The sequence below is a fragment of the Papio anubis genome, chromosome X (genome assembly GCF_008728515.1).
Source record: "Papio anubis isolate 15944 chromosome X, Panubis1.0, whole genome shotgun sequence".
In the NCBI taxonomy this organism is placed as follows: Eukaryota; Metazoa; Chordata; class Mammalia; order Primates; family Cercopithecidae; genus Papio; species Papio anubis.
The window spans coordinates 132908992-133053170 of NC_044996.1; the positions used below are offsets into that span (position 1 = coordinate 132908992).

The 144179-nt window shown below is 39.8% G+C and overlaps 1 protein-coding gene across 2 annotated transcripts; it reads right to left on the reverse strand.

Moving 5' to 3' along the window:
• Positions 1-5458: 5458 nt before the first annotated feature.
• LOC101018930 (FERM and PDZ domain-containing protein 4) lies at positions 5459-118697 on the reverse strand. Of its 2 annotated transcripts, none has more exons than XM_031660760.1 (15): positions 118070-118694; positions 113010-113112; positions 54574-54619; positions 45924-46028; positions 43374-43481; positions 39258-39389; positions 35165-35284; positions 27933-28069; positions 25444-25570; positions 22995-23084; positions 22243-22425; positions 19249-19387; positions 12744-13808; positions 11081-12370; positions 5459-9453 (listed from the first exon to the last, which is right to left on the reverse strand). In XM_031660760.1, the coding sequence occupies exons 1-15, from the start codon at positions 118263-118265 to the stop codon at positions 8129-8131; spliced, it is 5166 nt and encodes a 1721-aa protein (XP_031516620.1). In that variant the 5' UTR covers positions 118266-118694; the 3' UTR covers positions 5459-8128. The 2 variants fall into 2 exon arrangements, with proteins under 2 accessions (XP_031516620.1, XP_031516621.1); XM_031660761.1 differs by having other exon boundaries at positions 9371-9458; positions 118070-118697.
• Positions 118698-144179: the final 25482 nt, after the last annotated feature.

Consider the following 144179-nt stretch of genomic DNA (forward strand, 5'->3'; position numbering starts at 1 on the left):
GAAGGGACCTGGGCCAGGGCAGAGAAGGCTGAAGATTTCCCATATGGCCTTTAATGACTCACATTAGGGCTGTGGGTCCTGAAAACCTTTCAAGTCGGTATTTCAAATTATACTGTTTCATCTATCCAGAGGAATATGTGATATGTGATCTGCAGGGTCTGTAGCTCAGGGAAGAGCCTTGGTGGGCATGGGGGACAGACCCTAAGGTGGCTCCCATGATTCCTGCCCCTTGGTGTTCATGCCCTGTACAATCCTCTCCCCTGGTGTGTGGGCAGGAAGCTATTGCTTCTAGCCAATAGCATATGGCAAAGGTGAAGCAATTTTGGAAATGGCACTTAAGGTCCCAATAGGTTAATTTTTAGGTAATCAAGAGGGAGATTATTCTAAGCACACCTGACTTGATCAGGTGACAATCCTTAAAGGAGGGATTGAGCCCTCCCTGAGGTCATGGATTTTCCTCGTAGGCTTGATAAAATAAGCAGCCATGTTAAAGGTGCCCCTGTGGCAAGGAATTGTCAGCATCTTCCATGACCTGAGGGTAGCCTCTAGTCTCCAGCTGGTAAAACACTAGGACTTCAGTCATACACCCTTAAGAAAATGGGTTACTCCAACAATCTGAATGAGCTTGGAAGCAGACTTGCACCCAGTGAAGCCTTCAGATGAGAATGCAGGCCAGCTGAAACCTTGACTGCACCCTTTCTAAGCCAGTTAGGCTGTGCCCAGACTTCTGACCCACGGAAACTATGAGATAATAAATGCTTGTTGTTGTAAGTCACTACATTTGTGTTAATTTGTCATGAAGCAATAGGAAACTAATACAGAGAGGTGGCGTTGGGGGAGTGTCAGGGAAGACAAAGAGGGGAAAGAAGACAGAGGGAAGAAATAATGAATAGTGCGTACTAAATTTAAATTGGCTTTCCTAAAACTGTGAGCCTCACCTCTTCTTTTATTCCTTTCTACCCTATACAGTATTTATATTTTAGGCTGCAGAACATGTTGGGCCACATCTGAAAGGACTTGGGAATAGCCTTGAAACCCAACCAAGAAGGAAATTGGGACCAAGAATAGGTAGAAAGATGGGAGAAAAAGCAGAGGAAAGCTTAGGCTCTGAGCTGAGGGCTGGTGTGAGCTCAGACTGTGTTGGAAAGGACATGTTTTAGGGAACAACCGCTATGTTGGCTGTTAGGTCAGTATTTGCCACCACACTTCACACTCTGCAATGTCTTTGTCAACAATTCACAAACTAATGTGTAGCCAACATTTTACAGCAGATTTTCAAATCGTGGGGAAGAAATAATTATCCATGCAAATCACATATCATCATGTAAGACATCCAAAGGCTAAGAACAAGTGAGTGTATTTGAGTCTATATATGTGTGTGTATGTTTTAATTTTTAAAGAGGTGCTCAGTTGTCTTTCCACCTAGGACTTGGGGCCAAAAAAATGGATTTGGCTAAGTCAAGCTTACGGTCTAATGAAGGAAGGTCTTTATCTGCAACTGTCTCTATTGCACAGATCATTTAAATTTCTTCAGCAGCGTCTATATGAAATGAGTGTCATGTGTACTAACTGATCAGAGATGGTTCCTTTCTCCAAATTCTAGGCAAATGCCTGACTTATATGTGATTTCTTCCTCAGAAGCCTATAATGTTCCCTCCCAGAACTTACTGCAATCTGTCATTATTCTGTTTATTTTTCACTCTTTTTTGTCTGCTTGCCCACTAGAACTGCACTGTACAATGTAGTAGGCAATAGCCACATGTGAATGTTTAAATTCAATTAATTAAATTACATAAAGTTTAAAATTTGATTCCTTAGTCATACTGGCCACATTGGGAATACTCAGCAGCCACATATGACTATTTGCTATCATACTGAGTATCACAGATTTAGACACTTTCCGTTATTGCAGAGAGTTCTATTGAACAGTGCTGAATGCTATACATTTAGTCCTCATTATTCATGGTCCTGATATGGATACATATCAGTTACCATGATTTTGCTAATCTACCAGGCCCCAACAACATTGTTTAAATTTCAGTTACCATGATATGTTAACTGAATTGTATAAAGCACAAATTTTGCCATTAACTGTTCAATCCAAAAATCACTACACAGATAAAAGGTGTGCATGATGATCAGCAATCAATTGCGTTACTTCTTTCCAAGTCTGCCACTGATTGGTCTGTTATTCAGCTCATGCACACACAGCAAAGCAAGTAGCTGTGCTGCCTCCTTTTGCTTTCCCTCATGTGATAAGGCCATGTAACGTTTAATAAAATTGGAGCATTGATAGAGAGAACTGGTCAACAAGGATGAAAGTGCAGCAAAGAAACGAAAGTGATAACACTGGAAGTGAAATTAAAATAAGACATCAATGGAGTCATCAAAGAAGTAGCTGACAGCGGGAATGACGTTGCCCTCATTTGAGACTGTAGATGTGCCACCAGAGAGATGCAGTGAAGGTACATGTATCAACATAAATAAGGGGAGAAGTTTTGAGGAAAAGGATGAAGGTGTCTCAGGGAAAGTGACACTGGAAAAAAAAGCACTTTGCATGAAAAGAACTCTTGGAGATATTTCACAATAATAAAAACACAAATGATAAAATATTGGAAGCTTTGACAATTTGCCAAAGGCATAGAAGAAGATGCTTACCTATATCATTAAGCTATACGATGAATAAAAGAAGGCAAGCACTGTTCAAACTCCTCTTGATGAATTTTTACAAAAAAGATCCAGTTTAATTCTCAAGGTTTCTAATAGTTTAAATTACTGTATACTAAATAAATATCAATTGTACTGTACTGTACTTTTTCATGTCCCTATACATTAATAAGAGAGTATTTAAGTTTTGACAAAAATAGTTGTAGGTCAAGGAGCAGGTATAATTTTTCTCATTGATTATTGATTGCTTTGCAGAGTTTCAGCTTGCATGGTCACTTTCCCAGTCCTGCACTACCATGCAAAGGAAGGCTGCTTGTAATGCTAACTCACTCTGAATCTCTACTTTCTTGAGGAATGAAAAAGGTTTGCCAATTCTAAACGGGCGCTCCATCTTTGGCAGGGACAATGTCAGTCATATTCACCATCGTACCCACCTGTAGCACTTAGGACGATGTCTGCCTAGATTAGGAAGTTAATAATAGCTGGTGAATGATGAGTGAAAAAATGGATCCATCTTCCTTTAAGTGGCAGGCGGGAAGAAATTATGAATCATTAATGAAAAAGCAAGATAGGAAATGGGAATTAATCAAAATGAAAACAGCAGAAATATTACATGGCTGGAGGTTACCAAGAAAGCTAAATTCCACCAATCCCACATATATCCACTACCAAAGTGAATTCTGCCTATAGTGATGAATGATGATGCCACAAATGGCACAGAATTTTGGTCCAGACTTTAGAGTAGAAAATGTGAATTAACACGAAGAATGAAAAAATTAAAAACCCCAAACAAACAACCCCAAAACCCAGTGCTCTGAAATTAATGTGTAACAGAAAATTAAGATGCAATGATAAACATAGACAGTTTCAGGGAAGGTAGCTGGTTAATTTGAGGTTGAATGGTGCAGTAAGTTACTTTGGATATTTGATTATCTATCTCTTTCAGTGATGCAGGATTTAAGCCATTCCATTATTTTGTGTAGCAACAAACATTTGATAGAGATACAGATTGTTCTTCTGTGGATTTTCTGTATATAGGCTTTGGAATTAAAAAGTGAGATGGGTAGGCCAAGGTATAGGTGGAATAAATAAAAAATATCTAATTTAATGATATTCAAATTGTTATGAATAAAAATTCAGTTCAAAAGGCAAGATTCTTAATCTTTGATCTATCAAAGCTGAAAAGCTATTGCTGCAACCTGACTTTAAAAGAAGATTTGGGATGTTACAATAAATTTATTTTTCATAGTTTTTGCATTGGTAGAGGGGGAGCTAATATGAAAATCTATAAAACCAAACTGATAGCTAGTTTTACAGACCCATAGTCGCGTGCGTGCACACACACACACACACACACACACCCCACTATCTACACAAATCAAAATTGACCACTTTCAAAGCAAAGACAAAATCAGGTTAGAGACAATGTAATATTGATGCAACTTTTTCCTTCCTTTTTTAGTCTTTTTTTTTTTTTCTTTTTTTTTTTTTTTGAAACGAGGTCTCTCTATGTTGCCTCACAAGTAGCTGGGATTACAGGCAAACACCACTGTTCCTGGCAATATTAATGTATTTTGATCCCCATGAAGGTTTCTAAATGTTTGGAAGAGATAAGGAATTACCTGAACATAGGTGATTTGTTTTCCATTTCAAAAATCGCACAATTTTGCAGGGTGATAACCAGTCAAAAGGAAAAAACAGCCCGCCCCCCACTGCCAAATCAAGGATAATCCAGGCAGGATAAATTAGAGCACTGTCCTGGGTCACTCAGAAGTAACATTCAGAGAATTAATAACTGGCATTTAGAACTATACGAAAGCAGAACATAAACAAATGAGGATTGTCTTTCCTAAGAGAAATCATAATGAAAGATAAAATTTATAGCAAAAGGAATTGAGCCATTGTGGTATTGCTATAGCTAGTGATTTCAGGCTTTCTTTTCTGGAAAATAATTTTGTTTGTGATTAGACTAATTTCTGCTGAGTTTAAGGTTAGTGGGATCTGTGTTAATTTTAATGTCTGAGCAATTGCATTCATTTTTTGATTTTTTTTTTTTTCTTGAAGCTAATGCTGTGTGCTTGTTGATCTGAGCACTCTGTCTTTCCACATCAATCACATCCCTTCTGATGAACCCACTTATGTGAAATATGCTGGGACGGACACTCAGGTACAAGGGCAACTCTGGTCAGAACAACTCTCTGAGCCAAAAGCAAAGCTCATAAACAAATAAAATACAAATAACTTTACTATGTAATACAGTAAAAGATGGAATGAAGAGGTCCTAAATTGTGGGCAATGGTTATCTTTGGAGGTTGGGTTTATAGGGGACTTTTACTTTCTCCATCATTTATTTCTGTAATATTTGTTTGATACTATTAAGGAATTTCCAATTTTTAAAATGCAAAAATGTCATTGTGGTTATGTTTAAAAGTTCTCACAGGATATTCTTACTGAAATATTCATGGGCTAAGCACTATGATGTCTGGACTTGCTTCTAAATCATACAGTGGGAGAGGAGGTGGGTAAAAATACGGAAAATAAGATTAGACATGAATTGGTACGTAATGAGTCCACATGAATTCATATGATTGTGTCTACTTTTGTTTGAAAGATTTGTGATCAAAGATTAATAAAAATGGTAGGAGATAAACTTGGCAAAGTAGACTGGGGACTAAATGTAAAGAACCGTGAGTATAAGGAAGGTTTATTCTCTAGTTCAGTGCTCTCCAGATTTCAGTGAATGCAACCCTACCTGCGACAATATTGTTACATGCATGCACCAGTCATATGCTTATTTATTCATTCATTCATTTATTTATTTAAAATTATATACATGTACCATTGTACTATTATGCCATTATAAAACATACACAAACATAAAAAAGCTAGATAAAAATAAGCACAAGTATTGTTCTAATATGTTCTTCCTACACTCTATGGACCTGGACCCCAGTTAGGAGCCCCATGCTTTGTGAATGTGGGGGCCCCTTGAAGTTTTCTGAATAGCAAAGAGTTTATTTATAAGAAACAGAAACTTACTGGCGCAGTAATGGGAGGTTGATTAGAAGGACCCAGAGCTACTTCCCTGAGGCTTCTCAAAGAACTCGAATGGACTGGGAAGTTGTTCTAACTAGATATGTGACTTGAACAAGGATGGTCACTTCCTTGTACCCTTCTTTTACATATATGCAATACACATAATGTGTTCTGCACACAGTCAGGATACAATATGCATATAAAACAAACAAACATTCCCCCACATATTATCTTGGGCAGTATATTTAACACAATGATTATGATGATAATAATAGCTAACATTAATTGAATACTTACTCTCTGCCAGGTATTGTGGTAAGAACTTTACATACACATTTTTACTCAAAAATCATGACAACCCTATGGAAATCAATCTTATAATTGACTTTATTTTATTATGAGGAAATTGAGACTAGAAAAAGTAGCTTTCCCAACACGAAAGGGCTAGAAAATGGCAGAGTCAAAATTTAAATAAGATGTTTCTGACCCCAAACCCCATATCCGTAACAACTCATCCATATTGCCTCCAGAGAGAATAGTGTCCAAACCAGCAGATTGTTGTGATGATTAAATGAGATAATATAGTTAATATGCTTAGCACACTGTCTGACATAGGGTACACATCCTATTAATAGGTTAGGATTTTAGTACACAGAATGATATTTACTAAGATTTTCCACAGTAAACACCACTAATATCTCTCAATATCAAAACACCAATATTTATAATTATAATTGTAATGAAATAATGTTTTATTATTTAGTTAAACATTATTTATAATAACACACGCCTAAACTCCTTTCCTTCGCTGCCATCCATAACCACGTGTGGCTTTTGTTGTTGAGTCCCTGTGGAATGGCTGACTAGAGAGAGATTGCAATTGTGGACTGTGTTATGCCTCCTTCTCAGTAGGCTACAAAAGTAGAAATATTTGCACCTGGTGTACTCCCGTCGTATTCTTAAGGAGCCACCTGTCTAAGTAGGAGTGCATGTAACTTGAGCACTGAATGACCCAGGAAATATATATATACATATCGATTTTATTTTATGACTGCAGGGTACTTTTAGAGACGTGACAGTCCTGGAAAGTTCTTTGCATTCCATTGGTTTCACTTCAACTGGTCAAATATACCACTTCCATTTCTTTCTTTCTTTTTTTTCAGATTTCATATTTTTATCAGCCAATCCAGATTAAGTATTTATTTAATAAATACTTAACTCTTTACTCATGGTTCCCATGGTTACAGTAGCCATTTCTCCCTGATTTTCTGGAACATCCAAGATTTGAGATTTTGTCCCAGTACTACGCTGTAATTCCAAATTTGATTGGCAGCCTTAGCCTCTGTAGAGGCGGTGATGCATGAAGCCCTATGTTGAGAGCTGTGATCTGAGATGAGACTCACAGGTGCTGGTGTGTGGTCTGGTCTACATCACTGAATCAATACTTAATTTTGATGATCATTAAATGTTCCTTTTTGTAAGTTTGCAAATACTTTACTAAATGTCCCATCATTCTAAAGGGAATTTTAAGTTTCATAGTTGAGTTGGGGTGAGGGGAAGATAATGTCTTTGGTTTGTAGATTTTTGACATTTAGTCAAAGCAGATCTTTCCATCAAATAATTAATTTTGGCATTATTAATTCCATACATTTTATGTAATGAGATATTCTATAACTCTAGGTATTACCTAGGAAACTGCCCATCATCCCCTCTGTTCTTCTCCCTGGGAAGTTTTTTAAATGCTAGAAACACTGTGAAGAGCATTTGTGCTGACACAGTAGAATCCACCCCCACCAATTTGTAGCCCAAATAGCAAAAACCCAAATTAAATATGTGGGATTCTTGGAAGAAAGCATCCAGTAACCAAATACTATGAGCAAAAAATTAATTTATTACAGATATAGTCTCTAGTAATTCATAATAGCTTCTTGAATTTTAAATGTCTTTTTGCTATTTCCAATGCTTAAAAATCATAATTTTAAAACATAAGTACTGTTTTATATACATTGTGATTTCTTTTCTTTTCTCTCTCTTTTTTTGTTTTTTGTTTTATATCTAAATATGAATGATGTGATCTCCAAGTATCTACTTGGAAAGAAAGGGGATAGGATTCATTGTTTTGCTCTAACATGGTAGAATTTAAAATTTCACATCATATACCTGGAGTTTTAACTATATGAAAAATAGCCAAATGTCATCAGTTTCTTGGATATTTCTTTTACGTGTATATATATGTATAATATAAACAGAATACATCTGATTAGTACATTTCAACATTTCATCAATGTGACTTTTATCTCCTATTTTATATAAAATAACAAAATATACAGAGAGAAGAAAGGAGACATCTGTTCATCATACACACAAAGTAAATAAAAGTTCATGTATGGCTTCGTAAAGGTAGATTATGACGTGACTTCCATATTTATTTGTTTAAAAGCCTCTTGAGAGAACGTGTCAGTGTGCTTACGAGAGCGGCCATGGTGGTTGAGTGTCGCACCGAGAATCCAACATTAGGGTCCCCAGGGTTCTTTCCAGTGGCTGCTTCGGCAGCTTTCAGTAGACAAATGTAATTTATGACCACTTCATCGATCTTCCCTACAATTTCCTGCCGCTGTGTTTCTGAGTTCACGACTTTAACTAATCGCATGCAAGCTTCTGTTAGGCAACAGAGCACTTGAAAGCTGGAAGTCATAGCTAGGAGCATCTCCTCCGGGCTTTTCTCAGCCATCGCCATTTTCCTACAGGCACTTCCCAACTGTCTGGACTCAATGGATAACAGTTGCTTGTACTGAGAAAGTGTAAGGTCGTATGCTTCAGGGTGTGACTCCTCTTTCTTCTCCTTTGTTGCCCTGACGAGACAGAGCAGCTCATTGGCATCATTTTGGGCTGCAAGGAACCCATCAGGCATTGCATATGTGCTCTCCTTTAGGGCATTTATTCTTGCAATCCGGGCATCAAAAGCCAGGTTGCTGAAGTCCAAGTCATCTGGGCCTCGCAGGTCTTCTGCCCAGACCTTCAGCACTGACCCTCTGGATAGCTCCCCTCCTTGCTTCTGAATCGCCACAGCCAGACATGGGCTGCTTGGTTCTGGCGTGGCTTGAGTCATCTGTGGTCTATAGAGGCAAGCGACCTGGACGGTGGCCTCTCCCCTCTCCTCCTCTTCCTCACCATCTTCATCCTGCCCTCGGTTCAGGAAGCAATAGCTGAAGGGTCCCCGGCATCTCCAATTGCTGCCCTCCAGCTTCCGCAAGGGTAATGTCCTATACAGCTTTGAGTCTTTATGAGCCACTGGGGACCTTTTGTGAAACCTCCCCTCGGAGCTCAAGTGCATCGAGCTTTGGGAAAAACTTTTGGTGAGCTTCCTCCCCAGGGGGAGTTCTGCTCGCCTTTCAGAACTGGCCTCCTGTGCTTCTGTGATGCCTGGACACTTTAAGCTGACTGCACCCTTGGTTCTCTCTCGGAAGGTCTCCAAATCGACAGATCCGGAGAGGACACTGCTGCTATGTCTCAGAGCCTTCTGGCTGGGGGGTGTCCTGAGGCTTCCCCCTCTCAGATCCGGTGGCCGCCAGCTCACAGCCTCTCCGTATGCCTGATTTGCTTGGGAGAAATCATTAGGGTCTTGATTTGGAATTGGCACCTTTGATTCCGAGTGAATGTTTGATGGTAGCAGGATGGGATCAGCTTCAGGATGTTGAGACCAAGCTGAAGTCATGCCTCCTCGTCTCTCCTTCCCAGGCTCTGTCAAAGCTACACTAGGGGTAGTAGAAAAACAGAGAGAATCATTAAGCATCTCCTGGGAGGCCATTTTTACTACATCTCTACATGATGTCTGTCATTTCTCAAGGATGTAGTCTGGAAGGGCTGCCGTATGCTAAGGTCACCCTGCTTTCCAAAGGCTGCATCTTGATATCTCATAACAAATTTCCATTTTAATGAATATCAAGAAAATACTGGAATCTGTTATTTCTGGAACTGCTGATTCATTTGAAATTGTCTAGAAATCCCAAACATTTTCAGGGATTTCATGAATTGCCTTGCTACCAATATCTATCTATCAAGCTTAGACACAGAAAATAACTATGTATAGATTATTCAAATATATTGAAGATACTAAGTTTCATTTCAAGGGAATTAAGTTAAACCTGGCATCAGTTTCTTTCTTTCTTTTCTTTTCCTTACTTTCTTTCTTTTTCTTTCTTTCCTTTCTTTCTTTTAAAGAAGTGGCCTAATTTAATTAATGCAAATTAACTAAGTGAATCTTTTTAAGAGGACAGCATGAGGTTTGCCTGGTACAAAGTCTGAAGTTGAGACCTTGGGCCAGTTGCTCAACATTTTTTTTTTGTTTGTTTAAGAAAAGCTGTCATGTGAAGCAAATAATCCCCATCTCACAGAATATTTGTGAGAAGCAAGAGGTAACTCAGGTGAAAGTTCTTTATAAATCATGAAAGATTAAACAGTGTGACTTAGTTAGTTTAGAGGTAAATATGCAGTTGGGTGATGAGTTAGGTAATATTCACAGATAACTTTTCCAAGGCAGGTAAAGCCAGTGGTGGGTTTTGAGAAAGTAGAAAATCTTAAAAGAACAGGAATAGAAAATGACCAATATAAGATCTCACTAACTTCTATTGACCTGTATGAAAAAGACACTATTGATGACATAATTTGAAATATGAAAATATGAGAGAGTATCTGCTTTTGCCATATAATGACCAGCCAAGTGGATCAGGAGGGGAATGCATACCATTGAGTGGTGGAGTAGTGAAGGTGGGATACAGAAGGTGGATGTGTTCTTGTTTCTATGTGTGTTTACACTTTATTATTTTGGGGAAAATAAAGCAGCTCATCAGACATAACCTCAAAATCTTCCTGACACTGGGGTATGGCAGAGTAGGGAGGAGTCAGTAAGATTGCTGAAAGGCAAATAATCTCTCCAAACCCCTCCAATCTCCCTGATACCCTGCTCTCTCATTCTTCTTTGTCCCTCAATAATGAAATGGCAGAATTAGAAATCAGATGTCTTGGGAAGAAAATCAAACTGTTATGTGACTCTAAGCAATACTATCATATAACTAAAAGTCACACTGGGCATTGCTAAACATCTGCATTTAGAATTTAGGAAAAAAACATATTGCTCCATCAAATTCTGAAAGCAAACACAGAGCAAGATTATAAAGAGCAAATGCCATTTTCACCTTTGTAATCTTTAGTATTTATTAAATACTAGGGGATCAATGATTGGTACTTTACTGTTCTGTGGCCTTTTAAATTCTACCTTTTACTTTTCTTCCAGACTTTACGTTTGTAAGTTTGTCGTAAATATGGTTTACATGCTCCTGGCATGTCATACAAAGTGCTAAATCCATCATTGCTGTACCTGTGGTTTCCTTAATCTTGGGGAGCCGATGGCATCCATCTCTCAATGTGCCAAACAGGGGTTCGGTGTTAATGGCTGTGTGCAGAGCAGGCACTGTCATTCGTGGACACATCCCTTCTGTCTGTGGGTGCAGTTCCTTAAAGGTGGCTCCGTGGTTGGGAAGCCCAGGGGCTCTCTCCTCTGAAGGAATGTAATTCACGCCTTTCCCAGAAGGGTCAGGAATCAAGTGCTTCCCTAGGGAGGGGCAGAGCGGCGACTCCACGGGTGTGGCGCAGGCACTGCCGCTGCTGCCCGTGCCACAGCCTGCATCCACTGAAGAGCCTTGGGAGCTCTGCAGAGAAAAATGGCCCTCGCTTTGCAGCGATGACATCCGCTTGGCCAAGTGGTAGTCACAAAGGCGGGCCACACTCTCATCAGCTTCAGGAAGCTTGGAAGGATGGTCGCAGGTGGACGAGTCAGCGTCCTCTGGGTTATCTAAGTCTTTGGCTGAAGATGCACAGGTCACGTCAGTTAAGAAGTGGTCCCCTTGACCAAGTCCTGAGCCATCACTGGTTTCTCCATCAGGAGCTCCTTCTTCCTTCCCTTCAGCCTCCCTTGCCCCAAGACCAGAAGCTCTTGGAAAGGTTTTCCCCGTTGCTGCTTCTAATCCACTTTTTTCAGCCATCCCGCTTTCAGTGGCCACATACCATCTTTGGCTGTCCTTGCGAAAGGCAGTTCTCTCCAGGTTAAAAGTGCTCAGGTGTTGACTGTCCCGTGAAGACACAGTACCAAATTTACCACTGGCGTCCTCCTCCATCTCTGCCGTTTTGGTCCCCTGCTGTTTTTTTCCTATTGTGTTCCCATTAGGGGGTGCCTTCCCCTCACCATCAGCCAGCTTGCTTTTCCTTTTGCTAGTGCAGGAGTATGCCACCGACCCCATGTGCAGTTTGCTGAAATAGTCAGTGACTGACTTAGTCTCCATGGTTTCAGGCTCCATCTCCATGTGGTCTGAGTGAAGTAACTGCTTGGAAGGCACAACTTTGGGCGGGAGGTCAGTTGCTGGCCTAGCAGCCAGGGTGTGCGAGGACTTTGGAGGCAAGCCCCCAGTGGGGGTCTTGGAGGCCGGGAACTCAGTCTGCTCTTCTGCAAGGGGGTGGTAGCCTTCATGAGTGGCCAAGAACATGCGGGAGAGGTTTTCTGACTGTTTTTGTGCTGTGGCCAGTTCAGAACTCTCAGTCATTTCAGAAGAGTTAGTTTCATTGCCCGAGTCTGACGAAGACTCAGGACTATAAGCCCGCAAGATGGCTACACCTGCATGCCGTAAAAAACAAGAACTGATTAATGGATGCATCAGAGGCACTTGGAGACATGTAAGAAAATGGGACCCATTATTACTAAAACAAAATACCAAGTTTTTCCCTTTTCAGTAAGGACTCTGAGTTTATTGCAGTTTTTCCAGAAATGGGGGTGGGGGTGGGGGAGATGTGCCTTATGTTTTTAAAAAAGTAACAACAAAGGAAATTACATACACACAAAAAAACCTATGATGGCAGTTTCAGCACATTTATGAAATGGGACATTTGTGAAATGGAGAACACCACGTAACAGAACTCCAAGGGCAAATGGCTTGGAAGGATGGAATGATATGGTTATCAGTGAATGAATGTAACAATTGTGAAAGAACCTGAATTGTCACTGGTCTGCTGTTCTTCTGACACGGATAGAGTCTCTAGAGCTCCCAGCGTGGAGACAACGGCATTATCCAGTCCCTTCTCACACTTGCCTTCGGCGCTGGTGGGCACAGCGTCAATGAGGGACACGGGGATCTCATCATTTTGCAGGCTGCCGCCTTTCTCCTTGTCCTCGGGGAAGGAAGCTGCCTGGCTCTGAGAGTCCTCTTCATCTGAACTGTCTCTAAAGCCAGGTGGGGGTGCGGCAATGGCCATGTTCAAGGAACGCAACAGGAAGTCATCCTCATTGTCATCACCTTCTGGAGGGGGCAGGGATGTGAGGTCAATGATGTCATCGCTTGACCCAGACAGGTTGAGGATGGCCGGCTGGTTCATCTCCCCCACCACGAGGTCCTCCTCACAGCTCACCTCATCCTCATCCTCTGCGTCATCAGTGTTTTCTGCATAACAGATGTCATGCAAGAGGGGCTCCTCGATCCCCTCCGCAGCCTGGAAGCTCTTCACATCGCCTATGTTTGCATAAACAGAATTTTCCACAAACTGGATGCCCTCTGCCTCTGGAGTGAGATCCAGGCCCTTCATGTCACTGGCACTGCCGATGTAGAGATTTCTCTGCTTCTCCAGCATTTCAGGACTCTCATCTAGTAGTGTTTCATAGCCGAGGGTTGGGGGAGTAATACCATCATCCAAGGCGAAGTCTCCAAAAATAAAGGACACTTTAGCTCCTCTCGGAGATTCCTGTGCTTTCTTCAGAGTTTCTGGTCCTGAGAGGGTCAATAGGGACCGCTGAGCGAGACTTCTATAGTCTGCCTCACAGGGGGCCTCCCCGGGCTGGCTCAGCTGCTGGTTAAGTCCATCTGAACTATAGGTGTTGTCTATGTACAAGTGCCGGTGCTCTTTTGGACATATGGTGCTGTCTGTGATCTCCACCGTCTTCTGCTTTGAATCTATGTATGTTATCTGGGCTTCTTGTTCCCCTTCGCCAATAAAGGTGGTCATTTGGGGTATACAGTTCCAATCTGGGCCAAGGAGGTTATGCTTCCCCTTGTTTTCAGTTCCTAAAGAGAAAGAATCATGCAAAGACACATTACTGTACTGTCTGGTTTTGGGTGGGGCAGGGGTTGGGGGGGGGCTCGTCTCTGTTTTTTAACTTAATGGCTTGTAGCATCACTTGTGTAAATACAGTTTTTCAACTACCCAAATATAGTACTTGTTGATTTAGGCTTCAGGTGTAAGAATTCCTTGGGTTAGGAGAACCAACCTTAACAAAATTGATACTGCATAAATTGTAATTGCTATGTGATAAAATGTAATACCATCCGGGGGTAGGGAAGTATAGCTTAATTCCATCTGACCCTTGGTTCTATTATTAAAAGGCTTCATTCATATCTACAAATGTAAATATACAACATGCCTTTTACCCTTAAAGGTGAGATTTCAATAGGCCATTATTCCAGAACATTAATTGTTCTTTTTTTGTAAGGTGAGATCTAATATTCCCTACTTCGTGAAGGAAGATATTGAATGTTTTCCTCATTGAGTTCAGAGATAGTCAAGGATTGTCAGAGTTTTGCCATATGGGAAATTAAAATAAATATTGTAATGATAGTATAAAACTTCTATCTTCAGTCTTTTGATATCCTAGTAGATGTTAAAATATTCATGTATAAATGTCAGCATGCATGCCTGTGTGTATGTGTGTGTGTGTATAAAATGCATAAGGTGGAGTGGTCACAGGTAAGGTACTTTTCTCTGTAATTTCTAAGCATAATTAATATTTAGGTTAATTTCAATTTTTGTTTGTATCACGAGAACTCCTGAAAATTTGTTTCATGTTCCTCATGGATTAAAATTACAAAACCCCAATTTAAATACTATTAGTTTGTTTGCTCTTCAAGCATCTTTCAATCTGGAATTTTGATGCGGAGATTTGTTCTGATATTTAACAAGACAGAGAACTGGGTCATTCTGTTGATATTGCCTTATAGATTCCAGAGGCAACATTTTGAGAAAATTTTAGGGCCATACTATTCTCCCATCCATTCCCTCAAATTGTCCCCTGCACAAGTTTGGCTAACTGACATCAGATGTGCAAGACATATGGGAAAAAAGTGCAGTTTTACCAAAGAGGTTTTTGCTCCCGGCAAATCATGCAATGGACTTAATGCTGAACAGTGTTCATGGTCATTTTTAATAAATTCATGTATTTTCATGAACAATAAGAGATATAATTTTGAAGACATTGGATTATACACTAGCCATATTTGCATCTTACCTTACAATAAATAAACCTTGTGGGGGGTCAGCATTATTTTATTAACAACAACAATTTAGATTATGACTGGGTGTGCACGTCGGGGGAAGTGTGTGTGTGAGTGTGGATTGTTGCAGGAGGAAGAGTAGTTCAGCAAAGTTGCATTGTAATGCAGGTTTAGGGCTTGGCAAATATTTTCTGTAAAGGGAGGCCCAGATAGTAAATATTTTGGTTTTGTGGGCCAACCATTCAATTGAGCAACTACTCAATTTAGCTGTTTTAATATGAAAGGAGCCATAGGTGCTACATAAACAAATGGGTATATGAGTTGAATGGTGGCCCCCAAAAGATATGTCCACTCTGTGAACGTGACCTTATTTGGAAAAAAGTGTCTTGCAATGTCAAGGATCTTCAGATGCGATTATCCTTAATTATCTGCATGGGCCCTAAATTCAATGGCAGAGAGAGATTTGGGCCACACAGAGAAGAGGGGAAGGCCACGTGAAGACAGCGGCAGAGACTGGAGTTAAGCAGCCACAAGGAATGCTGGCCACCAGAAGCAGGAGGAGGTAAAGAGAAATCCTCCCCTAAAGCCTGTGAAGGGAGCATGGCCCTGTCAACATCCTGGTTTTGAACTTGTGGCCTCCAAAACTGTGGGAGAATAAATTTATGTTGTTTAAAGCTCCCAAGTTTGTAAGAATTTGTTCTAGCAGCCTTAGGAAAGTAAAACAATGTGTGTGGTTGAGTTCCAATAAAACTTTATTTGCAAGAACATGATTTGGCCCATTGACCATAGTTTTGCCAACTCTGGTTTAGATGAACAAGAAAACTGAATAGGTCAGCAGGCTCAAAGCAAGTTGATGGATACTTACTAAGACCCTCCTAAAGCCCAGAGATGCATACATATCTGGGGCCAGGGATTTTGAAAGTGCTTGAAGCCTAATTTTCAAGATAGAGAAGAAGAAATGGGGGCTGTTTCTTATTAGAGATCTTGACTAAGATCTGGGATCAATTTGAGGTGAGAATAAAATATGTGCTCAATCTAGCTTCCTTCCAGAAGGGTCTACTGATTTGGCTTCTTGGAATAATTTTGGAGACATGGAAGAATGTGGGTTGGGAGCTGGGGTCTATTCTGTGGCCCAGTCTCCTACAGTGGAAGGAGAGAATGGACTAGAGAAGAACTGGCCTGATGGAACTTCCACTCTGTATTTCTTGGCTATCAGATCTTTTGGGAGTTTCTGAAGAGAAGAGAGTACTTTCAGCACTCGCTGGCGCTCTCTCTCTCTCTCTCTCTCTCTCTCTCTCTCTCTCTCCCGCCCTCTATCTTTGAGAGTGGGGATAGGTATGTGAAACTGGGAGAAATGATGGTGAGGCTGAAGTTCCATTCTTTCCCCACAGTAAGAATACTTTTTGTAACTATGTTTTTGCCTCTTTAAGTTCTGTTAAAACTTACGTTGTGGGTCACTATGAATTGGACAGAGTGGAGACCCTTATTACTGTAATCATGTTTAGAATAGTAGGTTTGGTTTTCTTCATACACCTCTACAATCTTTATAGTCTATGAGGAAAGGATTTATTTTCCAGATAAACTTTAACATTTGAAAATAAAATTTGAAAAAAAAACCCAAAACTGGTTTTCCAAAGGGAAACAATTGTGTCAAATTGCTGAACAGCTCTTTGGAATTTCTTTTCTTTTCTCTTTTTTATGTTTTTTGTTTTTTAGACACAGGATCTTGCTTTGTCATCCAGGCTGGAGGCTGGAGTGCAATAGTGTGCTTGGCTCACTAAAGCCTTGACCTCTCGGGCTTGCGTGATCCTCCCTCCTCAATGTCCCAAGTAGCTGGGACCACAGGTGTATGCCACCACACCTGGCTAATTTTTAAATTTTTTTCATAGACACAGTGTCTCACTTTGTTGCTCAGGCTGGTCTCAAGCTCCTGGGTTCAAGTGATCCATCCGCCTTCAACTCCCCAAGTGCTGAGACTATAGGCATGAGCCACCGAGCCCAGCCTTCTGTGGAATTTCGAAGGTCAGCATTAAATTGCTCTAAATCTCCTAGCTCAATGAAAACATGTGGTCATAAAAATGTTTACTGCCAAACCCAGTGCACGTCTATCACCTCCTTTTTGTTCTTTCTTTTTCTGTATTTATTTTTAAACATTTGTGTCTCTCAGGAGCTTTCTTTGCCACATGTTCTGTCTTTCTCTCCTTTCTGTGTTTCTATTACTTTCTAATTTATTTATTTATTTATTTTTGAGACAGGGTTTTGCTCTGTCACCTAGGCCAGAGTGTAGTGGCGAGTCATAGCTCACAGCAGCATTGACCTCCTAGGCTCAAGGTATCCTCCCACCTCAGCCTCCCATGTAGCTAGGACTACAGGCACATGCCACCACGCCTGGCTCATTTTTGTATTTTTTGTAGAGATGAGGTCTCCCTTTGTTGCCTAGTCTGGTCTCAAACTCCTGTGCTCAAGTGATCCTCCTGCCTCAGCCTCCCAAAGTACTGGGATTACAGGCGTGAACCACTGCACCCGGCCTCTATCTCTGTCATTCTCGGTTCTTTCTGCCTCTGGTTTTTTTTCTTTTTTTTCCCACTGCAAATTATTAATAGAAATGCTGAGCATCATTATAGATGATGTACCTAGATTATTTTTCTAACCCTTGCAAGCTAGTTTTTTAACCCCATTTTACAAATGAAGAAACTCAAGCTTAGAGAAATTAAAAAAATCAGACACCTCAAGATGTGACTGGATTAAATTTCAGATTTATTTGACTTGAAAGTCCAAGTGTTGCCTTCTATCATACTTTATCCATCGCTTCCTGTTTCTAGCTTCCCGTTTTCTATGACTGAGCTGCTTCCACTCACCTGGCCATCATAGTAAACTGTGTGTGAGTCTGTATGTGTGTGTAAATGTGTCCACATATTGCAATATATTTATGGAATAAAGTTTGATGTTTCTGCTCAATTTAACAGTGAGAGAACTTCCTTCCCTTTTTTTCTCCCCTCATCTTCTCTGAGAAATACCGGGGCCGGGGGGAGGGAGAAAAAAAGAGAAACAACAGTAAAATTTGTTTGTAAGAATTCCCCTTTCTTTTAAAAGAAACCCCAATTATGGAACCTCTGATTATAATTTTTTTTTTAACGGGTCAGTGACTGTGCCTAGAATGGTGGCATCTGTCCATCAGTGACATTTACTAAGCATCCACTGTAGATGGAGTAAAATGCTTAAGTAACTGAAGAAAAAATGTCCTAAAACCAATGAAAACCACCTACTGTCAAAGGATAATCAATTTAACATTTGCAGCCTTCCCTGTCCTCACTGTGGGGATCTTTTTTGCTGTCAAGTAGGTGAACTGAATTATTTGATGTCTTTGCCATCTCGGTGCTCCTATTATGGATCCAAGGTGGCTGCCATGGTGGAAAAATTTTCTTCTAGTGTCCCCAGGTCCAAGTGCTAGGCAATAACCACATTTTCCTGTTTGTAAAATTCCCAGAATCCTGGGCATAACTCTGACTACAGAGAGGAGTCCTCCCAGACCCTTGGGCCTAGGACACCTTCAGGAGAGACCAGCCCTAAAGCAGAGGCTCACAACTCATGTTCGGGCATTCCATCATTAGTCCTCTGGCCCTGACCTCTGTAAAAGTAAGGCCATGAAAACCCAACCATAGAGACTTTCATGATAATAAAATCAAGGTTGGAGCAAGCACCCTGACACTTCTGAGTGATGTGTCAAATGTGGTGAGAAATCGGCATTTTTCTTTTTAACAATTAGCCCACATTAGAGGTATCTGAAGGCTTTTTGCATTGAATTTGGACATTAGATTTTTTTGTGGGTACAATTTTAACTTTAATTTTAATTTTTATTTATTTGTTTATTTTGAGACGGAGTCTGGCTCTGTCGCCCAGACTGGGGTGCAGTGGTGCAATCTCAGTTCACTGCAACCTCCGCCTCCCAGGTTCAACCGATTCTCCTGCCTCAGCCTCCCGAGTAGCTGGAATTACAGGCACATGCCACTATGCCCAGCTAATTTTTGTATTTTTAGTAGAGACGGTGTTTCACCATGTTGGTCAGGCTGGTCTTGAAAGCCTGACCTCGTGATCCGCCTTGGCCTCCCAAAGTGCTGGGATTACAGGCGTGAGCCACCGCGTCCGGTCTTAACTTTTCAGAAAACATCCTTTTTATTGTTGTTAGGTGGGGTGTTTGCAGGGAGGTCAGTGCTTCATGAGTTCAGGAAGAGAATACCTGTTTCCTGGGTCGCTGTGTTTTTCTTGTTGGCCATGTTAAATATCGACCTCCTGGAATCAACAAGCAGTCGGTAGTATCCAGCCGTTAAGCAGGCCAGGTTCATGGCATCTGAGGATTCCATCAGAAGTGTGATGGGCTACACAAAAGAACACTTTGGTTAAAGCCATCCATTCTTAACATCCCTGGAGTGTCAACGGCTGCATTTATACTTATGGAAAAAGGAGTTAGTGAACAAATATTTCATGGGAGAAACCCAAGGCAGGAGAAAAAGCCAAGGATAACACAAAGTGCCTTACTGAAAAACATTCAGGACGCACCCTCTAAAAAGCCTGGACATTTAGAATCTCTTCCGAGTCATATATATGTCTATCTATCTATCTGTCTGCCTGCCTGCCTGCCTGCCTGCCTATCTGCCTGGCTATCTATCTATCTATCTATTTATCTATCTATCTATCTATCTATCTATCTATCTATCTATCTATCTATCTATCATCTATATTTGAGACAGGATCTCACTCTGTCGCTGAGGCTGGAGTGCAGTGGTGCAAACTCGGCTCACTGCAACCTCCACCGCCTGGGTTTAAGCAATTCTTAATGCCTCAGCCTCCTGAATAGCTGGGATCACAGGCATACGCCACCGCGCCAGGTTAATTTTTGTATTTTTAGTAGAGACGGGGCTTCACCATGTTGGCCAGGCTGGTCTCCAACTCCTGATCCTAAATGATCTGCCCACCTCAACCTCCCAAACTGCTGGGATTGCTGGTGTGAGCCACCGCAACTGGCCCCCAAGTCATATTGAAATGAAAGAAAAATGAGATTGTTTTCTTCCCAAATAGTTAACATTTTTAACATTTAAAAACAATTAAACATGTTAAACTGGTAAATTAACATTAACTAGTTAAGTTACCCGTTACCTCAGTTACCAGCAGTGAACTCACAATCTGAAAATTACAGGAAGATTAAGTTTTGGGTTCACGGTGTAAATTAGTGTTAAAGAGAGGTAAAATTTAAGTGGAAATTACTGCTAAGATTGAATGAAAAGTGCCAGAGATCCAGTAAAAAGTTGCTTCTAGAAGAAGTAGTAAATTTACAGGAGCATAAAACAGATGGGAGTTGAGAAAAGGCCTTACTAAAACTCTCTTGAAACAATGAGGTTATTATACAATTGGACATGGATTTGGGGCTTATAGGGAAAAAAAAAGTGTTGGATGAAGCAATTTTTCTCATTGAGTTAGGAAGAGTGTGTTCTTGTTGAAAAAGAAAAGGTGAGAGAGAGAGAAATAAGGAAACAAGAAAAAGCAGATACGAAGAGAGGCGCAAAGACAGCAAGACAGCAGATCTCTTGCTTTCACTCCTAGGTATAGGACACTGGGGGGATTTAGTGCCCCCAGCTGGTAGAATTTAACTTCCCTGACAAAGCGCCTGTACTACTTGTTGAACTGCTTTTCCTTCCACTTCAGTTGAGGTCTCCCCTCGGCCTCCAAGCCACCGCATCATTATTTTATATAGGCAGGACACCATTGGCCGGACACAGCACTCATTTCTGTTTAGGACAGATTATCTCTGTCATCGAATCTGTAATAATTGCATCCAGTTCAACCTTTGGTCCACCTTTCTCCGTGATGGGGCTATTTCTCTCAGCCTCTTTGCTCATGGAGTAGGATGGGCATTCCAAGTCTATCCTCCCTCTTTCAGCTAGCCATGAAGTCATCTGGAACCCTCTGGATGCAGCCCATGAAATCCCACAGGCCACAGCCAGCATGTTTGAGTTCTACATTCCGTCTTTCGTGATCATCTATTCCCACTGCAGAGCTCTCTGGGGTATTCTGATGTGCTTTGTAGAAACACTTTGCCACATTCTCAATGGCTGTCAATCCATTCCTCCCACACCAGCACCCTAGTGGGGATGCAGGTAGGGCTGGGTCCTCCATGACTATTCTCAGAGCACCTTCCAGGCTGGTGTTGTCTCCTTTGTGGAGTCACTATCTCCCTTTGTTCCAGTGCCTTTTCTTCATAGAAACAGTAGAAATATTGCCATTGCCAAAATCCAATAGCTCATCTCTACTGGAAAAAGAAGGTGGAGACCAGGAACCTGGACTATTTCCTATTCTCTTTTGGGAGTAGAGTTTTGCCCTTTGTGGACCATCTCAGATTTTTTTTTTTTTTTTTTGTGAGATGGAGTCTCACTCTATTACCCAGGTTGGAGTGCAATGGCACAATCTCGACTCACTGGAACCTCCATCTCTGGGTTCAAGTGATTCTCCTGCCTCAGCCTCCTGAGTAGCTGGGATTACAGGTGCGTGCCACCACGCCCGACTAATTTTGTATTTTTAGTAGAGATGGGGTTTCACCATGTTGGTCAGCCTGGTCTTGAACTCTTGACCTTGTGATCCGCCCGCCTTGGCCTCCCAAAGTGCTGGGATTACAAGCATGAACCACTGCGCCTGGCCAGATTTTTGTTTTAAATGGAATGGCTATGACATTCATAGGAGCCAGATGTTCAGTCAGTACCAGTTGTTACCATATGAGAAGACAGATGAACTAAAATATCAAGCTTTTCCAAATGAATACACACATATGGACCCAACCTAAGCAAAGGGAGTGAGAATTCTAAAGAAAGTTGGGGAAAATCTCCCTCTTGATTTGAGTCATATATTCTAGAAAGTTAGTTCAGAAAAGTTTCCCCTACTCTAAAACTAGAAATCACATTTTCTAAAGTCAGAAGGGACCTAGAAATTATGTAGCTTGCTTTCTCATGTAGGAATAAAAAAATTGAGCCCAGAGAAGTATAGCGACCTGTTCCCAATCACACAGCAATTTAGTGAGGACTGGAGCCCTCAGGCCTGAGTTGGGTGGATTATTTTCTGCACCACATTGCATCTGTGATGCTCTGCACACATTGACTTTTGCCTGCCTTGTAAACATCTGCAGTGTTATCAGAAATTAGCTGTTTACAGCAAGGTCATGTGTATCAACATCTGAAACACTTGCCTTCACATCTAGCACGTGGAGTTCCACCCGCACCAAGCTCTCCTCCTCGGAAAACATTTCAATCCTGTTGACGTGGCTAAAGTCGGCTAAAAGAGCCACCAGGTTGGTTTTGGTGTTGATGACATGGCTTATGCCATACCGGGGCCCAACCAGGAGAGTCACTTCCGAGCGCTTTTCCGCCTGCTGAGAAAGAGAAGTTGACAACATAAAAATACTGAACCTCTGAAATACCATGCCAACTTGAACCAACGATCCTATTTTTATAAGATTACATTTTTTTTAGAAAGTGTTTCTGGGTCATACTGTACTAAATCATCCAATTAGAAGAACCAGATACATGACTGATTTGAGGCTCTGATAAATTATGAGTAATTAGAAAGTAAATGTTAAAGCACAGTATGTTCATAATCATAAGATGCTTTTAGAAATGAGGTTTGTTTTTTCTTTTTGGTTTTCCTTTTTTCACTGTGAAAGCAACTTCTGGCTCAGTGATTTAAAAGAAGGCCATTGTTAGAATCCTTTGATTCTCTTGGTTCTTCACATTTCTTTTTCTAGGGCATTCTGCAGTGGTGTTATCTAGTTTAACAGTTCTTCTGATATTTTCAGACTGTTGTGAAGTTGGTTAGAAATGAAGGCTGGAGAAGATTCACAGCTGATTTGCTTTTGTCATCAGAGGTGGAATGAGCTGCTGTGGCTTCCAAGAGAAAGCAAAAACAAAACAAAACAAAACAAAACAAAAAGAAACAAATTACCACTAATGTTGCCTTGAACACACGGCCCCCATACAATCGCAGGTCACTGAGGAACTTGAGATAATGGACCTTGGCTTGTAGTGCAGAGAGCTGAGGAGAGAAAAGAAACCTCAGGTGTTAACTCTATTGGGTATGACTCCATTTCAGCTGGAGACCCGCAGAAAACAAGGCTAAGATAGAAGGATGATTTTACTGCTGAAAAGTTGAGATGTGACAAAGACTCTTCATTAGGAATAGAATTGCTACATATTTGGTTTCCTGATGAAGGACTGGAACATAAAATCAAGATTCACATCTTATTCATTAGAGGGTCAATGTATGGGGCACTCATGGGTATAGATATGCTGGGCCGGGCACTCAACAAGTGAGAACAAGACCATAAAATGTTCCATTGAACATCTGCTCACTGGGAGATTTCAAGAAGTGAGAGGAGCCTTCTACTTGCAATTAGGGACAAAGGTGAGGTGTCTACATATATTCCCATTGCACAAGAGACTCACCTGAATGTAGACTTTGTGGGAATCATTTTGAATATGCACCTGCAATCTAGGCAAAGCCTTCTAAACAGGCCCTTTACACTTCCCCTCTCAAGTTTCTTCCAGTCCTTGCAAGTTTTCGGGGGAAATGAACTTTCTGAGATCCAATCATTGTGGACATGTTTGAACTTGCTATATAAGGCTCAGTTTTATTAATTCAACTTGGAAAATCTGTTGAGTTTCACGAATGATTTATAAATGAAATTTTATCCAGATGAAAGTTATCTTTACAAAGACTTAAAAATGTAGGTTCCCATATCACTAAAAAGAGTATTTGATTAAAAAAAAAAAAAAAAGGTCAATGTTTCATACTGAATGTGCCAGGGATTTTTTATTAAGGTTGAAATTTTCCAACAAGGTGTAGATCACCATTAAGTGGCAATGACCATAAAATTCTATTTTCAATTGCAGATGACTTGCCAGCTTATTTGTTAACTATACCTGAAGGAACTGCTCTTTATATAATTGTTACTTAGCACCATTCATCCATCCTACTTCTTTAAAAAATGCAAAGCATTTGCAAATTGTTTTGAAAGCAAACTATTCACTCTTGGCTAGAAAAACAACCTTTAAAGGACAGTGATGGATAAATGGATAGATTGATTGATCTTATAGCAGTTATCCAAATTATGAGTGGGCCAGGCTTGGAAGAAAAATCACAAGTCAATTATAGAAATCAGCTTCCAGCAAATCAGAACTGAAGTTAAGAACTTGACCCGCATTGTCTTGCTACATCTCTGTAAGCTGAATGCTCAACTGTGATCAAAGATACCCTTCCCATGAAATTGGGAAGTGAGTTAAAGGTGGCTGATAGTGTGGTGAACCTGATTATACTTAAAAAACAAACAAACAAAACAAACAAAAAAAAAACCGTCATGGGGTGTGGAGGGGATAGAAAGAAATGTGCCTTACCCAGTAAAAACGACTTAAAAAAATCAGACACTAAGACAAAATAATTCTCCATGTAAACAGTGATTTGTATTAGAGTCACACAAATTTCTCCAGCTAATATCAATTGGAAAGTGTTCTTCGGTTAGAAGACTGCGTCCAATTTTATAGATTCAGTATTTTAAGGCTCCTTCTCTTTCTGGTTCCTGGAATCTTTTGCTTTTTATTACCTATAAACTATACCTCTCTTTTCTGACCAACAGTATATTTTAAAATTTCCTTTGTGTTTCTTTTACTTAATGAAAACAAAACAAAAGCATAAAAAGATTTTAACACTAATGATGGTGAATGACAGCAATAATTTTATCTTCCCTCTAAAGGTAGGTTTGAATCCAATGTTTGTCAATAGGGGTGATTTTGTTCCCTGGAGCACATTTGGCAATGTCTGGAGACATTTTTGTTTGTCACGATCATGGGAGGGTGCTACCAGCATCTTGTGGGTAGAGACCAGGGATGCTAAATATCCCACAATACACAGGATGTTCCCCGTAACTCCCTAACAAAGGATGATCTGTTCTCAAATGTCAGTTATGCCACAGTTGAGGATCCCTGGTTTAATGAATGTGATCTCTGGCCTGCAGGGCCTCTTGCTGGCTGTTGTGCATTTAAGCTGGTCTGAGCAATAAGCAATTGCATGATTGAAACATAGAATTATTTCACAATTCTATCTTCTATTCACAAGTTCTCAGAGGCTATGCAAACTTTTCCTGGATGGGCACATGAACACACACCTGCCCCCTACAGTACGGAGTCCATAACTTGTGAGAAATAAATAGGTTTCTGTATGAATACTTATTTTTCATTAGTGTTAGAAATATGTTAATAGTTAGAAAAAAGTTACACAGTGTTACTGCTTCTGAAAATATGGTACTAAGTATTTTATTCATGAGCTAATTTTAAACATTTAAAAAAATGCCTTCAAGCCTCTCTCTTTATAATTTTCTATTAAGATGCAAATGTGATACCTTTTTACCCGGTGGTACCAAGTTTTGATTTGCTTTGACAAGGTGTGAAAGTGCTTTCTTTATGTTCTTCTCTTTCATGCTTTGCAGCACAGCAGAGGGAAGAAAAGTCTCTAATCCCCATTCTTTTCTGCAATAAAGAGCATATCTTTAATTTCACATTCTTGTGATGATGAGTTATCTAAGACAAAATGGTGCTCTGATGTTTGTTGGAACAAATGAACCCTTGGTAAGGCAGAGAATGGAGACAAGTCCCCAATTAAGGAAGTAACTTTTAGTTTGCACTCAGGACACACACTACTTGGTCATTAATACGTATGTTTGCATTTAAAAAGAAATCTATTCCTCACTCTATAGAGACAATGCTAAGGAGGCATTTGGAGCCAATGTAAAGTGAAGAGACATTTTGTCCAACCAACTTCTGAATCTCTTCAAAGTCACTCACATATCCGAGTTTGTATTTCCAACACCAATTTCTCTCCATCCCTTTGTTGATTTCTATTCTCCAGTCTCCCTGTCTGCTCACATTCTTTCTCTCTTCTCTTAGAAGAATGGATGCAAGTCCTTCATGTCCCCAAACCATTCTTCCCTGTCCCTCCCCTCCTCCATGGCTATTTCTCTAGGCACACACAATTCTTTTGTCCTAGCCAGTTCATGTCTAACTCCTTCCATCAACATTTCTTGCTGGTGGTGTGGAATTGGGTGTGATTCATGACTCTTAAGTGTGCCCGGTATTGATGTGGAGATGCTGGCATCATTCATGGGTATGGATGTACAACAAAATGACAACAAATGGGACTGGGTTAATACATTTTTACAAAGAGCCAATTTCCCCAGAAATGACTACAACTCCTTTCTTAGAAGGTCCCATATTTTGAATTCTAGGAAATCTATCCTGGAATAGAAATCCTACCCTAGGTTATGTGTCTAATCAGTGTCTTCTAAATTATGTGAAGACCTTCAAGAGGATTCCAGTTACTTCTCCTGTTCCAGGTCCTCTCCAAAGAAGGGTAGGAAGACAACCTACCTCCACTACTTGACCATTCATATTCTTCACTAGTTAATAATGGTATATTTCATGATTATGTTTTCTTCCTTCTCAACTTGTACTTATTGTCTTTAGCCATCATTTGGCACTACTTATGGGCTATCTTGTAATCCTACTTGTATCATTATTTTAAATAATTACTTTTCTTGTCTTTTTATCTTGTTTTTACAATCAGAGCACAAGTTCCTCAATGGCCAGGAATAGAATTCATACATATTAATTAGTATTTTCTACTGCCCTAATGTGAGTGCTATATAAAATGCTCAATGAATATTTGTTGGTCAAAGGAATTTATGAATGAGAACATTATTATAGACTTTTCAGGATTTTTACTCAAGCCGGATATCTCTGAGACGTTTTTGACTGTACAATGTTCAACCTGGTAAAATGTGGGTACAGAAAGTAGGAAAATAAATGCATTTTAATTGTCTGAAAATCATCTCAGGTTGTGCAGGCCACCTTTTCAAATGGCAGCCAGTTTCACCTGTCCCCAAGAACTTTAGAGAGTGGAAGAGGGTGTGAATGTGTCCAGCTGAGCACAAGATCTCTTTGTGAGCCGAGTCTTTCTCAGGATACAGTCATGCTTATGTGTGGGGAGAGAGAGAAAGCATTTGGAAGGAGTGAACTGAAGGCCTGAGGTTCTCAAATTGCACATGAGGATTTTTCCCTACATGTCAACAGGTGACTGAGAGTTGTCAGAACAGTGGTGTTAAAGTCAGCAAGTTAGAGATTTAATCCTTCCCAACACAGGCTCATGAATTTATTGAGAAAAGCCATTTTGCCCCCTGGTGGGTCAACCTGGCATTGTGGAATTTAGAAAGGCTTTCTAGGCAGCCCATGAGAAGCTTCTTTGGAAAGTGGGATTTTAATTAGTTTATACATCTTTTGGAGGTGAGATTGCAAGCAGGGTGTGGGGTGAGGTCCAAAGCTTTAGCATTACATGTGTTTCCAAACACAGGTGCCTCAACCCATCACACAATCTATAGGACAATGGGGAGTCCCACTGCCTGGGTTTGAATCCTGTATCCCCCCTGCCCCCCCGTTAATAGCCATTTGACTTGGGCAAGTTATTCTGTGCCCGGTTTGCTCATCTGTAAAATGAAGCTAAAATCCTACTAATCTCATAGGGATGTTGTGAGAATTAAACAAGTTAATGTGTGAAAAGTGCTGAGACCAAAGCTTGGCTTGGAATCAAGCCCCTTTAGGAATTCAAAAATTTAGGCTTCGTTTTAAATATGTCCCTCGTCTTAACTACAATGCTCCAAAGGTGGATTAGAAATGGATCTCTTCTACCAAAAATGAGCATGATATTCATACATTTTGCCACTGGCGAATAAATGCTTTGCCACAAACAAGATCAATTTTGGACAAATAACAAAAATACACCCGGGCTAAGGGAGGCGGCATGTCTGTCTCCGAAATGGCGCTGAGAGTCAACACTTACTCGATGTATTTGAGGGAGATTTTCTGCGTTTGCTTGGTGGTAACGGTTGCAATGTACATTTGTAATGCGGCCAGCCGCAGGGCTATGTCATATTTCAGCTCCGGCCCAAATCGCTCCTGAACCACATCGTTACAACTCTGCGAAGAGACCAGCAGGGGGCACAGTTTGTCAAAGAATGGGCCGCAGCGCGTGGACTTAGAGAACAGGTGACATACATTTCCCCAGAGTGTTTCAACCTTCACTTCCCAGGCAGGGAGGCTAAATGTGGAAACATCTCCATCGTGCTGCTTGGAAACGAGTCAGTATTTAATTGCACACGCAAACACAGAGACCACACAAAACATTTAGCATTCATCGACGAGCTGCTATTTAAATATTTAGCTTTTTGTAAAAACAATTAGGAATTTAGGTATGAAATTTCCAAACACAGGTGCCGCAGCTGAATGCATAAAGCATTGATAGCATAATGTGGCTTCTGGAGTTAGGCTGCCTGAATTGGAATCTTAGGCTTGAAACTTGTTTCTCCACTTCACTGGGGGCACAAACTTGGGCACCTTCTTAATTGTCTGTGCCTCAGTTTTCTCTTCTGTAAATTGGGGATAATACTGCTCCCTGTTCACTGGGTTGTGGTGACGATTAAATGAGTGAACCACGGAAAGTCCTTAGAATCCCAGCACTTTAGGAGGCTCAGGTGGGTGGATTACGTGAGCCCTGGAGTTTAAGACCAGCCTGGGCAACATGGCGAAATCCTGTCTCTACAAAAAGTACAAAAATTAGCTGGGCATGGTGGTGTGTGCCTGTAGTCCCAGCTACTTGGGAGGCTGAAGCAGGAGGATCGCTTGAGTCCGAGAGTTTGTGGCTGCAGTGAGCCTTGATCACACCACTGCATTCCAACCTTGGTGAAAGAGCAAGACCTTGTCAAAAAAAAAAAAAAAAAAAAAAAAAAATCCAAAACAAAACCCCTAAAGCTCTTAGAACTGTACTTGGTAGGGTGTAAGCCCTCTTACATGTTTACTACTGTCACCACCAACATCATTCTCCTCCTCGTTATCAGCCACAGCAGCCGCAGGGAGGCAGAATTAGCAAGGCGATTGAGCACAGTGGCTTGGGACTGATACCCACCTGCTCTGGCGTTCTGGCTTTCCCAATGGCTACCTGTGTAGGTGGTTTTAGACCATTCACTTTAACTCTTGCAGCCTCAATGTACTCATCTGTGCAAAGGGGATTCATATTAACTATCTCACTGGAGTGGCTGGAGGATTAGATGAGATACACATCAAGTGCCTTATCACAGCACATTGGTACACTGGATAAGGGGAGCTATTGAACTCCTCCGTTCACTTCAGGGGCGACTGCCCTGCTTTTTCAAGTGCCTGGCTTTCTGGGAGTCATTCCTCCTCTTTCAGTCTTAGTTTATTCATCTGTAGAATAAGGCCACCTATCTCATAGTGTTTGTTGTGGGGATCAAGCTGAAGAGTGGCTGAGAGTGTGTCATCAAGTGTAAAGTGCCGCTTGGGAACAGAGGTTGGCTTTGGAGTAGTATCCTCACTTACTGTTTAGACACAAGGCGGTGAGCTAAGTGCTGCTGGGAAGTGCTGCATTGCTTAGGCCTATTCTACACTTGTGTTCACTTACTTTTGTTATGGGAAACTAGATTCCTGGGCTAGAAAATATGGTATTTAGCTCCTTTCTTATTTCCTTCTTTCTTTATTCTTTGGCTTGCCTCAAGAAGATTTTGTTGGAGCTCAAAAAACAATACCCCAAAATGAAGGCCTCAGAAACAAAAGTTTTTCGTTGACCTTCTCCTGCCCTTCTGTTTTTTATTTCTATTCTCCCTAGAGGCTAGCCATAGAAACTAGAATCCCTCTTCTCCAAGGTGGGTCATAGAAACTAGAACTCCCTTTCCCCAAAGCCAGCCATAAAACCTAAAAATATGACTCTAATTTTCCCTCTGCCCTATCTGTGTAAAAACTGGCCATAAAGAAATTATCTGACCAACATGGTTTGATTGTAGGTCATAAGACTCCCATTCCAGAAAGGGTCCTGCCCCACACCCAGAAGGAAGGAACGCTGCTCAGAGGCCAAGAAGAATCTAGGCCTTGCTAGGTTTCTTCATTCAGTCCCTTAGCATTAGCTCAGGCCCTTTTTGTCCAATCCTATTTCTACACAGCTGTCCATACTTTGTGGAACATTAGCATAAAAATGGACAATTTCCCTTGTATCTTTGGGACTTCATTCTAAAGGCTCCCTTTTCTCTAATTCATTTGTCTTTTTCAACTTGATTTTTTAGTGAAACGTCAGGGGGCCCTTGGCCTCAAATGAAAAACGATATCAAGATTTACTTGCCTCCTTTTCAAGAGAAGCACGTTTATAACTGCTTCCTATATTGATTTTACTAAAATAGGAACATGTACCCCCAGATGGCTTCTGCATACAATATTTACACTGTGCACACTCACCCATGCTGCACCGGTGCTATGCCCTGCGTGCATGCTCTGTATCCACATGCCATGGGTGCATGTCTCTCAACCCATCACTTCACTGCTAAGAGTGAAGTCACATTCTCTCCCCTGTTCATCCCTAATATGACCTTCCACCTTTGCTTCTCCTTAAAATCTTAAACCTGTTTGGATTGCACAGTACCCCTTGTCAGAAGTGAGTTTGTCCAGAGACAGGAGATAGGGTGGTCTGATTTAAGGCAGCCTCTGAGAGCAATTACAGGCTGCCATTTTGTTTTGCTAGTCTTGGGTTTACCAGTTATTTCCAAGTGCTCAGGGTTGTCCACATGGGCTCCAAGGGGTTGAGAGCGCAGATAGGGTCATTTTATAGAGTCCCATAAAGGATGGGGTGAGAAAACCATTGGCACAGTGAGGAATCAATTTTTTGAGAAATCATTTTCTTCAATGACTGCTATGCCATGATGGATTGAAAGAGGATTTGGGCATATAATTTAGAGACAAAAGCCCCAGGTTTGATTCTAGGTTCTGTCAAGTTCTAATAAAATGACCTTGAACACGGCATTTCATCTCTCTTGAGCCTCAGTTTCCTTATTGGAAAAGTGGGTTAAATCTCAAAACAACTAACTTGAAAGTTAGCAATGAACTCGCAAGGTTTCCATGATACCTGTAAATATGTTTCATGAAGTGGAAGATACTTGATAAAGATGAGCCATCACTATTACTTCTCCTAAGAGTCATAGCTGGGACCATATTTCTCATCACTGCTTTACCCTGTATTTAACTAGACTTCTAGATGAATTTTTTGACAAGGTGATTAGTCACTTCATTATATTATATAATTAGTTCAGACTGATTCTGGAGAATGAGTGTGAAATTTGGAATATATATATATATATATGGTACTAATCTTGCTTTTATTACTCTCAACTATATTACTTAAAATACAGTTATACAAGCAAATGGGTAGTATCTGTTTTGCTAAATAGAGATCCCAAAAGGCTCCACTTGAGGCTTCCAAAATGTTCATTTATAACTAACATGTTAGATCTTAAAAAGGAAACCAATAATACTATAGTATTTGAAAACATTTTGGAGCCTCTTAGGTCTTACTCATTTGCTAATTGACATAACCGTCTTTTTCTTAACAGATAGTGGACAGGTAAATGTCAGTATAGCCCATTGTAATGATAAATTTGAACAATCTGGACTATTAGCATTTATTGTTAATATATATGCTAAAATCTGTAAAATATGTCATGGACCATTAAGAACTAGGAGATTAATAGATACTAGTATTGCAACTTCTGTTTTCATCGTCATGATTCATCTAGTCAATGGCTGCTGTCCTCATTAGGAGCCCACTAAGTTAAATTGATTTTATTTTTGTAAAGTGATACATGTTGCTCCTGCTTACTCTTTTGTTCTCTAGGCTTGTTTTATTGCATCTTTTTAGTATCTTGAAATCAACATGGGCACCCAGACACCATTTGCAGATCTGTTGACTTATATTAGATGTTATTTTAGACTTACGGTAGCACGCATTCTGTGATACAAGGCATTTCAAAGAAGAGGGTCTGAGGCAAAGACATTCTCATTTCCTGTTTCAGCAGAGGATATATGACAGTTGCTTTATTTTGGTCTTTATTGTCTACGATACCTGTTTTTCCATTTCTCCCCCTCTGGCTACACCTTGAAGAGGTGGCTAATTCACTGCCTATTCTATACTCAAGGCAAGAAAGCAGAAACATCCTCAGTCTTTTTCTTTTAGTTCCTGGGCAAGATTTCCAGACACATTTTCCTGTTCTGAGGACAGTCTCACATGTATAAAAAACATGTGTCTGTTGAATGAGAAGGATCTCCCTAAACTGCATTAGATTTGTGCAAACACACCTTAAACAGAACTGGGTTTGGCTGTACTCCTTGTCTACTTAAGAGGTGTCCTCTCCCCAAGACAAATGCAACCATATTTTTTTTTTATAAATGCAATGGACTTGTGATGTTTAAATGGAAGCAGAGTAAAATAGTTTTAAAGCACCCTCTTGTGAATGGGGTGAGTATGTAATTATAGAGAACAACCACTGAATGCACTCACTGTCTACAGCGACTACTGACCAGCACCTGTAACTATTTATTTGCAACTAACAATGAGCTGCAGTGGCAAAGCCCTGGGTTGGTTCTCAGCAGGGACATGGGGAAGACACAGTAACAGATCAGCTGAGAATCAGGCTCTGTTTCATGCGGTCATGTCTGCTGGAGACAAGGAGATATTGTTGACAAGTGAGGGGTCCAGGTGATCAAAGCTTAACATTTAAAAAACCCAAAACGTGGCAGTTTTGTTGTTCGGGGTGGTAAACATTTTAAAGCACACTACACATTTCTTTACTTGGTCAACAGGTTTCACTGAACAGGACTTGACTTTTCCCAATGATGTAGGATTATCTTCATGAACATTAATCGTCCCACTGAGCTGTAATACCACAGTCTTCCAAAGGCCACTGAGGTGGGGAAGGTTTGACTGGCCTCAACCTGAGTGCCCCCATCTGCTAGAACATTCTTGTATGTTCTGTGTCTTTCCTGTCTGACTTAACCTATGATCTTCAGGGCTTATTGCCACTTTAATTTATGTCACCATTCTTAACCTCTGGTACCTACCTTGTCTAGTCTCTCTTCCATCTTCCACCCACGTTTTTTTCTACCCATATTTTGAAGATTACAAATGTTTTGAAATATACAAGAAAGTATTAAAAATAGTAAAGCAAACAGCAGTGTTATTAACTACCTAGAGTTAACAAATGTTTCTTTTTATTTTATTTTTCTTACTTTTTTGCTTTATATATTTTATATATGGCTCCAGCAGTCTTTGCCTTATACAGATATTCTCAAAGACAGAATGTCGTCTTCGTCGTCGTCTTCTTCTTCTTCTTCTTCTTCTTCTTCTTCTTCTTCTTCTTCTTCTTCTTCTTCTTCTTCTTCTTCTTCTTCTTCTTTTTGCTTTGCTTTTGCTTTTTTCTCCTTCTGGCAGTCAGGAGGGGGAGGTTATGTTTAGGTTTGCAACCTCTTCAAGTAGTTAGTTCTACTGCTAGATGTCTAAGCTGTCTAAGGATTAGGTAAGTTGGTTTAATGTGATTATATTGGAAATTTAAGTGAGAGTAATAGGAAGCAGTTATAGTAAAATATAGGAACACCTCATAAATATCAACTTGGATAAATTCCCTTTGGGACAAACTACACCAGATACTCATTCCTGGAAACTTTCATTTTTGGGGAATTATAGCCCAGAATCAGATATTAGTCTGGAAAAGACTGTTCTCTTCAGGTTTTACCACCTTGAAATTAACAGTTCAGTAAAATGAATATCACAATTTTCAGAAAAATCTAAGCATCAAATGAATGAATAAGTAAGTAAATAAAGGAGAAGGGAAAACCCTCACACCAATTAATAAGTGCAGAAGCAATAATGAAATTAGAAAAATCATCATTTTCAACTACAATAATAATGGATTCAGATAAGAATAATCAATTAGGGCCAGGCGTGGTGGCTCATGCCTGTAATCCTAGCACTTTGGGAGACCATGGTGGACAGATCACCTGAGGTTGGGAGTTCGAGACCAACCCGACCAGCATGGGGAAACCCCGTATCTACTAAAAATACAAAATTAGCCTGGTGTAGTGACACATGCTTGTAATCCCAGCTACTCGGGAGGCTAAGGCAGTAGAATCTCTTGAATCCAGAAGACAGAGGTTGCAGTGAGCCAAGATCGTGCCATTGCACTCCAGCCTGGGTGACAAGAGCAAGATTCCATCTCAAAATGAATAAATAAATAAATAAAAAGAGCTACAAAGTGACTCTCCACAAATTACTTTTTAATTACGAAAGGAATAGTAGTAGCTTTTGGGTGAATTCAGAGAATATCACCTTAACCAAGAGTCGAAGTTCATTTTGCCATTAGAGATAAACTGACATCATGTGACTCTTGATGTGTTACACTGAGGACACAAAGTCAATCGTGTTGTTCTTCCCAAAATGTATGACATCAGTCTAATCATAAGAAAACATCAGAGAAACCCAAATTGAGAGATTTCTATAAAATAGCTGACTAGTACTCCTCAAAACTATCAAGGTCGTGAAAGGCAAAAAAGGGCTGAGGAATGTTCCAGATTTAAGGAGACTAAAGAGACATGACAACTAAATGCAAAATGGGATCCTGCAGTGCATCTTGTTCTAGAAAAAAATGTATATATAAAAGACATTTTGAGGATAATAGGCGTAATATGGATATAAACTGTAGGTGAGATAATGGAAATGTATCAATGTTTACTTTCCTGGTTTTGTTACTTGTATAATAATTGTATAACAAAATGTCTTTGTTATTAGAAAACACACACTGAAGCATTTAGGAGTAAACCAGAATTATTTTGGTAATTGACCTTCATATAGTTTAGAAAAAAATTATATACATTTGTATGTGGATTTGTGTGGGGAGAGGGAACATGTGCATATACTAAAGAGAAAGTAAATGTGGTAAAATGTTAACAACTGGTGAATCTGGGTGAAGGGTATAGATGACTACTCTTGCAACTTTTTTGGAAGTATGACATTATTTCAAAATCGAACATAAAAATAAAAAGAGCATCATACAATTATTGTCCGATTCACTGAGCTTGAGGTGGGGGACAAAAAAGAAACGTTTCAAGTTAAAGAATTCTGGGCAAAGTCCCAAAGTTAGTTTATGTCACAACATTGATATAAAACATGCCAAAATTTTAACATACCTGAACATAGAGATACTCGAAAGCAACTGGATCTCTCCTTAAAAGGTCAATTGGATCTTTTGGGACGAAGCTAATTCGGAAAAGACATCTCATCTTATGGGAGCTGGGCCTCTGTGTCACCTGGAAGAGTAGAAAAATCACACAAGAACCCTTCAGTGCTGACTGAGAAATGGCTGAGGGACACTGAAGCAGTCAACTTTTTTTGGACACTAAGGAAAGAATCAGCGGATATTCTTTTAGTATTTATAGATACTCATTCCCTGAAAACTACACATAACCTTGCCACTTAGGTTGGGTTCCCCAGAAGCAGACCCCGAGATGAGGGGTTGTGTGCAAAGGACTTATTAAGAAAGTGCTCCCAGGAGAGGCTAGTAAGGGAGTGGGGAAAGCAGGTCAGGAAAGAAGAGGAAGCCAAGCAAGGGTGCCTCCTCAGGGAACCCCAGCAGAGAGTAGGTATAGCCTGATCCTGCAGGAGACTCTGGAGTGGTAGCTATACCACAGAGCTGCTGAGACCTCAGCCAAAGGAGCATTGATGAGTCATTCATTTACAGCTGTCCCAGGGGATGTGAGTTTCCAGGTTTGGACATGATGGTCTCCGGTAGTCTGAGGGCAGTCCTTGAAAGAAGATCTGCAGATGCTGGCTGTTAGTGATAGCACCCCAGATCTATGTTGGGGAGTACAAAAAGGGGATCCAAAGGGACAGCAGAGAGATTGTCCAGTATGGTTTATTATTGCATAACATTGCTGTGTTTTGTTTTTCTAAATTAGACTCCAGACTGACTCTTGCAATGAAAACATGATAGTGTCAACCTTGGATGACATCACATTGGAAAGTAGGAAGACAGAGGTTTTGGCCCATGCAGTACATCAGATTCTACAAGTTTCCAAACTACTCCAAACTTCTGATATCATGATGATATTGTTCCACTTGCTCAAAGGAGCTTAAAATATACCACAGTTTCTTCAGGGTTAAGGACCATGGCTCGTTTCAGTTTGTTTTCCTTTTATAGAGCGTATGTGTCACATACTAGAAGTTCATTTCTTAATTCCTTTTGCAACAAAAGGAAATCAATTAATAATAATAGGTGTTTAATAAACACTTGAATGAATGAAAGACATTGGACTTTAAGAAAGAAGGCAAGAGCTTATCGATTTCCCTTCAAGGAGTCAACAAAACAAAATGAAAACCATGCAGCATGAACCAACACAGTCGTGTGTAATACTCTTATGCAGGGGACAAATCTGGCAATATAAAAATGTTGGTGAGCTGCAATTAAAAAATTTAAAATAAAATAGCTTTATTGAGTCCCGTGGTGTGTGTATGCATGCATGTGTATGTATTTACAGTTCGCTAACTTTGTTGAACAGAAGAATTCCAATGGAAAAAGACACCCTACTTGTACATATGTGGGCATCCTGAGTAGTCACACCAGCTTTCTGGCTGTGCGCAGGCCTGCAAAGCTGAATGGATTCATGAGACTCGAGGACTATCGGCTACTCAGCACTGGCTGATGGTAAAGCAAACAAGGAATAAAGAAATTGGGGACCCTAAGAGGCCACTAGTGCTGATCAGCCTTGCTGTAGTGTTTCACAGTGACTTCATGGGCTATTTTGCCAGAAAGTTTGTTCTGGTGTGTTAGAAAGTCAGGATTCACCATATCTCTGACTCCTTTAATTACTGGTTCAACTTTTTTTTCTTGAATTTTCCATAAGCCATCTTATCTTGAGTTTACTTTTAGTATCAAAATGTTACACTAGTTTTGGGAAATGAATTAATGTAATGAAAAAAGGTTGCTTCAAGTCATTAGAAATGGCAGTCCATAACACTTTCTAAAATAAACTAACAATTTCTTGGAAACTTTAAGTAGTATATAAATAATATTTTCTAGCAGAAGTTTAGTATCAAACCACCAGAAATTCAGGCAGAGTTGCTTAAAAATTCCACTGGGAGGTTTTCATAGAAATTAAATGTTTTAAAATGATTTTGTTATCGGAAAAAATATAATTTCTTACTCTCTACTTTTATCATGCCTATAAATATTTTAGCAATCAATTTTCCATATGCATTGATTTCAAAGGCATATAGCTGGTTTGTTTCAGGATATTTAAGTCCGTTTTCTAGAGATAGTACTTGATTTTTAGCACTTCACTTTTAGTTCTGATTCTATAATGAAAAATAAAGTTAAAGAAAGAATGATTATTAGGAGTTTGTTTCCTTCCAACATTTTAAAAGAAATGTAGTATTTGGAGCAAGAAGTTTTGTTTACCTAGCATCAGAAGAGACTTTTAGAGAATCTTTGTCCAACTAAATCAGCATGAAGCTTTCCTATAAAGGCTATGTAGTAGATAAAAGTTTAGAGAGAAAGTATAACCAGAAAGTTCAGAACGTTGTGGGGGGTTTCATTAGACTCATAGTAACTAGATGTCTGCCCATATCCCCTTGGCATTTATTGCTATAAGCTGAAGGGTATTTACGGCAAACACCTGTGACCATTCGACAGCACAAGGCAAACCCGAATAACAAGAGAGCAGCCCACTATCAATAACAGACAGCATGTCGGTAGGCACACGTCCCAGTTCCCTCGCCTCTCAGTGGGATACCTCTGAGGTGTGTCCTACACTGTCTTTCAATGCTCTTCAGTAGGACTGAGCTCCAGTTACCCACAGTGGAAACTGGTTTGATAATACATTCTTTACTGGCCTCTCAATATTTCTCATCTCTCTTCCCCATTCCTCTGTGGGTATTTCCAGATATCTCTTCCCAAATAAATGACATGCATTCAAATCCTTAAGTTCTGCTTCCAGGGGAACTCAGATCCAGACACTGACCTTTCACATGACAGATTCTGTATATCAGGGGTTGTGCCCCTGTAATGAAGCATAAAATAAGTCCTTTATTTCCAAGAGTGTTTGGCACAGGTTAAATAATAACCATTATAAGTGATTTAAAATATCTATAGGTAGATTTAGACTCGATAGAGGCCAGGTATGGGGGCTCATTCCTGTAATTCCAGCACTTTGGGAGGCTAAGGTGGGAGGATTGTTTGAGCCCAGGAGTTCAAGCCTGCAATAACCTATGATTGCACCACTGCACTCCACCCTGGGCAGCAGAGTGAGACTCTGTCTCAAAAAAACAAAACAAAACAAAACAAAACAAAACTTGATGGAAATAATAGGCCAAGTTTAGGTAGAGGAATATAAATCAACACAGATGGCAACTTTTGAACTAATCTATTACAAAAAGTTGGACTGAATCAAGAGAATCAGGGATATTTGCAGGACTCAATGTGTGGGACACCAGCTTTTATACACAACAACCAAAAAGCACTTTATTGTGACAACAGTTTTTGCCACTCCATCCAGCTGGCAGCATCTGATGCTTCTCCTCCTGGTGTCCTCTCCTACATCTCTCCATAAAGTTCTGTTATCATTGATCTCTCCTATGGAAGAGGAATTTGTTGAAATCTTTTATACATTCAACAAAGACTTTGCTTCTGTCACAAGAAAAGTCAGGGTGCTGCGCTGAATTCAGCAGCCAAGCAGCCTGCTTTTCTCCCCAGGGAACAGATGGGGGTGGCATCTTGGTAATCAGGAACTGGGACACATTGGTAGATCATATATTTATAGCGGGCAGGACTGGGGCAGAGATTTCAGGCTTCCAAAAATAGTCTTAAGTGTGCACTCAGAATTTCAAACAATTAAATATGATTTTGGATTAATTTAAATAATCCCAGAAACCATTTCTTTTTAATGGTTTCAAGAGATTGTTGACCAAAACAGGTGAACAGGTCACTGTAATAACATAAAATATAATTTTACAGAGCTGTATTCTCAATGTGCTGCTGGTGAGACTTTGAATGACAAATCTAGTTGGGAGACTAACTGACAGTCTGCAAAAGATGGGCAGAAAGGGAAACATGACCTTGAGGTGTAAAATGCATTAAGAATGCCAGCACTTCCTTTACAGAGGATACCCAGGGATACAATTAATACATTAATACATTTACAGGATTAGAGTGGGGGAGAAATCTTGGACTGGGCAACCTCTGCTCTAACCAGCAGCCTCATCACTTGAGGGTGAGATTTCACAGACCTGAGTTAGAGTCTCCTGTTCATGAAGCAAGAGCAGCTTCGTTCCGGCCCCTTCTGTCCTCTGCTCCAGCATGAGAGAGAAGTGTTCAATGCCTTTGATGGAGAGCTTCTCTTGAAGGGTTAAGATGACATCCTTACAGAGGAAACATGAACATGATGAGAGCAAAATCAAGGCCGCCATCTTGTGGAGTCTACCATGACTGAAAAGTGTTACACATGTAGGCTGCCAATCTTGAAATTTTATACCTTTGGTTGATTCTGAAATTTAATGCTCCAAAAAGATACAGAAATGAAGTCTTCCTTCTCTTGCCCTTTTCCTGGCCTCCTCTATCATTCAAAATCTTTATGGAGTTCAAAACAGAGACTTAACAAGGTAAATAGCTGGAGGAGGAGCTTAATATCATGTAAGCTCTTGATATAGAAAGGTTGTCAATAGATTGTGCAGTATAGCCAGTTCAATTCTCCTTTCTTCTAAATGGGGTAGCAATTAAACCAGTTCTGAAAGTGGTCTGCTCCAAGGGTTGGAAAACATGGCCTGCATGCCAAAACTAGCTCACCATCAGCTTTTGTAAATAAAGTTTTATTGGGACATGGTCATACCCATTTGTTTATCTAAAATCTATGGCTGCTCTTGTGTGCTGCATCAGCAGAGTTGAGTAGTTGAAACAGAGACTGTGAAGACTGAAATATCTGCTTGCTGACCCTGGCTTCCCTTCTGAAAGAGCAGTGTAGTGGTTGTAAGGAATGCAGGCTAAGAAAACAGCTGGGCTTCTAATCCAGGCTCTACTACTTACTAGCTGTGCAGCTTTGGGGAAGTTATTTAGTCGCTAAGTATCTTAGTTTCCCTGTGTGTAAACTGAGGATAATAATAATGCTTATCTCAGAACGGATATAAGGATTAAATGAGTTCACACATACAAAGCATTTATTATAACATTGTTTGGCACAGAGTGAGGGCACCATAGTAATATACATATATTTATTTTACATCTCTGGGGAAGGTGGAATGAGCAAGCTTTGTCAGCAATCTTTTATAGGATTAAGCATTTATGATCAGAAAGGTGTTCCACATACAAACACACACATTTACTACAATGTAAAACTAATTTCTTCAACCTATACTTTTTTCATGTACTTGAAAACTGGTAAATGATCCCTCAAAGATAATTTATACTCAGATGCTCAAAATTCTATAGGGAAGTTTTGCCCCACTGCAACATTTGGAAATTTCTGGAGACATTTTTGGTTGTCACAATAGTGGGAATACTACTGCCGTGGTGTGTGTAGAGGCCAGAAATGTTGCTCAACATCTTGCAATGCAGAGACAGCCCCACAGTAAAGAATGATTTGGCCTAATATCTCAACAGTGCCAAGATCAAGAAACCTTAGAGTGAAAACTTAGAGCTTCTTTTACTGACTTTTCTGATGTTTTGATCCTTCTCTGTGGTCCTTTTTCAATTTCTTCAGGCCCCGTTAAATCAAAGATCCCCATATCCACCCACTCCTGAAAAAAATCATTCAAGAGAAATACCTTGACTATGTTGAATTTCAAAAAAAAAAAAAAAAAAAAGATTTCCCTGCTTTATAATTTTCTCTTAAAGCCCAGGAAAGAGAAAACAAAACCAGCCTTTGTGTGACAACACATACTTTATAAAGCATTTTCCTGAACCACCAGGGAGGACAGTGGAAAATCAATAGCAATAGCTTTTCCCTATTGTAATTCTGCAGCAAGAATTTTGGCAATTTTTGTTACACAATGTCATATTCCTTTCATAACTATACTATTTCTACTTTACACCTACCAGCCAGTGTCTATTGTAATAATGAGGCTGTTAGGTACAAGATAAGATAACTGGAATTTGATGTGAACTCTTTGCATTTCTTCCTGTCTTCTCATTGTCATCTGCAATCCTCAGGGAAATCAAACTTAGTCTTACATATGTTCCGTAATAAAGAGGCTGGAGGGAATGAACAACGGGCTTTCTTAAATTTAGATTTATTTCTGTTAAGAAATGCATTCAAGTCTTTACCTAGGTCTTCAGGTGGGGTAGGGAGTCCAGTGGCAGGGAGTTGACCAGTTGGCAACACAAAACAAGGCCATGGTGTCAGAGAGAGCTGTAATAATGTAGCTCTGTGGGTTATTTCAGAGGTCTGCCAACTATGACCCGTGGGTTACATCTGGCCATGCCCATTTGTTCACATATTGACTGTGAAGTAACAGATTAACCTTGCCTTGCCTAAAGAAAAATTTGCTCTTTTGCTCCCACTCTTAGAAAGTAACCTGTAAGCCCTTGGACTGTCCTGTCTGATAGAAGTGTTTTTGTTTACTGGGTGGTCTTGGGCCATACCAGATAGTCTATGCTAACAGTTGATTTATAGTGAGAACATTGGGCCATATAATATCAGCTCTAACTCTGGAGAGACTGAATACTAAGGTCAACCATGCAGGTGGTTAGCTGTGTCTATGTGGCAAACCCCCAATAAAAACTCTGGATGCCAAGGCTTGGGTGAACGTCTGTGGTTGGCAGTACTTCATGCATACTGTCATGCATCATTTCTGGGAGAATTAAGCATTATCTCTACAAATCCACTGGAAGAGGACATCTGGAGCCTTTCCACTCTATCTCTCCTGTGCCCTGACTATGAACCTTTCCCATTGCTAATCCTGTTTTGTATTCTTTTGCTATAATATACTGTAATTGTGAGTATAACAAATTACTGAGTTCTGTGAGTCCTTTGAGTGAATTATCAAAACCAAGCATTGTCTTAAGGACTAACCAAACCCACCTGTTCATGGCTACTTTTCTGATACAATGACAGAGTTCAGTAGTTGAAACAGAGATCAAATGGCCCACAAAGCCTAACATATTTACTATCTAGCCCTTTCCAGAAAAAGTTTGCCTACTCTTGGGTTAGTTGATCAATAATTACATTAATATCTCACCACAAATTGATAATGAATGAGGAAAAAGGGAAGAAGTCCTTTCCAGACATCACCATTTAAAATTAGAAGTCTTGTATGAAGGAAGTTAATATTTCATCTGGAATGATTTAAGGATGATTTAATGCTCCAACATCAATCTAATATTTTCCACTGCATGACCTATTAAGCTACTACATACTTAGAGCAATTCAAAACAAGCTGCTTGCTGGTATAATGACAATAAGAACACACAGTGAGTGGGTCTTTGCAGAAATGCTTCTACGTGTGAGGTCTATGCTGATTAATTAAAAAAACCAACAAGAATTAGAGGTCAGATATTGACAGACATTTTTTAACAGAGGGTTGATATTCTCTTGATAGATTATTGTACAGATCATCACAAGGTACTCTTTTACCTTCATAAAATCTTTTTTACTGTGCCATGTGAAGAAAGCCTATTTTAGGCTGATGAAGCATTAGGGCGCAATCAATTTCTGAATACACTTTTGTCCAATAAAAGGAAGAGGCTCTGTACTTTTCTTCTCCAGGAAGAAAGCATGTGGGGAAAAAAACCCGTATGCTTTGCTATAATACCTATTATCTAAAACTCACCTGTGGCTCTGAAAGAATAGGATTGCTTTGTGAGTCTTCCTTTCTAGCCCTTCTTCTAAGAAGTAGGCCTCATTTCTCCCTCTTTATGCATCATTACCATGATATTGGTTACAGAAATTAAAAGTAAATGTTACTTTTACATTATTTTACCCTTTGTTTTTTGCTGGACACCAAAGTAGCAGATATTCAATTAATAGCTAACATCTTAATCTTCTGAGCAGCTGATATTGCTGAGAAATCATGCTGGCCTTGGGCAGGGTGCCAAGCCGCCTTGGTGATAGTCACACTATTTTAATTAATCTGTAGTTGCATTAAAATGACTAGCTCTAGTGTTTCTTCACTGACAGTATATTATATTGTTTTGCAACACCAAGAGAAATAAAAGAGCAGAACCTTCTTAGTTTAAGCTTTTGGTTTTGGTTTGGTTTGAAGTATTCACAGACTACATTATATGGAGGCAATCAACAGAATTGCAGAAATAAAGGGATAGTTCTGAAAGAAGATACAGCTACAAATGGCTCACAGTGTCCTGCATGTTGTACCTGAAAGAGTCTAGGTACAGAGTTTACCAGGTCATCTTACCTTAATGGAAGTGCTGCAGTCAAAGCGAAATGATTTGGTCTGCCCATTTTCCAGATAGACTTTCAAAACATTTGGCATAAAAAGAAGTGAGTTGTCCTTAACAGTTTCCTGTTAAAAAAGTGGGGGGTATAAGTTGATCAAATTATGACTCTTCTCTTTGCAGTAGCAGCACATCTATAGTTTATTCTAAGCATGGCATTAAAAAACAATCAAACTCTCTAAGGCCAACCAAGGCATTCCTTTGGTGATATGTGAGTTAAGTTGCTCATAGCAAAATACATTTGCTCATCAGAAAGTCAATCAGATGAGGTGTTTTTTTTTTTTTTTTTTTTTTTAACTCAAGATTCCCCACTGGCACACATGATTGCAGACATGATTCTTTTGTAATTAGGCTTTGACATTTGGAACTACAAGCCCAGACCTAAGCAGGGCAGGAAGTCTTGAGCAGAACAAAGACCAGCAATGATGCTGTTTGATGAGGTACTGTGGGTGCCTGGCAGTGTCATGACAGTGAGTCACCAGCATAAATAAGCTTCAGGTATAAAGTTATTTTGTGAAACTATTTTCACCCAGTTAGGAATGGTTCTTAAACTCCAAGGGAAAAGATAAGGAATGGCTTAGTGTGTTAAGAGAGTAAAACATTGTCTATAATGAACAAGATCATAATCTAGAAATAACTCAGAAAAAGATGCCAGCTTGAAACATGACAAAAAGCAAACAATAGAAATGTTATTTCTTTGCATTTTTTCTTTCATTGGAAGTAGTGAGAGATGAGAGAGAAGAAAGAGGGAGGAAGAGGGCACACTTAATGAGTTCTATAAGTCCCAGGAGTGAGCTGAGTTATTCACATGTAGTTGGTCATAAAGTCCCAGGAGTTGAGGAGAACTCAGCATCATGAGTGCACACATCCCTTGTTTTGCACATGAGGGAACTAAAGGCAAGATGTTCAGGGATTTGCCAGTGTCAGGGAGAATTCAGTCCCTAAGTATTTCCATAATGGGCCTCCTGCCTTTCACTTCCTATTTCTTTTCCTGAATTTCCTCCCCCTCCTTTTTGCTTCTGTGGACTTCCCGCATAGTCTTGCTCCCAAGTCACTGAATAAATCTTGATCCCAGTCCAGAAGAAATGGTACTCAGTGACTCAGAAGAGCAAGAGTAAACTGGAAATGAAGACAGTCATGAAGTCTGAGGAGCATCCACATGTCTGAACATCCCTGCCATCCACAAACCTGTGGCAGGGCAGTGGAGGCTTCAGGAGATGATTATCCTCAGAGGTGTCCTCACACATCAGCTGACTTGCAGGAGTCTTGCTATATCCAGGGATGAACTGACACTGCTGTAGCAGCTTCTAGAATCATATTCTTTCTAAAGATGTGTAAACTACCTGGTTGCGCAATTACATGCTCGAAAGCTCTGGGCAGAAAAGTTTCAGATGACTTTCTGCTATATATTGATTCCTCTGTACCTTCTACCCTTCAGCTGGGACACTCTTGTTGCAAATTAATAATGTACAGTGACCGTGCATCCAGAGTGATGGGATGCATTGAGGAGCACAGAACAGACCATGCTCACAGGGCAGTACAGCCACAGCCTCCAGCCTTCCCCACAAGCATCACAATAGCTGGACCCCAACTGGGGCAGCCCTAGATCAGTAAGTTTTGATTCGAAGACACTTGGAGCATGAGTGCCTTGCCCAGGATGTACAGGCCTACATTTTCAGATTCAGATCCAGAACCAACCTCGGAGAAGAGTTTGTGACCAATAATGAATATATTGTAGATGAGATTTTATCCTCATGGATTTATTTAAACAATACCAACAGAACAGCAATGCTCTGGCATTTCAAAGGTCCAAAAAATATTAGTGCCTTGGATGATAGTTTTCTAAAAACTGAAAACACTTCAGTAAATTTTTGGGAGAAAAAGTCAAAAAGAAAACATCCTGTTGATATTTGCATTATTCATTTTGAAGATCAATTAAGTGCCTGAGTAATAATGATTTCTATCAGGATCTATTTATGGAGATGTGGGCAGTATTTCTTCAGTTCTTGTTGCCTACATAAAATTTTTCCATCATTTTAACTTCTTTGCCTGATTAATTGAAAGATTAAGCTTTTCTGGGGAAGTAAAAAGGAGAAACACAATACCTTTCTCAAAAATACATAAAGTACTATCATATGGAAGAATGCTTAGTTAGCAGAATGGGAAGAAATAGGTGGAAGTTTCAAAGAGGCATATTTTACTGAGTATGAATGAGGCAGTGTCACTGATCCCAAATCATATGAACTCCTTTGCAAAGCAGTGAGGTCTCTGACACTGGAAGCATTCTAGGAAATCCTGGACTACCACATATTCTGACCATGTTAGAGGAGATTCAGGCCCAACCTGATGATCTCTCAAGCCCTTTACAACCTTGAGATTTGACACCTCTGTAAAAACCAACGACCAATTTCAGATCAATCATTCCAGTGGGACTACTGACTTTGTTTGAGTACAAAGCTTCTGCCTCATTGACTTTCCCTGAGTCACAAAGCAGGCAACTGTAAACTCACCGACACTTGGCCGTTGATGATGACTTCCTCAGAGAAGCGTACTTTGACTGGATTGGACTTTAATCTTGCCTTTTTTGCAGCACTAATAAATGCTGATTTGGGAGACTAGAAGAAAATAAAACATTTTATCTGATTACTGGTAACATAATGCAAACCTTGTAACAGTTGTTTTCCATCTTTATCCTCCCAGTTATGCAATAATTTTGCTAAAAAATAAAATGCTTGGTACATGTCCGATTCAAGGACAAAATGCAAATTATAGACGCAGTCAAAACTCTGTCATGTCTATAAATTAGTAAGTTTGATTTAGTCACCAGATCAGAACTACCACTACCATGTTCCAGTTTTAACTGAGCACATTTCCAGGGATATTTTAAAACAATGGCTGCAAAAGCACACAAACTCTGCTTTTAATAGAGAGCTTTCAGCACAGTGTTCAAGGTGAGGTGGTAGTCAGATCTAATGTTGGGTTTATGATGAATTGATCATTAATCATCTATTTTAATGAGGTGGAGAAGAGTCATTGATAGTCCTAAAATGATTCATAATCCCATTGTTATTCACATTAAGGGCATATGGGCATGTGAGCAGACAAGTACTCTCTCTCTTTCTCAAGCACTCATGCTTTATGTACTTGCAACCTGAGTTTTAGCCTCTTGTTGGTAACTTGTGATCTTGTGATCTTACTGAGGAGGGTAGAAACGAGACCTTTCCTTACAATTGAACGTTGACTTCATATTCTTCCTCATCTTATGGGCTCTTTGTGCCTTATGATCCTCTCCTTTCTTTTATTGGGAAGAGGGGCCATGTAGCACAATTCTTCCTCAGAAATTGGAAGTACAATGGGAGAACCTGCCTAGAAGGGTGCTGTGATACTGGGGCATCCCTTGCTGCATGATCTTGGTAAAGTCACTTTATCTGAGAATCACTATTGTTGCATAATTTTAAAGAAGCCTAAGGGGAAGGGAACTCACACCTAGTAGATATCTACTATGTTGAAGGCATTGTTTGTTTATTTTTAAAAAGAATTACATTCTCTATGAAACCTAATACAGAGGTAAATAGTTTGAATCATACAATTGTTATTTTATAAACAAAAATGGTCAAATATTGGCAACTGCCTATGGTTCAAACTAATGTTTTCCATGCTATATAGTCTTAATACATTGAGGCTGTTGTGCAGAGAATTCTAATAATTGACTCTAGAAACAACACAGAGGCTTAACCCTCTATTTATTGTACTAATCTAGAGGCACAAAAGCCAACTAGGGTGACCTATACTTTGGTTTTCAAAGTAAAATGAATTTAAAAAAGGACTCTCATTCTTGTCAAATACAAGTATACTTAAGATCAATTAAATTTAAAAAGCAATATGATGAAATAGATAAATCAAATGTGGTCCATCTGTACAATGAAATATTATTCAGCCATAAAAAGGAATGAAGTTCTGATACATGCTACAACGTGGATGAACCTGGTAAATATTATGCTAAGTGAAAGACACCAGGCACAAAAGGCCACATATTGTATGATTCCACTTACAGAAAATGTCCAGAATAGGCTAATCTATAGGGACAGAAAGTAGATTAGTAGTTGCCACAGGCTGGGAGTGGAGGAGAATGAGGGAATGAGGAGTGATACTTAATGAATATGGGGTTTCCTTTTGGGGTGATGACAAAATTGTGGAACTAGGTAGTGGCAATGGTTGTAAAACATTTTGAATGTACTTAATGCCACTAAATTGTCCACTTTAAAATGTTTAAGATAGTATGTTTTATGTTATGTGTATTTTACTGTAATAAAAAAGCTGTTGAAAAAAGTATAATAAAAAGTGTGTGTGGGGTGCCTGTGTGTGCATGTGTGTATGCCTGTGTATGTGTGTGTGTGTGTGTGTGTGTATTCCTGAATGGAGTTTTTGCTTTAATACCAGGAGAATCCTGTTATTTCTAAAGTTCCCCTCCACACCTATCCCATCCTTTGCTATGAGTAGTGTCTTAGAAGACTGGATAAATGGATGATTTGTCTCCCAGAGCTTGGATTCATCCATTTATGCAAGATGTTTTAAGAGAATGGCTGCCCTCTTTAAAAAACAAACAAACAAACAAACAAACAATAGCAATAAACCAAAAGAATAGCTTTAAACATGCTCAACATGACTTTTAAAAGTCCTGCTGCAGAGCTGAAGTGATGTGACAGGGTGTTCTCATCAGTATCTTTGAAATTATAGGCCAACTTTAGTAATGATTAATGAGCAAATCATACAGTGGTGAGTTCATTTGCTTTTGATATGTCATTTTTTAGCTGAAGGGAAAACATTATTCTCCTGTAATGATTTTAAGCAGGTGGTATTTACATTGGCACAATGAGTTGAGCACAAGTGAAGCAGCTGTAATAAAGCTACCCAGAACAGACACTACTAATTAGATGAGATGTTTTAATGCAGTTGCACCCCACTTCTCCAGCATTGTTTGGGAGCGAAATATTTCACGTGTTCAGTGTGCCAGATACCGAGGTTTATTCCTCTGTGCATCTCAATTTTTAAATGTTATATTTTGCCATATTTTTCTAAAGTGTTCTACCCAATTCCTTGATTCAATAAAAAGTATAGAGTTTTCGGATGCATATCATTTGATATAACCTTAGAATGCCATGGTGTTCCCAGGGATCATGAAAATACCTAAGGTTATTTGCCCCTAAAGTAAATAGCCCCATATTTACTAGCCATGCTGAGGCCAATAAATATGGGGCTATTTACTTTAGGGGCAAATAACCTTATGTACTATCTCCTCTCTCTAACTATATGTAGCATGCCCATCTTATGTAACTTCATTCCTGTATTTATTTACCATGCCATAAAGAGAAACATGCTAATTTAGGAAGACCAGAAAGGAAACTAAATAGCCAAGGTTGTTAAGTAAATATTATTTTATACACAATTTGAAATCAACAGACTCGGGATAAACTTCTAACTAAGAATTCATAACAAGTACTATTTTTGTTCTGGGTTTGTGACTATTTCATAAAATTGACAAACGTTTTGAAAATTACTTTTTGATAACAACTACATAGGCTCTCCAAGTCTGAAGGCTACTTAATGAGAATCAACGAAGTACTGGCTTATTCCACTGGCTAGAGTTACTTGTGGTATATTGGGTAATGTAAACCAGTCATGACTATAGTTTTAACACAGATTTATCTTTGTTTCTCAAAAAATATACAATGTATACCACTTGAAAGCCTGCTGAATTAATTCTGAGCAACCTGTAGGTGTTGATCACAAGCACTTCATATCCTGTGGTGGAAATAACAAGTAATTACCATTTTGAATAATCAGATTCTCCTACTGTTAATTAATTTTAAGATTATCAGGCCCCTAATCAACCCCTGTAATTTTTCCAAATTTGCTGTTGCTAAGATGGCCACAATAGTGTGTGGAATGCTCCTGATGCTTTTGAATGCTCTTAGAAGTTACTAGAACATAGTTTGAAAAAATTACACAAATAAGATTAATTTCTGAAATTGAAGGGCAAGGTCTTGAACTTGCAATTCCTAGAGCTCTACAGTACTACTTATATATCAGGTATTGAGAGAACATTTGGTGAGGACTAGCCTACATTACTGGTTGGCTTAGTTTGGAGTCTCCAAAATGCAGACCTAAGACAAGGATTCACAAGCAGGTAGCTGATTTGGGAGGTGCTCACAGGAATCCCAGGTAGCTGAGTGGGAAAGGCAGGCAGGAAGGGAGAATAAACCAGTAAAGCATTTGCTGTTACTAAGGCACCACTATAGGCAACTGGAGCTTACTCCTGCTGGGAACCTCTGGGAAACAAGGCAGACCACATGCCTCAGAGTTATACTGTCTGAGGAGAGAGGGAGCTGGGGTATTTATCCACCAGTTCCTGTCAATCATTGATGGAGCGTCTCCTTGTATTGTAAGTTTTCAAAATTCATATTTTCCTGCTGCCTCAACATCCCCACAAACAGGTTGTGAGCACCCTGCCCAGGCAACCAGGTGCACCAGTGTGATAAAGTTGGCTCCTGCCACAAGTACCCTTTCCCACCCTCCCCTGACTGTGACTTAGTAACATTTAAACAGATCAAAGAAATTCCCTTGCACTTTTCTTGTGTGTTCCACCCTGACCCCCTGATAAAGGCACTTGCCCACAGGCTCTACCCCACCTGGTTGGTTGAGTTGGCTCCCTTAGTGCTCCCTCTCATGTGACCCCTCCTCTTGGCATGCAGTTTCTCTAGGACCTGTGAGTATAGAAAAACTTCTTTTTCCTGCACCTCTCCTGTGTCCCCTCTTGTGGCTACACCTGACTGACCACCATGTAAGAGAACACAAAAAACAGCCTTTCTGGGAGTGATAATTCCTCAGCACTTGTGGCCTGCTCCATGAGCATGCTCCTAGGCCCAGGAAGAGCCTGCAGGCAAAGACTCACAGGTGTTCTCCATTGGAAATTAGGCTGGCATGCTCAGCATGACATATGGTCTGGGCTCTGATAGAATGTGCTACACTGGGGTTTCCATGAGGAGGTGTGTAGCCTCTCTCAGCTGTGTGGAACACAAGAAAATGTAGTTAGGAAGTCGGAGGCAGGAAAGCAGGTCCCTCAGCTCTTTGGAAACCTAAAGCAATGTGAATTATGCCAGCTCACGGTACACCAGAACTGAGAGAATGACTTAGCTCAAGTCCCATTGAGTTGGGGTTGCATGAGGGGAAGTTGTAGAAACTCTTTTTTGTTTTTTGCACAGAGTTTCGCTCTTGTTACCCAGGCTGGAGTACAATGGTGCAATCTTGGCTCACCGCAACCTCTGCCTCCCAGGTTCAAGTGATTCTCCTGCCTCAGCCTCCCGAGTAGCTAAGATTACAGACATGCACCACCACGCCCGGCTAATTTTGTATTTTCATTAGAGACGGGGTTTCTCCATGTTGATCAGGCTGGTCTCGAACTCCTGACCTCAGGTGATCTGCCCGCCTCGGCCTCCCAAAGTGCTGGGATTACAGGCGTGAGCCACCATGTCCAGCCATAGAAACTCTAAATACTCTCTGTCTCAGGTAAGATTGGCTTTGGAATTCTAGACTTGGAAACTGTAGAAAGCAGAGTCAAAGGAAAAAAGGAAGGAGCTGGCCAGTGAAAGATCTATAATAAAAAAGGATAACAGTACAAGGAAAGAAGATGGCGTATCAGAGCCAAACAAATAAAACCCATGAGTAACCCAGAAATTCCCCTTCTAAAATTCCATCCTGGGGAAATACTAACTACAGATTAAGACTTATACACAAAGACTTTCTTTTCAGAATTATTTATAATAGCAAAACATTAAAGATGATGCAAAAGGCCCAATGATGTGGGTTGGTTAAGGAAATCCTGGTTCAGCGTAATGTTTTGCAGCCATTTAAATGATGCTTATGAAGAGTTTTTGATGACATAGGAAATGTTTATGATATATTTAGTAAAAGAGGCATAATAAAATTACATGTACAATATGATCTCAACTAAGGCATAGAAAAAAAGACTGGAAGGAAATAGGTCGAAATACTTACACTGGTTGTCTCTGCGGGAAAAGTTTGCCAACACGTTTTTCTGCATCTATATTTCTTTCTCTACTTCCACTTAGTACTTTTTTTTCCCCAAGAAAAACAGTAAAAATCATGGTGGCGGGGAAAGCCTACCATAATACTTTTTAAAAAAATGCAGCAACCTATTAAGAATTACTTCTTATCAAAGAATTCCAGGGATCCTAAAACTCTCACCCCATTCCTCCTTGACCTGGGTCTCATTGGAGATCAATTTCTGTGGTTGGGTCATGTTGGGGTACCTTGGGCACATGTGGAATATGACTGGAAGGTATAAACATTAGCTGTCTATCTTTACTGGACCTTATGCAGAAGAAATACAACATAAAAAATGCTGTCCAGCAAGTTGCAAAAGAAATTAAAATGCTAATTTTTATTGTCTGTAATAAAAGTAGAACTTACGGACTTTCTTTTGGTCTGCTGGCTCATCTGTTTCTGTTTGTCAATCCTGATTGCTGAGAAGATGTTTAACAAATATGTGAAACTCAATAATTTTTTTTTTTTTTTTTTTTGCAAATAAAAGATTGCAGTCTTGTCTTTTCCCATCTGCTGTCCAATCCATGTCTGATATCTATTTAAGAAACTTTGTGGTTTTAATTCTTTTATTTCAACTTCTACAACTCGGAGGAGAGAAGAGCCACTTGGGATTTGAACAGTTAAGGGAAGACTTTAGGTGGGACAGTGGTTCTCAGCTGGGAGTAATTTTGCTCCCAAGGAACATTTGGTAATGTTTGGAGACATTTTGGTTTGCCACAACTTGGGGAGAGGGTGCTACTGGCATCTACTAGGTACAGGCCAGGGATGCTGCTAAACATCCTACGATGCACAGGATAGGTCCCCATAACAGAGAACTCTCCAGTTCAAATATCAACAATACCAAGGTTGAAAAACCTTGAGGTAGTGTTTAGAATTTGGCCTGAGACTTGAAAGCTGAGAAGGATTTATTTAGCAAGGCCGAGGAGGTGGTGGGACTGGAGTCATTTTTCGAAGGAGAGTGGTCAAAGGAAAGTCAAAGATGAGAATTTGTCTGCAGTGATTGGGCAAGGGGAAAGTAACTCTGGAGCAGAGGTACAGCTGTTGGCTATAAGAATACGAGACGCTTCCTCCTAAATATTGTGGCTAAGTGTTGCCTTTCAATGTAGCACAATGGCAAGAGCCACTGGAACTCCTAGAAAATTCCAGATTATCTTTTAAAAGGAAGTGCCATGATTCACTGCTAGTAATCAACATTCAAATGAATAACAAGTCACATGGACTCCAATGGCAAACAGCAAGTAAAGCCACAAGACACAACCATAAACTTACATGTAAAACTCTTCTTTCTTTTTCTAAGTTTACTGCATGAGGTAAAACAGTATCCCACATTGCAAAACAAACAAACAAAAAACAAAAAACAAAGGTCCTGCCTGATCTTGCATTTCTAGTAGATTATAAAATATAGAAAGAGAATTCGGGAACGACAGTGCAAATGTGAAGTTCCATCAGGAATTTAAAGTGGTTCAATCTCAATTTATACTTGTTCAATCTCAATTTATAGTTGTTTAATGCTTATTATAGACATTTACATTGACTTTACCCAAATTGAATTTGTCCACTGCAAACAAATCAGGAAGTGTGGATAGATTTGAAGTAAGTGAAAATGACAATTTGGTTAACCAAAGCAATCTAAAAACAGCCCAGCTGTACTTTATATAGAAGCATATGGAAGGAATCTCAGAATCAGACAGATGAGGAGACCAAGGTTCTGAGCAGTTAAGGTAGTCACTGCTGACTCTTTTGTTATACTGCTGGGAGCTAGAAGCTAGATCTCAAGTCATGGTTCTCTAACATCCTGGGGCCTCCTTAGTTTTCAAATCCCAATATGTGTGTATGTGTGTAAGTTCTGTCAAAGAGATGGAGTTAACAGTAGCAGTCAATATTAAACTGAGCTTTTAATATAAATATGCATAGTTACATCCTAGATGGCATAATTTGTTGGTTTGGTTAGTTCTATTTGTGGTCTTATCAGAATTTTGATCCTTATTATTTCCTGTCTAAAATGCCTAGCCCACAGAGCTTAGGGGAAGATTTTTGGGACAGGGGAAATGAAGAGTTTGGTCAGAAGATGGAGATCAGCAAATACCAGAGCCCTTTAATTGATGTAGAAATTAAATGCTCCAACTCTATGGGGAAGAAAACAGGAGCTTAAGCAGGCTGGAATCACTGCCACTCCATATGAAGGTCAGACTGACAGGAACCATTTTGGGAAAAATCTGAAGGAATTTGCCTTGGTAAGTTTTAGTTCAGCTGACAACGTATGAAATTTGCAAGCAGTGGCAAGTCTATACAAATAGAAAGGAAATTAGTGGTTGCCTAGGACTGAGTGTGGGAACAGGGATTAATTGTAAATGGGAACAGGGATCTTATTGGGGGGATGGAAATGTTCTCAAACTGGATGGGGTGATCGTTGCATACCTCAGTAGATTTTATGAAGACCATAGAACTGTACACTGAAAATGGATGAATTTTATGGTACGCAGATTATACCATGATAAAGTTTTTTTTTTTTTTTAAATCACAAGAACTGTCCAGTTTGTAAATCACTTTCCACCCTCCAAACCATGATGGCTGAAACCAAATTCTGACAGCATATATCATATAATATCTACTCTTAAAGCAAGCTTTGCTAAAATATCCAGTTCTCTACAGAATTATTTAGCTGGGGATAAGAATAACAATTGTGCATTGACCTCCTACAATTAGATAGTCTCATGAGATTTGTGTTTCTTAAACTGGAAACCGTAAGAAGGTCTTGAGTTTAGTGTCATTTACAAATGTGACCATTGCATAGGACTGGAACAGCTGGTTGTCTTTCAAGAACTTTAGAAAATATATTACTCCCTTTCCTCTTCAATGAATGACCTTGCTAACATGGAGTATAAAGTACAAAAATAGTCAAGATTTTTGAACCCATATTGTGAGTGCATGTTATTTTTCTCTGCTGTTATTCATCATCATGGTTTTACTGGAGTGGGCAGAAGAAACAAGAAGCCTGAGAACATTAAGTGGCACTTTTATTCACAGAACACTTACAGGGTAAGGCTGAATGACAGTGAGGAGTATCGATTCTTTGCAGCTTCTGTAAGAGAGAAAAACAAACATATTTATGATATGCACTGAGCCCGGACTCTAACCAGTAAGAGTTTTCTTTCAAAACATTAGTGAATGTTCCCTGGACTCCCAGGGTAGAGTAAATCAAATAGCTCAGATGTAGGCTTTCAGACCACACAAAAAGCCAAAATGAAGTGTTTCCTGAGTTTAACAAACTGCCCAATTGAAAGCTTCCTAGCAAGTTTACATTGGGCAATATTATCTGTGCTGCCAAACAGCAGGACCTTAAAATAAAACCCAGGAAGGGAAGAACAGTTTTAGAAGCATCAACTAAGTCTCTATATTTTTTGCTGCTCTCAGAATTGATTCTCCCCTTCTGATTTTCCTTTAGCCTATTTTTTCTTTGCTGCTTAAAAATTTCTCTGTAGTTTTCTGCCAGGGGAAGAGATTTTTAAAAATTCTATCAATTCATGGAGCATCATTACCTCTCAGTATCAGCATCCTAAAAGAGAAATGTTATTGTTGGTATCTTATGAAAAAAATAGCATCCCAGCAAACATCGGTTCCCATACTGTGTGGCTTAGTAAGTCCCTGGTCACAATGCTAGGACCCTGGGCTGATAAATATTTCAGACAGGTACCGGTTGGGAAATATTACTCACAATAGGCTGCACTTCATGGCTAAAAGCAGAACAATGTAATATAATGGTTTATCTAATTCCCTCCAAGTAACTCAAACCCTTGAGGAAAATTCATGTTATGGATTATAATAGTTTTTCTTTCTTCCCTTCTTTGTTCCTTTTTAAATCATGACTAGGAGAAAGGTCAGTTGCCATTTTGTTGAAGAAGAGCTGACTTTTTCTACTTTAGGTTGTAATTAATTATCTGCTTTTCTGATTTATTGCCCACACGAGTAAGGGGAAGGACATCTTTTGCAAGGTTGTTCCTTGGAAGAAGTCACTGCAAATCGCACTTCTAGCACTAACTGATTTGTGGCTCGGCCCACTCACTCTGACTGGGCTGGACCACGTAGTAGGGAGTGGGGTAGGGGAAGAGAGGAATCAAGAGGGCAGAGAAAGGAGTAATAGAACTAAAACTCCAGGAAGACTCAGAACACTTAGGATGATGGTGCTGGTGGGGGCAGGAAGGTAGCACAGTGCTGATGGTGGCCTGTCTGCTCCCACAAGTTCCCAATCACCAAGGCTGGCAGGGAGCCCAATGATTGCAGTAGACAGAGCAACAGCGCAATCAAATGAGAATTCAGTGGATACGATGAAGGATCTGCATTGCTGGTGGGAATATACACACGTGTAGCAGTTTGCGGAGGCAATCTAGCTTCAATAGGTCAACTCTAGTGTCACAAACACCGTGACCCAGCCAGTCCACTCTGGTTTTATATCCCCCCAAAAATTCTGCTGCTAGTCTTTAAGGGGAGATGGATGAGGATGTTCCTTGCAGCAGAATGCATGGGGGTGAAGTGTCAGAGGCAAACTGGGTGTCCATTTCCAGGATAATAGATATGAGACAAATATGTGGAAAGCAACACAAACAGAAGCAAAGCACTGTTTCTTAGTTTTTGTTCAAATTTTCCTCATTCACAGGCAACAAGAAATGTTTATCAGATAAGAAATGCTCTATAACCCCATTGACCAAAGAATGTGTGAGTGTGGCAGCCACGTTAGTGGAACAACCTGCCCTGCCTGGCTTGTCCTGTCTGAGTCTGCTCCCAGAGTCCTCAGGAGCAAGCAATGGGTCCTGGGAACTCATTCTCTGCACCCAGCTCATTGGACCTGAATGTTGGAATGAGCCAATCAGATTTCCTATCTCCAGAATCAGAACTAAGAGACACAGAGACTAAGAGAGTTGGGAGCCAAGTCACATTTATGACTGAGCACCAGAGTAAAGATTACAGATGCCAGTAATCCCCTGAACAGTCCTGGTTTCCACCATTCCTGAGGGCTGGTTGTTCACCATTTTGCTAGAAATAAAATCATTCACATAAATGATCTCAGTAGGATAACGATCATTCTGAGAAAGAGCTTTTACTTTTGTTTTCTCTCATCTTAAGTACATAATCATCATCTGCCAGACAAGAAGAATTAACTCCATAGCACTACAGATCCCTTAGGACTCCTAATCCAAACCGAGGTGGAAAAAAAGACAGAAGCCATATGTGTTCATATGTTACAGGATGCTAAGATGAACTGAGACAGATTCAGCTGAGGCCCCATGCCAATACATGCCAATCATTCCCACATGCCAAAGAAGGGTGCTGCAAGATTTTCAAAGGTGTTGAAAACCAGAGTTTGTAACCCTTACCCCTTACTCATCTTGGGATTTGACTCATGTCTTCATTACAAACTGAAAAGAAGGCAACAGGAAGAGGCTGTCAGAAGCAGCACATGCTCAAAGAGCAGAGGCTACATTTGTGCAGTTACCACCCTTACACTGAGGCAGGCCCAAAGTATGGGACTCTTGGAAGATGCAGTAGAAACATTGGCCTGGGACCTCCTGATCAACTGAGCTACTTTGAGGGATGAGAGGGCCTTCGCAGAAATATACAGAATGCAAGGAGCATTGAGCATAGTCAGCCGTTGGTTTCTGCCTGACACAAGGGGGCTGCAATTGGAGTAACTCAACAAAGAAATCTTCCAGGAATCCATGAAAGCAACCACAAGGAAAGAGTCCACCAACATCACCTTCCATGGATAGAAGAAAGTAATGCTGGATTACACTGGTGCCAATCAAGTGAGAACTTTCTTGCCTTTTACCTCACCATCTTGGCCTCATTTCAATCTGGAAGGAGCTGAATGCTGGGGCAGTAGAGAAAACATTGACAGTGCCCCTTAACCCACTGCAGGCTTCCTAGGCCTGAACTAGGCACAGGGGAGGAATTTTGTGGAGTTGGAAGTTTTGACTATTACATGACAATCAAATGTTGCAATTACAGATTACAAATTGTGATTACAAGTGTACAAGTGACTGGATCACTTTTTGAACCTGTTCAATATGTTTATGGGAACCACCTGAGATTTGGTTGAGGGCTTGGAGGAACTGGCCCTGGGGAGCTGTTATAAGTGGGCATTGGGGGAAAGAACATAGTTGCCTTATGATTGCACCCTCTAAGACCTGCGTGCTCTACTTATTCCCAGTGTCTCTTTATTTATTTATTTTTGTATTATACTTTAAGTTCTGGGAAACATGTGCAGAACATGCATGTTTGTTAAATAGGTATACATGTGCCATGGTGGTTTGCTGCACCCATCAACCCATCACCTATATTAGGTATTTCTCCTAATGCTCTCCCTCCCCTAGTCCCCCACCACCCAACAGGTCCTGGTGTGTGATGTTCCCCTCCCTGTGTCCATGTGTTCTCATTTTTCAATTCCCACATATGAATGATAACATGCAGTGTTTGGTTTTCTGTTCTTGTGTTAATTTGCTGAGAATGATAGTTTCCAGCTTCATCCATGTCCCTGCAAAGGATACGAACTCATCCTTTTCTGTGGCTGCATAGTATTCCATAGTGTATATTTGCCACATTTTCTTTGTCCAGTCTATCACTGATGGGCATTTGGGTTGGTTCCAAGTCTTTGCTATTGTGAACAGTGCCACAATAAACATACGTGTTTATGTGTCTTTATAGTAGAATGATTTATAATCCTTTGGGTATATACCCAGTAATGGGATTGCTGGGTCAAATGGTATTTCTGGTTCTGATCCTTGAGGAATCACCACACTGTCTTACACAATGGTTGAACTAATTTATGCTCCCACCAGCAGTGTAAAAGCATTCCTATTTCTCCACATCCTCTCCAGCATTTGTTGTTTACTGACTTTTTAATGATCACCATTCTAACTGGTGTGAGATGGTATCTCATTGTGGTTTTGATTTGCATTTCTCTAATGACCAGTGATGAGGAGCTTTTTTCAAGTTTGTTGGCTGCATAAATATTTTCTTTTGAGAATTGTTTGTTCATATCCTTTGCCCACTTTTTGATGGGGTTGTTTGTTTTTTTCTTGTAAATCTGTTTAAGTTCCTTGTATATTCTGGATATTAGCCCTTTGTCAGATGGAGAGAATGCAAGAATTTTCTCCCATTCTGTAGGTTGCCTGTTCATTCTGATGATAGTTTCTTTGGCCATGCAGAAGCTCTTTAGTTTAATCAGATCCCATTTATCAAATGTGGCTTTTGTTGCCATTGCTTTTGGTGTTTTAGTCACGAAGTCTTTCCCCATGCCTATGTCCTGAATGGTATCACCTAGGTTTTCTTCTAGGGTTTTTTATGGTTTTAGGTCTTTAATCCATCTTGAGTTAATTTTTGTATAAGGTATAAGGAAGGGATCCAGTTTCAGCTTTCTGCATATGGCTAGTCAGTTTTCCCAACACCATTTATTAAATAGGAAATCCTTTCCCCATTGCTTGTTTTTGTCAGGTTTGTTAAAGATCAGATGGTTGTAGATGTGTGGCGCTATTTCTGAGGCGTCTGTTCTGTTCCATTGGTCTATATATCTGTTTTGGTACCACTACCATGCTGTTTTTATTACTCTAGCCTTGTAGTATAGTTTAAAGTCAGTTAGCATGATGAACTGGTTTGATTAGATCATATTCTTTGAGTCCAAACACACTTTGACTAAGACAGAGAGGCTTAGAATCTTGAGACCAAACAATAAAACAGTAAACAAGAGAATAAGGGATAATTGTCAGACAAAAAACCATAAGGTGGTAGGTTGGGTGGGAGAATGAATAGGCCCATAAAGCTGTGGGACAAATGCTAAGTTTCTCTACAGCAATGCTCAATGGCACTGAATTTATTTGTTCACTTCTGGAAAGGGAAGCTGATATGCACATCTTCAGTGCAGTAGCTGTTAGGAGCAGGCAAGGCCCTGGAGAAGGACTCTTGTTAGTCATCCTTGATGCTAATAAGCATAGACCCTGTATTAGCTTCCGATTGCTGCTATAACAAATTACCACAAACTTAGTGGCTTAAACATGATGCAAATGCACTATCTTATATTTCTGGAAGTCAGAAGTCTCTAATGAGTTTTGCTGGGCTAAAATCAAGGTGTCAGCTGGGCTGCACTCATTCTGGAGCCTTTTCAACTTCTAGAGGCTGCCTGTATTCCTTGGCTCATGGTCGCTTCCTTCATCTTCAAAACCAGCAGTAGCATCTTCAAATCTCTCCCTGAGTTTCACTTCCTCTTTAACTTAAAAGGACCTAGTGATTATATTGGGTCCGGCTGGATAGTCAAAGATAATCAACTCATCTCTGACTTAATTACATCTGCAAAGAAAGTCACAGACTCTGGAAATTAGGATGAGGACATCTTTCAGGGGATCATTATTCTGCCGACTATAGACATTAGCTTTATCAGTTACCTAGTGTTACATAACAAATTCCCACAAAGTTAGTTGCTTAAAACAATACTCACTTATTATCTCACAGTTCATGTGAGTTAGAAATATGAGCATGGCTTAGCTTGGTCATCTTTTTCATGTTCTCTCTTGAGGCTGCAATGTTTTGGCCAGGGCTGGGTCCCATATGGGAGCTCGATTGGGAAGGATTCACTTCAGTGGTTTTTGGCATGACGAAAATCCTCTTTAGGCTGTTGGACCAAGGGCCTCAGTTCCTTGTGGGTAGTTGGCTTGAGGCCACTCTCAGTTCCTTGCCATGTGGATCTCCCCATCTCACCGACGTGGCAACTTGCTTCATCAGAGCCAGCAAGGGAGGGAGTCTGCTGGCATGATGAAAGCTACAATCTCATGTAACATAATCATGGATGGGACATCCCATCACCTGTACCATACTTTATTGGTTAGAAGCAAGTCACAGGCCCCACCCAAACTAAAAGAGAGGGAAATACACAAATCTATGAATACAAGTGGCAGAGATCACTGGGGTCCATCTTATATTTTGCCTGCCACATGAATAAAGAGACTTCTAGCCTAGTAATCCCTATGTATCTTAAAAGTAGTTTCAGGCTGGGCGTGGTCATTCATGCCTGTAATCCCAGCACTTTGGGAGGCAGAGGCGGGTGGATCACCTGAGGTCAGGAGTTTGAGACCAGCCTGGCCAACATAGTGAAACCCCGTCTCTACTAATAATACAAAAATTAGCTGGGTGTGGTGGTGCATGCTTGTAATCACAGCTACTCTGGAGGCTGAAGCAAGAGAATTGCTTGAACCCAGGAGGTGGAGGTTGCAGTGAGCCGAGATCGCACCATTGCATTCCAGTCCTGGAGATAAGAGTGAAACTCCAGCTCAAAAAAAAAAAAAAAAAAAAAAAAAGTAGTTTCCATTCATGACTTAACCTTATGCAGAATTTCTTTCAAGAAATTCTGGAAGAAGGACTGCTCCGTATACTTTATTAATTTGAAAATGGAAACTATTTTTCAAAGTGTGTTGATTATATTTAAAGTCTTTACAGCTATAGTAATGCTTTGTAAATTACTTGAAACATAATCTAGATTGACTTCAATTTTACTATTTAATGAATAAATGAAGTTGTCTGAATTGAAATAAAATATTCCAATATGTTATTTGTCACCAGGACTAGGGACATGCTTTTCTTCTCTTTTTTTCTTGTCTATAATTATGTAATTATAACCTGCCAAACAAGAAAAATTAACTCTATAATGTTTCGGATCCCTTAAAATTCCTAACCCAAAGATCCTAGGAGGAAAAAACAAAACAAAACAATGACCTACACCATTTAAAAATAGCCTCGACAGAATGATTAGAATCAGGAATAGAAGACGACAGTTTTAAGCCATCAAATTAACTTCTTTCTGGGATGGCCTAAAAACAGCTAGAGACCATTAAGAATCCAGTTATAACTACATTTAGATAATTATTATTTCATATTAAATTCCACATAAATTTTCTGCTTTTGAAGATTAATTTCAAATTGTTGTGACAATATTTTTTAAATGGTTGAGTTTGTTAAAAATGTCATTTTCATCCCTGAATCACAGTGCTGATCTCTGCAGGGGAATATAGTCTATCCTACCCTAAACCACTCTTGTCAAACTTGCCTTCAATTCCTCTCTCTTCATTTCTTTGTCAAAGGTCTATTCTTATCCTTTTTTCATGGAGAGTCCCTTGAAACATGTTTGGGACACCCACCATCAATGGTTTTAGACCATGCTTTGGCATTATATACCATTTTATGATTTCATTGGATGTCATTTGATGCAGAAAGCAAAGCTATGTGAGGAAGAAGCCCAGCTTCCAATGAGGTAGAGTTTCCAGTATTACAATCTCTCTAAACAATGAAGCTAAGGCTGGTGTTCTCTGTTTTTTAGAGCAGCATACTTTGACATCTTTCTTTAAATGCCTTTCTCATTTTATATTTATGCCATTAAAAATTATAATATATAATCATATTGGCATGTGCTAGTGTATATTCTTTTTCTAGACCAACTTAAATAGATCTCTTGACGAACCCAGACACTGATACTAATTTAACAGTCATCATGGGAATCGAGATTTCCTCAGATATTGGGAAAACCAAACAAAATAAAAATCAAATAACATGGCCAGGCACGGTGGCTCACACCTGTAATCCCAGCACTTAGGGAGGCTGCGGTGGGCAGATCACAAGGTCAGAAGATTGAGACCACGGTGAAACCCTGTCTCTACTAAAAATACAAAAAATTAGCCAGGCGTGGTGGCGGGTGCCTGTGGTCCCAGCTACTCAGGAGGCTGAGGCAGGAGAATGGTGTGAACCCAGGAGGCGGAGCTTGCAGTGAGCCGAGATTGCACCACTGCACTCCAGCCTGGGCGACAGAGCGAGACTCTGTCTCAAAATAAATAAATAAATAAAAATAAATAAAAATCAAATAACAAAGATATATAGGAAGATATTTCATGTCAGAATTCGAGAATCTTGCTTTAGAAACATTAAGTCCAAACAAGTTAACTGTACAATTTTAAAACTTCAAAACTGGAAGTAAATAATCAATCTGTGAAGGGTGAAATGATAGGCTTTTAAAAGGCACACAAAGAGGTAATTTAGGATTATATATGAAAGCATTTTATAAGCAGTGAAATAGCATTCTAAAGTAACTTCTTGAAAGATGGATGTGCAGTATTTTTATTTAGAGAGAAAGGCAATAAGGTGCAGTGAAACGGTGTTGAACTCTCACTTCGTAGGTATATACATGCACACACGGAATTCTTTATTCTTCCTGTACTTCAGGGTTCTTCAAAGAAATTAGAAAGCAATTCTTAGCTATTTATTGTCTTCTGCTAGCTTTTGAATTTGTTTGCTCTTGCTTCTCTAGTTCTTTTAATCGTGATGTTAGGATGTCGATTTTAGATCTTTCCTGCTTTCTCCTGTGGGCATTTAGTGCTATAAATTTCCCTCTAAACACTGCTTTAGCTGTGTCTCAGAGATTCTGGTAAGTTGTGTCTGTGTTCTCACTGGTTTTAAATAGCTTGTTTCTGCCTTAATTTTGTTAGTTATCCATTAGTCATTCAGGAGCAGGTTGTTCAGTTTCCACGTAGTTGTGTGGTTTTGAGTGAGTTTCTTAATCCTGAGTTCTAATTTGATTGCCCTGTGGTCTGAGAGACTGTAATGATTTCTGTTCTTCTGCATTTGCTGAGGAGTATTTTACTTCCAATTATGTGGTCAATTTTAGAATAAGTGCTATGTGGTGCTGAGAATGTATATTCTGTTGATTTGGGGTTGAGAGTTCTGTAGATGTCTATTAGGTCCACTTGGTCCAGAGCTGAATTCAAGTCCTCAATATCCTTGTTAATTTTCTGTCTCATTGATCTGTCTAATATCAGCAGTGGGGTATTAAAGTCTCCCACTATTATTGTGTGGGAGTCTAAATCTCTTTGTAGGTCTCTAAGAACCTGCTTCATGAATCTGGGTGCTCCTGTATTGAGTGCATATATATTTAGGATAGTTAGCTCTTCTTGTTGAATTGATCCCTTTACCATTATGTAATACTCTTCTTTGTCTTTTTTGATCTCTGTTGGTTTAAAGTTTATTTTTATCAGAGACTAGGATTGCAACCCCTGCTTTTTTTTCTTTCCATTTGCTTGGTAAATATTCCTCCATCTCTTTATTTTGAGCCTATGTCTGTCTTTGCACATGAGATGGGTCTCCTGAATACAGCACACCAATGGGTCTTGACTCTTTATCCAATTTGCCAGTCTATGTCTTTTAATTGGGGCATTTAGCCCATTTACATTTAAAGTTAATATTGTTGTGTGTGAATTTGATCCTGTCATTATGATGCTAGCTGGTTATTTTGCCCGTTAGTTGATGCAGTTTCTTCATGGTGTCAATGGCCTTTACAATTTGGTATGTTTTTGCAGTGGCTGGTATTGGTTTTTCCTTTCCATATTTAATGCTTCTTTCAGGAGCTCTTGTAAGGCAGGCCTGGTGGTGACAAAATCTCTCAGCATTTGCTTTTCTGTAAAGGATTTTATTTCTCCTTTGCTTAGAAGCTTAGTGTGGCTGGATATGAAATTCTGGGTTGAAAAATCTTTTGTTTAAGAATGTTGAATGTTGGCCCCCACTCTCTTCTGGCTTGTAGGGTTTCAGAGTAGAAATGAAGGAGATAGAAACATGACAAACCCTTCAAAAAAACCAATGAATCCAGGAGCTGGCTTTTTTTTTTTTTTTTTTTTGACAGAGTCTTGCTCTGTTGCCCAGGCTGGAGTGCAGTGGCGCAATCTTGGCTCACGTTTTTTTTTTTTTTTTTTTTTTTTTTAAAGATTAAGAAAATAGACTGTTGACAAGACTAATAAAGAAGAAAAGAGATAAGACTCAAATAACACAATAAAAAATGATAAAGGGGATATCACCACTGATTCCACAGAAATACAAACTACCATCAGAGAATACTATAAACACCTCTGTGCAAATAAACTAGAAAATCTAGAAGAAATGGATAAATTCCTGGACACATACACCCTCCCAAGACTAAACCAGGAAGATGTTGAATCTCTGAATAGACCAATAACAAGTTCTGAAATTGAGGCAGTAATTAGTAGCCTACCAACCAAAAAAGCCCAGGACCAGACATATTCACAGCCAAATTCTACCAGAGTTACAAAGAAGAGCTGGTACCATTCCTTCTGAAACTATTCCAAACAATAGAGAAAGAGAGATTCCTCTGTAACTCATTTTATGAGGAGGCCAGCATCATCCTGATACCAAAACCTGGAAGAGACACAACAAAAGAAGAAAATTTCAAGCCAATATCCCTGATGAACATCAATGCGAAAATCCTGAATAAAATACTGGCAAACCGAATTCAGTAGCACATCAAGAAGCTTATCCACCATGATCAAGTTGGCTTCATCCCTGGGATGCAAGGCTGGTTAAACATCTGCAAATCAATAAATGCAATCCATCACATAAACAGAACCAATGACAAAAACTACATGATTATCTCAATACATGCAGAAAAGGCCTTCGATAAAATTCAACACCCCTTCATGCTAAAAACTCTCAATAAACTAAGTATTGATGGAACATATTTCAAAATAATAAGAGCTATTTATGAAAAAAACCACAGCCAGTATCATACTGAATGGGCAAAAGCTGAAGCATTCCCTTTGAAAACCGGCACAAGACAAGGATGCCTTTTCTCACCACTCCTATTCAACATAGTGTTGGAAGTTCTGGCAATCAGGCAAGAGAAAGAAATAGAGGGTATTCAAATGGGAGGAGAGGAAGTCAAATTGTCTCTGTTTGCAGATGACATGATTGTATATTTAGGAAACCCCATTGGCTCAGCCCAAAAGCTTCTTAAGCTGATAAGCCACTTCAGCAAAGTCTCAGGAAACAAAATCAATGTGCAAAAATCACAAGCATTCCTATACACCAATAATAGACTAACAGAGAGCCAAATCATGAGTGAACTCCCATTCGCAATTGCTACAAAGAGAATAAAATACCTAGGAATAAAACTTACAAGGAATGTGAAGGACCTCTTCAAGGAGAACTACAAACCACTGCTCAAGGAAATAAGAGAGGACACAAACAAATGGAAAAACATTCCATGCTCATGAATAGGAAGAGTCAATGTCATGAAAATGGCCATACTGTCAAAAGTAATTTATAGATTCAATGCTATCCCCATCAAGCTACCATTGACTTTCTTCGCAGAATTAGAACAAACTGCTTTAAATTTCATGTGGAACCAAAAAAGAGCCCATATAGCCAAGACAATCCTAAGCAAAAAGAACAAAGCTGGAGGCATCAAGCTACCTGACTTCAAACTATACTAAAAGGCTACAGTAACAAAAACAGCATGGTACTGGCACCAAAACAGATATATAGACCAATGGAACAGAACAGACACTTCAGAAATAGTGCCACACATCTACAACCATTTGACCTCTGACAAACTGGACAAAAATAAGCAATGGGGAAAGGATTCCCTATTTAATACATGGTGTTGGGAAAATTAGGTAGCCATATGCAGAAAACTGAAACTGCACCCCTTCCTTACACCTTATACAAAAATTAACTCAAGATGCATTAAAGACCTAAAAGTAAGACCTAAAACCGTAAAAACTCTAGAGGCAAACCTAGGCACCATTCAGGACATAGGCATGGGGAAAGAGTTCATGACTAAAACACCAAAAGCAATGGCAACAAAAGCCAAAATTGACAAATGTGGTCTAATTAGACTAAGGAGCTTCTGCACAGCAAAAGAAACTATCATCAGAGTGAACAGGCAACCTACAGAATGGGAGAAAATTCTTGCAATCTATCCATCTGACAAAGGGCTAGTATCCAGAATCTACAAGGAACTTAAACAGATTTACAAGCCAAAACCAAACAACCCCATCAAAAAGTGTGCAAAGGATATGAACAGACACTTCACAAAAGAAGACATTTATGCCGCCAACAAACATATGAAAAAAGTTTATCATAACTGGTCATTAGAGAAATGCAAATCAAAACCACAATGAGATACCATCTCACACCAGTTAAAATGGTGATCATTAAAAAGTCAGTAAACAACAGATGCTGGAGAGGACGTAGAGGAATAGGAATGCTTTTACACTGTTGGTGGGAGTGTAGATTAGTTCAACCATCGTGGAAGACAGTATGGTGATTCTCAAGGATCAGAACTAGAAATACCATTTGAGCCAGCAATCCCATTACTGAGTATATACCCAAAGGATTATAAATCATTCTACTATAAAGACATATGCACACATATGTTTATTGCAGCACTATTCACAATAGCAAAGACTTGGAACCAACCCAAATGCCCATCAGTGATAGAATGGATAAAGAAAATGTGGCACACATACACCATGGAATACTATGCAGCCATAGAAAAGGGTGAGTTCATGTCCTTTGCAGGGACATGGATGAAGCTGGAAACCATCATTCTCAGCAAACTAACACAGGAACAGAAAACCAAACACCTCATGTTTTCATTCATAAGTGGGAGTTGAACAATGAGAGCACATGGACACAGGGAGGGGAACATCACACACTGGGACCTGTCGGGGGTGGGGGACTAGGGGAGGAATAGCATTAGGAGAAATACCTAATGTAGGTGATGGGTTGATGGGTGCAGCAAACCATCATGGCACGTGTATACGTATGTAAGAAATCTGCACATTCTGCACATGTACCCCAGAACTTAAAGTATAATAATAATATTTAAAAAAGCTAAAAAAAAAAAAAAAAGAAACAATTCTTTTCTGCAAGCTAGTGCATCTCAGCCCTTAAACTCGCTGCTGGTGGACAGCCACTGTTCATGAAAATAAGAACTGATTAACAGTGTTTCTCCAGTGATCTTTGCTCAGAAGGGCTTTTCCTCAATCCTAGGGTATTTTGTGATGAAGCCACTTGCTTGCTTTTTATTTTCTCTTGCCACCTAAACCTGGAGATGTGAGAAGAACACGCAGATTTTTCAGATTTGTAACAAGCCATAATGTAGCATCAGCCTAGTCAATTGCTGGCAAAGATGAAGGAAGAAGTGTTGCCCTTCATTTTCAGAAAAGTCGCCACAGGACTGCACTTGAAATGGGGGTTTATTGCTTTATCTCGTTGACCTTTGCAACACTCTGAAGAGAGATTATAATTATCCACTGAATCAATTCCTAACAGGCACTGAAGCCATTAGCTGGAGAGAATGGAAATGTCCAGCAAATGACCAAGCATTCAGAAAAGGTCAACATATTACAGTTAAGTGTAATCTGTCATGGACTATATGAAGCATTTACACTGCTCATTGCTGCTGAAGCTTGCTTCTACCCTGATACTTGCAAAGAAGAGGAATGGGACTATTTGTCATTTCTAAGTCATGTTCAGGGAATGCTATGGAAGAAAATGGGCATAATGAAGCCACCATAGTCATTAGGGCAACAGAAACATAGAGGAGATGAATTAAAGAGTCCACTTGTCTAGTAGCATTGGACTTGGTTTCTACCAATTCTATAGACATTGTTTCTCCTATTACCATTTTCACCCTTGAGTGAGACGTTAAACTGCTGATCAAAAAGACCACCAGTTTGGTAGCCAAAGGGAAAGTAAAGAGAATTTAAGAAAATATCCTTATTAAGCAATGTATTAAATACTTCATCCTCAAAAACTGGATAATTGTATTGCTTATCTTTTTTTTGTCTGCGATACTAGGGATCTAAAGATGACCTTCAACTGACCACGCCTTCTAATATTCACATTCTGTCTAGTCTCCTCCCCTTGAATCTGGACTAATCTTGTGACTCACTTTTAACAGAATATTGTAGAGATAGCTTTGCATGATTTCTGGGCCTTGGTCAGAAGAATCCTAGAAGCCTAATAATGTCCACATGGATATCTTGGAATGCTCACTTTGAGGAAAGCCAGCTACCATGTTAGAAGTCCAACAACCCTGTGACTACCATGTCATATAGAAGCCATCCATGTGGAGAAGTAGTGTGGAGAGAGGGAGAGATGCCTGGCCAGCCTTCACCATGTCAGCTGCCCAAGTCCAGGCAACAACATATGACAAAAGAAGCCATCTAGGATGTCTCCTCAATCAAGCCTTCAGATGGCTCCAGCTGCAGCTGCCATTTAACTGCAGCCACATGACAGACCCCAGTGAGAACCATCTGCATGAGTTCAGTTAACCCACAGAACCATGAGAGATAACCAATTATTATATTAATTATTACATTAGCCCATTACATTTGTTAGGCTGCAATAGATAACTAGAACATCATCTTCCCAAAAAGAATTTGAAAACTATGTTTTTAAAGAAACAGGTATTTAAAACAAACGGTTTTGAAATTGAACATGTCTCCCTTATCAAGGAAGACAAAATGTCCCAGCCAATGACTCCCTTAGTATACTGTATTTGTGACCTCCATTAAAACAAACCAAAAAAACTGTCTTATACAAACATATGTTGAAGTGTGGAAAAAGATTTTCTTACTGCTGAGAGTGGGATTTGCCAATTGTAACATTAATTATGGACTTGTGAAGAATGGAGTAGAGGGGAAAAAAAAAACTTAGAGGAGAAGAAGACCCAATCAAGTGTCTTGGACTAAAAGTGCTTCACTACAAGGAAAAATTTGGAGGGCACAATTGGTATTGCATCGTCAAGTAAATATTTGAATTACGGAGAAAGGATTAAAGTACAGTGTAATTTTAGGCTTAGAATTAAATCGCTTACATATAACCAACGACTTGAATTTTAAACCTAGGGAGAAATCAGAATTCTTTGCAAAGTCTAATTCACATTTTACTGAATGCATTTAAGGCTTGGGCTGTGATTTTCTTTGTAAGAATATTAATATTAGACTATTATGGTTAAAATCTATATCATTGATACAGTGATGATCAGAATTAACATTTTGATGAAATTGCATCATTTCAAGCTCTTTATTGTATTTTGTAAACCTTTGCAATAAAATTTCAGGTTTGGCACTTTGAATTTGGAAACTACTGCTAAGAGAGCTAATTTGCATATGTATCTGGTTTTGATTTGACCTAATTTTTTGTCCATTTAATTCATTTTTTTGCTGAATGAACGTTGTCTCTGGCCTTTGAAATGCTTATTTGACTAATGGATGAAAATAGTGCTTCTATTTAAAATTTATAAAAGGCAGCAGCTTTTCATGAGGTAATAGTTAAATTATTTTACGCACTTCTGTGATGCTATATAGCTCTCCCTGCATTCATTCCTTCAACAAATATTTATTGAGTATCTACCTGGGGCCAGGCATTTGGGATACATCAGTGATCTTCAGTGGAGAGCGATTTTACCCCATAGGGGACATTTGGCAATGTCTGAGGACATTTATGGGTGTCACAGGAGAAGTGCTGATGGGTAGAACCCATAGTTGCTGCAAAACATCCTACAACACACAGGACAGCCCCCACAACAAGGAATTACTCAGCACAAAATGTCAATAGTGCTGAGATTGAGGAATCCTGAGCTACATCAATAAATAAAACAGGCAATAAAACACCTAACCTGGCAGAGCTTACCATCTAAAGAGGGAAGACATTCAATAAAAAATAAATAACATATACCACCATATGTATAATGCAGCATGCTGAAGATGATATGGACATTTGTGAGTGTTGGGAGGTAGGCCACCATGCCATTTTGAATAGGGTAGACAAGTTAAATGTCATTAAGAGGTGACAAGTTAGCAACAATGAGTAGGAAGTAAGGTAGTTGGCTATGCAGCTGTCAAGGGGAAGAACCTCCTGGGCACAGGGGGCTACAGGCAAAGGACCTAAGGTGGAACTTGCCAGGGAAGTTTGAGTTAGAGCCAGGAGCCCAGTGACCCTGCAACAGAGTAAGGAGGGATTCTAGGGAGAAAGATCAGAGAGAGGGCAAGGGCCCAGATCATTTGGGGCCTGATGGGCCATTGCAAAAGTCTGACTTTACCTGTGAGTTTGGAGCAGAGGAATGACAAAATACATGTTTTAAAAAGGTCACTCTGGCCACTAAGCTGAGAATGGATTGCAGGAGGGCAAAGTGGAAGTGTGGGCCCAGTTAAGGGCTAAGGCAGCAATGCAGGCAATAGGTGGCTGTTATCAATAATCACGAACTCATTGAGTAGCAGACTCTTTAATGGCTCTCTAAATGAACTTTGGTTCTTAAGAGTGCTTCTTATAAATATTGTTGGAAAAAACTGACATAGTAAACTGAAAGCACAAAAAGTACTAAAAAAAAAAATTGGGGTGGACGTTTTTCTTAAATACTTTGCCATGGATGAACAAAACAGACATTGAGCAAAAGCAGGCCACCACGTTGTATGGTCTGTTGATGGGCGATCCAACCATGGTTTAGAACAAATGACAGGGTGGTTATTGAGAAGAAGCCAAAGGCTTATTTTATAGTGAGAAATAATAGAGTGTGTTTTAACTGGCAGCTCCTTTACTAACATTTCTCAAGTCTTTTCAGGATCGCTATTTTATTCTCATCACCTAGGATAAGACTTTCTTCACTTATTCCCTTCTTTCCTGCCTCTATGCATGCCCACAGTCCTGGGGACATTTCCCTAAGAGTAAAAATAAGCAGTGACTAGAAACAGGCCAATCCTAAAATCAGAGACAGTGTACAGCATATTTATGAATTTTGGCCCACAGCAATTGTTCTGATGCTTGCCCAAAGAATCTTCATGATTTTTTCCTTTTTAAATGTGTGTCAGTACTAGAGGCTGACTTTAAATAACACAATTTCCATTCTTCACCACCTCAGAGGTTTTCCTGCACTGGCTGAATTTGACTGTGGGGTTTGCCACAGGAAGCCCAGGTCTTGACCTCATCATGACAGAACCACTTTCCCTTTCTATGACACAAGAAGCACCAGGCCCCATGCTTGTCCAACTGGAAAGAACTCCTCTGTCTTTCAGGGTTCATGGGTTTTCAGAGGCAGTGGTGACCACAGTTATGTGTATTGTGATAATGTACAGGATAGAGGAGCAAAGACCTAGTGATGTTGTTGTAAGTCCAGTTTGGCCGAAGTGGGTTGGAAATAAGGCGTCTGTTTCTGGAGGCTAGACTTAAATTTAAGAACCTTCACTTTAGTAAAGTCTATCTGAAGGCCACAGGCCTCTTTTGTGAGATCCAGAGATTCTGTTAATTAATTATTCAATCACACTTTTTAAGTATAATGAATATACAGAAAGGTACATGCCTTGAGTGTACAGCTCAATGAAATTTACACACTGAAGACCCCAGTAGTAGGCAGCCACTAAGATGATCCCCAGGGATCTGTACCTTCTGATGCTCAGACTGTGTATAATTCCCTTCCCTTGTGTGTGGGCTGGATTTACTGATTCATTTCTGATAAATGAAATATGGCAGAAGTGAGAGAATGTCATGTCCAAGATTAGGTTACAGAAAACCCCAAAACCATGGCTTCCATATTGTGGGCTCACTCTCTCTCACACTCTTGCTCGCTTGCTCCGAAGGAAACCAAATACCACATAAGCTGCCCTTTGGAGAGGCCCACACAGCAAAGAACCGAGGGAGGTCCTGGCCAAAAGTCATTAAGAAACTGAGGCCCTCAGTCCAACAGCCTGTGAGAAACTGAATCTGTCAAGAAACACATGAGTGACCTTGGAAGCAGATTCCTTTTCAGTTGAGCCTCAGATGAGACCACAGCCCCAGACAACAACTTGATTGCACCCCTGTGGGACACCTTGAGCCAGAGGTACCCAGCTAAGCTGTCCACAGTTTCCTGATCCACAGGAAAGGTGAGATAATAAATGTTGTTGATTTAAGCTCCTAAGTTTTGAGATTTTTTTTTTTTTTTTTTTTTTTGAGAAGGAGTTTCGCTTTTGTTGCCTAGGATGGAGTGCAAAGGCACAATCTTGGCTCACTGCAACATCCGCCTCCTGAGTTCAAGTGATTCTCCTGCCTCAGCCTCCCGAGTAGCTGGGATTACAGGCACATGCCACCACGCCCAGTTAATTTTGTATTTTTAGTAGAGATAGGGTTTCTCCATGTTGGTCAGGCTGGTCTCGCTCCCGACCTCAGGTGATCCGCCTGCCTCAGCCTCCCAAAGTGCTGGGATTACAGGTGTGAACCACCACACCTGGCCGGGGTAATTTGTTATGTACCAATAGATAGTTGTAATCAGGGTCCAAATAAGAAATCAAAACATTACCAATATCCCAGAAACTCCCTATGCTCCTTTCCAAATATACTTTCCGAGGATAACCACAGTTCTGATTTTTAACACCATAGAACAGTATGACCTCATTTGCAACATTATATGAATGTAATTGTAAAGTAACAATGATTTGTTTCTTTCTTCTTTCACTCAGAATTGTTTTTGAGATTTATCCCAGTTGTGATGTGCAGTTGTAGATCATTTATTCTCGTTGATGTGTAGTAGCCATTGTGTAGATGTACTACTATTCATTTATCAATTTTACCATTGATAGCCACTTGAGTAGTCCAATTTGGGGCTGTTAAATAATAGTGCTTCTATTTATTAACAGTCTTGCATATGTCTTTTGGTAAATATATTAAATGTGTATCTCTTTCTGTTTGGTGTATACTTAGGAGTGGAATTGGTAGGTCAAAGGGTATACATGTGTTCAACCAATGACTCTGTTTTATTTGCCTTTATCATTCATTGACAATCCTATTACATGTGCATCTCTAATTATATGAACTCAATTAGTCTTTACCTTAATCTTTTACTCTTCTTAGTGTCTGACTGAGTTCCTTCTACTTTGTCAGCTACTGGAATAAGTTGCAGTCCATCAATACATGCTGTCATCTAAACACATATTCTTGAGTGGATGTGGAGATAAATGCTATTATGACTGAAAGACACCATGTTGAATAAGCAATCAATTTATGTTTCACAAAGAAGGAGTTGGAGAAGAATGTCTTAAAGTAATGTAAAAAGTACTTAAAGCTTTGTCAGTTGAGTGAGGGGTGCTAAGAAAGTGTAAGCATGCCACATTCAACTCACTCAAACTAAGTAGCACAAACTGTATGAAAATTATTGGGAGTCCCAAAGTCCTGGTGAGCAGTTAGTAATAGTCCTTAATCATCATGAAGATTTGGGAAAGGAAAGGGGTAATTCATTTCATCTCATCCATTTTGGGCTGCTTTGACATGCTTCCAGTATGAAAGCTTTCTTTCCATTCTCTTTTTGTTTGTCTTTATCTTCAAGGACATGTTCTTTGATGAGTTAAATATCAAAATTTCAAACAGCATTCTCATTGGCCCAGAACGTGCAGAGAAGTCTCCAGGCCTGTGGCTATTTGAATTTAAATTCACTAAACATGATAAAATTAAATCCAGTCCCTCAGTTGCACTAGTCACATTTTAAGTGCTTAATAGCCATGTGTAGCTAGAGGCTACCATACTCTATCACGGCAGCACGATGTGTTGGACAATGCTGCCCATCTAGAGATGCTCATCTGGAGGTACTTTTCCAAAAACCAACAAGATGATCCTCATCTAAAATGTTAGCATAATCTCTACCTTATTCTAAAGGGGGACAGTTCTGCCAGCTGAATTAAATTGTTGGAACACACACAGGGATAGAGATGGTGTTCAGGGACATGACACCACACTGAGCAATCCTCACAGCAGCCATTCTCTAGGGGAAAAAAGATTTTAATAGTTTCCCCCTAAAATAAAGAAAATATTATAGTTTTTGAAAATAATCTGATTTCTAAAGATTCAAAGTGCTGCTATTCCAATATTTCCCCAAATGTATTTCCCTGTGCCTGAGTGGGTAGAAAACTAGGGGAAACTTTGAAGAACAGTAACAACCACAGTATAAGAACAAGATTAAGAGTTAATGTGTTCTGAATGCTTACCATGTGCCATACAGTATACTACACAAATTACTTGTGTGATTCAAGCTTCCTGATATTCCAGTAAAGAAGGTAATATCATTCTTATTTGGAAATGAGAAAACCAAGTTCAGATAGATTAATTCAATGTTCTCAGTTCACATTTCAGTAACTGGCAGAATTCAGCACATGGATCTGTGCTTTTCTGACTCCAAAGCCTGTATCTTTAATCAGTAAGTTGTTCTGTAGAATTCAGAAATGGGTCTAGAAGCACAGAACTCAGAAAGTACCAGGGTAGCATTTTGGCAGTCCTGGTAACACTCCCAAGGTGGTAAACTTCTGTTTCTCATACATATTCATGCTTGTAACATCCCTGGGAAGCAGTGATTCTTAGCCTCATTTTACCTAGAGGATGCTGAACTCAGGGATGCTGAATAATTTGTCTAAAGCCCTACAGCTATTACATGGTAGAGCTTTGACTTCCATCTCATGACTCTATTATGTGTCAGATTCACAAAATGGTGTGTATATATGTGTATGTATGAGTGTATGTGTGTGTGTATATATATATAAAAATATATATGAGTACATTTATAGGAGAATGAATATACATATTCACGTATTTCTTGTATCTACTCACATGTCTACTGTATATACTTTTTCATTTCCTTCTTCCCCTTTTTTGCTGATGGAGATGGGCATTTCTTTCACCAGTAACACATTTGCATTCTTCAAATGGGCAGAATCATGGCTAATATATGAGTGCTACCTACCTAGAAGTATGATATATCTGAACAAAGGACAAATTGAAAAAGAAGAGAGGAGATAAAATTAGGCTGAAGAGGTTGCTGTTACCAACAAGGCCATTGAAAGTTCACAGAAGCCAGCATGGTATGGGCAAGGGAGTTAGAAAGAGAGGTTTTACTCTCCTGTTACCTCTGGCATCAATCAGCTATGTGATTCTGGGGGCAAATCAAATTACACAAGTGGGCTTCATTTTTTTTTTTTTTTCATTTGGAAGAAGAGGAAACTTGGATTAAATTAGTGGTTTTTGGCTGGGCACGGTGGCTCACGCCTGTAATCCCAGCACTTTGGGAGGCCAAGGTGGGTGGATCACCTGAGGTTGGGAGTTTGAGACCAGCCTGACCAACATGGAGAAACCTCGTCTCTATAAAAATACAAAATTAGCCGGGCGTGGTGGCACATGCCTGTAATCCCAGCTACTTGGGAGGCTGAGGCAGGGGAATTGCTTGAACCCAGGAGATGGAGGTTGCGGTGAGCCGAGATCATGCCATTGCACTCCAGCCTGGGCAAAAAGAGCGAAACTCTGTCTCAAAAAAAAAAAAAAAAAAAAAACAAAAAAACTTAGTGGTTTTCAAATTGTGTTCCATGCAACCCTTCTGAGACAGGGACTCTTGCCAGTGGGCAGAGCCCTGAATACCCCTGTGTCTTTTCAACCAGAACCCTTCTACTGCTTTATGCACTGAGATCATGGGCTAGGTTTATGTAAAAAAAAAAAAAAAGTGATATTACTAAAAGAAAATATAAAAACAAATAGACAAAATGATTGCTACTGGTTCTTCAAGTACCAGTAGGTCTTAGTTTGTAATTCTAATTCCCTTTCTGAACTTCCATGGTTTTCAGCATCCTCTTCTAACCTAAAACTTCCTTTCCTCAGTGAAAAGCAAAGATAAAAAAGTTTTATTGGCTTTGATTGCTTTTTCTATTCTTTATGTTTTAAGAATGACAATAATATTGCTTGCAATGTTTTTTTTACTGCAAATTTAGAGCATTTCAATAATAATCACAGCAGTCTGTGAGATAGGTAATATTATTATCCCCATTTTACTGATAAGGAAACAAGGCTCAGAAAGATTAAGTCCCTTTTCATAAAACTGCATGGCTGAAAAGTGGTAGAGTAGGGTCCATTCAACTCCAGAACTTACATTTTAACCATGTAGGATATGGCCCCAGCTCTCTAACCTTCCCTGTATCCATGCACTTTTATGTAGCTTTGCATTCTCCCATTAGAGCTGAAGTTAACTTGCCTGACTTTAGACTTTGGGCTTGGCCAATTACTTGCTTTGGCCAACGGAAGAGCTGTGGAAGTGACAGTGTACCAGTTCAGAGCCTAATCTTATAGAGGCCTTGCCACCTGTTCCTGCTTGCTCTCTCCTGCTCTGTATTGCCTTGTGCAGCCCTCTGGTCCAAGGAGGAGGAGAGACATACCAAATAGATTTGAAACAAATCTGTAGTTTCCAGGCAAGCCCAGTCAAGATCACCAGAGCTACCCCATCCAGTTTGCAGATGCATGAGAAAGAAACCCTTATTTCCAGACACACAAGAAGAAATATCAAAATATTAAATCTATTTGTATGAAATATCTAGGACTGGCAGATTCACAGAGTCAGAAAGTAGATTAGGTTACTGGGGGCTTGGAGAAGGGGAAATGGGGAGTTACTGCTTAATGGGTACAGAGTTTCTGTTTGGAGGACTGAAAAAGTTTTGAAAATAGATAACGGTGATGGTTACACAATATTGTGAATATAATTAGTGGCACTGAATTACACACTTAAAATCGTTAAAATTGAAAATTGTATGTTGTATATATTTTACCACAATGCAAAAAAGAAAGTATTCAGTAAGCTACTGAGATCTTGATTATTTGTTATGAAGCAACAACTGACTGATACAGCCCTATCTAATAGCAGGGCAGCTATTATATATAGAGAAGAATGGAACTTACATGTAACACTGTAAATGAGTAAGAGAAGAAGATGAGGAAGATTCAACATCTGGTCTGCTGAATGAAACCTGTTTATATTAAAAATAAAATAGGTAGTGGGCCATGGAAGAAAATGATTGCTGGGGCAATTAAAAGAGACCATCGGCAAATGGCTCATGCCTTTTCAGGGTCATTTCCATGGGAGACCCTGTTGATATGGGAAATATGAGATAACTAAAGGAATTCAGTGAGCTGGAAACATTTTTGAGATGTCAAAAATTTTGAACCCAATACAAATTTGGAATTTGAAAGACTGCAAGAGATTAGGAAGAGACAGGTAGTGTCATCTGCCAAGTTGAAGCTGTTAGAAAGAATAGTTCATATTCTGAGTCAATTTAAAAAAAAATCACATTCTTATGCAATTCAAATCAATTTGCCTTGACAGTTACTTTCCATTTCCCTTTTAGTTTGGAAGATATTTATGTTTGATTCTGTTCTCTTTCAACGTTCACTTCACCTTCTGTTCAGCAGTCCTGCAGTGCTCTCAGAATAAAGGAATTTAATGTATTTTTAAACGAAAATTAAACAGAGGGTCAGAGACTGTAATGGAATACATGGCACAATCACAAATGGGAGGTGGCACTTGAAGTCTTTTTTATAGATATGCTGAGGGGCTAAAATTGTTCAAGAAATGAGGTGTTAGCTAAAATTCTCAGCAGCAAGCAATGTGACTGCAAAATTGAAATAATAATAATGTTAATAATAATAATAATAATAATAATAATAATAATAACAGGCCTGTTCAGAGGATTGTTGTAAGGACAAATTATAGATGGGTGAACTGCTTTTAGTATCTTGGAAGGAAGGTATTATGTAAATTCCAGTTCTTTTTATTATTTTTCCTTGAAGATTGCCAAAAAAAAAAAATCCTAGTGGGTGGATGAGAGCAGGGATTGAGGGAGGAAAGGGAGAGAAAATAATTCAAGGATGCAAGAAATAGCTCATTTAAAGTACTTCTTGGCCATTACATTTGCTTCAATAAAATTCTGCCTAGACATGCAGTTACGTAGGATATGGAGCATTTGCGAGGATGTTTTCTGCTTGCGCCCTTGTCCGTGAAGTATCTAGATTTTATATGCATTTTGCTAAGAGAATCATGTCCATCTTGTTGGCATACTTATTGGTATCATTTCCATCATTGTGTTCTGTGTTTTTAGCACACACAGAGATTACTTTCCCCAGGCAACTGTAAATGTCTGGTCCCAAGGGCAAGCACTGATGTTGCATGCTCTAAGGGAGTTAGCCTGCAAAGGCTGATACCGGCAACTGTTATTTTAAATTGAGCATTTCAGAAGGCCAGGCTGAATGTCAACTTGTTGCAATTTATAGTGAGAAAAGTTAAATTCCTATCTTCCACTCCATGGATATGTTCGACTTTGTCAGGTGAGATGAGATAAGAAGCTTATGGCTTTCAACAGATATATAAATTGTTTTTCAAATTTATTCATTCAATAACCATATTTGGGGAAAATAACTTTTTAGCAAGAAGTGGAGTGCCTCCTGTCTCCTTTCTTCTGGTCTATTTGGAAGAAAGTTGACCCACCTTACTGAGGTATTAATGTTCATCACATCACTTCCCTTCTCCAAATACTATGATGATTTCCAAATGCAGCTCAGATTCAAGTAAGATTTCCTAATCATTTTCCCCTAGTAGGAAACACCTCCAGTAGCTCTCCATTCACCTCCTCTTATCTTCACCTACACTTCAACTTTAAAGACCACTGGAATTCATTAAACAGATATTTGACAAGTGCCTACTATGCATTGAAAACTGTTCTAGACTCTGTGGATAGACTGGTGAATAAAACAGAAAATAATCCCTGCCTGTCTGGAGCCACCATTCTATGGAATGATCTGAGACTCGGGTAGCAGAGCAGAAGATGTCTCAGGTGGCTAGAAGTAAGTGTGGGGAGCCCCTCACACTCTCCTGCTGTCTGTTTGCATCCAGAAGATGTAGAAACCAAACTGGACCTAAAATTACATGGGTTTCCTCTAGAGACGCAAGGCGCTTACCCTTCAAGTTGATGAGTCCCGTATATCACCTCCTGTGTTTTGTGCAATGTCATTCATTTAGAACTTCCTGCTACCTTTTCTTCAACAAATGGCACCTCAACCTCTTTCCTCAGAATACTGTCCAGAGACCACCCCTTGGAAGTCTTCCCAGATTCACCCATGTGCCTCCAGGCCTACTGGTGTCCATGGCAACCCTTCAACATACACAAATAGCTCTGCAGGGGCAGATGGGTGAAAAGATGGCTTCTCTTTAAAGAAGAGAAAGAACAAATTGGGCGAAGAGATAAACAGGTTGCTTGGGTACCTGGGGTCACATGGCTTGGGACATTTTCATCAGAAGAGTGCTCTGCACAAGGTTTCAATACAGAGAGGAACAAGGGATGGTCAGGATCCATGGGGGCCAACTCGGACATTATCAGAGGAATCACCAGTATAAGCAATCATTTACTTCACGTCTACTGTATGCTAAGCACTGTGTAGAGTACTTCACATCCAATATTTCTCAAGAACTCTTCTGAGTATGTTAGGACTTAGGTATTATTATTCCCACTCAGAGATGAAGATACAGAGGCTTCAGAAATTAAAATACTTTGAATCTAGGTCCCAGAAGAATCCTCATATCTTCTCATTTACCAAATTTATCCACTCCTAGGAGAGCCCTTGCTGCAGACCAAGTTGTAGGTTCAACCCTGGCGTAGAATGTGGGTCAGGAGGGGAAGGATAAAGTAGGCAGATAGCATATGAGAGATGTGACATACACAGCCCTGAATCATGTCTTCATAAATGGTGATGTCTGCTGTTGTTATTAAATCATTAAAAATTATTAGTAATCAGTAATCATTATTACTAATTCTTGTCCCCAGAGCCATGAGGGAGAGCATTCTAGAAGACACAGAGGAGAGGCTAGCCCAGACATGGAGTTGGCTCACTTCAAGAGCGCATAAAGAACTGCTCCTCTCTCTGTCCCCACACATGCTGCATGTACTCCGAGCTTCTGTCTGAGCCTATCATTCCTAAAGCAAGATCTTCACACTTGTCCAAGTCAGCAGTGCAGCCTCCCAGGATGGAATCCCGTCTTATGGGGCTGACGGTCACTCTCTCTCTCAGACCTTGTTAGGTCACATAATACTGCTTCTTGCCTGAGATGTGTGCCCCAACCTTACTGGCCTGGGTGAGAGATGATAAGGGAATATTGGGAGCCATTTCAGTTCAAGTTATCAGAGCTATGTCCACTTCCATTCATTAGTCATCAATAACTCTTCAAGGTAGGTTTCATTATTTCCACTTTTTACATGAGGAAATGGGCTTTCTTCAATGTGAGCAAGCATCTTGTTCAAGGCCATGCAGCTAATTTGAAGTGGAGCCAGGAATACAACCCAGGCTATGGGCACCAATGTCTTTCCTTCTATCCATGGTAAAGTCATTATCAGTATTCAGAGTTCCCATAAAAAGGTTTTGTTTTTCTCTATTGGTTCCTTACAGCTGCCCAATAAAGATACATGTTGTGTTCATCTTTGGGTTTGGAAGCACGTCACATATTGTTTCTTTTAATCTCCACAATAACATTGACAGGTAACTATCACTTTCTCTATTTGGTAGTTGATTACACTGAGGCATAGAAAGGCTAAGTAATTTACCCACTTCACCCGGCAGGGCAGAATTTGACAATTACAAAGCAGAGCTACCACAGATAGATATCTTGGAAATACAGAACAACAGGAGAGTGACTTCAACGTGTGAGATATAGGAGGGAAAGTGGTGGAGAACCACTGAAAAAGCTGTATTTGAGCTGGATCTTGATGAACGGGTAAGCACTTGAAAGGAATGCCATTTCATTTCATTTGTAAATGTAATGGCCTTAACAATTAACAAGGGGCAGTGTAGGTGAAAAGAGGACTACAGGCAGGGATGCATGGGGTCTGCTTAAAGAAAAGCATACCAGCAAGTATAATTAGGACACAAGATGAGTGGTGAGTGGCTTTTGGGAGAGAGAAGGCCATGAGGGAAGACTGGAAAGAGTTGGGAAAGACAGCATTGATGAGAATAATTCTAGTGAGAACCACTCTTTAGTAATAGAATAATTAGAAAGTTGGAATATTGGGAATTTATGGTGTCAGAGGAGGTTCAGTTATGGGTGTCAAAAGGTTGGGGATGTGGAGATTGGGAGTGCTTGGCTGAAAGGGAATGGTCCAGAAGGCACTTGGAGTTGAGGAGATAGAAAAACTAAGAAGGTAAGTTCATCCATGTGGATATTTGAATGATGATTTTTATCTAGAGTGTGGTAGGATTCCTGGAAGGTGTCAAAGTCTTCAATACATGTAAGGAATGGCATGCAATTCAGAGAAAGTCTGAAGTCATATTGTTGGAGGGCATAAGAAAAAAGGAGCAAGTTTTGCACTAGGGTGAGAGAATAATGACCTATAAATTAATCATGAGAAGCCAGGGGAATGCCAATACTACCTCTTTACCCTGTGACTTAGGTGGCACGAGAAGGACTGAGCCTCCTTTCAATGTGGTCACAAGAGAAGGGCAAGGGCTCAGAAAATAGTAGAGGTTCATTGTTAAGGCCATTACATTTGCAATAGGGTGTTCAAGGGGGTGCAGTAGAAATGGTTAGTTAGGAGTTACAGCAGACAATTGAGGAGTCTTCCTCATTTCCACCTGCCTGGCGCCTCTCTCTGGCTGCTAAAGTCCACCCTGACCACACACAGTCAGCTGGAAGTTCTGGGGAATGACCCCACAGAGGAGCTCTCATTCAATACCTGACAAGAATTAGAGTATAAATACCTCAACTCCCTCACCACTCAACTGAATAACTCCAAGGCATGTTTTCTACACTGATCCTGGAGCTCCCAGAGGATGAAGCTCCAGTTGCCCACAGTGGCAATTGGTTTGATAACTTACATTTTATTGGTTGTCTTCCTTTTTGGTCTCATATCTCTAGTCTCTGGCTGGTGTTTCCTGGGATCATCCCCTAGATTATCTATACACACACAAATCCTTGTCTCAGAGTTGGCTTGTGAAGGAACCAAAACTAAGATCAATTAGTCATAGGGAACGTGTTAAGTCATGGAGAAAGAAGAACCAGGTATCACAGAGAAGCAGGTACCGGAGGAAACCTGTGTCCTGAGGCCTCATAGTTTGAGCCGTTCAAGAATAAAAAGGTGAGAGATTCAGGTGAAATTAACTAAGAGGAGCCTACGTAAAATGTTATCCTGGAGCCAGAAGAAGCTGGGGCTCCCAGGTGTTCCTAGGGGTTAATTTCCTAGGGGTTAATGGTCATAGCCACTAGCTCCCAATTTACATGTATCAGAATTGGAACAATGTGGAGCTCTACCAGGATTGAACATGTATTTGAATATTAACAATCAGGCAATAGTAAAGACCATAAACTATTTTTCCAGTTGGTAACTTTCATATACATAGAAGGGAAGAGGAGACAAATGTAAACAGAGAAATACTATTTTTAATGTTGGCAAGGGATAGAGATAATGTCCCCGAAGAAGCTTCAATTCAAAGATGATGTTTGCAGAGACTGTTAATAAACAGTTAGAGGATCGAATATACCTTCTTACCGCAGGTAAAAATTAGGTTAAGGAAGGATAGGTACATAGTTCAAACATAGCTATTTTGAAATGGCCCCTCAAATCTCAGAAAACCTAGCAATGTTCCAATCCTCTCTGAAAGTTGACAGATTTTCAGTGAACCATGATAAAATTTTCACTGAGGGAAAGAGGTTAGGGGATTTATACTAGATTTCTGAAATAAGCCTCCCATGTTTGAATTTAGCCTCAACCTAGAGAAATTATTTATAAATTGATCAATGGTGATACTTTATCCATACCAAAGCAGAGAGAAATCTCATTTTCCTGTCTGTTGGGAAATACTGCTTTGAAGATGAACTTGGGGCACACTAACCCTGCAACTGAATTTTGAGACCTTTCTGTTTTATGTTAATAGGACTTACAGTCTGCATTTGGGCTGGCTGTATAGAAAAGAAAAATGTTTCACTCACAAAAGCTACTCAATTACTACATGAAAGATTATATGAAGATTACTTTTCAAAAGTATATATTCATTGGGGTTAAAAACAAAGGAAAAGCAAGAAAAACAGAAGTAGTGGAAAAGCTTCCTTCCTACAGAAGCCGAGAGCATAGCTTAGACTAATTCCTTATCTATCCTCTAAAATAATAACAGATTGGAGTTTAACACTACCTTTGCCTTTTACTCTTTCTACTTTCAAGGATGTGAAGAACAGGGATGGTGGAGATCGTGATTTCCATTTTTAATGTTCCTGTATTTTTCACTCTTGCCATCAAATGGAAGCTTAATCTCATGTCCAAAACTAGAGTTCAGAGTTTCAGAATTAAAAAGGGTGCAAACCAAAATGCACGTGAAAATCGATTTAAAAATATGAGCAAATTTTTGTTTCTTAAACTAAGTATTTTTTTTTTCTTGAGTTTCTTTAATGTCCAAGGAAGATTAATCTTCAACTAGGTAAGACAGGAAAAATGTCCTATAGGGAGGTAAGGGGATAAGAAAAGTCAAATAAAAATTGAATTAAAGAGTGAGAGTTTTGGCCGGGCACGGTGGCTCACGCCTGTAATCCCAGCACTTTGGGAGGCCGAGGTGGGTGGATCACCTGAGGTCGGAAGTTCGAGACCAGCCTGACTAACATGGAGAAACCCTATCTCTACTAAAAATACAAAATTAGCCGGGCGTGGTGGCACGCACCTGTAATCCCAGCTACTCGGGAGGCTGAGGCAGGAGAATCGCTTGAACCCGGGAGGTGGAGGTTGCAGTGAGCTGAAATTGCGCCATTGGACTCCAGCCCAGGCAACAAGAGTGAGACTCCGTCTCAAAAAAAAAAAAAAAAAAAAAGAATGAGAGTTTTAAAAACTACCTGATGCATAGTATGAGATACTATGCATGAAAAACAGTACAAAATAAAATATAACGAGATCTGAATGAATCATAATATGTTAGGAACAATGGTAAGGGATTAGCAGATAATATCTAATGGGTATGAGACTACTACTGTATGAATATTATTTTGATAATATTGTAAAGTCTTATTTTTCATATTTGATAAATGGTAGCAATATTAAAAATACCATAAGACACAATTATAAAAACACACATTCATGATTCCTTTAAAAATTCATTTTTATCTGCCCAAATGAGACCTTAATGGTCTCTTTGAAACTCATGCAATGTATCATCTAAATATGTTTTTAAGAATATCCTCAATAAAACTGTTAGGGAAAGTCTGAAAAGAACAGGTTAAGTAGTCAGTTTGCATAGTTAAAAACTCACTCTCGACAGGCTTTGCTGTTATTCACATGCAGTTTCTCCATGTAAATGAATTGCTGTTCATTTAAAGAAGGGGAAATAAAAGCCTTCCAATATAGATCTCCAGAAACTGATTAAATGTGAGTGGTACTTTCAGCTTGAATTTGAAATGTGGCTAGTTGGGTCATCTTTCAGCTTCCAAGTTATGCCAGATTCCAACCTGGGCTGGGTCTGCTGCTTAAGGAGACTTGTGTTGGAGGGTCCTAGAGCTTGACATTACATTCAGCCTGGCCAGAGTAGTGGGGCCATTCAGACAAGCCTTTTTCTGCCCTCTTAGCTACCTAGATGGGAAGGTGAACCACAGACATGTGAGGTCTTGCTTCAGAGACACTCCCTTCCAAGTCTAGGGTTAAGCACAGTTCTAGAATCTCCTCATTTTCAATTAGGACCTCAGAAATATTGGTGAGTTGGTGTCTCACAGCTGCCAGAGACAAAATGAATACTATGGTGACAAAAGCCCAACTATTTTAAGCCCTATATTGTATGTCCCTAAAGATGCTCTCTGCATAGCCAATGCAGATACATATTTAATTTACATGTGAAAGATTTAAATAAATGGTCTGAAATACTTTTTATTTTAAAGATGAGCTCCCAGCCTGGGCAATATGGTGAAACCCTGTCTCCATTAAAAGTAAAAAAATTAGCCAGGTGTGGTGGCACATGCCTATAGTCCCAGCTACTCGGGAGGCTGAGGTGGGAGGATCGCTTCAGCCCAGGAGTTGGAGGTTGCAGTGAGCTGAGATCATGCCACTGCACTCCAGCCTGGGTGTCGGAGCGAGACCCTGTCTCAAAGGAAAAAAAAAAAAAAAAAGATGAACTCAAAATTAGCTCATGCTTATGCATATTACAAATTATATATAAAGTCTGTAAAACTTAAAGACAAGGCTACAAAATTACAAGCACATTTACCTAAAACAGATCACTTTGACCATTTCTTTGTGGCCTTATTACAGAACTGCTCCAAGTATTGGCAGTGAAAAAATTTAGTGTTGGTGGTTTTGTGTCAATTAACTGTAAACTGATGTGATGATTCCAATGGGAGACTATGCTGTTTACTGGAAGAGCATGAAGACTTGGTCTCCAATGCAGGACCTAAGATTTAATAATGGAGAACTCTGAGGAACTTAAACTTATTTATTCACCTACGTTATTTCCGCTACTTCTAGTTGACTCATCTCATTGACTGACACTGTCATCCACCCAGGGCTCAAGCTACAAATTTGGGAGTTATACTTCATTTCTCCCTGTTTCAATCTCTACATCAAATACAATGCTAAATCCTACTGATCTTTCCTCTACACATAGCTTTTCTCTAACACCAGAACCACTGCTCTGTCCAGTCCTCTAGCTATTATTTCCTATCTGGACTCTTTCAAAAACTTCTAATGGCTTCTTACTGCCACTCTTGTCTCCTAGATTCCATTTTCCATGCAGCGCAGCCAGGGTGATATTTTTAAAATACAAATTGAATTATTTTCCAGGCACGGTGCCTCATGCCTGTATTCGCAGCACTTTGGGAGGGAGAGGCAGGTGGCTCACTTGAGGTCAGGAGTTCGAGACCAGCCTGGCCAATATAGTGAAACCCAGTTTCTACCAAAAATACAAAAAAAATTAGCCAGATATGATCTCAACTACTCAGGAGGCTGAGGCAGGAGGATCGCTGGAACCCAGGAGGCAGAGATTACAGTGAGCCGAGATCATGCCACTGCACTCCAGCCTGGGCAACAGAGCAAGATTCCATCTCAAAAAAAATTGAATTATTTGAATCTACTTCCTAAAGCCCTCCAATGGCTCCTTCTCTTTCTTAGAGTAAAATCCAAACTTCTTTTCGTGGTGGAGACTGGGGTCAGCACACTTTTTCTGTAAAGAGCTAGATAGTAAATAGGCTTTGTGGACCAGACAGTTGGCTGCAACTGCTCTACTCTATTGTCATAGAGCAAAAGTAGCCACAGATAATGTGTGTTTCTTTTTTTTGCTTTTTCCCTTTTTTTTTTTTTTTTGAGACAGGGTCTCACTCTGTTGCTCAGGCCAGAGTTAAATGGCGCCACCACAGCCCACTGCAGCCTAGACTTCTGGAGCTCAGGTGAATCTCCTACTTCTGCCTACCAAGTAGCTGGGACTAAAGGCACATACCACCACACCTGGCTAATTTTTTGTGTTTTTTGTAGAGATGTGGTTTCCCCATCTTGCCCAGACTGGTCTCAAACTCCTGGGCTCAAGTAATCCACCCATGTTGGCCTTCCAAAGTTTTGGGATTACAGATATGATCCACCATGCCCAGTGGTGGCTATGTTTCAATAAAACTTGATTTACACAAACAGGTAGTAGGCCAGATTTGGCCTGTGGGTCAAAATTTGCCAACTGCTACTCTAGAAGACCCTCAATCACCTCACTCCTGCTTCTTTCTTGAGTCTTTTCACACCTGTTTCCCCTTGGCTGGCCAGGAACTGCAATATCACTCTTGTTTCACTCCCCAAAGCACTCTAAGCTCTTTCTCTCCTCCCACTCTTTGCCTGGTTAGCTTTTCCCATCGTACGGGTCTCAATTTAAATGTCACTTTCTCACTGAGGATTTCCCTGAATCTTCTACTCCTATGCCATCATTATGCTTTACGGTGTCCTGTTCTTTTCCTTTCCTTTCTTATCACCATTTGTAATCTATGTATTTGCTTGTTTTGCCTCTTGCTCACCAGGCTGTGTACTCAAGGAGGGAAGGGACCAGGTCCATTTTGTTTGCCATCCCATAACCAGCGCCTTGCATCATGCCTAACACACAGTGGATGCCTACTAAATAGTTATTCAATGTATACATTTTTTTCTCCATGAGCTTTAGTTTCTTCACCTCTAAAACAGGAAAAATAATACTTACTTGCCTTAGAGGATTCATGTAATGATTAAATATGCCAAGCACTCAACGAAGTGCCTGGGACTCAAACATTTCCATTGTACTTGGTTCTCCTCTGCATAGATACAGTCTTAATGAATAGGATAATTTCTTTAAAACACCATCCATTCTTTCAAATGGCATTTCAGTGGCTGGTGATCCATCACTCCAGTCAGAACATTCTGGCTACTTTGGTTGCATATTTATAATCCGAGTTAAATATTAGAAAAGCATAGTTTTCTTTTACAGCAATGATCTTTTTCTAGTTAAATTAATTCATTGCCTAGTCCTTTCTCTAGAGATAATCATTAATAAATGTGGGATGTTGGGCTAGAAAAAACACTGGACTTAGGTATAGGTGGTCTCCAATCTTGGATTTGGAAAGTTTCTAGAAAACACAACAGAACTTGAACTTCTTACACACCTTTGTCTGCTTAAGATGTCCTTGGGAACTCTAGGATGTGCTGATGGAAGCAGGAGAAATAAAGCACCAGAGGCAGTCAGCGGTTGATGCTGGGTGCTTTCATTCTCAGCATCCAGCACCTGAACTTGGCTCTTTGAAATACCCTCAGCCTACTGAGTCTAAACTGCCTGAGAGCATAGAGGGGAGGGGGCACATGAGCCCAGGAGGCAGTTCTTAACTAGTGACTATAAACACTCTATCCCTCTGCCTCTGATAGGACAACTTAAGGTGCGGTCTTAAAAAGTATCTGGAACTTTCCTGTACACTGAGCCAAAGTCACCCTCCTGGGGCTTTCTTTGCCTGATACCGCATCTATGTTTGCCCTCCTTTTCTTCCAGGTCCCACTTCCCACCCCTCTATTTATCTTTCCTGAGAACTCTCCTTATTAAGTCACTTACACATGGATCCTTACTTCAGGGTCAGTTTCTGGGAGCCCAACCTAAGACAATGAACAAGTGCCTAATCATGAAAAATTGGTTTTCTTTCTACAAATTGTCATTTCAATCCCACCTCTTAAAAAAAAAAATTATAGGGTCTCGCTATGTTGCCCAACCTGGCCTTGAATTGCTGGGCTCAAGTGATCCTCCCACCTCAGCCTCCCCAAGCAGCTAGGATTACAGGTGCATGCCACCATGCCTGGCTCAATCCCACCTTTTAATGGTCGTGCTTTGGGTAAACTTTTCGTGGAATGTATACATAGACTTGTTGGTAAACAAACCCGGCTTACTTGAAAAGCTTAAATAAAAGCCATTCAACAATTTCTGAACTAGAAAGGGTATGGGAAGAAGACTCTAAGAAGTACTGGAGCTTGTAAGTAAATAAGAAACAGACCAGATTAAAAGTGTAATCTCTATGTCAAGGCCATACTGGGAACATTTTCCCCCTACCAAAACATATTGAAATAACCATCATAATAAGGATCATTCTATTAAAAGAATGACTGGAAATGTTCTTTTAAACCGAAAAAATGCCAATCTACATTAGTCTTACATAAAGGTTTCTCTGAGCAAAGAGGTAATTACAGCTTGACAGATGCCTAAAATAGCCTTGATTCCTCGTTTCTTTTTCAATCTAGAGGTGGGCAGATACCACCCTGGTGCCTCTCTGAATTATAGCTTATAAAACTTGGAAGAAAAAATTTAAAATATATTAAATTGCAATGCTTAGAGTGTATTAGCCTTTCGACTACCTTCTCCTTCCCCCTTCTCTCCTTACTACCTTTTTTATTTTTTATTTTTTGAGACAGAGTCTCACTCTGTCGTCCAGGCTGGAGTGCAGTGCTGTGATCTCGACTCACTGCAACCTCCACCTCCTGGGTTCAAGCAATTCTCGTGCCTCAGCCTCCTGAGTAGCTGGGATTACAGGCATGAGCCACAATGCCTGGCTAATTTTTCTATTTTTAGTGGAGATGGGGTTTTGCCACGTTGCCCAGGCTGGTCTTGAACTCCTGAGTTCAGGATATCCGCCCACCTCGGCCTCCCAAAGTGCTAGGATTACAGGTATGAGCCACCGTGCCCGGCCACCTTACTACCTTTTAAACAAATGAAAAGCCTAAGTGTTCCTCTCCAATGGTAATGGTTAGAATCCCTTCTTCTGTTGAAAATATTGTGTTATGGTTTTCATGTAGTCTAGTACAATGGTTCCCAGTCCATTGTCCCACTTGGCTTCCATATTTGACTCTGGGCTCTGCTATTTACTGGCTGTGTAACTCTGGGAAAATATTACACCTCTTTGAGCCTCTTCACCCTAGAAAGAAGACCTTTTCTGTGAGTCTACTATTTCTGAAGTATTTGTGAGTCTATTATTTGTGAAGTATTATATACTCACATATATTAATCATGGAAGAACACATAGTGTGAAAATTATACTGGCAAAACAACACCTTCAATAGATCAAATATATCCAGACTACTTTATAAATAGGTACCTTCTAAAAATTAGGCTTTCTTTGATGTCCATAAGTATAAAATTTTCAACGTTTACAATGTACATAGCAAATTACATACGTATCATAAAAAGTGACCTGCTATTCACTTTCAAGGGAAAAAAAGTTTTGCTTTCAGCAGGACAACAAATTTTTGTATTTCCATAATAGATGATTGATTCTTCTTTATTAAAAAATAGAATTTTATCTAAGCTTGTGAAAATTACCATTTGTTTGTATTTGTCTGCCAGGACTTCAGGATTCATTCAGGTTTAATTAGTAAAATTAAAGTGCTGCATGACCACAAGAGATATTGAATATTTATAAATAATTCTTCAGTCAAAACTTTTTGATAAATTCTGCAGCCACTGGAGGATTATGGAAAGTTGGCAAAATCATTTTTTAATTTCCTTGAGTTCTCCCATAAAAAAGAGAGAGAGCAACTCAGATATTAAAGCCAAAACCCCACGGACAACATCACCAGCAAAAATAAGTGGTGAGCTAGTCCTATGAATGCCAGAATATGATTCATACCAACAGTATCCATGTGGAAGGAAATGGAGGCAAGGAAAAGGGACTTCTGATGACCTGGAGACCAGAAGAACCCTGGAATTGCCTACAGGTCCTCACAAGAAGTGGGAGATTCCTCATCCTGGAATCTACAAGAAAACAAGCTGCAGACAGCCATAATGGCCAGCGTGGGGGCCACTGAAGTAGAGTGGTGAGGATCAGGCACATTTTTACCTGTATTAACTATGACTGATGCTATCTGGGAGACAGGTAGCTCCTGTACTGGCTCTAGGAAGAACAGAGTTAGGTAGCTGCTTGCCTTATAGGTATTAATACTAACTGGCAGTAGAAAGAAACTAGTTCAAGTCAAGTGTTCAAGGAGAGAACAAAGAGAGCTAAGAAGAGGTTATTACTTAGCTAATTTCAACAATGTTCATAGAAGGAGACCAATAGACAATAGCCAGAGAACAAAAGGTAGGCAGGTGTGGTGGGTGGGTGGGTGGGTGGACTAAGCTATTATATAAGCCCAGTACTTTGGGAGGCTGAGGTGGGGGGATTGCCTGAGTCCAGGAGTTTGAGGCCAGCCTGGGCAACATGGCAAGACCCCATCTCTAAAAAAGAAAAAAAATTGGCTGGGCATGATGGGTCATGCCTATAGTACCAGCTACTCAGGAGGCTGAGGTGGGAGGATCTGTTGAGCCCAGGTGCAGCACTGCACTCTAGCCTGGGTGACAGAGTGGAGACCTTGTCTCAAAAAATAAAAACAAAAACAAACCAAAAATATACATCTAATTTCTAAATGTTACACACGTATACCTACTCACCTTTTTTTCACTTGTGTGTTTGAAAAAACATGTTGCAATGAATGCTAAGATATACGGCTATGTGAAAAAAGCAAAATGAATAAAAGTGTGTCTAGTATAATACTGTTTCTAAGAATGGAGAGGGATCAGAGTATGTGCTCACATTAAACAATAGAAGAATGGACCATAAAATAAAATATAAAAATAAGTGTTATCTATGGGGGAGGAAATAGCATAGAGAAAACAAAGCATGTATACTTCTTTGAATATACATTTTATAGATTTGACTTAGGTATCATGTAAATAGTATTCATAATTATAAAACTCTAAATTCTAAAAAGCAATTTCTACCTTGTTGCATGTAAAACGAAATGCAGAACCTGTGTATCCAGTTGATGGCATGGTTACAGTTGAACTTAATTTTAAAACATAATTAAATCAAAAAGCCATCTCTAAGAATTATACATAAAATGAAATAATTGCATCTGATCATCCAGTTAGTGGCAGAGTGTCACATAGGGGAACTATGTCAAGTGATTTTTTTTTTTTTTTTAAGAGATAGAGTCTCACTCTGTTACCCAGGCTGGAGTGCAGTGGTGCAATCAGAATTCACTGTGGTCTCCAACTCCTGGGCTTAAGCAATCCTCCTGCCTCAGCCTCTCAAGTAGCTAGGACTACAGGTGTAGTCCTAATTTAAAAAAAAAATTAAGAAATGTTTTGTGGAGGCAGGATCTCATTTTGTTGCCCAGGCTGGTCTTGAACTCCTGGCCTCAAGTGATCATTCCACCTCAGCCTCCCAAAGTGTTGAGATTATAGGCATGAGCCACCACACCCGGCCTCAAGTGATTTTAACACAGTCATTTGAATATATTGGTTGGATATTCCATAAAGACAAATTGAACTGCCATAAAAATATCTCCAAATGTTATTTGTGGTAGTGTTGTTATTCTGAGGCTGTTGCATGTGCAGTGTCGGATAAAGTTGAGGGATTATGGTGATGTCACCGAGCATTGGGATTTACAGCTTGAGAAAGAAGAGATAAAAATTTAAGATAGATGAGGTTATATAGAAACCTTTTGTCCTGCATTTGAATTGGACATATCAGTATGAGCTCATGATGTATTTTATCATTTAAAAATGTACACATATTTCTTAGCTCTGTCCTTATCAATGAGCACACTAGCATCCAGATTACTACATATCATTTCCCACTAAAAGGAATCATGGCTCCTTGGAGAAATTACTCATCCCAGATTTGGAGCAACCAACATACAAGTTAAGCCTTGAGCATCTTGTCATATCAGAAAGCCGAGAAACTAACAAAGACTATTAGGTTTATGTTGAGAGGACTTGATATCTCACTTGAATAGGCTCCCATTACCAAAGAGGATGAGTTGAGCTTCAATGAGAATAATAACATCAATGGATATAAATATACCCAATATGCTTAAATCCATGAGTTTATGATAGTGATACTTAAAAAAAATACTATTTGTTTCCCCAGTGGGAATGCCAGTGAAACAACTCATTAGTTTGAAAACTGGTAAATAAAGAGACAGGATCAAGTTATTTGTTGTCTTTCATATAAACTGTTTCTTCAGGTACCCAAATGATTTTTCTTTATAATGTTATTCAGCTAATAATTGAAGAGGAAATTATGGAATTAGAGCATCACCCTTTTGCAATCATTAATGAATTAATAAATCTTGGCAAAGATTATCAATAGCTGCTTACATCAGAGAAAGAAAAACAACCAGATACTGTACACCTCTAGAGGATGCAAGTGCACAGCTTCCTCCACTCTGGGAGTGAAACAAACTCTCATAGGAAATACAGAAGGACAGAAGATCATGTTAAATGACACCCAGAGATGCAATCAGCAAAATCCAGGCTGCGGAAATCTCTACAGGACAAAAAACTTAAAAAAAACCCTAAATAATTTTTTTTTTCAAAGACAATAAAAAAGAGATGAAAGGAAAAATATATATTAAAAGAGTCTTTTAATATCCACATATCCATAAATCACGTATCCACAAATCACAATACATGGACTCCATTTGGATCTTGATTCAAATATGCTATAATGAGAAATTATTTTATGAGACCATGGAAGAGATTTGACTACTGACTGGATATTTGATACTATTAAGAAAATATTGTTAATTTGTAAGGTATAATGGCATTGTGGGTTTTTATTTTTTGTAAAGAATGCTTATCCTTTAGAGATACATACTGAATTATGGATGAAATAATATGATGTCTGGGATGTGCTTCAATGTCATCTAAGGGTGAGTGGTGGGTGCCTGTAATCCCAGCTACTCGGGAGGCCGAGGCAGAAGAATCGCTTGAGTCCTGGAGGCGGAGGTTGCAGTGAGCCGAGATCATGCCACTGCACTCCAGCCTGGGCGACAGAGCAAGACTCTGTCACCAAAAAAAAAAAAAAAAAAAAAAAAAGATGAACTTCATAGAGAAAAGAAAACAAATTATAGGGGAAGGCTACCCTTAAGGGCCTCTCACATACTGTATTACTTTGTCAAATAATGGAAAACAGTAGCTCACTGTGCTTAAGAAAAATAATACATGTGGGTTCAAGGGGCAAGAAATGTGTGGTTTTTAAAACTTTTTTCACACTTTTAGAAGCTTTCTCCAAATTTGGTATTTTTTATTATAAATCCCAAGAGTGGTTTCCTTTGTTATTGTGTTTGGTTATTCAGTTTTGAAATTATCAAGCTCCATGTTACCCAGATACCCTGAAGTGCTCTACCAAAAAGAACATTCCAAATGGCATTTATGGAATTCAAAGTGAGCTGATACTGCTGATTGCATTCAATGACAAACAGTCTGTTCCACCTCTAATATCCTTGATTTAACATTAAATATAAATGAAAACACCCTGGGGGAGAGTTTCAGAGCATGTGCTCAATTCAGCTCTGACATGCTTCTTATAAAAATCCAAGAATGCTCAGTCCATAAAGCTATCCTATTTATTAGACACAGACATATAGACTATTTTATTCATAAAAATATGAATAGAACAACAGCAAGGAGCTAAAAGAGAAAGAAGAACGTTTAACAGTGATAATTTCTTACATGGGGGAAAAATAACAAATCTTTTGTTTTCCAGGTCTTCTTTATTATTTGACCCAGAATTGGTAAGACATTTTGCCTTAGTTGTTTAAGTGTGAAATACTCAGAATTTTTTTAAAGAGCAAAGATGTTGATACAAAAGTGAAATCTTATTTGGAATAATAATATATTACAATCGTTTCTGTCTAATGACAAGATTTATAAATTTTTTGTACCTTTCTGTCTAACATATGGACCACATAGAAGAAATGAATCTATATTTTATCTTTTAAGTTGTTATCAAGTGGTTTTTTAACTGCTTTTTTTTTTTTTTTTTTTTTTTTTTTTGAGATCGAGTCTGCTTGTAGCCCAGGCTGGAGTGCAGTGGCTGACCCAGCTCACTGCAAGCCCGGCCTCCCGGTTCTCTCACCATTCTCCTGCCTCAGCCTCCCAAGTAGCTGGGACTACAGGCGCCTCTGCCAACCACTGGCTAATTCTTTTGTATTTTAGTAGAGACGGGTTTCACTGTGGGTCTGATCTCTCCTGACTCCAGGATCCTCTACCGGGCTCCCAGTTGGGATTACATGGAGCCACCAAGGCCTGCCTTAACTGCTTTTTAATGTCTACTAATATGGTAAATAACTTGTGGTGCACATAATAAAGACTGATTTAAACTACAATCAAATGTGAATATAGATAGAAATATTAAAATGAAGTCTTATTGAATAAGCCCGATCTAACAGACATGAACTCCTATAAGTGTTTGTATGTAGAATCAAAACAAATTCATAGAGTGAAAAGGGCACTACTTTCCATGCTCTGCATTCTTAAGTCCTCAACAATGAAGTTTCCAAAAACGCTCATCGTCCATAACAGCCAAAGGAAAATCCTCACTCTCTCTCCACTCTTTTCTCAAATGGGAATGCATCTTTACTGGAGTTCTTGCCCAAATTGCGCTGAGTGTGTTCATATTCCTAGCTGCGCCTCGGCCATCAAAAGCCTGTTTTAGGGATGCTCAGCTCTCACTATTCAGAAGGGTCCTAGGTGGTTAATCCACACTCCGAAGCATTGCAGACTGGGCTCACACATTTGCCCAAGTGACTCAGTTGGGTTAAGGTCTCCTGAGCTGGGCTTGGACCTTTTAACATGAAGTCTCCTTCCTGAGCTGCACCTTCTAAAACAGTATTATACTCTCAGTTTCTTCCTTCTTAAAACCTGCCTTGTCTCTGTCTCCCAGCCCTCTCACCAGAGCGGCGGCATGGGTGAGTACATAGGGCTGTGAAGGACACCGGGCCATCTCCCAGCTTCATGCCGTCAAATCGAATCTTCAGCAATTACAGAGCTCACTAGTATAGAATCCTGTACACAGTCAGTACTTGTCTAATCCTGTTTCAACTACAAATCAGTCCACTACGCCCCTTACAGAGATGTGTGAGGATTTATTGTATGCTGCCCAGAGGAGGGCCAGAATTAAATGGTGGCTGCTTTTTGCTTTTATAGAAAAAAATCTGTTCAAGTGTCTCTTTCAGCAGCTTCTGACTGCATGAAAACACACTAGCAAAAGGGTGGGCAAGGGAGCACAAAATCCTTTTTTTGTATCTTTCTTGTTCAAGGAATCCTTTTCTGCCTATCCTGCCAAGACCTTTTAAGATCCCATTTATAACTAAACTCTAATACTGCCTTAGTGTTTCCATTTATGAACATGGTGGTCTCTAGTACATTATCTGATTCCTGGTAGGAGAGAGTAGATCTTGATCATTGCTATTTCTCTCTGCTCCCTGTTCCATGAGCTTGAACAGGGATAAGGACTTGCCCTTATTACTAATTCTCCTTCTCTGCCTTCTGAATCACAGAATGCTCTCATTTGGAATATTCTAATAAAACCATTCAATTTAATTTGAAAATTGTATCCCTTCCTGGAGAAACAGGAAAGTAATCTCTGTGTCTTCATATATACTTCTGCTTTCATGTATACCATCATCTGATGGTTTCTCACGGAGTGGAGACATCCTAATGATTTGGGGATCATCTCAATAGGATTAGCTGATGGGGTCATTGGTGGAGGTTGAATGTCTCCGCTGGGATGAAGGACAGACCTGTAAAGGCACAGGCATCGTCTCTATTGCCTGGCCTCCCTCCTCCCAACCTTTAGATGATGGAATCCTCCTTTGCATGTCGCAGGTTCAGGGTTGTAACCCCCGGGATTCCTGGAGTCCTCCTAGATGATGTCTTTTCTCAAGCTGCCACATCTCGCAATCTTTGGAGCGACAGGAAGGGACGTGGAGTGGAGACTTACAGGCGAAGCTGGGATTTGATTCAGTTCAGAGACAGACCCGCCAAGCTTCACGTAACTCAGCAACATTAACGCATAAATTACTCACCTGCGACAGAAAATAAATACTCTCCATGGTACCATTGCACATTGAGTTTGAATGAAATTGAGGTTAGGGCATGAAACGTGCGGCCCGATTGCTGCATACGGATCTCGACCGGATTTAGCGGGGCTGGGCAAGCCGAACGTAAAGGACCTTTGGGCATCAGCAATGGAACACCTCCACTTCCAGCAAATACTCATCGGCGAATGAAGCTCAGCAGACAATGCGGAATATCGATGGAAACCCAGAGGTTAGCGGAGGAGGCAGGATGGAGGCTGGAATAAGAGCCGACCCACTGACAGCGATGGAGATGCTCGAAAAGCCTGGAGGCCGGCACCACGGCCGCGGAATTTTGAAACGAGCAAATGAACCTGTTTGCGCGCCAGCGCCGCACCCAGAAAATCAAGGTACCACCGCTGCTGCGGAGTTGAAATGAGAAACATGGACGGAAATTCACCGGCCGCCACTTCACCCCTTGCCGGGGCGAGGCTGAGAGGGATGTACATTAGAGAAAACACCCGGGTCGTAGGTGATGGTTTCTGATGGGCGCAGCGTCACCATTACGGCAACTTATAATTATAACAACGCCTGCATAATGCATCCTCTAAATAAAAGGCGCCAGGCCTTATCATAATTTAGATTTGGATTGCTGAACACAAATTTATAGCACCTTTAAAGCAAGTGGTATAGCCAAATCCTCAACTTTGTTCTTTCAGTAAATATCTTTTCCAACTCCACGGCGAGCAAGGAAGCAGTGTCTCTGAAGGCGCCGCCAACATGCGTAATTGAAACAGAACGTGCAGAGATCGGCGATGTTCAGCCAACCGGCCCGCAATCGCCCAGCAACAAACCACCATGCTGCCAGCCCCGGAAGTGTAGATCCAGAACTATATTTCTCTGCCAAAGTGAAGGGAGGAAAAGTGCTCACACTTTTAAAACCCTTTCATGGCCCTTTAAATACTCTTCGCCAGTTTCTGACAAGACAAACTCGGGAGTTTTAGTTGAAGATTTTAGGAGCTGCTTTTCAAAAAAAAAATAGCAGTTCAGTCAGCCTGGGGATTACCTCTGAAGGGAGAGCTGGGTTCATTCTTCAATCAGGAGAATCTATTATGGATTTTTAGATTGATAAATCTCTGGCCAGCATTTTTGAAACCTGTATAGCTAGAAGTTCATACAAGATAGTTAGATAAATTCAATATTGGCCATTATTAGGGGAAATATCACAGAATTGTGGATAAAGAGGACGCGAAATACTGTGCTGCATATCACATGAAGGTGCAAACTTTCAGTGCAACATGATAAGCCACCCTGGTGGGTGGATTACAAAGGGTCATGGAGCCATCATGAAAGTCTGTAATGTTTATCATTTGTTTGTTGTTTATTATTTTCCTATGTGTCCACTTCTTCCTAAAAGGATTTTTAGGTGGCCAAAGAGTTCATAATATTTGTTTTATTGTCATTATTATTTTAGCCAAAAGCCTCTGCTTCATTTCTCTGCCTCATACACTCTTATCTCAGGTTGGTCTCTTTGCTTCAAGTGTTCAGGTCAAAAGGCAACAAACAAGGCCTGTGGGCTAAATTTTGCCCCTCTCCCTATCCCCATTTCCTGTAAATAACATTTTATTGAATAGAGCCACAATCATTTGTTTATGTATTAATATCAATGCACTACAATGAAGCATTGGGGTTGTGACAGAGACCTATGGCCTGCAAAGCAAAATATTTACCATTTGGGCCTTTTAGAGAAAAAGTTGTCATGATTTAAGCCACACCTTAACCTAATTCAATCCAAGCAGGGCACATGCCAATGGTCCCTGAATTTCTACATCCTTCATTCATATATGACAGGAATATCATTGAAGTCACTCTGGTTCCTGCTCACCATGTTGTCACATTGTTGCACACCTATGTGTCCCCAAAGTCAAGTTCACTGCCAAACTCAGTCACAGTGCCCCAAGGCTGAGTCTAGGTACGCTTCATACAAACCCTGAGTCTTAGCTTTAACCACTCTTCTGCTATCTTCATCCTTGAAAGTCTTGAATTTCTACCCAGATTCTCTTTGGTTTTGATTGGCTTGTGTCTAACTCTACCCTGCAATTTCCAGAGCAGTAATGACAGCATCTGACAATGACCTAACTTACTACAGGCCACACAAAGTGCCTATGTACATAATCTCCTTCCGTCCTGAGACGGGCTTAGAAGTACAAATTCTTAGCCACATTTATAGAGTTCAGGAGACCAAGACCCCTGAGATCAAGCAATGTCATGATCATTCAGCTATAGTGAGATGCACAACCTCCTGAGGGCAATGATAATCAAAATTTATTAAGAGTTGATCATGTGCTCTGCTCTTAATATCTGCTAAGAGCTTTACTTACTGTGTTTTATCTAATTCTTCCAACAATTGTGGCAAGATAGGTCTTCATGTTACAAGGAGGGAAACTGAGAGGATTATATAAATTGTTCCTTGTGCAGGTCAAGCAAACAGCTAATACATTATAGAGGTAGAACCTGAACTCAGATTTTTCTGACTTCTATCCCCTGTGGTCTTTCTTTCATTGGGTAGCAGGACAACATTTTGAAATGGTCACAAAGTTTCCTCCCACCCCCATACCCTCTTCGCTGCCTTACCTGCTCCAGCAACTCTATTTCCCTTTGCTCATTTGGTCAGCCAGATCATCATATACTTCATTACTTCAGGAAAGTTAATATTATAGAAAAGTAAAGAAATATCTAGGTTTAAGAAACTAAGGGTAAAGCTGTGTTTTAGGATGCTGGGACATGGGCTTGGCTATGTCCCCATCCAAACTATTCAATTGTGTAGCTCCCATAATTCCTGTATGTGCGTGGGAGGACTGCCGGAAAATAATTGAACTCAAGGAGGGCAGTTTCCCCATACTGTTCTTTGGTACTCAAATAAGTCTCACAGATCTAGTGGTTTTATAAGAGGTTTCCCTTTGCTTTTGCTCTCTACTGTCCCTTTGTGCTATGTAAGATGCACCTTTCACCTTCCGCCCCAATATGATTGTGAGGCTTCCCAGCCACGTGGAACTGTGAGTCCATTAAACCTCTTTTTCTTTATAAACTGCCCAGGCCCTGCAGTCTTTATTAGCAGCACGAAGACAGACTAATACAGATGGGTATATTACATAAACCAGAGTAAAGCTCCCCAGAATGGGGATTAGTCTGAGGATGGGAAATGGGGTGAACCACAGCAAGCAGCGGTCCCAGACTTAGCGTTGTTCAGAAAGGGCAGGTATGCTCCCTGTCTTTTTCTGTGGCCGATTCTCCAGGAAGAACCAACCGGAACCCCAGACAGTCTTAAAGAATTAAAGTACAGCAACCTGTGCCTTCTTTTCTAGTCAGAATCCTGGAAGCGTGACAAGATTCTGGAGGAAAACTAGCCCCAGAGACTATTCTATGTCCCATAATGGCTCAGGAGGGCAAGTGCATGCAAGATGACAGAGAAGTGGCTACATGGAGGGTTGACAATGGTGCTCGGCAAGTGAGCATGTCGGCTTCTTTCTGTGCAGGTGAGTAGTCAAAGACAGACCAGATGGGTACAAATATATCTCAGCAAGTTCTGGTAAGATGGATGATATGACTGAGGAGTGGATAAACTTCACATCTCCCAATGCCTCCTCTCATTAAAACAACTTCTACAGGTTGACTCCAGCTCTACGTGGAAAACAGGATGAACTGATCATACACTGAATATGGATTTGAAATAAATATTAGATTATTATAGATAATATATAGAGGGTCAAAAGTTACACTTCTCTCACATCTGAGTGTGTGGGCTCAAGTGGCTCCACCTCAAACCCACCGGCCAGGTTACCTGTAAAATACACAGATTCTCGGCTGTAAGCCCCAGCCTCCATTCTCTAGGATAAGGTTTATACTTTGATACTGCATGTTCTCACCACAGGAAAATACACAGCCTCACTAAGATGATTTTTTGGTCTTTTCATCTACTTATAGAAAGTCACTTGTAAATTTGTAGTTCCAAAGGATGAACAGAACATGAAGAATTGGTTCATCAATTATCTCCCTTCCATTTTTTTTTAATAGAAGTAAGATGTTACACATCTCAGTAGTGCCCAAATCAAGGAGATCATTGAAAACATGCCCCAATTTAAAAATTTCACTTTGATTCTTCAATTCCTAACATTCATTTTCCCATACATGAGTTGCATAAAAAGACATCTGGTGGAAAGCAGTGAAGAGACTTAATAAGTGAGTGGGACATGGTCATTGACAAAATCTAAGGACATTAAGATAATCTGGGTGAAGTCAGCTCTTTTCGGCTAATTTCCATCAATAGTGCATATCATTATAGCTTTCATGAACCATGCTCCTGTAAATCCTTTTCTACTCTTTTAGCCTTGTTATAATGTTTTCCCATACTTTCCATTGCCCAGAATCACCAACTCTTTCTCCTCAGGCTCTGTAATTTGCAATTATCAGAAAACGTGGTAATGCTGCAAGTATGTATATGATTACAATTTAGTGCTATATACCATAGGGCTGTTTCTTTTGTGTTTCACTGGAGTTGTTGGTCTGGCTATAATAAGGGCTCACAGCTATACATCATTGTGCATATTTATGTGTCAGATGCTTGGTAGATATCTCTTTTTGCTTTGTTGTTATTAGGTTGGCTTTTATTATTTTTTTGAGATGTCTTACTTGTCACCGTTGAGTAATGTTTGATTCAGCTCACTAAACTCCCTCCACGTCCTGGGTTCAAGCGATTCTCCCTGCCTCAGCCTCAAAGTAGCTGGGACTACAGACATGCTACCATGCCCGCTAATTTTGTATTTTTTAGTACAGACGTAGGTTTCACTATGTTGGCTGGCTAGGCTGGTCTGGAACTCCTGACCTCAGATGATCCACCCACCTTGGCCTCCCAAAGTGCTGCTGGGATTACAGGCATAAGCCAGCCTGTGCCTGGCTCTGCTTTGCTATTTTACTAAGCAGCATCATGGTGCACCTGCCCAGCTAACATTAGGCAGGAAGATTACCTTTCTAATGTACTCTGCAGACAGAATGCCCGGAAAGGATCTGTTTTGACTTTCCATTTTAATTTGATGAGGAGGAACACAGAAAGACAGGTGCTAGGATCTAATTTTGGATGGATCCCTTCTAAATAGCCTATTTTCCTGGAATCATCTTGCCACCTCCCATTGACTGCAATAAGCAGGTACTCCTATAGAGAACTCCTACTGTAATCACAAGGTAACTGCTTAGCAGTCCATAGAGACAGACTACTTGTGTATAATCCAAAAATGGAGGTGTCTGTGGGGCATACAAGATAAGACCTGTGTTCTAAAGCCCAGTTAGCAGCTCTGTCATTTGCTGGGCCCACCAAATAGAAAACTTAATGTGCCACATGGTTAGACTTGGCCTGCTTTGGACCACTTTGTGTCCTGGGGCTTGTAAAGTTTCTGCTGAGAAATCTGCTGATAGCTGCATTTCTGCCTCCTTTAATATGACGTTTCTAGTTTCTGCTGCTTTCAGAATTTTTTCTTTGTCTTGATTTTTGGTAGTTTGATTAATGGTGTCTCAGTGTACTCCTCTTTGGATTGATTTTTTTGAGACAGGATCTCACTCTGTCACCCAGGCTATGCAGTAGTGCTACCATAGCTCACTGCAGCCCTTCAACTCCTGGGCTCAAGTGATTCTCCTGCCTCAGCCTCTCGGTTGGAACTACAGGCAGCCCACCCGCCTAGCTAAGTTTTAAATTCTTTGTAGAGACCAGATCTCACAAGGACTAGGTTGCTGATCTTAAATTCTTGGCCTAGATCCTCCTCCTACTTTGGCCTCCCAAAAAATGCTGGGATTACAGGTGTGAGTCACCATGACCAGCCTCCTTGGATTAAATTTGATTTCAAAACCCATATGCCCCTGCATCTAAGCATTCATCCCAGATTAGAAAAGCTTTCCACTATTATTTTTAATAAACTTTTTTGTTACACATAAGAGATGTATGTATTTTGGGGTGCATATAATATTTTCTTGATATATATTCATATAATGTATAATGATCAAATCAGGGTAATTGATATCTATCATTCGCAACATTTAACTTTATACTAGAGCACTTGAATAATTCCCTTTAGCCATTTTGAAATATACAATAGATTACCGTTACCAGAAGTATCAATACTGATCTGCAAAACACTAGGCTCCTATTTATTCTTCTAACTGTATTTTGCATCCATTAATCAACTTCTCTTTATCCCTCCTCCTGCACCTTCTCACCCACTCAGTAAACTATCAATGTAATTTCTTATTCTGAGATCCAGAAGCCTCTTTAGCTCCCACATATGAAAACATGCAATATTTGTTTTTCGTTCGGCTTATTTCACTTTAACATAATGACCTATGGGAGTTTTATCCATGCTGCTGCAAATAAAGGATTTATTTTTTATTGCTAGAATAATATCTCCACCGTGTATATATACTAAGATATTCATTTCTTTACGCATTCATCCATTGATGAACACTTAGGTTGATTCCTACACAGAATATGCGCTGCAATAAACATGAGAGTGGATATCTCTTGATATTGATTTCTTTATTTTGAATATATATCTAGTGAAAGATATTGCTGGATAATATGGTAGTTCTATTTTGTTTTTGAGGAACTCCATATTGTGTTCCCTTGCTGTACTAATTTACATTCCCACCAACAGTGATGGTATGAGGGTTCCTTCTTTCTCAACATCCTCCAGTATATTTGTTATTGCCTATCTTTGGTGGGATTGTAAACTAGTTCAACCATTATGAAAATACATGGCGATTCCTCAAGATCGTCTAGAACTAGATGCACCATATGACCCAGCCATCCCATTACTGGGTATATACCAAAGGATTATAACCATGCTGCTATAAAGACACATAAAGACGATGTTTATTGCAGCATCACCACAATTGAAGTAAAGACTTGGAATCAACCCAAAATGTCCATCAATGATGGAATTATCAAAATGCGGGTACATATACACCATGGAATACTATGCAGCCATGTAAGGATGAGTTTGTGTCCTTTGTAGGACATGATGCTGGAATCCAATTACTTAGTAAACTATCACAAGAACAGAAAACCAAACACACCGTGATGTTCTCACCCAGGTGGAACGAGATCACTTGGACCGTGGAAGAAACATCACACACCTAGCCTATCATGGGAGGGGGGAGGGGGGAGGGATTGCATTGGGAGTTTATACCATGTAAATGACGAGCCGATGGCAGCACACCAAGCATATATAACAAACCTGCATGTTATGCACATGTGTACCACCTACAACTTACAGCATAATAATAATAAATAAATTAAAAAAAAAAAAAAAGTCATTTTAACTGCGGTGAGATGATATCTCATTGTAGTTCTGATTTGTATTTCTCTGGTGATTAGTGATGTTGAACATTTTTTATATACCTGTTGGTCATTTCTATGTCTTCTTTTGATAAATGTCTATTCAGATCTTTTGCCCACTTTTAATTGGATTATTCTTTTTTTTCCTATTTAGCTGTTTGTGTTCCTTATATATTATTATTATTATTAATCCCTTGTCAGATGAATAGTTTGCAAATATTTTCTCCCATCTTATGAGTTGTCTTTTTACCTTGTTGATTGTTTCCTTTGCTGTGCAGAAGCTGTTAGCTTGATGTAATCTCATTTGTCAGCCATTATTTTTAAAGATATTCTATCTGGCCCCTTTTCCCTTTCTTCTCCTTCTGCAATTCCTATTATACAAAGGTTTGAGTATTGTCAAACTAACTATTGAACAAACTATTGTTTGACTATTATTATTTTGTTAATTGTTTTCAGGGTGTTTTGTAGTGCCTTTGTCACTTCCTTCCTCTCTTGCTGTATTCTCCTATGATTTGTTAATATTTTGTAATGATATATTTTGATTCCTTTCTCTTTATCTTTTGTGTATCTACTAATAGTTTTTTTATTCCTTTCTCTTTATCTTTTGTGTATCTACTAATAGTTTTTCCTTTGTGGTTACCACGAGGCTTACATAAAACACCTTATAGTTATAATAGTTAATTTTAAGCTGATAACAACCTAAATTCAATTGTATACAAAATTCTACACTTTTAATTTTCCCTCCCTCCAAATTATATGTTATTGATGTAACACTTTACATATTGCATTTTCATTAACAAGTTGTAGCTGTAGTTATTTTTTAATACTTTTGTCTTTTAACTTTCATACTATAGTTAAAAGTGATTTATACACTACCATTACAGTATTAGAGTACTCTGAATTTAACTATGTAGTTCCTTTACCAGTGAGATTTATACTTTCATGCTTTCAGGTAGTTACTTAGCATCCTTTCATGTCAACTCGAAGAACTCCCTGTAGCATTTCTTCTAAGGTAGATATACTGGTAATGAACTCCCTCAGCTTTTGTTTGTCTAGGAGTATCTTTCCCTCTCTTTCATTTCTGAAGGACAGCTTTGCTGGGTATAGTATTCTTTTTTTGAGATGAGATCTCATTGTATTGCCCAGGCTGGTCTTAAACTCCTGGGTTCAAGTGATCCTGTAGCCGCAGCCTCCCAAATAGTTGAGACTACAGATGGGTGCCACTGCCCCTGGCTAACTATTCTTGGTTGGCAGTTCTTCCTAGCATTTTGAATATATCATCCACTTCTGGCCTGCAAGGTTTCTGATGAGCAATCCACTGATAGTTTTATAAGGCTTTTCTTGTATGTGACAAGTTGCTTTTCTCTTGCTGCTTTCAATATTTTATGTCTGTGTTTGGTTTTTGACAATTTGGTTATAATATATCTTAGAGTAGTCTTTGGATTGATTCTGCTTGAGATTCTTTGATTTGTATAAATCCGGATGTTCATATCCCTTCCAAGATTTAGGACATTTCAGCCATTATTTCTTTAAATAAGCTTTTTTCCCTTTTTTCCTTTTCTCCTTCTAATATTCCCATAATGCATATATTCATTCAATTGATGGTATCTCATAGGTCCTGTATGCTTCCTTTACTCTTTTTTATTCTTTTTACTCTGTGTTCCTCTAACTGGGTAATTTCAAATAGCCTATCTTTGCATTCATTGATTCTTCTGCATAATTGAGTCTGCTGTTGAAGTTATTAAAATGTTCATTTTGTCATTGTATTCTTTAGCTCTAGGATTTCTGTTTGGTTCTTTTTATGGTTCTCCTCTCTTTTCCTTTCATTTCCTTTCATTTCCTTTCCTTTCCTTTCCTTTCCTTTCCTTTCCTTTCCTTTCCTTTCCTTTCCTTTCCTCTCCTCTCCTCTCCTCTCCTCTCCTCTCCTCTCCTCTCCTCTCCTCTCTCTCTCTTTCTTTCTTTCTTCCCTCCCTTCCTTCCTTCCTCCCTTCCTTCCTTCCTTCCTTCCTTCCTTCCTTCCTTCCTTCCTTCCTTCCTCCTTCCTTCCTTCCTTTCTTTTCTTTTCTTTCTTTTCTTTCTTCTTTTTCCCTTCCCTTCCCTTCCCTTCCCTTCCCTTCCTTTCCCTTTTCCTTTCTTTTCTCTTTTCTTTTTTTGAAACAGGGTCTGGCTATGTTGCCCAGGCTACAGTGCAGTGGTGTGATCTTGGCTCACTGTAACCTCTGCCTCCTGGGCTCAAGTCATCCTCCCACTTCAGCCTCCCAAGTTGCTGGGACTATGGGTGCAGGCCACCACATCTGGCTAATTTTTGTAGAGACAGGGCTTTGCCATGTTGGCCAGGCTGGTCTTGAACTCTTGGGCTCAAGCCATCTGCCCACCTTGGCCTCCTAAAGTGCTGGAATTACAAGCGTAAATCACCGCACCTGACCTTTATTTCTTTATTAAACTGTTTATTTTGTTTATGTATTGCTTTTTGTTTTTGCTTAGTGGTCTGTGTTCTCTTGTATCCCACTGAGCTTCATTAAGGTGATTATTTTGTATTATTTTTCATGTAATTTATATATCTCAAATGATATATCTTAGGGGCTGCTTATTGAAGCCTCAATAGTTTCCTTTTGTGGTATCATGTTTGCTTGATTCTTCATGATTCATGTAGCCTTGAGTTGGTATCTGTGCATTTGAGGGGGCAAACATCTCTTTCAGTCGTTTTTTGGTTGTTGTTGTTTTGCTTTGTTTTCTTTTCTTTTTTTGAGACGGAGTCTTGCTCTGTTGCCTAGGCTGGAGTCCAGTGGTATGATCTCGGCTTTACAACCTCTGCCTCCTGGGTTCAAGCGATTCTACCACCTCAGCCTCCGGCGTAGCTGGGACTACAGGCACACAACACCACAGCAGGCTATTTTCTTTTTTCTTTTTTAAAATTTTTTTTTGTATTTTTAGTAGAGACTGGGTGTCACCATGTTGACCAGCTAATCTCAAACTCCTAACCTCAAGTCATCCACCTGCCTTGGCCTCCCAAAGTACTGGGATTATAAACGTGAGTCACTGCACCAGGCCCTCTTCCAGTCTTTGTAGGCTGGTCTTTATAGACTGGTTTCAGCAGGTAAAGACCTTCTCTTGTTGATTGATGAGATTGCCTCTGCAATTGCAGTGGAGCTAGATCATGTGACTACTGCTATATTTGCAATGGGGTCTGCTAGATTTCCAGTTTTTACAGACTGGTCTTTATAGACTGGTTTCAGCAGGTAAAAGCCTTCTCTTGTTGACTGATGAGATTGCCTCTGCAATTATAGTAGGGCTAGATCATGTGACTACTGCTAAATCTGCAATGGGGTCTTACAATGGGGGGTAGGCCTGTTTCCAGAGCCTTGGGAGAGCATGGATCCTATCTAATCTCTGAGCAGACTGGAATGCTTCTAGGATCTTCATTAATTGGGCTGATGTTGGGACAAGGTTCTACAGATCATGGGCCTGTTACTAGGTACACAGATCATTGTGGGAGGGTTATTGCTGGACCATTGGGTGGGTTTCTGAGTAAGCATAACTGGTCCTGGACTGTGATTGCGAGAGGCTGGAAATGAGTCACAGGGCTACTTCGGGGTCCACAGTCAAGATCAAGATCCACAGGCCTGCTTCTGGGAACACAGATGGACATGCCTCCTCATGGTTTCCTGGGTGGGAAGGACTGTGGCTGTGCAGGGCTGGAGCTGGATCACAGTGTTGCTTTAAGATCTGTAGTTGGATCAAGGCTGGCAGGCCTGCCTGTGGTGGCACAAATGGGCATGCCACTCTGCAGGTCCCTAGGTGGAGTCGGGGAGGCAGGACTGCTCCTGAATACCAGATGAGAGTGGCTGGAATTGAGTTTCAGGGCTGTTTCAGGATCTGCAGTTAGATCAAGGTTGGTAAGTCTGCCTCTAGGGCACAGAGGAGCCTGTCTCCTGGGTCCCTGGGCAGGCAGGACCACTCCCTGACCATGGCTGAGAGGAGCTAGAGACAGGTTATGGGGCCACTTCAGGATCCACATTCAGATGGAGGTCAGTAGGCCTGCCTGAGGGGACACAAATGAATATATATCCCAGAGGGTCCCTGCATGGGCATGACTGCTCCTGGATTATGGCTGAGAGAGGCTGGAGCTGAATTATGGGGCTGTTTCAAAATCTGTGGAACTAAGTTCATTAGGCCTACCTCTGGGGGTATGAACTGGCCTGTTTCCCAGCAGGTCCCAGGACAGGTGGGACTGCTCACAGACAATGGCTGAGAGAGGCTGGAGCTTGGTCACAAGCCACTTCAGGGTCCACAACTGGGGCCAAGGTTAGCAGATCTGTTACCCAAGGCCTAGGTAGGTATGACTCTTCCCGGGTCCCTTAATGGATAATGCCAGTAGTAGGACCAAGGCCAAACCGGGCTGTAGCCAACTCCATGGGGGGATGTGGTTGTTTCTGAGTCTGTATTTGGGATCATAGTCAGTGAGTCTGCCACCAAGGCCTGGGTGTGTCTGCCTTCTCAAAATGGCCTTCCTCAGTCTTAGGCTCCACCAGGGTTTAGTGACCTATTTGGATTCCAAAGCTCCCACAAAGCCACTTTTGTCCACAGGTGGCTGCCAAATTATAGTTGCTGTGGGGGATACCAGTGGGGGACCTCATTTTGCTACCTTGTTAATGCCACTCCCCTATCATTTATTCTTATTTCTTATTACAGTTACTTTCTTATTGAAAGAACACTACTGCTACCTAGGAAAGTTCTCCAATTCCCAGGGTATTAGTATAGAAGGGGTGACATGTCTGACAGATGTGAGCAACCCTCTGTAGATAAATAGCCATAGCTATAACACTGCTCATCAATTAGATCAGCATGAATAATCAACATAAGTAGTGGGAGAAGGCAGATGGAGGAATAGTTAGCTGCCCTATTACAGATGTTGGGATAAAGGGGAATTAGTCTCCAGTTTGACCATTGTACCTTCTTATTATAGGATGGGCAATTTTCCACTTCAACTGCTTTGATAGAAAAGGATAAGATCAAGTTGTTTATATGCTTGACTCTTCAATGTTAGCATCTGGTACTGAGGAAGTGGGAGAAGGGGAGGAAGGGACTCAGCATTCTCAGAGTCTGCTGCCCTGGCGCTAAAACTGGGACTAACTTTAGGGAGTCAAAAACCATTCTAATATTGTACGCAGAACTTTGTATACACGTGGGTTTTTCTGGATGGGGGAAAAGTCTATGGCATTTATCAGGTTCCCAATTGCATCTCTAATCCAAAAAGTCTAGTGCACCCATTCTAACAGGAGCCAGTAGATTTATATTGCTGCCTTGAAGGACCAAATTTTGAGGTGGTGATTCAGGACAGCCACGTAGGCAATGGATTTTTTTAATATCTGCAGGTTGGAAAGTGAGTGTCCATCAAGAAGGTCTGGGGTTTCTAGAGTCAAAGGAAAGATCTATTTTACAACTCCCTTCTCATGCATAAACCTGCCCTTCCACTTCGCATTGATGGCTACTCTTTACCACCATCAATAATACCCCTTAACACACCATCCATCTCCACCAAACATTCCTACCAAATACTAACCTCGCCAACAGCCTTGTCCAGTCATAAATATAGGGAAATCAATTAGAATTCTTCTCCTTGAGGGCAAGAATCATGCCTATGTATCTATACATGCTCATTGCCTTATATGATGTCTGTTAATCCTCAATAATTCCTTGTTGAAGTCAAACGAATTTAATTGTGCTGGCTAGCCATGGGAGTGGGAAGGCAAGGCACAATTCATAATGTTTCTATGGGCAATAATACTCCTTACTTTTTAGAAATAAAATTTTGGAGACTGCTTTCAGTTAATTAGTCTAATTGTGAAAAGAAAATTATCCTTAGATACTTTTAAAGAAGAAAGATATGGTAATTTGTAAAGGGCATGGATTCTTCAAAGATTTTCATCCTCAAACACCATTATACAGTCTGAGTTAGAGTTAACAACTTAGAAGACCATGAAGTGAACAGAACTCATCTAATTTCGGTGCAGCAATTATAGCTTTTTTGAGACTACATGAAAAAACCAAAATGTTGTTAGTATATCAGTAAATTGGTCTCTGCGAAACTCTTTCATTTTCTCAAGAAAAAATAATTTTCTATAATAGAGTAACCAAATGATCAGAAAAATAATCCACCAAGAAACACAAATGGATCTGGGAACAAAAAATGATCCATGAACACATGCTGCAATGGGGGAAAAGGAACAAAACAAGACTACACCACTAAAGCAAGCAAATGGATGCCGATTTTTAAAGAGAGAATTTTATAGTGTTATCAAAATGATGAGTGTTTTTCCAAATTTCCTTAGTGGCTAAGAAAATGGGATTTTTTTTATTATACAGAAAGGGAATTTGTCTTGTGTAAGATATAGACCTTAAAACATATATCAGCTGAGGAGGCCAGTAAAAAGGGGATTTTCTACAAGAGTTAAATGTTTAGGTTAGTACACATTATGGCAGACAGATGACTAAACTTATGGGAAGGCACAGGAATATTTTGTAATGTGTGATCATTTTCATTAGAAAGACATACATTATTTTAACATTGTGGTTTAGTGAGAGTGAAAAGGTTGTGAGCCAGATAGTTTCTGTTGCAACTACTCAACTCTGTTGTAGCAGGAAAGCAGACATAGATAAAACACAAATGAGCAAACATGGCTAAACCCACTAAAATACTTATGGATACTAAAATCTGAATTTTATATGATTTCCATGTGTCACAAAATACATTTTTCAACTTTTAAAAAATGGTTTAAAAAACCTACCTTTCTTAGCTGATGGACTTTGCAAAGACACATGGCAGGCTGGATTTGAACTTGGAGCTGTTTGCCATCCTCTCTTTTAACTGGCTTATTTTATTACATGTAAAGTTCTATAGAGAGTGCTTTGTTTACAGATATGCCATTTTCTTCTATAAGCATTAAACCAGAAAGAAAATATCTTTCTTGGAAATAATCTTTCTAAATATCCCTGGAACAATTGCTAGGAAATGATCACACTTTCAGATAGGTTTTTCTCTGTCACTGTCCTGCAGCAGGCAATTAAGTCACAGCCAACCTAAACACAGATATTTTATTTCTTCTATCATCCTCCAGGCACAAAAATCAATAGGACTAATCACAGAGGTGTGCACCTAGGGGAAAACAAAATGTCTATGCAACTTCTGCCATCAAGCCCAAACATGGCATTCCAGAAGGCTCAGAGCCTATCTAGATGAGGTATGCCCCTGCTGACACCCACACGCATCTCAAGAGAGAAGTTATTCCAAATGAACACTGCAGCTCCTTACCAAGGGCTCTTACATACAGATTCTTTCCGTATTCTGGCTCCCCTTGTCCATAGAAATATTGGAGACGTTCCCAGGTCTTGTTCCTGATGCATAGTGAATATGTCACAAGTCTCAGTGTCTGCTCCCGTGTAAGACCATTCTTTGGAGACCTGGATGCCCCAGGAGTACAAGTATGACTTTTCTAGCCATCTGGGAAGACTCCATTAAGCCCAGACTGAAGAAGAGTGACTGTCTTAGTCTGTTTGAGCTGCTACAACAAAATACCTTAGACTGAATAATTTATAAATAATTGAAATGTATTTCTCACAGTTCTGGAGGCAGTGAAGTCCAAGATCTTCCAGAAGATTTGGTGTTTGGTAAAGGCCTCATTCCTCAAAGACAGTACTTTGTCACTGTGTCTTTACATGGGAGAAGGAGCAAGGCAATTCTCTTCAAATTTTTATAAGGATACTAATCCCATTCATGATGCAGAGACCTCATGACTTAATCACTTTCCTAAAGGCCTCACCTATTAATACAATCACATTAGGTATTAGGTTGCAATATATAAATTTTGAGGGGACACTAACATTCAGACCATAGCAGTGACCAACCATTCCAGAGTTTCCCTGGGACATGGGCCTTTTAAATGCTAAAACTGAGATGGTTGCTTACACTAAATGTAAGTGCCTTCTCTTTCTATTTCTCTTTTTGCTTCTCTCCCAGTTCTTCCAAGACTGCTTGACCCTCCAGAACCTCTTTGTGAAGCAAAAGCTGAACTAGGCTTGAGAAAGAGACTTTCTCTGAAAGACCCCAGAAATACTCCACTTAATGCCTTTTCCAAAGTACAGATTTATTAGGTTGGTGCGAAAATAATTGAAATTTTTGCCATTACTTTCAATGGCAAAAACAGCAATTACTTTCGCACCAACCTAACACTTTCTGTAATGAGTAAGCATAAATGTTAGGAAATCCCCTCTTGAGTGAAAAGAGTTCTGGTAACCTTAGCTTTGGCTTCAATCTTGGTTGAAAATACGAGTTTATAAAAGACAAATGTCATGTCTCCTTATTCGTCAACACTCCTATAGCATGAATGGATACATTCACACGATAGGTCCAGCTTCTTCATTTGAAAAACTTCTAAAGATCTCTTTTCCCCTAAATTCACTAAGGAAGTATAACTCCAGTGGGCTTCTAAGGGGATTCTTGACCAATAGTTTTAACATAACACAAAATACATTTTCTGGTGCCCCATTAAGAATATCACATAACAAACTACTTACATCTACAATAAAACTAAACCAATAAACCACGTGTATTTTGTAAACTCTTAGCTTTGACCTAATTATCCTATTGCCATAGTTGATAATCTCAAAATTCAGTAATGAAGAACTTAGTCAAATATGAAGTATCAGTGAACTGTGTTTGTATATCCATGGGATTATGTATATAAAATTACTCATCACTTACGCTGAATTCAGGTATTGTGTTTTGATCTCCCTGATTACGAAAAATCAATGTGTTAGTAATTCTGGAAGGAAAAAATGAACCTTTGGATATAGGAGTCATAAAAATGTTAAACTGAGGCATTTGTGCCTTCAATGTTAACAGAGAGTGGACAATTAGGAGTTTTGTGTTTATGGAGCATGTGTTTTGATATTACAGGTCAGTGTCAGCAGCATTTTCAATCGTGTGGATGTGTTGCTTGTGTTTCTGTCCTAAATTGTCCCACAGGAGGCTCTTCCTCTGCTAGTTGAGACCTCAGAGCTATGTAGCAGCCTTCAAGGCAGAACAGGACACAGGTGAATGAGTCACCCACCTGACCAGATCAATGACCCGCTCTCTGGGTGCAGCGCTGACCGGTTCATCATTAATCATTACAATCTGATCTCCCGGGATCAGCTTGCCTTCAGAGGGGCCACCTGGAGATAAATGAGAATGAAGCACAGGTGAGAAGACCATTGGCAACCTATCCCAAGCCCCCTCTCCTGATCACGATTCACTGTGAGCAAATGGTGCTATCAGCAAAACCGAAACCCAACCACACTTGGGTATTCTTTGGACAATTCTGAGGCCCAGGCTGTACCCTGACCAATTAAATCAGAATCTTTCAGGATGGGACCCAGGCATCCACATTTTTCTAAAACTTTACAAGCAAGGTCGAGACTCAGCCTAGCAGCACTTCTCACACTTTATGGTGGATCACCTGGGAATCCTGTTACCATGCCGAGACTCAGTCTAGCAGCACTTCTCACACTTTATGGTGGATCACCTGGGAATCCTGTTACCATGCAGGGGTACAGGGTGAGATAATGCATTTCTCACAAGCTCCCAGGTGCTGCTGATGCTGCTGGTCAACAGGCCATTTTGTGTGTGTATGTGTGGTGAGGCCCCTAGAAGGAGCTAGTCTCTCAACAGGTAGCCAATCAGTTGTGTTGATACCCTGTGGCCAAAGCTGCAACAATTCCGCACAGCTGGATTCAAACAAAGGTGCATTTATGTACTTATTACAAGTAGGGAGACAGCATACTGTGGAGAATCGTAAGATATCTCAGTAAGAGGGTGTTCAGATGTGAGGGTGATCTGGCTGTGACATCTGTCACCCCACTGATTGCCAGGGTTGATTCAGCTGATCTGGTTGGCTAGGCGGGTGTCCCCTTCCTCCCTCACAGCTCCACGTGCATCCCTCCAGCAACCCTCCCACCTCATCCTGCTGAGCAGCTGGGACTGTGGGCACACACCACCACACCCGGCTAATTTTGTTTGTCTGTTTATTTATTTATTTAGAGATGGAGTCTCGCTCTGTCGCCCAGGCTGGAGTGCAGTGGCGCGATTTTGGCTCACTGCAACCTCTGCCTCCCGGATTCACGCCATTCTCGTGCCTCAGCCTCCCGAGTAGCTGGGACTACAGGCGCCTGCCACTACACCCGGCTAATTTTTTGCATTTTTAGTAGAGATGGGGTTTCACCGTGTTAGCCAGGATGTTCTCGATGTCCTGACCTCGTGATCTGCCCGCCTCGGCCTCCCAAAGTGCTGGGATTACAGGCGTCAGCCACGGCGCCCGGCCTTGTTTATTTGTTGTAGAGACAAGATCTCACTGTATTGCCCAGGCTGGTCTCAAACTCCTGGGCTCAAGCAATCCTCCCACCTCAGCCTCTCAAAGTGCTGGGGTTACAGGGATGAGCCACTGTGCCTGGCCCTTTTCTCTTTCCGTTGTTTCCAAGAAGGGAGAAGGAAACTAATATTTGTTGAGCATTTATTATGCACCAGGCAATGGGTTAAATTCTTGGCCTAGTAACGTCACTGAATACTATCATCCCTTCCATATTATGAGATAATTGAGGCTCACACAGGTTAAATAATTGACTTGAAGGAAGGACTAGATCTTAGCTTGGACTCTTCCAAATTCAGAATGGCGAATGTCCCTTTTGAACTAAAAAAGAAAAACTATAATTCAGAACCTAGTCACTGCCAGGTTTCTTAACACATAAACTTAAAACCACATCTGTGTAAAGCATACATTTGTATTTAAGTAAGACCTAAAATCAATTACCTGAATTATGCTCTAGACACATGCAATTACCTCCCAAATATTGATATGGTAGCATATGGTACTATAATTTTAACTATATTTCCACAGGTCTGACGCTGGGTGATAGCTGCAGCTGAAATGCTATCTTTCAAATATTATTGCTATTACTTCATTTAGTAATTGAAATGAACACTTCATACCCAGAACATGGAACTGAAAGTAATTCAGTGTTTCTCTCCCCACCCAGACACTAGGCATATGTGTCATTCAAGCTGTAGCATAAATTCGTCTTCCTTCTGGGAAGTAAGAGAGTAGGGGAACCTTAACATGTCCTCATATTACTGATAGAAAATATTCATTTTACAGATGTGGGATTCAGTGTTTGCACGCATAAGGAATTCAGAAAAACCACTTGGGAAACATAATAAGTATTAAATTATGTGCAATAATCACTCAAATTCAGTCAAACAAATGGTTAGCAATCAAATGCTGATCAAATACAGAAAAATTTTGAAAGTAACTGAAGGACGAATGTTAACTATTCTAATAAGAAAATCACTCTCAGATTAACATACTCTTACATTTGGCCTATGCTTTCTGATTAAAGGAAACTACTCTTGTCTAATCAAGCAACTTTAATCAAGAATGCTGGAGAAGCAACACACTGTCCCATCCAAAATACGAAACAGTGGCACACTTCAAGAGAACTGTCTCATAGCCTTTACTTTGAAGTCTGGATCGCCTATTATAGAAAATCTAGTCACACACTGAAATCACCTGGGACTTCTGTAGAGTCATTTTTATGACTGACACAGCTTGTTTGACCAGCATTTTCACTCATAAAAATAACTGGAAATAGTACTCTTTGACCTTTGTTTTTACTTTTTTTCTACTCATCTCAAAATTGTGTAACAGTAGGTATTAGTGTCTTTGAAGCTAAGGAGAATTGAGGGCAAGGAAGGAGAGAGGTTGTAGAAACAGTGAGATGATACCAAAAAACAAAAAATAAGACTTGAATCTTCATTCAGCTCCTGGGAAGACACATACTTTGGAGAATCTCATAATCAGAGATGTTAGATTATCCCAGTGTTATAAAACAGCATGCCGAATACTATTCCATTTAGGAAAAAATGTGTGTACACATACCTCTATATATGTATTATGTATGTATAAAATATATTATCTGATAGGTAATACATATGTGTGTTTGCGTATGCATGGAATTATATCTACTACACATATTATCTCCGTCTACATCAATAATGGCTATCTCTTGGTACTAGGAATTCAGGTGATTTTTTTTACTTTCTCCTCTATACTATCTACATTGTTTCTATTTTTTTTTTTTTTTACAAAGCATGTTATCATACGAAGCAACAAATCTGTTTTGAGAATTCTCAGTTGTATCAAGCTCAACAATCCTATACAGAGAACTAAAATATGATCTATATTTAGTGAAATAAAAAAGTTTAGCAGATAGCACAAGTCTAAAGTGGTTATTTGTGATGTTTGCCCTGGGGCATATTATGTCAAAATAATGAAAAGTGAAACATTAAACCAAATTTTAAAATCTATACCAGGACACTACTTGACTTTTGTTTCCCTTAATTGAGACACTCAACTGGCCAAACATTTTAGAGTTAAATAACAATAACAATAAAAATAAACATCTACAGAATGACCAGGATGTGCCTGGCACTCTTCTAATTTATTGCATTCTCTCCATAGCCCTACAACATAGATACTACACTGATCCCCATTATACAGAAGACGTAGAGAAGTTACATCAAACTGAAATGCAGGGAATTTAACATGGAAACTAAAAAGTCTAAAAAGGGGCAGAGGTAGGAGTCAGATTCAGGCAGTCTGATGCCAGAGTCTGTGCTCCTAAGTGTAGTACTTTACTGCTGAATCCTGTTACTGATTTGCAAAATCCTGAGAAGAAAGGGCATGGAAGATAATTTCCTTTTTTACTGAAAATAAATCCAATATGAGTCCATTACAGTAAGCATATAAATACATATATAATAAATAATAAAAGCACATTGTTTCTGGAAAGGCAAAGGCAGCCCACTTCAGGCGATTGCATCATAGTCCATTGTATTCAGCTGTGTTGACAGTGGAACATCTGTATACTCTAATATGAATGATTGCGGGAAAGTACGTTAATTATCTAATCATATTGTAGAATTTTAAAGATTTGACACATACTGTATTAGTCAGCATTTGCTGGATAACAAATCACCCCCAAGCTCAATAGGTGTCCAATGATCATTTCTTCTCATGCTTATGGGTCTTTAGGATAACCACAGGCTGGCTGATTTCAGCCAGGCTTAGCTGGACAGTTCTGTACCAAACTGCAGATGAGGCTGTACTTGGCTCCCCCACTGCAGGCTTGCTGCCTCATGTGTTCATTATGGGGCTCAGATGGAAGAGGTCACAGCTACCTGGGGAAAACTCTCTGTCTTTTGTTTTTGTTTTTGTTTTGAGACAGGGTTTCACTCTGTTGCTCAGGCTGGAGTGCAGTAGCGCAATCTCAGCTCACTGCAACCTCCCCTTCCTGGGTTCAAGCGATTCTCATGCCTCAGCCTCCCGAGTAGCTGGGACTGCAAGCATGCACCACCACACCTGGCTAATTTTTTGTCTTTTTAGTAGAGATGGGATTTTGCCATGTTGGCCAGGCTGGTCTCGAACTCCTGGCTTCAAGTGACCCACCAGCCTTGGCCTCTCAAAGTGCTGGGATTACAGGTGAGCCACTGCACCCAGCCAAAAACTCTCTTCTTATAGCCATGGCAGAAGCTCGGGAAACAGGCTCAATTGCACAAGCATGTCTCAAGCTTATGTCATCTTTGTTAATATGCCATTGGCCAATGTCAATCACCTGGTCCAGCCCAACAGCAATGGAGTATGGATTTCCCTTTATTCTGCCTCTAATGAGAAGGGAGGGAAGTGCATACTTGTGAGATAATCCAACTACCCCAGTGACTAAATCCTACTGTAACCACTTCCTCCTTTTTTTCCACTAAGGAATTCATCATGGGCTTACCGTAATACAGTACAGTGCCTGCCTCTTATTGTCTGCATTCATAAGTTAAGAAGTGGGTTATTTCCATGGTTATAGATGATGGCTCAGTATTTTCCTGAGTCAGGTGATAATGATGGATTTGGCAGTTTAAAACCTAGTTTAAGGAGGCATTTCTGTTCCTCTGGTGAAGTGACTCTATCCAGGTTTTGGAAAAACATATCCAGCTTTCACAGTCTGGACACTTATGAAACTGAACAGTAGTTATTCTGGCAGGGTGTGGCAGACAGTCTCAGGAAACCAAGAACCGGGATTGGGTGCTTACCTGGTGTTACTGAGCGAACGACCACTGGCTTTTCACTCCCTGCCACAAAACCAAATCCCAGCACTGGGTCCCTTCTCATCTCCACCTTCCGAGGAGCCGGAGGGATGATTTGGCAGCTCTCTAACCGAGGGTCGTCAAAAGGGATTGCCTGTGTCATGTGACTGTGGAGAAAGCACATACAAGAGAAACAAGGCATCAATGTATGTCTTAGGCATTGGCCTGGCAATCATATTCTCTTTAATTTCAAAACCTATTTTTTGTTAGAGAGTGAGAAAGATCTGGGGAGACCCATAGTCATGCTTCTTTCATGGCTCACTTGGGCCACTTTTGCTTCAGGCTTTTGCATTGGCTGTTCCTCCAACCCGGAAAGCCTGTCCTGCAGATATGCATATGGCCCAGCCTCACCTCACTCAAGCTTGTGCTCACATATGACCTTGAAGAGGACTGTCCTGGCCATACATTTTAAAAATGCAACCCCGCTCCCCAACACGCCTGATCCCCTTTACGCCCTTCTACTTCTTTTTTCCCCACAGCACTAATCATGTGCTAACGTGCCGTAGAATGCAGTTGGCTCTTGAACAATACAGGTTTGAGCTGCACAGGTCCACTTATACATAGATTTTCTTCCTCCTCTGCCACCCCTGAGACAGCAAGACCATCCCCTGTTCTTCCTTCCCCTTCTTAACTTACTCAATGTGAAGACGATGAGGATGGAGACCTTTATGATGATCTACTTCTACTTAATGATTAATACATGTATTTTCTCTTCCTTACGGCTTTCTTAATAACATTTTGTTTTCTCTAACTTTATTGTAAGAATACAGTATATGAGTATAATGCATATAACATACAAAATATGTGTTAATCAACTGTTATGTTATCGGTAAGACTTCTGGTCAACAGTATGCGATCAGTAATTGAGTTTTGAGGGCATCCAAAGTGATATGTGGATTTTTGACTGCATGTGGGGTTGGTGCCCCAAGCCCCATGTTGTTCAAGGGTCAACTGTATACTTAATTTTATAGTTATTTTTGTTGTTTTGCTCTATACACTAGAACAAACACTCTATGAGGGCAAGGAACTTGGTTTTATTCACTGATTTATCTCAGGTTGCTAGAAGAGTATCTGGCACATAGTATATTCTCATTAATACTTGGATTAATAAGTAGAGAAAAAGATTTCTTCGTGAAAAGCTATTTAGTTATAACTGATATGCTGAGAAATAACCTCAGAGGGTTTTAGACATTTAGAAGGTAATACCTATGGCTTCTGGCCCCAGCAAAATTGAAGTGGATTATTTTGGTGGTGACACACCATCCTGTTTCCAAATACATCTCCATTTCCAAAGAAGCTGAGAACTTAGCTCTTGGCATTTGTTCTCCGGGAAGATTTTCAAGTGGTTCAAATGAATCTTTTCATTAACACCTAAACTTCAGAAGTCTTATCAATAATCCCAACTTGAAATTTGTATAGCATTCAAAAATTTTCAAAATACTTCCACAAATATCTAATTTGATAAACAAATTGAGAATGAGAGGGCAGAACTGGTATTATTTTGTGGATTTTACCAATAAGAAAACTGAGATCAAAATACTAGTTTATTGTCACTAAGAGCCCATGGCTCGTATGCCAGAGGGTTGGGTCAAAGATTCACTCCCATGACTCTTAATGAAGTCTTCACTCATGCACATTGTTCAAGGCAGCCTTCTTTTGGGGAAAAGTTATTAGTCTGAATAATAGAAATCTCCTTAATGTAATGTAAGCTAAGATTATTTCAATGACACGGGTTTAATTCAAATTTCTCTCTATATAATCTTCTTCAATAAGTAAAAGAAGATCATTTAAAAATATCTTGGAAGATGCTACTCTATATGCCACCTGGACAACATATTGTTCAATGTAATAAAGATAGCAAAGAAGGAATCCTGTTGTCTTTCTGTGTAATTAATAAGAATGAGGTAAGATCAATGAAAACCTCCTAAGATCTGTCCTTTAGGTATATATCACTATCTAGGAAAACAAACATTTAAAATCCATTTTAAATAGAAAGGAAGTGCCTTTTCGACTTAGCTTCTCGGGAGGTGGAACGGTAGGAAAAAGAGAAGTGTTAGTTGAGAACTAACATGTTGTGCACCATGTGCTAACACTCATCTGTTACCTTATTTCATTCTTAAAATTCCTCTATGATGGAGGCAGTTTTACCCTACTCATTCCTTCTTTGCAAATGCCAAGATAGGAAAAATAACTTGGCCAAGGTCACGCTCTTCTCAGGTGTAAGCCAGGTGCAATCCATACCAGGTCTTCTGATTTGAAGTGTGGGGCACATTAGATAATTTGCAGAAACAGTGCAAAATGAAAATGTGGAGCCTTTCATTCAAACATGACTAATTTCAAGACAGCAGAACATTAAACCCAGTCCAGGGTCCTGTGTCACTGCTTGGGTCACACATCCATGATGCTGGCCCCGGTAGTGTGCTATCCCCAGTGTCCTACCACCATTCTATTAATAGAAAAGTCCAGGCTGAGATTGGTGGCATTATAGGGTAGGTTCAGGTGTTTTTCTGGACCCATAGATTAGACACGGCTACCATGATATGGTATATGCTTGAGATGATGAAGAGAGGTGGGCAGAACTCAGGTGAGCAGGAGATCAGATGGAGAGGCCTGGATGTCAGAGGACAGAATTCTAGACCCTGAGTGAGCCAGCAAAACCAATGCAGAGTGAGCCCCAGTGACCAGGGTAGGAGCCTCAGACAAGGCCCCAGGCTGGGAGGCACTAAGACACAGGGAAGAAGTGAGGAGGCCAGGGCTAGAACCCAGGACACTAGTAGGACCTCTGATACTCCCACAGTGGGCCCCAAAGGGTGGGAACTTGACCTTCAGACACTGATCCCTCCTGGACCTGAAACAGGCATGGCTGGGTATGCCTGTGGGAGAATGGGGCCACCTAGGCATGGTGGACACTTTGGTTCTCTGGTCTCCTCTGTAAGAAAGCACCATCTTAGAGTAAGACATTTTTGAGTCACATTTGAAAACAATTCTGTCCTTTTATCTCCAGATGAAAGAAGGGATGGAAAGAAGAAAGGAAGGGAGGGAGGAAGGAAGAATGAAAGGGAGAGAGGGAAGAAGGAAAATTTACATTTTTGGAAACTGGCCCTGAATTCTGTGTCTTCACCATTTTCCACAGCAGACATAAAATTGAGGAAGGTAAAGCTTGCTGAAGCTGGGTGACTTGCTAATGGTCACGTGTGTTTTAGAAACGAGGTTGGCGCAACTCTTGATTCCAAGCATAGAGAGGCACTGAGGAAGGTTTTTCCTTCTGCTATTGCTAGCTCTGTGAAAAGCTTAAGGCAGTGATTCCCAAACTTTGCTGCACATTAGAATCACTCAGGGAGCATTTCAAAACTCCTAATGCCCGGGTTACACTCCAGACCAACGGCATCAGAATATCTGGGATGCAAACCAGTATCAATTTTAAAAACATCTGCAGGTGATTCCCAAGTCCAGCAAAGTTTGAGAACCACTCTCCTGCCTAGAGAAGGGTGGGTTTTAGTACGCCCTCCAGACAATAGGAAACGAGGACACAAATGATGTCCCTGATTATCTCCTCTAGCAACCATTGTGAATGTATATTAAAATATTTAAAACTTCTGGAGCTTGATTACCCTCTTCCCACCACAGGAACAAGTAATAGTATCTAATGCATCATTCATTCAATAACTATTACGTTATTCTTTTATTGATACCTGACATTTATTAAACATTAATTTCATGCTAAGCATTGTTTGTTCTAAATGCTTTCCATATGTTAGTTCATTTAATTCTCCAAAACAACTCCACAATGCACTCATTTGTTCATTTAGTCAATTTGTAAAACGCCCACTGGATTCTCAGTTCTGGGATTGCACTGGGAAAGAAAGCAGACAAAAAAGAAAGTGTTCACGCTAGTGTTCAGAGACAAAGAAGAAACTAATACATTAGTAAAATAGATGGAAGAGCAAGTCATTATAAACACTAGGGAGAAAAATAAGGCAGGGAGGAAGGATAGAGAGCTGAGTGGGTGGAGTGGGTGGGTGAAGGTGCTGCAATGATCAGCAGGGGTCAGGAAACATTTCGGGGGGAGCACTTCCAACAGAGGGACCATGAAGCATAAAGGTTCTGAGGCATAACGTGCCTGATGTGAGCCTGCCCAGGAACAATCTGAAGGCTAGTGGCGCAGATAAGGATGTGGGGTTGGAGGCAGGGTGGTGAGGAGTAAAGAAGTGGTGGGAAGGAGGGGCACAGATCACATAGGCTCTTGGAAAGACTTTGTCTTTTGTTCTGAGTGGAAAAAGTAGACATGTGATCCAGCTGCCCTGCTGATGACAGGAGAGGGTACTGGTAGAAGCATTTCAGGGGCCGTTACATCAACCCCTGATGGTGGTGCCTTGGACCAGGGTGAGAGCGGCAGAAGCCGCAAAAATTGTTGTGCTTTTAATATATTTGGAGGCCACCCTGATAGACCAGGGGTGGGACTTCTACTCTGGAACCATTTTCCTGCACACGCCAGACATTCCCAGTGAGGATGGACCTATGAGCATGTTGCCTAATGCAAATCTCGTGTCCTGATGTATCCACATTATGAGAGACATTTTTCTCTTCAAGTAGGTGACACTTTCTAGTTTGTACAAGAAACAAATACATGCCCAGGTGCAGTGTGAACATGAGAACTGATATGATCGTTTAGTGAGAGACTTTGGAGCCAGACTGCCTGAATTCAAGTCCTGGCTCCCCTACTTCCTACTGATGTGACCTGCACGAATTACTCCATCACTCTATATTTCAGTTTTCTCATCTGTAAAATGGTGACAATGATAGTAACAAGTTCATAAGATAGTTGTGAAAACTGAATGAATAAACATAAAGCACTCAGCAAAATGTAAGCACATAGTAAGCACTCAAAAAGCATTGGCTGGAATGTTCTCACTTATAAGTGGGAGTTAAATGATGAGAACACATGGACACATAGAGGGGAACAACACATACTGGGGCCTACTTGAGGGTGGCAGGTGGGAGGAGGGAGAGGATCAGGAAAAATAACTAACGGGTACTAGGCTTAATACCTGGGTGATGAAATAGTCTGTGCAACAAACCCTCATGACATAAGTTTTCCTATGTAACAAACCTACACATGTGGCCTTGAACTTAAAATAAAAGTTAAACACAAAGTATTGATTGCTATTTTCATCTCTGGAGATCAATGAATAGAAAGCAGTCCGTTTCAGACATTATGAACACAGTCAGTCTTAAAATATGGAAATAAACTCAGTAACATTTAAAATACTTGCAGCCCAACTTTCTTAGTAAAATGCCTCACAAATCCTACATAAGCTTGGAGGCTTTCAATGTGAAAAATCCTATCAAATGCAATGACACAATAAATACAAATATACATTGATATACACCAGGCAATACTGTACCAGAACACAAAAGAATAAAAGAAGGTAGAAGAAAATCCAGGTGCTCTAGTGACTGGATCACTGTTAATATGTTTTTCTCAACCGTGTTTCTAAACCGTTAAGTGACCATTGAACATAGTGCCGAGGGCAAGCCTGAGTCTTGAGGGAAATAAGAAGCACTGATGATGTTCTATAATTAGGGGCGATACAGGCATACACCCTTTCAACCTCAGACGCTGCCATTCTCTGTGTCAACAGAGTCTTACACTGGCCTGTATTTCTTCATTGCTTTTTCCCCCTACCCAAATAAGGCTGGAAACACAACCAAATGTGTGCTGTGTGGTCACTGCTTGGTCTAGTGTTGTCATCTTTGCTAATGATATTTTGATTATTTTTGTTTTGCTTGCATGTTGAGGATAACCTTCCATTGGCATTCTCATTTTCTTTCGCAACGGGTTGTGTTTTCAGAATAAATTACCCAAAAATAATCAACCCCTGTCTCTTTTCCAGTAAGAATGAATCCCTACTAGCATGTTCCCCATGAAACATCATTTGACCCTCTGTAACAAGGCAAGCAGTTTTTGGCCCTGTACTTGCAACATTCTTTTTTTGAATAAAGATGCTTGAGTCCTTGTTTGATGAGGTGAAAAAGCAACTTTTTTTTTTTTTTTTTTTATCACCTGCATCATGAAGATGTGTCTGTTGTTGCTGATGCTGAGACTAGAAGTATACAATTGATGAGCTATTCAAACCTCCATTCTCCGTCCCCAACCTTCTCTAAAAACACACACAGATAGGCCAGGAGTCTATGACCCGAAAAATACAGAGTATATTAATTGAAATGGAAAATGTGTCTATCAAGATAAAGTGAGCAATCTTCCTACTTCTGACAGATTTCATTTCAAAAGGAATGACAGAAATCCTGCTGCCTAACTCCCCATAACAAAAGGAAAGGGCTTTCCTTGAACTCTTGGAGCCCTTCTTTCTCAGCAGAAATAAAACAGTGATACACCCAATGTGTCACAAATAATTGCTTTGACTAGTAGAAAGCACCCTGTGTGAAAACCTAAAGTCATTCCAGTTTTTGATGCACTCATTAAAGACTGCAAAGTCGTTTTCAAAATATGTGCTGAGTGGAAGGATTCCGGAAGGAAAATCCAAATTCAGAAGCCATTACCTTTGGTGTGGAGGTTAAAGAATCTGGGAAGATAATGGCAGGTAGGCTATCTGGGTAGTTAAGACTGGATCACAAATAGGTGTAACTACTTATGGAGTATAAACATTTTTGTGCCCAAGTTATGCTTGAGGTCATTGTTGGCGTTAGCTTTCAGGGGTGACCAACTATGATTACAGGAGAGGACCAAGCATAAATATATGCTCTTATCTTGGTAGCACTGGTCTATGTCGTAGACTGACTTAGTCTTGATTTGCTTCCTAGGTCATGATTTGCCACTAGATGCCACATTCCTTTCCAGTACCTACCCACTATATACAGTACATGTTTCTCTGCCCCTTGACTCTGCTAACATCCTATCGCCCTAAGCATGTCCCATGATGGAGCCCAGATGTGACGAGTAAAAAATGTTAGTTTGTTTGGGCATCTGTTCTTACTGCCCACCATCATCACAAGAAGGCCCTCTCAAGGTAACGGCTGCCCTTTCAGCCTGTTCTCTATAATGACCAGAGCCTACACCTCAGTGAGAAGCTAAGTGTAGCAGAGCTGCCCAGCCCCCAAGCCTAGATCAGCTACCTGAATAAGGGATAAGACATGATGATGGTTTTATGACACTGAATTTGGGAGATGTTTGTTATGTACCAAAAGCTCATGCATCTAGTCTGCAAATAGTGCTTAAAATAATATTTATTAATAAATACCCTGAAGTTCCACATGTCAAAAGGATTTTCTCCAACAACTTCATTCCCCATGTGATTCATGACTAAGTATGTTACATTGGACAAACACCACAGACACTTCCAAAGGAAACTTCTCCCCTTATTATCCTTGGTGACATGGCAGCCACAGGGACCCCATAGTCTATTCTTCACCATCTTCCCACATCCCTGACTGGATTTGGGCTTGGGCACAGTAGGGCTGCAAAATTCATAAGCCCTGCTGTGGCCTTGGAGGGGGCCTAACATGGAAAACTTTGACCAAAAGTGCTCATCTATGTAAACCAGAGTTCCTCAGAGCAAGAATTTAAGTAGGAAGAATAAAAGAAAGCAAAGTATGGATTGTTAAAGTTCATAGGTTACAACTGAGAGAGGTCATGAGGCATTTTAGAACCCCATGATAGGTTTCGAGTGAGTCAAAATGATGATAATGTGTGTGGTAAAATAATATATTGAAAATATATTTTTTGCTTTGTTCTCATTGGGTTTTTTCCACTCCCAGGTCTAATAAAGTAGACAGGTCTTTTGCAGACTCTTGCTTTAGGGGTGACGCATTTGTCAGGGCTCAAAGCAAAAGTTGACTGCTTATAACTCTTTCCTACTTTTGTTTCCTGAAAGTCTGAGCAGCTTGGTTCAGGAAGCAAGGGTAGAAGACCCCTGAGAGGCGGCAGCAACTTCAGGAGAAACAGCTTGGTGGGATGCCTGGCAAGGCACCACGACTTAGGTCTGAGCCTAAGAAACGGCAATCAGTGAACTTCAGGGAATCACACAGATTTGAATCAGAGTATCTTAGGAGCACGTAATGTGGGTTGAAACCATAAAGCCCTGGTCAAATTTCTTCTCTGTGTAAGATTCCCAGAATTCCCAGAAATTGTGAATATTCAACATGATTACATTTGAATTGCTAACCAGCAGGAATGTAATACGATCACACAAGTGAATTTAGGAATAAGATTTATATGTGCTACACAAGAAAAAAGAAACCATCTTTGTCGGAACGAAGACGGGAGTTGGAAGAGAAGTTACTAAACTTGGAGAGAGATCACTCTGTGGAGCAATGTCAGGATAGAAGATCCAGGAACCCTCTCTAATCAGGACCCTAAACCTTCTCTGCATCTGGAACTACTGCCTCCTGCTGCCGCTTCCCCTAAGGCTAGGCAGCTCAGCCACTCTACATTTTCATTCTCATATGTACATGGGATTCCATCTCTCTTATGATATACATATTTTTGCACTCAACTCCCATTTTTGAGCAAGCCTCTGTCCCTTGGGATCAAAAGAGCCAAACCAAATCCCTTCACTAGAAATAAGTTAAATTTTCTATGAACACACATAACTGCACATCATATATTTTCAGCTCACATAACATGGTGAATTGCACACTTTTTGCCTTCATGAATATGCATACTGGGGTTCAGAAGAATTTAACCTTCACTAATCAATTCCACAGGCCACTGTCAGTCAATTCCCACAACATTGTCAGGAGCATTTAAAGATTTAGAACTGTTTAATCAAGCTTGGAAACTTACATAGTACTTGAAAAGCCAAGAGAATCCAGAACAATTAAATTTAAAATCACAAAATGTTTAGAAGAATCTTGTTGGATAATTTTAGGAGGCTTTGAAATAAATGAGGCTTCTTTTTAATGGGTAGACTAAATGTGATAATTTTAGTTTTCTCCAAATTAATTTACAAATTTAATGCCATCCAATAAAGATATTTCAATAGTCCTTTTTAAAAAAATTCAACAATGAGAATTCTAAATTTTACATAATGCTATAAAAGAACACTCTAAACAAGAAAAATGCTATGGTTGTCTAGCCCTACAAGATACCAGAACTTATTATGAAACGACAATTCTTAGAATCCTATGATACTGGCACCAAATATAGCAAAATGTACAACAATGGAGTAGTAGCTTTGACTAGAACAAAACGAGGCTTCCAGGGTAATTGAAGTACTTTAGCATATCAACAGTGTGGTTGTTTTTGAAACAAAATGATTAAAATAAAGTAGAGCGGCTATGAAAATCTTTTGTCTGACAAAGGGGTTGTTGGTTAGCTGGTGACAATGAACTAAAAGATTTGTCTTTTCAGGGTAAAGAAGACACAGCAAAGAGTGAAAGCAACTTAGTTTGTCAAAATAAACTTGGATTGTGGTCTGAATGTAGGGAAACAGATGTTTAGACATAACAACAGTTATGCGATTGTTTTATTGAAAATTATGCAAATATGCATAGATAAAAACTGCAGTCTTTGAAAACTTGAAAATGGATTTGTCTAACCTGTTTAAAAATCTTCCAAATGAAGCATTTCAGTGGATTGTGAACTCACTTGTTAAGTGTGATAAAAAGGCAATATCTTCCATTTGGTTTGTAAGTACAGCTGACAGACATCAAAGAAGATGGAAACTTTCCAGACGAATGTCAACAAAATCTCTTGCATAGATGAGATTGAAAAATGGTATTTCATGATCTAGTAAGCAAGTTGGTGCCCTACTTTGTCCATTTGCCTCTTCTTATGTTTCTGCAGTTCTTTTTTTCCTCCAATAACAATGATTAAAACCAAATAAAGAAATAAGCTGAACATGCAACCAGACCTTCACATTTTTACTCAACGAAATGTTAAACCCAGATGTTCAAAAATAAATCAGCATCCTTGATCACTTTATCATTTAAAATACTGATTTTCAATGCAGCAGTGATAGCAAAATATTTAAGTGATTAAAATATATATTTTACCTTCAACACCTCATTTTAACATCTTCTTAACGTATATTTTATATTCTCCATAATATGTTATTTATAGTGTAGCAGGACTAGCGGCAGACAAAACTCCTCAGACACCAAGTTAAAGAAGGAAGGGGTTTATTTGGCTGCGGGGCATCGGCAAGACTCTTGTCTCAAGAGCGGAGCTCTCCGAGTAAGCAATTCCTGTCCCTTTTAAAGGCTCACAACTCTAAGGTGGCGCGAGTGAGAGGGTTGTGATTGATTGAGCAAGCAGGGGATTACGTGACTGGGGGCTGCATGCACTGGTAATTAGATGGGAACAAAACAAGATAGGGATTTTCACAGTGCATTTCTATACAATGTCTGTAATCTATAGATAACATAACCGATTAGGTCAGGGGTCGATCTTTAACTACCAGGCCCAGGGTGCAGCGCCGGGCTGTCTACCTGTGGATTTCATTTCTGCCTTTTGGTTTTTACTTCTTTCTTCGGAGGCAGAAATTGGGCATAAGATGATATGAGGGGTGGTCTCCTCCCTTAATAGTAGTACATATATATAAACTATGAATACATTAATACACATTTTGGGCAGTACATGTTCAAAACTTATTTTAGTGACAGGACTACAAAAGTAAAAAAATGTAAGGATTTCTGTTCTGTATGATCCAGAGAGTTCCTAACTTCCGGTGTGAGCCCAAAAGGTGTTTTACATATTCAAACGTGATGGACAGAATCATTGATATCACAAAGCTCACCACAGCCCTTGAAAAGTCCCACTCTCACATTCAGAAATATTCAGTGGCATTTTTAGAAACCTAAAAATGAAGTTAGATTGGAAATGTAACCACCCCAAACCTTTCTAAGGTGTCAATATCCATTGCTTACAGAGAACATAATTATTGCATGGCTGGGCAGACTTTTTCTTCTTAACTGATTACTTATATGTTTTCTTACCTGGAGAAAAACGCATTTTTGAACAAAAGGCTTGATAACAATGAGCAAAGTCTTTATCGATCATGTTAAAATCATCATTTTAGGTCTGAGAGTTTGTCTCTATCAAATTGAATTCTATCCATATTTTAGGGCAGTAGTTGAGGAGGAGGATTGAAGACACAGCAGGTCTCCTCCCCATCCTAAGGGGCTGTTGTATGTCCTCCCAGTCCGTGTGTATTCTTTGAAAATTTACATTATAGTTTTATACTTGGAAAGTGAAAAGAACCCCATGGTTTTGGTAAGTACAAACTACAAGAATATGTGTTACAGAAATTGTGATCTAAGACACATGTCAAACACGAATTAATTTTGACAAAAGAGATATTTTTGGAGAGTTGATTGGCCACACTTTGTAAATTTCACAATTCTATAATCTTTACATAAAGAATTTTTAAGAAGTGATTACATAATAAAGGCTCACTTTGATAACTAAAAACTTCTGATGGAAGTTAAAAGGGGCTGGTAAGGAAATCACAGAATCAAAGGTTTGAGTTAACAGTTGTTTTAATTAAGAACTCGCGATCTCTTGATCTTTTCTGCATTGAAATTGTTATTTCTAGCCCTTACCTAAATAATTCAGGTTCCTTAGACTGTCCAACTTTACACATCTTTTCTGTTTTGGGTTTTGCTTGTGTTTCTCTTGTTCTGAGCCTTGTACATGTGAACTGAATCTCACCTCCCTGCCCTCAACCCCACCAGCAGCATTGCTGCCCTGAGAGCTTCATCCTTATGATTGCATCACATGGGACTTTGGCAAATGCCTGAGGGTTACAGTTCAAAGGACCATGAGGTTTATATGTCTAGACTAATACATTTTTCCAGTCATGCTTTCCACTTCAGAAAATGAGATGCAATAAATCAAAGATCTATTAGGGCTTGTACAAATTGACGTCCAAGATAGGTTCCATTAATTCATGGTCAAATTTATCCTTCAAGGACTCAGTTCTATTTGTCAATACCACTACTGAAAACCATTTCCACAATTAGTCTTTTATCAACAGCCAGTTCATCCACCCAGAGAGATTTTTGTCATCATTAAAGACGATAAATTTAGAGCTGGCAAAATGTTTATTGACTGTGCTTTGTTAATGTAATTGTAGTATCTGAAAGGGCAAGATGTTTGTCAGTTTCCCTAAAGCTCCAAAATCCCTACAGTTAGGCTGGTAATCAATTCTGTTAATTGAGTTCAGTTTAATGTGTTTAAGAGATGACTTTTATGTTAATGATGCTCTAATGTGTCAGAGGCAATAATAATCAAGTCACACCCATGGGTTGATAGAGATGCTGAACAGAGCTGGTAGCTCTCAACCTTCCCTCCTACCACCAACCCCAGATAGGCATTGCTCCCAAGGAACACTGAAGCTTAGATTGAGACTTACCAGTGATTATAAATTAAAAAGACAAGTAATAGAGACAATAAATACCCTGAATTATATGCTCTGTTTGGTATTATAATAATCAGTGTAAACAGTATGCTATCCACATGAGTGTAAGTTACTGTGAATTCAATTCTAGAGATGCTACAGGACACTTTGAATACCCTTATCAAAATCTGTTCCTGGAGAATAAATGGTATAACCACATTGGAAAACTATGTAGCAGAAAGCTAAAGTTTGTATTCTCAACCCCGACTTCTGAGCTACTGGGTAGGATCCAGGGGTAGGGATCTTCAGATCATGTCAATGGTCTTTCCTGGACACTTGGAGATAGTCTTGTGATTTCAAGAGTGCACTCCTGCTAGAAGCTAAAGGTGTTTATAAGCAAGGTCAACCTCAAGAGAAAGTGGGCTGGGAGGAAACCAGAGGACTTAGTTGTTCAGACCCATTCAAGCAGGGAAGGTTTTCTATTTCAGCAGGGAGAAGAGAATAGTCACTGAGAGTAAAATGATCACTATCTTCCAAGATTATGAATTTCCCATTACCTGTATTCATTTCAAAATAAAAATATGAAAATAATTAAAGAAACACAATGATTTTGATGCTATTTGCTTAATGGCATCCCTGATATCAATTTTGATGCTGTTTGCTTAAAAGTATTTCATTTTCCAGGCTCAATTTATCTAAATTGAGTTTGCCTTTTGTCATACTAAGAGAACTCAAAGAAAACTTTTACTTCATTTTATGTTGTTAGATTCATTTGGATAAGCTCACAATAGCTCAAATTTTCAGAGGCCATACATGCTTAATAGCATAGTAAAATTTTTAAAGAGCTCAATTATTTTCCAGAATAATTAACATGTGTCAGCAGTATCCATTTTACTAGATGCAGATTTCTTATGATCATAATTGATGTTTAACAAAATTTGGAGCATGGGCATTTTTAATGACATATGTTTAGCAATTTTATGGGTATCTAATTAACTTGTCATAGTAGTATTCATTTAATTCCATTTAAAGGCTGAAAACTACTTTCAACCTTTATTAGTCTGACTTATTCTCTGGGCCACACAAGCCATGGGGGAAACAAATCAATGACCCAGGATAAAACTCTGGGAGATTTTTCCCCATCCATCTTCACTTTTGAAAAAAGGGCATTATAGCTCTTTATGCCTTTCTGTCTTCCTCACAAGGAAGACATTCAATTCTCTTCAATAATTGACGTTCATGTTATCTAGCCTTTCAGTTGGATTTGTTTAATCAGGCACTGTGCTAGGCCCTGGAGAAAAGAACCATTACCTTAACAGTAGCAGCTGCTGCTAACATTTCCTGAGTTTGCCAAGAGCTACTCTCAATTATTTATATGTATTACCACATTCATTTTCACAATGAACCTATGAGATGGGTGTTATTCTTACAGTCATTTACAGTTGAGGAACAGATTAGTAAAGTAACTGGACTTTGGACAGTTAGTCAGAATCAGTGAAGGGAGTCCCCACTGAACCATTACATTATGGAACACACATTCTCTAAAATAAACTAATAAATAGTGCAATGGAATAGAAATAGTCACAAACTAAAGCATGAGGGCAATTCAAATCTCAGGGAAAGAATAAACTATTGTTTAAAATGGGGTTAACTAAATACAGTATCTATATAGAAAGTCAATAAGCTAGATTTGCACACATACCATACACAAGGTTTCCTATATGTATTAGGTGTAAAACATTTAACCTATGAAAGCACTAGAAGAAAATACTACTAAATAATACCTTTAGAGTCTAGGAGTAGGAAGGACATTTCTAAGCATGATGTGAAACCCAGAAGCTACAAAGGAAAAGACGAACAGGTTCAATCACACAGTAATTTAAAATATCAAAAGCATAAGCAAAGTTACAAGGCAAATGACACATTGGAAGGGAATATTTGCAACATATGAAACAGACAAATACATAATATACACAATAAAGAACTTGTAGAATTCAAAAAGAAAAGGCAACTCAATTAAAAAAAATGAAGTGCATGACCAGGCACATAGATAAAAATAATACAAATGGCCAATAAAGTTCTGAATGACACTCATTCTCGTTAATAAATGCAAAGTAAAAATTCTGATATAGCATTTCCCTTCCCTAGAATTTGAAGTATAAGTTTGTGCAACCTGTTTCTGAAGGGCTATCATAAGTTTTTGAAATTAAAATGCATATATTATGTGTCTTAGCAAACTCATTTCTAGGCCTAAATTGTGTAAGATAACTGGATAGAGCCATGTGCCTTAGGTTGTGTACTGCAGCACTTCACTGGAAAAAAATAGAAACATGAGACTGAGGGAATATTCTTAGAAATTAAACAATTTCATACTCAATTCAGTAAAAAGCCTGAATGATAAAATTTTTAAAAATCTTCCAGAAAGTTGAATAAAAAGACAAAGTCTCAGAAATATGAGAGAAAAGAAAACATTTATAGGTGATCAATTCAAAAGATCCAATACACAATTGATAGGAATTTCTAAAATAGAAAACAGAGAACAATAAGGAGAAAGGAATTATTTTTTAAAAAGAATCTGAAAAGTCCCTGATCCGAATGGTCTGAAAACAGCCTGAGAGCTTGACAATAAAAATGTCTTCACACCTGGAAGCATCACAATGGAAGTTTAATATACCAAAGATAAATAAATTATCCTTAAAACAGTAGAGAGAAAAGATACATTCAGGATAAATGAATGAGAATAGATCATTATTTGACTGTGGGACCTGGAGACCCAAAGGCAATGTAGCTTACCTTGAAGCTACTGTGGAAAAATCATTTTCAATCTAGATTTCTAGGTTAAGTGAGGGGTCAGAATAAAGACATTTCCAGACACACAAAAATTTAGAACGCTTACTTCCCACACATCTTTTTAAAGCAAGTGATCTGAAGATGTGCTCTAACAAAATCAAGAGATAGAAAGGCATGGGATTAAGGAAACAATGGATCCAACACGGGAGGAGAAGGAAGCAAAGTCAAGGATGCCAGTCTTGAACGAGGCCTAGGAAGTCATCAACCCAGGTTAGAGTGGGAGGAAGAATTGAGGAGAAAGGTGCTTGGGAAAGAAGGTGGTTCCAGAGATTTGACTCTATTTTTGAGAAGGGCAAAGCATTTTTAACACAGGACATGCAAGGGAGAAAATGAAAAACTGTCAGAGACTGCTAGAAAAATAACAAAAACCCCTTTTCAATAGTGGCAATATAACCAGCAATAATTAGCTATATGGTGAATAATATTTCCTTAGTACTAAAAATAAAAACCCTCCAGTGAGTTTAAAAATTTTAAATAAACCTATAAATAAGGCACAAAAGACACCGTAATGGTTATGGAACAATTGTGAATGTTTTCAACCATTGTATTATTAAAGACAAACTATGGAAGACAAAAGGTGGAAAAAGAAAGGATAAGGAGAAGTAAGCAAGAAGGGTGCGAGAATTATATTTTCATCTCACTAAGTGGAATTACTAATATCAGGACATGCTGTTTATAGTAGAAAGAAAAAGAAAGAAATGTATAATTTATCATTTAAAATTACGAAGTTAACTGGCAGTTACAGAATTACACTGGAGAAAGAGAAGTGTGTAGGGGCAGAAAGGTAATGATACCTTTCCTCACCCATCATAAGGGTCATGGCTGACATTCCTATAACCAAAGATAGGTTAATAAGAGAAAAACATAAATGTATTTAGTCAACATTTTACATTACATGGGAACCTTCATTAATGAAGACCCAAAGACCCAGGGAATACTGTCTATTTTTATGCTTAGGTTCGACAAAGAATAGAGTCATGTAGCAATGTGATTAGACAAAAGGGTATGATCTAATGGTAATAGACTAAGGGAAAAACCCAGCAAGGCCTGTCTGTCCAGATATTTCTTGACCTCTCTCTGTAGCTTTCCTTCCTTTGGGGTATGGGGCAGGAATCCTCCAAAATGAAGGTCTTCAAGGGAGAAGAGAGACAGTGACCTTTCTAGGTTTTATGGCTTGCATTGTGGGAGATGGGTTCTGGTTCCTATGACCTGTCTTGAAGAAGAGGAAATCTGGTTTATATGACTCTCTTTGGGGCAGAAAGAGAGGCAGGACACAGAAGGGCAGGAGAAAGTCAGAAAGACCTTGCTTCTGAGGTCCTTCCAATCTTCTTTAGTTCAAAGTACTTAGCATGTCAAGGCACCATACTTTGGAGTATCAAGTCCTGAGCCTCAACAAGTGCAAGAAAGAGGTAGGGTACAGTGCAGCTGAGCTAGCCCTTATTTTGCAGAGTAAGTAATCAGTAGATAAGGCCTAAAATTGGTAAGCCTAGAAATACAAAATTAAGCACGTTATTTAGATCAAGGGTTGGCAAACTTCTTCTGTAAAGGGCCCAGATAGACTTTGCAGTTCATCTGGTCTTGATCACAATGACTTAACTCTGCCATTGTAGCACAAAAGCAGACACAGATAATGTATAAATAATGAGCATGGTGGATGTTCTCATAAAACTTTATTTATAAAAACAGGCAGAGGGCCAGATTTGGCCTGTGAGCCATAGTTTGCTTACCCCAGATGTAGATATACAGTTGACTCTTGAACAGCATGAGTTTGAACTGCATAGGTCCACATATACATGGATTTTCTTCCACCTCTGCCACTCCTGAAAAGCAAAGCCAACCCCTCCTCTTCTTCCTCCTCCTCAGCCTGCTCAGCATGAAGATGATGAGGATGAAGAACTCTATGGTGACTCATTTCCATTTAATTAAGAGTAAATATATTTTCTCTTCCTTACAATGTTCTTAATAACATTTTCTCTTCTCTAGCTAACTTTATTGTAAGAACACAGTATATAATATATATCATAAACAAAATTTGTGCTAATCAACTGTTTCTGTTATTGCTAAGGCTTCTGGTCAACAGTAGGTTATTAGTATTTAAGTTTTGGAGGAAGTCAAAAGTTATATACAAATATTTGACTGTTTTGGGGGTCAGCCCTCCAAACCCCTGCACTGTTCAAGGGTCAACTGTATATGCGAAATCATCACATTTATAAAAATGATAGAGCATGATTTTCCAAAGTATCATTAGGGAAATATTAAAGGTTAATACTTAAACTTCCTTCTTCATTTGACTTTTAGGAGGAATCTTCTCTCTTTTCAGAGTCATGTCAAGAGCACAAGTGCTTCATGTTGGTGGTCTTTTCCCAACATTTAGGGTGGGAAAGGCCAGTGGATGAAATGCACCTAAATTGGAGCTTTACTCCAGTATTTGTCCTGGTGAATCACTGATAGAGGCAGCCTTGGCACTTTTAGAATGGAATACTCGTAGATTCTGAACTCCTTGAAGGTTGTTTAATATTCATCTCTTTATTTTCAGTCTCTGACAGTGTATGACATATAGTTGTGCAAAGAATACTTAGTAAATAAGGATATAATTTAGACAAGCTTACTTATTTAATTTTTAAGGTTCAATTCAACAATACTTCATAGGGTGTCACAAAGAATCTCAGAGATGCTATTCCCCACCTTGAATAAATTTTAGAATCATTGTTTTCATATTAAACTTGGTATAGTCAACTTTACTTTGTCTAGTTAGAAGAAATGGAAAGGCAATCAATCAAGACTATGAATGAAGGTGAGAAACTTTCGAAAGTCTTTTTTTCAAGCGTTAAATTTGCATGATGAATAAGAAGGGTTTTTGTACAGGTATTTAAAAAGCTATCCTAAAATCTTTTGAAAATGTTTTAAGGCAAAACTCAAAATGCAATGTTGATAATTAGCATTTTTTAAAGCTTGTGAGCAATATTTATTGACACTGAGGAGGAAATCATATTAAAGTCTCCAGTTATTCTTCAATTCAAGAAATCACCTTCTCTTTTGAAATTTTAAAAAAGAAGGTGTCCACTGGGGACCTAAACTCCTTTGGAAATAAATTGCTTGTTTTTGTTTTTCTTCCACAAACACCAGATGAAAGTTAAAGCAGAGAAATAAACCTTTGCAGTTTCAGTTCATATAAAGCCTCGTCTACACACTGGAGCATAACCACATTTCATCATTTAATTATAGATAGTCTCATATGATAATTATGCAAAGTAGACTTTCATTATGTCTCAAATTGAGACCTGAAAATGTGGATTTGGTAGGTGGAAGGAATCAGTTGATGAATTTCTGCTATGGAGCTTTGCACTGTTAATCACAACAATGAAGTGGGAATGGAGGGTGAGGGAAAGAAAAAAGAAAATGTTCGGTAGAAACATCTGGAAATAAATCAAACTCTCCTTTTCTGAAAAAGGCTGACTTGGAGTGTTATGCCTATAAGTATTATTTTATGGGCATTATAAAATCATGCACAATTAAGGAGCAAATTAAGCATGGAAAGGCCACAATTCACTTTTCATAGGCATGTCTCAGAATGTGTTTAATATGTTGAAAGTGGATGAAAATGGAGGTTCGATAGACAGAGTTTAAGCACTTGTCCTCTGTAGATATCAAATTTAGGTGTTTATAGATAATAATATAATTGCTAATATTTTTAATCTTACCTATGCCACATGAAAAGATAAACCTTTTCTGTTTGTGACTATTATTGCTAAATAGAATGCAACGCTTTCTGTATTCAGTTTTGGATATATAAAAATCTGAGATTGTTCCCACTTGTGAGTAGTTTCTCTCTCCATAGCATTTTCCTTGAATTCTGAGAATTTATTAGTAAGTGATTGAATGAACAGTAGCTTGATCCTCAGATAATGGTATTTCCACTTTCTTGAATATTATCATTAGACAATAGAAGCCACAAGTGAGCCACCTGGTTTTGACCTAAAGGAAAAAAATCAAGCTCAGTATTAGCCTAATTTAAAACAAATTCAATAAAATTGTTTTCAAAGGTTCTAAGACTCAAACCTATCAAATATTAGTGACACTAAAATGCCTGTGTTTATATTATTAAAGTAATTTGACAATATTCAGAAAGTCATCTGAATTATTTCAATGTGTCTTCAGCCAAATATTTGCATAATATCGACTTAGGAAACCCTTTATTCTATAGAAACTGAAGATAAATAGTGATTCCCAAATATTCTTACAGAATTCATAAGAGAATTGGTGTCAGGATGTTTTAAAAGTGTCATATGATTCTCCTTTAAAATGTATGTATGTGTTCGGTTTTCTATTTATTTCACTGGAAAAAAAAGAAAATGTATGTGTGTGCATGTGTCTATATACATACACATTTGAAACAGGCAGAAAAAGAATTTTAAATTAAGAGGCATTTGGAATACACTGATAAGCAACTGATGTTTTAAGCAAATTGACATTCCTTGTGGGCTGGGAGATTTCATCACAAAAGGGATACAGTGAATTGGAAATATATTGGCTTGTCTATATCATGCAAAATCATTTGGATTATTTCTAGGTGGAAAAGAAAGCAAATTGAAATGTGAAATATAGTTGGAAAGGTTCATTGTTTCTGTTGCTATGCTCAAACCTATGATACAGTTGTAAAATACTCCAAAACATTTTATATATCCCACTCTTAAGATTCTTGTCATAGTGTCACCTTTATCGATTTACATAGTGAACATAAAAAACTTTCATTTTCAATTCAGATCTTCACAGACATGGACCAGCCATCCTGGTCAGTAACAGCATCATGATGTGTATTATGTGGTATTTGCTAGATTCTTACCTTAAACCCAAAGGGAGGAAATCCTGGACCCTGCCATTTTGCACTTCATGAAGATTCCTTCATTATTTAATAATTCTCAGGCTGGGCGTGGTGGCTCACGCCTGTAATCCCAGCACTTTGGGAGGCCAAGGCGGGTAGATCACTGGAGGTCAGGGTTCGAAACCAGCCTGGCCAACATGGTGAAACCCCATCTCTACTAAAAATACAAAAAACATTAGCCGGGCATGGTGACACACCCCTGTAATCCCAGCTACTCGGGAGGCTGAGGCAGGAGAATCGTTTGAACCCAGGAGTGGAAGTTGCAGTGAGCTAAGATCGTGTCACTGCATTCCAGCCTGGGAGACAGAGCAAGACTCCGTCTCAAAAACAAATAAACAAACATACAAAAAACCAATTATCTTAATTACTATCTTTTATGCACCATTGAACTCAAATTATAGACATAAGAAGAATTCTACACACCAGGCCAGAATGGTTTTTAAAAATGTGTTAAGTTTGGCAATTCCTCAATAAGTTAAACATAGAGAGATACTATATGACCCAGCAATTCCACTCCTAGGTACTGTATGTACCCAAAATAATTTAAAACAGGTGTTTAAACAAAAAATTGTACATGAATGTTTACAGCAACACTATTCATGAGAACTAAGAGGTAGAAACAACTCAAGTATCTATTAATGGATAAATGGATGAACAAACAGTGAGACACACACACACATACACACACACACACTCTCATAATGGAATATTATTCAGCCATAAAAAGGAGTGAAGTACTGATAACATACTACAACATGAATGACCCTTGAAAATATGTTATTAAGTGAAAGAAGCCAGATACAAAAGGCCACATCTTATAGGATTCCATTTATATGAAACACCCAGAAGAGGCAAATCCATGGAGACAGCAGATTAGTGGTTGGCAGGGGTGGGAAGAGGGGGGATGGGAAATAAATGCTTAATGATTATAAAGTTTCATTTTGGGGTAATGAAAATGTTCTGGAACTAGATAGTGATGATGGCTGCAAAACATTACGAATGTATTAAATGTAACTAGCAGTAAATTTTAGGTTATGTATATTTTACCACAATAAAAAATGCATTAAAGGCTAGGTGCGGTGGCTCATGCCTGTAATCCCAGCACTTTGGGAGGCCTAGGTGGGCGGATTATGAGGTCAGGAGTTCGAGACCAGCCTGGCCAATATGGTGAAACCCCGTCTCTATTAAAAATACAAAAATTAGAGAGGCGTGGTGGTGCACACTTGTAGTCCCAACCTCTTGGGAGGCTGAGGCAGGATAATCGCTTGAACCCACGAGGCAGAGGTTGCAGTGAGCCGAGATTGCGCTACTGCACTCCAACCTGGGTGACAGAGCGAGATTCCGTATCAAAAAAAAAAAAAAAAAAAAAAAAAGCATTAAAATATTTCCCTTTGAGGGGCTAATTTTCTCCCTGAATCTCCCTCATTTTCTTCTATGCCTCTTGGGAGCATTGCCTGGGAGTAAGGATAATCCTTAAAAGAAACGAAAGCTCCCTTGCAAAGTACAATTATCAAATTTCCTGTACCATTATTCACATGATCTTTTCCAAGGATAGGAGTGGGAAAAGGAAGGAGAAGGAAGAGTATAAAGGAAGAGTCTGAGAGAAAGGAAGATCTAATTAATCCCACCTGCTTGAGGAAGATTTTATAATAACGTTTTGGGCAGGTTCTGGGTATAATAAATTCTGTTTGTGATTCTGAGCAGGAGAATCATTGCTGTAGAATTAACTTCTGGCCTCCACACTTTTGTGTATCAATGAGCAAACAAGTGACAGCTAAAGCTTATGTCTGCATGGTCCGCTTAATAATTTCAATAGCTAAATTAAGAATGATCAGTCACTGATCCAGATCAAACCTTGCAGTGGGCAACCAACCATGATGAATGTTAAACTCTGCAATAAATAATAACAGCAAGATGCAAACATCAGATATTAAAGCTGCCACTTTTTTTGAGGACCACTGGGTACTATCTTCTTGGCATTAGATCCATACTTCATGTATTTAAGGACACCAAAGAACAAGCTTTAGGAGTGGCTGAGACTAAAAGTTGACTGTCTTGGAACCAGGTAGTTGGTGGAGGTGCTAAGTGATTGGACATAACTTCCATGTGCATTTTAGCTCTTTTAGTATTTGGCCAAATCCAGCAGTCCACTATTTAATCAACTCTTGGTTCTGGCAACATGGAGGAGTAGAAAGGTCACAGCATGCAGTGTGAAGAGGCTTGGCTTTGCTACTAACTAGCATCTGGCCTTTAGTTTCTATTTCCACAATGCATATTCCTTGAACACTTCTAATGTACAAGGCCAAATAAGCTCTGAATAGGCTCTTCCTGAAGTACAAAGATATGCCAATATTTCAATCTATTTCGAGAGTCTTCTATGTATCAGACACTATACATATATTATTCCTTATTTCATGAAATAGATTTAGAGATATTATTCCCAATTTTCAGCAGACATAGCTGTAGTTCAGAGAACAAAATACTATTCTTTTTTGAAAACATATAATCAATCTAAAATTGTTAATAATATTTAATTTTGTGGTACTAATATCATCAAAATCTTACATGTAGTTTACACTAACAGCACATCTCAAATCAGAATAGACACATTTCCAGTCCTCATGTGACTAGTGACTTCTGTATTGGACAGAGCAAGTCCACAGTGACTTTTGTTGAAATGCAAAGGAAGGTAACATGGAATGATGTGTTTAGGAATAAGTAAGGTATACAGAAGTAGAAGCGAGGGTTATTTTTCGTAAGAGTCTGGGTGACAGGAAAAATGGAGCTTGGGCTGCAGGTGGAATGGGAGATGGGAAATTGAAAATTGATTATGGTCAGGCACAGTGGCTCATGCCTGTAATCCCAGCACTTTGGGAGGCAGGCAGATCAGGAGGTCAGGGGTTCGAGATCAGCCTGGCCAACATGGCGAAACACCATCTCTACTAAAAATACAAAAATTAGCCGGGTGTGGTGGCAGGGGCCTGTAATCCCAGCTACTCATGAGGCTGAGGCAGGAGAATTGCTTGAACCTGGGAGGCGGAGATTGCAGTGAGCTGAGATCATGCCCTGCACTCCAGCCTGGATGACAAAGCAAGACTCTGCCTCAAAAAAAAAAAAAAAAAAAAAAAAAAAAATTGATTATTTGGCCAGGCGCGGTGCTGACGCCTGTAATCCCAGCACTTTGGGAGGCCGAGATGGGCAGATCACTTGAGGTCAGGAGTTCAAGATCAGCCTGGTCAATATGGTGAAACCCCGTGTCTACTAAAATTAGCTGGATATGATGGCTGGCACCGTAATCCCAGCTACTGGGGAAGCTGAAGCAGAACCACTTAACTTGGCAGGCAGAAGTTGCAGTGAACAGAGACAGTGCCACTGCACTCCAACCTGAGCAACAGAGCGAGACTCTGTCTCAAAAAGAATTAAATTAAAAATAAAAATGAAAACAAAGAAACCCAATTCACTCTACATACTTTAGAATGTTTCTCCTGAGAATAATGACCTTATCTTACATAATAGTAGTACACTTATCCCACTCTAGAAGTTTCTAATACTACTTTGCCGTATAGGGCATACTAAAATTTCCTTCATTTTCCTGAAATGAAACCCCTCACCTTTGATTCAGAATTATTTGAACCATGCACACAGCATTTAGTGTCTCTTTAGTCAATTAATTAAACAGTCCTCTGACTTTTTGTTTTCAAATATTGACAAAACAGAAGTCCATTTGTCCCATTGTTGGTGGGACCTAACTTGGGTTAAGGTGGCTTCTTCCAAGTCTCTACTGTAAAGGGACTTTTTTTTTTCTCCTTTGTAAGTCATAATCTGTGGCCTAGGGCTTCTAAACCTTGTGACTATCTAGTTCCTCAACAGTCTTCATCTGATAGTTTTAGCTATTGATGGTCGTTTTCTAAATTAACTACACTGGTGATTGCAATAGAACCCATAGTTGTTTTGTATGTGTGAAGAAGTCTGCCTTAAGAAGCCGTCAATAATGGACAGCTGAGGAGATATTAGATGTTACCAGGACTGAAAATGCCAGCTTCATCACCATTTGTAAAGCCATAAAACAGTGAAATCACACTCTCATCTAGTGAATCCAGTGCATCGCTCTAAACACTATGTTTAAAAAACGAGTAAACCAAATTTATTTAGAGACGAGCCAGAAGGCTGGACCGGTTTTGGCCCGAGTGCCCAAGCAGGGCACAGGTGAGCTTTAAAATCCGGGTAGGTTCAAGGGGCTTCGAGGAACGCTAATCCCTTCATGTAAGATAATCAATTTCCGAACTTCGGTTTCCTCTTTGTTCAATGGCAGGAATTCCTCCAGAGTTCCCAGGACGTTGCCCGGGTCGCCAGCAAAGTGGAGCCCCGGGTCCTGCTCCTTAGGGCCGAGGGGATACAGACCCTCCTTTGGAACGTGTGAGGCAGGAACTCGATTTGGCAGCTTCTGGGTGGTCCTCGCACCCTCAAGCCTGGACGCCCACTTTCTGAGGTTCAGGCCCCACCGGTTGTTCCCTAGGGGAAGAGTCAACAGCGCCCTGCCCCCAGCCATTCCCAAGCCCAGGGGATTCTGGTGCGAAAGACACAGGTAAATGCAGGTGGAAACCCTAGTTAACTTGGAGACAGCTGGGCCCGGGTGAGGCTCTCACGAGGTCGCCGGAAGCGGAAGAGATGGCAACCTGCCGGACCGCCGCCAGGGCGTCGGGGAGCGGCTCAGGGTCCTGGACAGGGCTGGGGGCGGAGCCTGGCCGGGGGCGGGGCCGCCAGGTGCGAGGCTTTACCAGCGCTGAGGCTCGGCCGGCGCGGTTAGGCCTGGCTTGCGCTGGAGCGTGGTTTTGATTATGAGGGTCATAAGATGGGAACGCTCCCGGCACGTAGAAATATCCCGCTGTGGGTGAAAGTTCCCGAAGACCTGAAAGATCCAGAAGTGTTCCAGGTCCAGACGCGGCTGCTGGAAGCCATGTTCGGTGAGTGTGCCCAGTACTGGCGAGGCTGCCCCGGCCCGGGCGTCTCAGCCGGCCCGGGGCTCTCATCCCTTTCCCCCCACAGGCAAAATATTCTTATCCTTGAGAAGTTTACATGGTGAGGGTTGATAAATGTATTCATGATTTTAATACACTTTAGAATACTGTAAGTCATGGAATTGGAGAATTCTTGCCCTGGAAGGGATTTGAGTAGTCAGAATGTAAACTCTTGACAGATGAGCATATAGAACATAGTGACAAATAGCAGATTAGTAATAGAGGTGGTGGCAGATCCCAGGGTCAAAGACATAATGAAGATTCAGAGAAATGAGGGTGCCACAGGGTTCTGGAATCCAAGAAAAGCTTGATTGAGGAGGGAGCATAGGAAATCAATCTTAAAGGATTAGTTGGATGGTGGGAGAGGGAAGGCAGGGGAGTTGCAAGCAAAGGCATAGAAGGAAGAGCACGGAGTTACTTTTGCAACCGGAAGGTAGTAAGAATCCAGTTAAAAAGGCAGCAGATGCTGTCAGTGTTTTGTGCACGCCCGTATTCCCAGAATCCCTTTATTGTTTCACTACATGCTGCCTTCTGGGGCTTTCACTCCCAACAGCCAGCACCTGTATCTTTTGGTTGGCTGACAGCACTGGGCTGCTTTGCCTGTGTGCACAGAGAGCTGGAAAAAATTTACAATGAAAAGAAAGGAGCCTGTAGGAGTATAAGGGGGTGGAATGACTCCAGTTTCTTGTCCTTAGAGATGGAGACCTTCATTGTGAAGTGTGACCTTCATTGTCCATAGTGCTTCCCTTCAGGGCTGAGCAGAAGTCCTCTTCATGGGATTTTCTGGATGTTGCACCCTTGCTCAGTCTCCTTCCCTTCCCTGTCCTACCTCCCTCCTCCAATAGGGGAGTTTGCCTGCGAAATTTCCTAATAAATCACTCTGCCAGAAATCCTCATCTCAGGTTCTGCCTCTGGAGATGCAACCTGAGACAAGGGTGATATCATGG

Excerpts from the sequence above, each read along its gene's own strand:
- LOC101018930 (XM_031660760.1), bottom strand. The coding sequence starts at position 118,265 with ATGCCTTGTTTCTCTTGTATGTGCTTTCTCCACAGTCACATGACACAG. Across the intron at positions 43,482-45,923 it reads TCATCAACGGCCAAGTGTCG|GAAACTGTTAAGGACAACTC; the intron begins GTGAGTTTACAG and ends CTTTTTTAACAG. Across the intron at positions 9,454-11,080 it reads CAAGATTAAGGAAACCACAG|CTTTGACAGAGCCTGGGAAG; the intron begins GTACAGCAATGA and ends CCCCTAGTGTAG.